At 41.5% G+C, this 121,896-nt stretch overlaps 1 protein-coding gene across 1 annotated transcript; it reads right to left on the reverse strand.

Moving 5' to 3' along the window:
* Window positions 1-37,037: 37,037 nt before the first annotated feature.
* On the reverse strand, window positions 37,038-97,695 carry tafa5a (TAFA chemokine like family member 5a). Its single transcript, XM_067235257.1, has 4 exons — window positions 97,584-97,695; window positions 58,370-58,519; window positions 43,056-43,183; window positions 37,038-37,092 (listed from the first exon to the last, which is right to left on the reverse strand). The coding sequence occupies exons 1-4, from the start codon at window positions 97,693-97,695 to the stop codon at window positions 37,084-37,086; spliced, it is 399 nt and encodes a 132-aa protein (XP_067091358.1). The 3' UTR covers window positions 37,038-37,083.
* Between the last annotated feature and the right edge of the window lie 24,201 nt (window positions 97,696-121,896).

Consider the following 121,896-nt stretch of genomic DNA (forward strand, 5'->3'; position numbering starts at 1 on the left):
AGAGAGGAGACGTGTGGCCGACAGGACGATAATTGAGGCGCAAAGACAAGAATGACTAATGCAAAGGCTGGTGAATCAGGGGAATTGTCGATATATACGCTTCCCTTCCTCTCCCCTTCCAATCCCCCCCCCCCCCCCCCTTACGGAGAGCACAATTATTCTCTTTAGCTTTTAGATTGCTGCGTTTGTAACAAGCTGGAGAGAGCATTTCTATCAATACAACCAACCCACATCTGCTATTACTGCAAGCACCTCTAAGCCTATTACTATACTGTATATTAATCTGTACTAGCCTGTCTACTAAATATACCAATGTGAAGTTGACTGTTTTTAGACACCTAAATGTCTGTTTGCATGTAGAATTGGTTGTGATATGTATCCATACATTACCATCATTAGCAATCTAATGCTAATGCTAATATTATATGTACGTGACCAGCCATGAAGATGTGAACATCACTAAGCAGAGTGATTACATCCTTAAGTCATGTTAAATGTGAGGACTGATATTTGTGAGGTGCGATCTCCAAATTCAGAGAAATATTAGACAAAATTAACACAAAAACCAATCACTCACTATTCTTAGATGATGCATGGTCAAATAGGCTAGGCAGTTTTTACAACCATTTCATAAAAATCCAACAACAGCAATGCCGATTCATAGAAACTTCATTTACAGCTGATTTTCAAAACTGTAAGAACAGTGTACTTTGCTAAAGGAACCAGGCACCGTTGCTATGTATGAATGAAGCTCGTCCCTACAGTGTGACACACATATTTCAGTCCTCTCTGTTCCTCCCGCTGGTCCCGGTGGTTACGGTTTCACACCTGGAGCTCAGAACTGTAAACTGTCACTAGTCCAGATGGTTCCTCTACCTAGAAGCAGCAGTAATGTCTGGTCCATATGCCACTATTCACTCACATCTTTGCCCTTCACCCACAGTATCTTCCTTCTGGATCCCATGCCACAGAAGGGGGGCATCCGGGCACCCTTTGCACCACTTCAAGAGCCTTATTTTGGGCCAATATCCCTGATGTGGAGGTGGGGTTACAGAAAATATGAATGAAATCTTTTGCCATGGCGCAACACAAGGGACATGCGGGACTAGCTGGTACAGATAATTAGTGGAGTGATTAATGATATTAGTTTATGAATGTTTTATCTATATAATTGTGCAAAGGAAGAAGACCTTGTTTTTGTTTTTTTCTTAGCCCCCTTCCTCTCCCTCAAAAAACTTGTGCTTTTTGCCATGCCATCACTGGAAATAAATTATTTGTTCTTAATGACTTTAAGCCTGATTAAATAATGTTTTTTTTTTTTTTTTTTTCAATGAGATACTGAGCAAACATAATTTATCATTAACAACAGTAACATTATACTAATCACGTCATCAAAGCTTACATTTCTACAGATATCTATAAGGGGGGCTAAACACACAATTGAAATAAAGAAAACCCTAGTTTTCTTGATTAATTGTATCGACTGAATTAATGACAGCAATTGAAAAATCCCTCCAATAAATTCACCCTCCTTTGAATAATCCACTGTATGACTATGATTAGATAGAGGTTTCCTCACTCAGAGATCGACGTGAAGAGATACATGTGATTGAATCACAGCAGGATCAGAAAGGTCGATACTGTATTGCATGGCGGGAAGCCCTGATTGGATAACCCCATGGGGCAAACTTCCTGCTGAGATGGGTGTCACTCACTCACAAAATGGCCGCTGCCTAAAGTACCTGCTGATATGGTGGCATGTCAACACCTTGTGTCCTTCAGCAGACAATAGTCAGTTGATTAGAAAAAAGAAACAAAATGGAGGTTGCAATTAGCACTAATTATAAATATTGGTAAGCATAACACCTAAGTTTCAGTTTCATACTTTCAATCCTCACTGTGTGAATAATTATCATACTTACAACACACATTTTAGGTTGCACCTAAAATTATACAAGAGTTATCATTAAGCCCTTAGAGAACAGTACAGAAAATAGACTTGGCAAATGGGTAAAACTGAAAGGTTATTAAAACTAACTACAGTATGGAAAATATGGAGCATATGGTCAAAGACCATTGTTTCTGTCTTGAAACTATGGCTCTGCAAATCAACACCTTATCTCAAATGCTCTGAGTGTTCGCATAGTTATCGACACATTTTCCAGTCCACCACAGTTCTTTTTGAGTTGCCAGGGACTGGCTTTCCTGACAAATTGGGCAACTATGTGGTGGTTGCTGCTAAAAGCATACTGGTAGTCTGTTTTCAATCGTGTGTTTCAAATTATTTTATAAATGGCAGTGTCTAAAAATACAGCAATAGACCACCCCATTCTTAGTTATACCTCACACTCTTGTCAATCATATCAACTATCGTACTGAATAGTCTCACTGCCTAGTGGTCAACTAGTCATTAAGGTGACACCTATTTGAAAATGTGATAGACTCTAACATATACTAGCTTTAGTCTTTGTACTTCATGGACCGTAAACAAAAAATAACAATTATTAAACAGTGAACTGGCACCCATAGTTTCATTGCGTACAAAACATGCTGTACATGTACATTCAAAAGGAGCTGTCCTTGCTTCTTCCCAGTAGCTTTCAAAAGTGTATTGATATCCTAACTACTGTACATCTTATCCACCTTGGCTTCCGGCAAAATAACCTACAGTCGATCCAGAGACAAAGAAAATGGCCGCCAATTACCAAGTTCACTTAAACCAATCAAGATGTCCCTTTTTTCCCAGCCTGGCCTAACCTCAACCTGCGCCATCAGGCACCGTGGCTGTGTTCATCTGGGTCCTGCTGTGGGGCCCCGCGTGTACGACCCACTGTGTTTGTACAGTGCACAGAGAGGTAATTAGGATCACGCCCTGTGTGGGTAACGCGTGTTGATTACTGCGAGCTGACCAGTGAGATGTGAAGGGCAGCGGAATGAGAGGCGAGCAGCTGCTGCTGGCGAGTGGGCGCCATGGGGGGTGTGGGGGGGTTGGGGGTGGGGGGTGGGGGGGAGCAGAGGAGTGACAGAGAGAGGGAGAAAGCGAGAGATCAAAGGTGAGATGTGTAGAGGAGGCATTGATAAAGAGGTGAGGGTGATGTAAAACTGTGGAAGAAGCGCGCATACTGTAGGAAAATATAATTACAGGTAGACAAGGCTGCTGATTGAACACAGCTCTCCACGTTAATTGCCAATTTGCTGCATTTTCATGGTATTTATATTTAAAGAGGTATCTGAATAAGTATACACAGAATGCACAGAATAACAAGTGGGGATAGCCGACATATTACCCTGGAATACCCCACTGAGTATGTGAATTAGCATTTGGCTATATAAGTATAAACAGAATGAGTTAAGATCAAAGGTCCATCTACTGTAACATGCTGTATAACTTACAGTTGAAAATGTGAATGTTTGCATGTTAAAACCAGAAGGCCCATAAAGGTTATGCCAATATATGTTTTTTTTTGTTTCACATCAGCAAATCTGGCCCAACTGTTTATCATACATAGGGGTTAAACTGTGTATGTGCCATGGTAACACTGCTTAAGAATGAATATCCTGGTCTCCATGCCTCAAGCTAGGATGAAAACTGTTCTCCACAAATCAAACACTTAGCATGTCCCTGGTTACCTGTGTTCAGGTTGTCCTGCCTAAACCATGGCAACACGCTCCGGGCAATACCATTTATTTTAGAAGAGGGGTGAACAGATGCTATGCTGGTGTGTGAGAATCTACATTGAAAATATCAAGGTTGAGACAACAACGTCCTCGGACATGTAGATCTCGTGGGATCAGGGGTAACTGTTTCCCTTTAGCAACAGAACCCTAAGTTAGCTTAAAGCTAAGTGGCGCTCCATGAAATAACAAAAATAATCCAAGCTATCGCACAATGAATTCTGAAAATGAATTTAATCTAATAAACATGCATAACGACAATCAAGAATGTAGACGTATATCCACTCAGAAGCCAAATGGCTAATCTTACCATTAATCGTAAGGCTGGACCCACTGTCTGTGTTCTTGACTTACTTCCTCACAATACACGCAGCCCACTGTGTAATCATCCGTCTTATCTTGACCTAGGTATGCAGTGTATATGCAAAGAGAGTGACGTACACTGACAACCCACTCCTGTTTTTGATCCTGATGACAGGACCATGACAGTATTTAAGAAATAGTTGACTGTTCCTCGAACAAATCTTTGAAGCGCTGCAAATATACCAACGGATTATCACTCACCCATCTCCCTTCTGCTAGAGGACTGGATGATTAAGTCCAGTTTTATGAAGCCACGGAGAGGGGAGGATGATGGTGGCGGTGCGAGTTAATGAACAGAGCTGGAGGAAGAGGCCAGTGTCGTCGTAGGCCGAGCACCTCTCTGAGCTCGGCAGCTTTGGCACGGCTGGGACAGACTGGATCATAGCGTCCGCTGGTGCTGCCTAGCAACAACACCACTGTGGGTAGAGTCTATGTGAGTCAGTTTGAGAAGAAGAACGAGTGTGTGAGGGAGAGTGTGTGTGTGTGTGTTTTTTTGAGGGAGCGAGTGTGAGTGTGTGTGTATGTATGTGTGTGTGCGCGCTACCCTGTCGGATAGGTGTCCACCCTGTCCTCCCTCTCCATCTGCACCATATGGACAGGGACTTCGCCCCCAACCCCAGTTTAAGAGCGTGGCCAGAGGGTCAGCGTGTCTCAGAGAGCGTGTGGCAAATAACCAGGGTGGGAACGCCAGGTACCCTTGCCCAGGTGATTCACAGGATCCAGATGAAACCGCAGTAGGCCTGCTGACACGGGTAAAATGAGAGCAGGCCCTGAGGCAGCACAGTAAACACAACTGACTCGCTCCAGTAGCAACACTGGGCTCTCCCAGGCCCTGTGCTCTTATTACAGTTTGAGGGTGTAAAGGAAACTAGTCTTTTCATCTAAGCAATGTCAAACCGAGTGACAAATTAATTTAAAATGTTTACTTTGTTCAGGGGAACATACATTTCACTGAAATCTTACTACCTTAACTGCGTTCAAATACGTCAATAATTATTAGAAAAAATACTTACTTGAATGTAACATTGTTTCTGTCCCCTGTGCCCGCAGCAGAAATACACTGGTACTCAGAGTTTTCATTTCTAAGACACTTCAATTCTTCTGTTAATGGTTCTGAGGGGCTTTTCATCACATCATAAATATGGTTTCATGTTAAAAGCTTGAGTCTCATTCTACACCACAGTGGGAGTCCTTTCCCTCGATCTTCTGATGTCAGAGGAAAGTGCACTTCTAATATTCCTAAAGACTTTCTTAAAGACTTTAGCCATGGCAACGAGCTTGTTAATATTCCCACCAGGACTTCCTTTATAGATGTGATAAATGATAGCAAATGCTGTGGCTGACATCACAGATTTGCCAACATTCATCAAAGGCCCAACCACACCCTGAAAGGGAGCTATTAGAAATTGCTTCCGGGCAACAAAACACACATAATAAATGTACTTCTCCTCAAAATAATAATTCATAAAACCTGCAAGTTCAAGTGACTGGTTTAAACCACCCCCTTTGAGTTTCTTAATGAATGTTCAACGGAAAATGATTAATATCAGATAACCCACATTTGTTATCGCATTGAATAATTCCACTCAAATTTACAGAGAATAGTTGTCTTATTTTTGATAGCTTTACATAACTAATGAGCAGACTTCATTATTTTCCCCTGAAAAGAGTATGTAAATAAGTTTCAGTATTTAAATCATGAAGTAAGTGAAGATGCAAGTTATTGTCTTATCACTCTGCCCTTGAGAAATGATTGATGAATTCTTTACACAGACCCCTGCTAGGTTTACTTCAACACTTACCAGTAGCAGTGGAAAGGATTGTTGGCTAGCTGGGTTTACACTTGGGCCCTTAACATTACCTACAATCTGCCTCCTTGTGCAGTATAGCTTATTTCACGACACACTGCGTCTACTAACTAAATGTTTAGCAACATGTAAAATAGGCTACAGGCCATTCATAATTTTAATCATACAAAATATTTTTTTTGTCAAATTCAGGATCTACAATGTGAATGCTCATTGCTAACCAGCCTTTTTGGGTGTTTTACCAATGCAGTTTTCCGACCTTCTATGGAATTCACCATAAACCTAATACCCTAAACGTTAAATCACACAATCTTACTATTGAATTTGCTAGTTCAAAACTTTACTGAATGTAAGTGCACTATGCATGAGAGTAATCTCAAGTGTCTCTGAAGACCATGTTGGAGAATCATGTTCAATGGCTAAATGAGTCCTCTATCATCACCGACCAAGCATTTACAGTACCAGTCAAAAGTTTGGACACATGGGAAAATGTGTCCAAACTTTTGACTGGTACTGTAAATGGATCCATTCTTAAAAAAAACAACTGTAGCACAAGGTGTGGTTAATAATACCCCATTTTCAAGTGACAAAACGTCCTATTCACCACCAGGACACGCAGAATCATCTAACATTCAGGTGAAAAAAAAATCTGCAAGGTGATCATTGAATATGCGATCATTTCAATTCATTATGTGTTCTACTATGTACATGACTGTATTCTGTGATCACAGTTTGTATACATATAATATTAATAATAATGTTTAATCTAAGTCTGTGTTGCACAAATTCAATTATATAACCCAGGGAACAGATATCATAGCCCCATGGATAGTTTAATAGTATAGTAAACAGTGAATAATCCCTGATGACAATTTACAGCCATTTTCTTTTTTTTAAATAATATGCTTCCCTTTATGTGAAGGTTAGATTCATTATAATGTTATCAAACAACACCCATTGAAAAATCATTACATTGACCTTGCATTGTATTTTACCCCATCCCCACCCCCTCCACCACCCATTTATTCTCAGCGGTGAAGCAGGAGTCTCTGGAGTTTATTTCATCTGTGGGTGGAGAGGGAACATGGCCTTTGCTTTATTTCATGTTCTCATTATTTCCCAAAATAGAAAATTCTATCTCCCTCTACTTCTCTTGCTCGGTCTCTCTCGACTGTAAGTCCTGCTACTGGTAAGTGGTTTGGTGCTGTTCTGTGGTAACAATGAGAGTGTCTTGTACAGATACTCATAGCTGTTGCGGAGCAGAAATTTGTGACAGTAGATTAAAGCCTTTGTACAATGGAGTATATGCCTGTGTATATCATAACACAGATACTTTATCCACTGCAGTGAGTGTTAGCACTCACACTGAGAACTATGCTCACAGTACACTTAAATCCTCTGAGCTGGGTGCTTGGCTAAATAGAAAACTGCATGGAAAATAATGTGGTAGATGAGATTACTAACCCAGTAAGTCAAGAAATTGTTTAATTGCTAGATATAACTGTATGCCTTTTTAGCATAACACACTATGTTTGTTTTTCTGAATGTTTTTTCTTAATTTAGATTTTTATAGTGTACATGGAAACTTATATAACCTAGTAACAATGTTGTAGCACATATGGGCTTTTACTTCTGAGTGCAACAGTGCTGTAATGTTATGCAGACACATTTAAGGACCGTGTGAGGCAGAGAATAATTAAAATGCCACCAACCCATGCACTTAACAATTTATGCAGCATTGCATCTCTTTTCTGTTGTTGAAGAGCCATGAGCAGATCCATGAACACTGGTCTGACTGTGGGAGAGGAATTAGATTAGTCTACTTTGTTACCTGACCCCTCTTTGCTGGAGCAGCCTGCTATCAGAAAAAGAGTAGAACAATGTTAACTTTAGGGGAACCCTCAGTAGAAATACAGTAGAACCCTTTTCATTTAGTCATTTAGCAGACGCTGTTATCCAGAGCGACTTACAGTAAATACAGGGACATTCTCCCCGAGGCAAGTAGGGTGAAGTGCCTTGCCCAAGGGCACAACGTCATCTGGCACGGCCGGGAATCAAACTGGAAACCTTCTGATTACTAGCCCGCTTCCCTAACCGCTCAGCCATCTGACTCCCTTCATGTGTAAGAGAACAATTCTGGGTAACAAACTGCACATTTTGCAGGCTTCTATTGTGTATGAAAATTGACATTTAACCTCAGTTGCGCAGGATCCATCAAACTGTCAATTCGCTGATGAAGTGTCCGCAGGCATGGAGAATTACTTGCCTCAAACATTGTTATCGTCTATAGACTTTGAATATAAAAGTAGGTCTAGATAGCTTAGCAGCCACACAGGAGAGAAGAAATATTACAACGTTATTAGTAGATAATGTTATGATTGTCAGTAAGCCAAAAAGTGGAGGGCAGCTGCAATCCTGCATTAGGGAACTGACAGGAAGTGGAAAAACAATGGAAGCACATATCCATATGTTGGACTGCTTGTGCTCGTAAATGCATGAAATGGCATTCTGACAACGGTTGTGTGACAGGTTTTGTAAACAAATGGCACTCTGCTAGTAAAACACTCTGAAGAGTACCTGGGTCCATGCCAGCTTGCCACACGCATGCTTGTGGCATTGGTCAGGAGTTGAACATGCCTGGAGCAAAAACACATAGTTAACCAAATCGGTGAGGCAGAGACATTGCCAAAAAAATAAATCTGGTCTGTTTTCAAATCTAAATTGATGGATGATTAGCGTGAATGATACAAAACAAAACAACATATACAGTATCTTGGACCCACAGCTGAAGAAAAAAAATCTGAAAAGAAGAGAGAAATGAAAAAAAGAAATATAGAATCTGCAAAATTAGTCACACATCTACACTTACCGGTGTATGAACCAAGTGGAACATGTTTCATCAATCTCCCTACAAGGAGGACAAACTCCTACATCTCTCTTTATTCAGATCTCTCAATTCCTAGGGGCTCTCAGAACACTGCAGGCCAGCTCTGAGCATGAAACCCCCACACACCTCAACATAGAAACCTCTCTCCAGAACAAGACGGACAATCAAATAAAACGTCCTCCGTTTTGTTTTAACAAATTTGCTAGAAAGTACCAGGTAGACCGCATCCTGAGTTTGAATTGTGTAACTCACACAGTTCCCACTTAATTTAGTTGTCATTTTCTACGTCAAGGAGAGCAGGAAACTGATGCCCCCCCTCCCTCCCCCCAACATGATAACATGGAGCTCTAAACACATTGTTCTGGGTTTATTCTGCCTCCTCAAGCGATGGTGAACCCAGTCTACTGTGGCTTGACAGAAGTGACTCTGTGGTTTAATGTGCCACCATCCAAACTGATTAGAGTTCCCATCACATTGTAACCACTCAAAGCTCCTTTTTCCAGCAAACAGAATGTCATCCAAATACACTGTGACTGCTCTGGATAGAACAACATCCAACGTTTGTCAGTCAAAAGTCGTTTGATTGTCTACTCACAGATGATAACAAATAACTTTGTGCAATTGGATCCCCCCCAAAAAAGAAAAACACCCAAATGAGAACCAGCACAAATTCCCCCGGCTTGATGTCAACAAAAATGCAAAAAGCATTACTGGAATATTAACCAACCAGAAAGGATTGTCTCAGTACTGTGCTGTCATACAGTACTTTACTGTTTGTATCTCAATACGGTTTCTGTCACAAATTGTCTGTATCCACCCTTTAAAGTGTTTAAAATTCAATCACTCACAAAATAAATTTTGTGTGATCAACCAGGACTTTCGCAAACACTATTACAGTGTTGGGAACGTCAAAAGTAACCATTAATCTTCATTGTAAGCATTGCGTACAAACTACTTTAAAAAAAAAAGACGAAACCAGCGGAACCCCCCCCCCTCCGGTTTTACTTACCTTTTCTTTTAACAGCATAACTTCTGAGCTCATCCCAGCTTGTACTAGTCCCATTGTCAAGATATGATTTGTGGGTCTCACAGGAGAAGAAGGGAAAAGCTGCTATAGGTTAAAATCTGCAAACAATGAGTCTTCTCCTGTGTGTGATGGATGGAGCACATGCTCGCCCATTTGTCTGTGCTTTAGGCTCTCCCTGTATCAATTGTTAAAGAAAGTTTGCTTAACATGCACTACTGAATGTTGCCAGGTCAAGGGAAAAGATCGAGAAAGAATTTAAGAAAGAAGAAGAGGAGGAAGGGTGGAGGATGGAAGAGGTGGAGGGAAAGACAGGTGGAGGATGAAAGTACAGAAGATGACTTAAGTCTAAGCCTTATTAAAAAACTATTATTTTAAGATATATGTTCTCTCCATAGCATTTCACTACAGAACCTATGTCTCCATAATTAACATATTTATAAAAGATAAAATGCTCCAAAATACGTTTTGGATGATTTGGCTCCGTAAAAATATAGTTACGACTTTAAGTTATAAATTACTTAATGTTTCAACTTTGGCTTTAAACATGTCTCTCGAGAATCTGCATTTCTCATCCAACAAAAGGTTTTCTGACTTTGACATTGCAACTCTTCACTGAATTATAGCCTATTTTGTGACTGTGGAACATGAAAGTCATCTCCAAACCATGTTATGCCCCGCTGACTATTCAGCTGTCACTTTCAGTACCAAGCATCAAATTTTTGTTCCATTTTGGTCCCAGGCTTTGAGTAGTATTGGCATGCAAGCAGTCAATCAGGGGATATTTAGCTCTGGTGTTTAAGATAGTTTGGTAAGGCCACCCTTTTAAGTTTTAATGTAGCCTATGTCTAAAGTCAGGTGGCTGAGCGGTAAGGGAATCGGGCTAGTAATCTGAAGGTTGCCAGTTCGATTCCCGGCCGTGTCAAATGACGTTGTGTCCTTGGGCAAGACACTTCACCCTACTTGCCTTGGGGGGAATGTCCCTGTACTTACTGTAAGTCACTCTGGATAAGAGCGTCTGTTAAATGACTAAATGTAAATGTCTTTCCGCAATATACTGTATGTAGCTAACCTGCTAAGGCTAGCTTGAGTTCGCATAGCAAGCACTTAAGTGAGCAAAACCATACCAGTACAGGACCTCTTTTGTCAAATTAATAATACAATTGGCACTTTGGCTGCAGCAAAGGCTACTCTTTCCTTTGTCATGACATCAACCACTCATGATACTATTCTCAAATATCGCAAACAGCACCTAGCCTCTTCAGTTTTGGATAGTCCCACACTGTTTATCCCCCAAAAAAGAAAGGTTTTGAATATAATTGGGGGGAAAAGAATTGGATGCTGTATACTGGATATTTGAATAAAGAGTAGATATTTTTGACAGTCCTTCTAATACACAGTAGGCATGTCCTTATTGCTGGTCCTACTATCCGTTTCAAGTGTAGCCACACACAGTATCATATATTTACTAATTAGCCCTCAGGAGAAATAATTAGGTGACAAAATAAAAGTAAGCGAGCTTTGGCTTAACAAAAAACGTTGTCTCATCCTTTTGTAATCCAGATCATGGACATTTTACCTTGCCAAGAGAGCTATTGTCCATTCAACTTTGGTAAACAAAACTAAATTAAAGTAATAACTAAAATATAATTTAGAACATTAAATATCTGAATTGCAAATGTATACACAGCCCATTTGTCTCTGACACTAATAAAGCTGCAAATCCTTTTCAGGCCCCCTGCTTCAGTACTTAGTGTTGTGTATCATCTGGTTCACATGAACTTGTTTTTGTAATTTATTTGCAAATACAAAAGATTCCAAATCTTGATTCATAGCTAAGTGATAAATTCTACTAATGACAAGCAAATGGGACAATAAGTAGAAGGGAAGGCAGTCGAGTGAAGCCAAGTGCAAAATTGATATTTCAGAAAATCTGATGCATTTTGTGGCCAGGTCTGTTAAGTGTCGTGGCTCAGTATCACTGGAACGGAAGAATGGTTTCGTTTTTTTACATGTCTTCATCTGAGAATATTTGCCACAGACGGTAGACAAAGACAGAGGGAAAGAATCTCTTTATGAACAGGCTTTAAGTTATTATGTAGACATGGTTGACACTCCTCCTTGTTTAAGGGTATATCTTCATTAATTATTGTAGCTTTGCTAAACATGATTTGTGAATATGAAAAGCCTGTTTTTTATTTTTATTTTTATTTTATTTATAATTTGGTGTAAACTGAGGTGTGACCTGCCTAATGTTGTAATTGTTCTACTATATACTGAAATGTGTGACTTAATACAGTCGTACAATACGTACACTGATGTTTTATTCTAAATCCTTCCTCATTATCCATTAGAACTGTATTGACACAATCAAACTGCAGTATACAAACAGGGATACAGACCCACAAAGGTATCACAAAACATAAGTACTGTATTTATTTTGTCCCGATATTTGGCCCGAAGACTATTTATCAACATTTGAATATATAACACTTAACAAGGACTGATATGCTGCCGTGGTCCATAGGTGATTTTCTCAAAATTTAACATCACAGATGTAATATATTACTGCTTATTTATTTTAGATATTGAAAGTTTTCCTCCAGTTCCTGCTTGTGTTCACCAATAAAATAACAAGGTCATGACATTCACTATCACAGCGACTTTTGTGCTGTTTCTTTACTTTTTTTAAATCCCCATCAATCTATGTAATGAAAAAATACATTTTTGAAAAAATGTATATGACTTTTAAATAGGCCATTTTTATTATAAAAATATTTCCATTAAGCTAAAACATGCAAATTATGATTTCATTGATGTAGCATGGATACAAAATTATAATAATTAAGGTTTAATTTATGAATTCCCATTATATAGCACAATATGATGAGCGTTATCAGATGTGCACCATCAGGTGGTCATTGCAGTGTACTACATCCTAGCCTACTGTAAAATGAACATTTACATAACACAACTGAAATAAATCCTTTAAACAAATATTAAACCTCACAATTCAGTTCAAACTCCAGCCTTTAACTTCATATATAGATTAAAATAATCGGTAAGAATTTCTGATAAATCGGACATGATGTTTTATTTCTATTAGGTAAATCCTTCAGTTGAAATGGCTAACTTTGGCTAAACCAACCAGCCTTTTTCTTGGAAGCAAAAGTATAATTACTTCAAAAGCATCATGTTATGTGAATACTTGACTTATTAATCTTAAACGTCAGAAATATGGTGGGGGTTGAAATGGTGTACTTAAATTGACTTGGAACAACCCAACACAACAAAAAACACGTAGACCGTTTAACGTATGAATTTAACCTATTAAAAGCCATTTCATTCTATTGAGAAGGCTCAAGATAATTGATCTTGCTAACATGTGTAACAATACATGTCACAGACAGGCTCTGAGCAGTCACTTTAAATGCTAACAGACCTATCCTGGCCAATTCAAAATCACATTATTAATTAATTATGAGACAGAACCTTTAACATATTTCTGTAACATGTGATAACGTATGTTTAAGTACCTTACAATGTTCTTGGCAAATCATGTGACCCTTTTTCTGGAAATCCTCTCAAGGACTCGTGTCTCCCGAGGGACCTTCCACTCTTCTCTCAAGCGAAGGCAGCCATGATGGATGTAGAGGGTGAGGAATGAGGATGTCCCAAGGGCCGGGACGTCTTTGTGTGGGGTTAAGCAGCACTCAATACCGAGCCCCCTTCACGTCCTCTTCAACTAAATTGCTCCCTGCATTGTCAAAGCTCAGAGCCAAGTCGCCTGTGTTTCCTGTATCACAAGTTTAATATCAGGGTGTTTTCAAATGGCTTCAAATGGCGGCCAACGCAATTTTGTTTAGATGCTTGAAATTGTGTTCCTAGCATGTTGCAGGATTGACCTTTGGTTTTGAATGAAGAGCACAAACTGTAGATTGGGCAGTTCTTTCATTGACATTGAAGAGACTCATTCAAACAATGCCCTTTATGATGGATTACAAACTAAAGTCAGAGAACACATTTCCAATTAAATGTTGCGGGTGTCAAAAGCAGTCTGTTCATATGCCTGTTACAAACTGTATGTAAGTTTGTACGTGATGTCACTGACACCACAAATGCCTCGTCATGGTAGACTTCCTCTATCAGGGAGGACAGTCGAGAACAGTAATCACAAGCCAGATGTATCTGTCTCTCATGTTTTAGCAGAACTAAAGTGATCGTTCTGTGTGTGAGAGTACTGAGTGTATATCTCTAATTTTATACCTAATCAAAGACAATACCTCAATATTGATCATGAATAGGCTAATTAATTGGGCTTTATATATATATATATATATTTTTTTCATTATTTAATTCTCAAGCTGTTATGCGGTCTTAGACTTTGCAATTGATTAGTTTCCTCTTGCATAAAACAGAAACGTCAATATTTAATTCAAAACATTAATGTTCTGTCAGGTTTCTATGCTTCTATTTATATACAGTGACTGAGTAAACTTCTTGTAAGAGGCCAATTTAGCATTCTCATATCAGTAGAAATTTCACCTAAAGATAAGAAAGGTGCAGTGCTGTGCCCTTAGGGAGTCTGGGTTCATAAACATGCAGTATCTATGAAATTCAAAGACTTTGTTTTATTTTGGTCAAATGATTATACAAGAACACCAATTTGTATTGGTATTTATATAGCTTTTCCTTTTTTTAAAGGCAAGACCACCAAGTGGCTTTCCCCAACACTTTGTGTCCCTTTTAGTTATTTATTCAAATTATTTCCATATGCAATATGACATGGCATGACATGAATTCACATTACCATATGGTCTGCTGAAAGCAACATATTTTCGCTTTTAATACAGGATGGCGCCCGCGAGCTCCCGGCAGAGAGGGCCTGTGCTTCTCTCGATCATGCACCCTCAGTGAACTTCTCTAAAGAGGGAGAGAATTGAATCATTTATACATTTATTCCATGTCCATCTGGCCCCCCTTACCAGACTCACTCTGTAAACCGGGCCAGGGCTTTTCACTTAGTGCCAGGGAATGAAAGAGGAGACAGAAAGCGGGATGGAGGGTTCGAGGAGAGATAATGACAAGGAAAACACACAGCTAATTTGCGGAGGGCACAAAAGTCATATACTTGAGGTCTGTGTTTTCTCTCCCATCGTGGCTTATAGGGCATGGACACTATTCTGTTCTGTCAGTCCTCCTCCAGCTACAGTACTACAAAGGCAAAACCACTTCTTGAGATTAGATTTATTGTATTCATGGAGAAAGGTGCGAATGACATGACCTCGGTATATAAGATATGTTTTTCAATTCAAGGGAGAAAACGCTAGAATGCAAGATTCTGCCACATGATGCATCAACCTCAATACGATGTATTGTAGAGCACATCCACGCACACAGAAAGAGCACTGGATCTCTTGAAGTCTTTCTACTGTACCATGTGCATTGGTAGCATGGACTTGCCACAGTTCAAGCTCTTGTATTCTGACTGCCAGTGCATGTGAGGACTACCACAAGCAAAGACCTGAGCAAAGTAGTAGCTTGCTTTTTCTGAATCTAGGACAAGCAGCCAAGATGACAGCACAGAACTCTAAGTTCAATACTTCCTGACTTTCTGCTGGATCCTTTCTCTCTCTCTCTCTCTCTCTCTCTCTCTCTCTCTCTCTCTCTCTCTCTCTCTCTCTCTCTCTCTCTCTCTCTCTCTCTCTCTCTCTCTCTCTCTCTCTCTCTCTCTGTCACACACACTATTTTCTCTCACTCTTTTTCTCCTCTCTCCGTACGATCTTTCAAAATAAGCAACCTGGAGGAGTGGTTTCTTCTGTATGATCAAAGGATTCAAAAGGCAATTCCAAAGCTTCTTTCTCACTTCACTTTTTCATGCCAATCACTCCGAAATCCCTTGGACAAAAGCTAGATACTCATACTGTATGATTGAAATATCACTCTTAGGTGGCGATAGTGTCAGTGCATCTACTTCTTCACGCCCTGCCACTCTCGTGTGTCATTTCTTGTCATTCTATCAAACTTTATTAACTTTATTTTTTGAAGGTGTATCCCTTTGGGCATTTCAGCTCTCACAGGTCAGTTACATTTACATTTAATAAATCAAAATAATAGATTAATAAATAACTTTAAAATGAAGACGGTGAAGGAGAAGTTAATGTATGGTGAATTGGCTTTCCTTATGAGGAACCTATAGTGTCAGAAATCGAAGAGAGAAATTTACAGTAATTTGCTGTCAATTTGTATTTAAAAAAATATATATATTTATTTGAAGTCGAAACTCGCATAATGCAAAGTAGGAGGGCATGAAGTATTGTAAGTGGGAGTAAAATTTTGAGGTGATAGAAATGTACTGCCATTTATATTTTATTTAAAAGCTAAATATTGTAAAGACACAACCAAACTAGTGGCGATTGCAGAAAATATTTAGTGGGAAAGCCATAAGGGGCCAGTGGAAAATCTTGGGGTGGCACAATAAAAAGGCTATTCAGCATAGAGCACTTTCAGACTACACAGGTTAATACAAAGGTAGGATACTGTGTTATAGTGTATAATAAATGACAAACTGTCTAATTCCACAATTGATCTCACGTCATGATATTGTGGACATGGGGAGTCAGATGGCTGAGCGGTGAGGGAGTCGGGCTAGTAATCTGAAGGTTGCCAGTTTGATTCCGGCTGTGCCAAATGACGATGTGTCCTTGGGCAAGGCACACCCTACTTGCTTCGGGGGGAATGTCCCTGTACTTACTGTAAGTCGCTCTGGATAAGAGCGTCTGTTAAATGACTAAATGTAAATATTTTAATCAGCTTATCCAATTTTACTGCATCATCAACAGTAAATCAAGAGTGAGGGTTGCTTAAACATAAATATTAATGAGCTTATTACAAAGGTTTTATTTATGTCCAGTATATCATGTTTTACATTATTTTCAAGTATCTTGCTAGAGTAGTCATAGACTCAAACATAAATAGTATTTCCAATGTCTAGATGGTGACTGTTTTTCTACGTAAATGTACGTTCTATAAAATAAAATAAAACCTTAAGTTCTGATACAATTACAAAACCCCACACATCAGATTTCAGATTCAATTTCTTTATTAATTTTAGTATTTCGATGATTTGCCAGTCATTTTAGCCTTGACAGTGTCTCTAGACCAAACTCTCGCCTTGGTTGCCGCACAGAGATCTCCACAGCGTGAATTGAAATGGATCAATTCTGATTCTACGTGGGCACTTCATCAATGCACATTCCTTAGGGCTTTGCTCTCAGAGGGGTCCTTATCCCTACTGTTCCTGACCAAACAGACTTGCTTAGATGCATGGTGTGGGATCTACTAGCCTCTTTGTTCCTGGGAATACACACCGTGTCCTGCATTGGCACTTTGGCTTCAGTTGTTGTGTGTCACCATCTATGGAGATCAACAGAGCCAGCCAGCGTGTTCTGATTTGAACACACAAAAGGGTGGATGCACACACACAAACACTGGACACTGTCGTTTGAGACAGAATGATGTTTGTATTGTGCACAATCACACACACAAACACACACACACACACACATGCATACACTCTACCTGCATATAAAGACACTTCCTTCTCAGAGTTAGAACTTAGTAGTTAGCAATGAATAAAATAGGCAATGACAGCCATTTAATGATATTTGTATACATTAAACAAGCCCTTGGCATAACACCCCAATGTGAACTCACTCACACAGGCACAAACAGTAAATCATCAGCAAGAGTATTGCAAAAATAAAATGTATCTTATCTTAGACCAGCATTGCTTAAAAATACCACTCTTAAAATATTTTGTTCACCATTCCTGCTATTTGGACTCGGAAAAGTGATTATCTTTGAAGGTAACAGGCTATTCCAAAGCTGGGTTAGAGTGATTCCATGTTGATAGCTTAAAGGGCTTCCTCTCAGCTGTCTGCTCAGCTACAGATCATGATAGAGGTTGGTAATAGCCCCATGCTTATCGCTCCAGGAGGAGGCATGTCTTTGACAACAGATCTTGAACATCTACATTGTGCATCTAATGTGCTGGCAGTTGCATTCACCTGTCAGGGAATCCCTGTTACTGATAGCAACAACATATTAAACACAAAATGGCCGCTCTGGAGAGATGCTGTTTACAGTACGCTACCTCATGGATTAGAAGATGGAAGAAGAACCTTGATTTTTAGTGGAGCTCTAGCTAAGATTCTAGTTGGCTGCTGGTGTATGAAAAATTCATGCAGTTTGGATCTCTATATCCCAACATTCTCAGCTCATATACAATTAAATCGGAAATGAACATAAACACACATGAACACAACAAACGGTCTATCATATTTACTCAGACAAGCACACACACACACGCACAGTTATCAAACATAAGCAGCTCGCCAATGTAAAAGACCACACACAGCCTTGCCAGTATAGTAACAGAAATGTAGGCTACTTTCCATCCGCCTGAATCGGATGTAATTACATGAATATAGCTATATGACAGGTTGAGGTGCTCATGCTCATGGTGTGAGTGCAGTGTGAATAATTGAATATATAGCCCTCAAATGCAATATGCACCTGTGTACTGTCACACATATAAATATAGGATGACCACATGTTTTCTCATGAACATAGAATGGTTTACCAGTCCACTTAACCCACTTTATATAATTTTCACATGCTTCTGCACCGTCCATGTTTTGTATAAACATAACATACTGTTGCATTACAGCATCACCATGTACACATGCAACCAGAATATGAACCTACTGAAAGGACAATGTAAATGTCCATGACTTAAACAGCAGAACTGACACCTGTGTGTTGCCCACCTTTTATGCACAGGTACACCTTTGACACATTTTCCAAGCATGCAGAAATTTCTGGTACTCATTTGTTTTTCACCATTGTATGCTGTAGAATATAGAAAATTAATAGTGCTGATATGTTTGAATGGTGTGACCTCTGGGTTTAATAAAGTGCTGCTCTACTCTATTCTACTAGAATATACTCTATTCTACCTTGGGGAGTTGGTATGATTGTTCAGATATCTCCTCTGAGTGACACACGTAAGCAGTCTTTGGACACCTCTGGGCCAACTGAGTTTTAAGACCGGCCCGTAAACAGGTCCAGCAGACCACTTGTACGGATCCAGTGGGAGGCCGGTGTGTGTCACCAATACCTGTCACTTTACCCATTAAAATGGAGTCCCTTGGTGCTCACGCCAGCATATAAAGAGAGGAGGCACTGCCACACAAGTGGGTCTATCGAAAAGGAGAAAACTTGTTTTGTTTCCACTCTGTCCCAATGACCCTGGACTGCTGGCATGGTGTCATGTTGATTTCTGCCTCTCCAATCAATTTTCACAATCACAACCAGCAGCTGTGGGGAGGCAGAGAGACCAACTTGTTAATTGATTGGCAGGTATTTGCATTTATACAGTACAGGAAAAATGTCACGTCTCGCTCTCCCTGTGACCTAAAGGGTCTGTCGGAGAGGAGGGCTGATGAGGGTAATTCATCATGCGGCGGTCTTTAACGGCGGGCTGCCTGTCCGGACAAGCTATTGTTAGCATCGCTAGTCACCTGTCATAATGCGGGCTAGCGCGCCAGGCTAACGCTAGCGAGCCGTGAGGTGAGCTACGTATGCGAGGCTATGTTCCAAGGGGAGCGAGAGGACAGGAAATGACACAACAATGCCACTAGAGCATAACGATCATGATAAATGGTTTGTAACAGCAGGAAATGCTTCCAACTGAGGAGACATCACTCCCACGACACGTTGAGGTGTAATGAGCCAGAGTTGTGTGATGATAGCTAGGTTTAAAGTATCACCTTGCACTTAAACATTTTTAAATAGACTTTAATATGAGAAAAAGAAACTCGGATTCTTCTCTCTGAAATCTGGCTATCTCCATGCTGTGTACCCACATAGCCTAAACATGCAGACATGCGGAGAGCCAAAGCTAAGCATTTTATTTGCATGGTGCTGGGAGTTTTTTTGGACTCTTTTGCTTCCCTTTGAGCTTGATCGATTGGGCTAATGCCATTGTAGCATACTTAAGCCTGACCTTTCTTCTCAGTGTAAAATACTACACTGAGAAAGGATAGTATCAATATATGTTCCACAGAGGGAAACTAACAACTAGGCTACATGGCACACAGCCTACAGTAACACACATACAAAATAAATTCCACTGTAGACCAAGGTTGTTGTTATTTTGCTGTCTGATATTGATATGAAGAATCTACGATTCTGTGCTTTTAACTAGTGTATCATGAACGCAAGGTCTCTGTGTGGACTAGTTATCTAATAGCCTGCAATCTTTAAGGTATGTCGGCCTTTCAGAAAATCGCCTCCAGTAAAAGGTCAGCTGCCTCACACTCCACACCTGTTCTCCCGGATGTGTTTGCACACTCTCCTGTCCAATGAATTTGCCTCTTATCTGCCTGCAATCCACTCTTCAAAACCTCAATTGAAAATGGCACAATTAGCCACACTAAGCCATGAGCGTACACAGTATTAGAAATAGACATGGCGACAAGATTAATGCTGATGCTTGAATTACTGACTGTGCAAGGGGGGAGAAAACACTCAGGGTGCAGTGTGAGTTCGATGGAAGCCGACAGGAAGCTAGAATGTCAATGAGCTTGCAAGAGAAGGATGTGAACGCCGCATGTATCGTGAGATCATAATGAACAGGTCTGCTTACAGTCTGGAACGAGCAGATTTCAATTTGAACAGGCAAGGAGAGAACCACTGCATGTGGGCTGTACTGAAGAGGGACAGTGGTAATAACTGTGCCTCCCTTTCGTGATAAAATCTCGCAAACCTGGATAATATAGTGTTACACAAAAGTTAAAGCTAACCATTATTAAAACATCTGACATTCCTTTTCCTAGCCCTGGTGGTCATGGTGATGAAGAAAGTGTTTTGTCCGTCTCTTCATAAACGGAGTGACTAAGTTCAGTTGAGTTCTGGATTTTAATAAGTATTTATCAATCTGCAGATTGGGAGAGAAAACCAGTCTTCTGACCATAAATGACAACACAACACCAAGCTTAGGTCTCAACCAGGTCTCTGTTGGCTCTGAAGGCCGGAGGACCATCTTTTATAGGGCACAGGAATGTAAACATAGATAGTGACAGTCAGGCAGTAATGACGTTACAACAGTCTCAGAGAAAGATATTCACAGCTCCCAACACATGACCACTCAAACTAGAGAGATCATATTTGGCACTCTCCTTGTAGTCATGACAAAGGACGTTTACCCAGTACTTTCTCCTGATCCCGAACATCTATTAACCCTGACAGATAGACACAATCTACTCTTATTAACAGCAAGCTTACATGAGAACATACTAACTAGTATCCAATGACTAGTTATATTGATTAGTGAATAATGTAAGCATACAGGAAATCCCTTTCCTGTATGCTTAATTTCTTCCACAATGGACGTTGCCTAGATTTTGTCTGCGCTGACCCAATAGAAAATATCAATTTGTGAAATCTTCTTTCCAGTGAATATATTTCCGTGCTTTCACTATGTAATATTCTCTCAAACATTCACTCTAGCTACGCGGCTTCGCTCCGCTCTGCCCTGTTCTGGTCTAATCTTGTTTCTTCACTCCCCATTTTACCTTCCCTCTTTCCAGTCTCTATCTTTCTGACCTTCCTTTTCTCCATCCACCCAGCGTTCTCTCTTTCCCTCTCCACCCTCCACTTGAACAATCCCTCTCCTGGCCTCGTCAGCGCTCAGCTACCCTAGCCTCAAGCCTGACTTCCACAGCTTGAAAAGGTGACATTCAGGTGTCTCTGGTGAGTCGCCGGCGACATAAATCAATCCGTTTTGGTAACAGCGGTCTAGAATAACCACTGGTCAACAAAGCGCCCTCTTCCTCTCGGCCTAGCTAATCCAGTTACTACACCGCCCCGGCTCCATCCCCTCCTAACCTGCGGGGCTCCGCAGCGACGCGGGACAGGGCTAATGTAGCTCAGCGGAAGGTCAAGATAAACCCCGTCTGGAGAGCTGGCACGTGTGTACATTATGAGGCATTCAGGGTTGGAACCATGGCTTTTATTGTGTGTATCTGTCAGACGGTGATAGAGAGAGGGAGCTCCAGAGGTCGTCGGCTGAGGTGACGTGTTGTCACTTTATGATGCATGAGAGAGGAATGTTCGGAGCCTACTGTGGTTGTGTCATTAACATGCACGGCCGGCTTTCAGATTTTGCCAGTAACCTAATTTCAACCATAAGTAACGGTATTATAATTGAAAATGGAAAAAGTAGTATCTGTACCCCCATGGTAACTTTAACTTTAACGACTTTAACGGTCATGAAAAGCTGAAGAATTCTGGAAAGCTAACTAACCATAAACACCGTGAAATAGAACCCAAAAGCACTTTCAGTCTACGGCTGTCAGAAGTATAATGCAGTTCATACATGGTGACTTCAGGGTTAACTTGAATGGATGGGGAGATTTGGTTGCGGTGATGGACATTTCAGCATGTCGCCAGGCCTGTGGCCCATGAAAGAGTCCCTATAGTGGCACCCTGATGTTTGAATCCACTGAGGCTTTACATCTGTCATAATCATGGCATGTTAATAGCCATGGAAAATAGACCCCAGGGCTGTGTGTGTGTTCGGAGGAGTGTCATGTGTTATGGAGTGTGTATACTTGTGAAAGGGGTGTTTGTGCTTTTGAATGTGTGTGTGTGTGTGCATCATACTCATCTTTTGCAATCCTGGGACCTCTTTCTCACATGACTAAACAAGGTCAACATTCTATTACCATCAGATCAAGTGACACAGAGTACGAACCCGACTGGGAATAAAAACGAACATCTCAAGCTGTTCCTTTACCTAGTGTTGTTTTTCAGACCAGTTCAACACATATACAACCAGGGAGAGGGGCTGATATTTACCTGGCATTCCCTGTGGCGTGCCTCTCCCATCTTTTAGTGACCTTTTCACATTCAGCTTTGCTTTGAGTGAATGAAAGGACATCTAGGCTAGCGTTTGCTTTCGCCTGGCTTCTCCAGAAGAGACCCTCCTGTTATCTTTGCCCAGATCACCTTAGGGGGGATTCTACTCTTATTCACTTACATTGTATAAAAACTGGCATGAGCCTCGCACAGAGGAGAAAAAAATGCCCTGAATTCTCATTTGTCAATACTGTTGAAACGTTGCTAGGACCGCAATTCTATGAGTCACATCAAAACCCATTTTGACATTGAGGGAATTAAGAGAATGTTTTCCAGTAGTCAATAAGACAAGTATCAATATTTAATCCATGCTAATTTACTTTATCCAAAACTCAATAAAGCAACACGATGACTAAGCCTGCTCTCTTGGTGTGTAAAGACTCTTTATCTATCTTATTTGAAATGCATCGATTGCAAACTGCTGGTCAAAGATGACAGATATGTTGTGTCCACACCATGGGCACGTTTGTGGCAAGAAGATGTATTAAATGTCAATTGTCATGTAAAGACGTGGATCGAAGCCCGTTCTATTCCTGGACGTCTCGGCCCTTCGCAAGGTCAAGGATGATTCGATTGGTGGAGCCGCAGTGTCTAGCAACCCATCCCCCCCCATCCCCAACCGCACTTCCCTACTGCCCCCCAGCCCCATCCCCTGCCCGACCACAAGCCCACTTTCACTGTCCTCTGGGCTGTCAGCGCCCATCTGATAATCATGATCCAGACCATTTGTTGCCTGTCAGGAAAATCAAAGGAGGATCACTCTTGATCTCTGGGTAACAAATGAAGTATATCATTTCAGGCAGCCCTGCAAGTCAACCATTGCGTCAACCACTGGTGACCACTAATCTTGAAAACAAAGATTAAAATATGAAATTATTATTATTATTGTGTTTATCTGGCAGAGTAAGACGGTGAATGAGATTACCGCATGCCATGGGTTAAAATAATTCCCCTCTGAAGTGACAGAGCAGCAACACCTTAAGACTTCCTCTCAGGGAGGTCTGATGGCCTGCCATGGTGCTAGTTGTTTAGCACGGCTAGTGCTAGCTGTGGTGTGAATTGAGTTAACAGGAACAGTTTGTCACATAGCCTTGGTTCTCCCCATGGGAGGGGAACCCTGTAAAAGAATCATGGTATTCGTTTCAAACCTTCACTATTATTGCTGTGCAATCCTCAGAGGACACCAGACTTTTGTTGTTGTAATTGACCAAATGACCATGCCAGTGTCTTTTGTTGATCCGTATCTGTCCATTCCAGTGCATGCTTCCTGGGAGCGGTCTCTAGACAGCCAGTGAAGATGGTAGGTCAGTATCTGTAATTGAATGATTGCAATTCCATGCAGTTCATGAATGAGAGCTGAGGACACAGGATCCATTTAGCCAATAAGAGGAAAAAGATCATCTGTGTTAAACAAAATAAGCCTTTCTAAGTATTAAAACAATAATAATTATTACCATGTCAATTGGTGAGATCTATCTTGGTTCACATCAGTGATACCTTGGCCACACACTACAATTCACTAAATTATATATTTCTTATATATATATATATATATATATATATATATATATATATATATATATATATACTCCTTTTTAAAGTCAGAAATTCTGTAATACCTTACACATAACTGATAAAGCAGGTTACAGTTTCTTTATGTAAATATTTTAGAGGATGTTGAATAATACATCAACACATGCTGTTTGTTTGTCCTTTGTCTTGTTTCTTTTCATATTCTATCCCAGTGTTTCATTACGTCACATGACAATATGCATTTGCTTCATGTAGATTGTAAATAAATGATATTGTTTTTGGTTCGTTTGGATAATGTCATTATCGCCGCTGTTGCTTTATTTAGATGTGACATGAGATGTTACATTCTTCATTGTAAAAACGTAAAATCTTTCTTATGAGTATCATTATCCAAGCTAATGTTCTTTTGTGGCCCACTTCAATTATGCAGATCAAAGTTATGGCCCTTGTGCTTTTTTTCCAATCAATTTTCATTTACTTGCATTTTATAATGCTATAGCAGGTCTTCTCTGGTTAACGATGTAGTTACATGGATCATAATAGCTGATCATCATAGCTGGGATATAATACTTGTGTGTCTGCACTCTGTCAAAGCTCATGCGGTGTGGCCTTCAAATGTTACTCTGTATCTTAACTTTGATTTAATTATTTTTACTGAAACACAATTTTACATTTAGCAGACACTTTTATCCAAAGCCAAATGTCCTAATATAATGTTAGGACTCACACACTCAGCCGAAAAAATGATAGAAGACCGCTTCTTTCAACCATAACACAACCATAACACACTACATTCTACAATATTTAAAAGATAATTTTTTTAGATTTACTTACTCAAAAACACAAGTATAACCAAAAATACCCTTCAACAATAATATAATGCATACAGATGTATTCATATGTAAGCTATGAATCATATTATTTGTACAATGTCGTATTTAGTTCATGGCCTTTGGGAAATCAATGAACCTGTTTCTATTTTTCCTTGTTATTGAATTCACCAATTCAAGTAATTGAACAGAGACTGTGATGAGACTCACCTGGATTCCTGCTTGCAAGTCTGTCAATGATTAAAAGCATGACTGGTAAACCAGCAGATGCTGTATGGTCCCTCGGGACACTAAATTGGGGATGCACCAACTTATTCAATAAGTTGCACAAGATGACAGGCTGACCATATGCCCAGATTATGTTGAAATCACAAAGTAGTTGTTTGACAAGCTACTTACATAACACCCTAGTCTTGATGCCCCAGGTGCAGCGTGTGGGTGAACAGGGTTGCATACATAATACATTTACATATTGTATCATATCATTTAATCACAATTAATGCAGAAGTGTGGCTTTAAGTGCAGGCATGTTTCCAGTGTTCTACAGTATATATATATATTTCACATAAAAACAAATGCTAACATAGCATGATGCTAAAATAGCGGATATAACTACCTAAAATTCTATCCAACATTTGGCAGAGATGGCCAACAGACATCACCAAAGATCTATGCACATGTCCGCCTTTTGAGGTGAAAATAATATACATAATAAATCAAGCATATTTGAAAACTTTGTTCACCACTTTCCTTCAGATTTAGCTAATGTGGGAGTATAAACATTGATGCACGCATTTCCTAGACATGGTGGGAGACAGGTGGTGGAGGTAAGTTCCTTGGGTCGAGTGTGTCGTTTCGTGGGTGTTGCTAGTCAGAAGACAAGCATGCTTCCCATAGAGCTCCATGTAAGCTTCTTTCTAAACGTGGTTAACCTTGCCTCACCTGAAGCAGGAAGCCAGCTGGGAGCAATCGAGTCTGCAGTGCGGAGACTACACACAAACCAAACCAGAGGGCGTTTTGTTAGCTACAGAATAAATGTGCTGCAACTTAAGAGTTTTCAGGACCATCTGCTCTTGGTCCAGTAGTGGGACTGTGGATTTATGTTAGTGTGTCCTTGGCCTTTTATAAAGTGCTACAGTACATTCCTCTCTCCTACGGTATTCCTTTGCATTTCTTCAGACAGAAGGAGATAGATTTTTTTGAAAAGGGAGACAGGAAGCACCAAGGGACAACTGAGAAACACTGGAAACAAATCTCCAAGACCCAGGAGATGAAACACAATGTGCGTTCCGACAGCAAAACCATTCTATCAAACTGCACTACTCTGAGCCCATGTGGTGATGCATTCTTGAAATGTGAATGTAACAGGGAAGGCCAGTGAATGGTAGTCCGGTCTATGGTGAGGACAGAGGGAACAGTTCCCTACTGTGCTTCCCAAAAGGACAGGGATGTTTGGGGACGAACGAGTTGCAAAGGCTTCCAGAGCATGGTTAATGTGAATGCTGCAGTAAGTTAATGTCTCTGAGTGGAAGTTCCATGTGCTGACCTTAAAGTGCCAACGAGGGGGAAGAGGAGAACAGAATGAGAGGCTCCTGCTGTCCCTGAAGGACAGCGACTTTCTGTGAAGTTGGGGGTCGTGTAGTGGACAGGGCCCCTGAGAGGATGTGGACAGGTGCTGGGATGGCGGAGGTCTCAGTGGGCGGTTTCCTTAGGAGGGGGTTGGAGGGCTGTACCATTCCACAGAGGGCGGGGGGCACAGCCTGAAGATGATTTATGGCTGGGTCAAAACATCTACTCGAAGGGCAAGTTAGGATTCAACTCACAGTCCCAATATAATTCCCCTGGCATTAGCAGACAGACAGACAGACAGACAGACAGACAGGACAGTGGCTCTCTGGTTGTCTCCCTTGTGACAGTATAGGAGCAAAGTATGGGTATGTCTGGAGAGTACTCCCCTCTTTGTTCATGAAGGAATTAGGTTTATCCAAAGTGTGTATCAATATGACACTTCACCAGTTCCATTAACTTATGTAATCGCCAGACAGGAAACATTTGTGTTTTATAAATTAAAGAGTCTCAAAATATCATAAAGATTGTATAACATGGTTTTCAGTGCTGATCCAATTCTCTTAGTTGTTAAGAAGAAAGACTAATTTCGACCTCCTGTGGTGTTATCCATTGCAGAAAAGAAAATGTAACTCTACATGACACAATTAAATCGTTTGAAACAAATTCCTCCTTTCAAATTTGACATTTAGAGAGAACTGACTGCCAAAAGCCTATAATTTGCTGTGAATTGCTTAACTGAAAGGTTGTCTTATGCATGGGGGACCCCCTTAAGTACTTCAATGCTGTTCGAATATAGTATGTGGACTATTTTAAATTGAGAAGTTTTGTTCTGCTAAATTATGGAAATGCAAAGCATTTTTTATGCAATATACTGGTAGTGAATTTGACTAGGATATTGATAAAACAAGAAGAAAGACATTTTCTAAGCAAAATTGCTTGCCTAACAATAATAAAAACAGAAACAATTTTAGAATCTTAATGAAAATGCCTGTGTTGTACCTCCTGCAAGCATCTTTTACCTTTATGTTCTAGCTATAATAATACAAGCCATTATGTTTTTGTTAACTGTGGCATATGAACAGGTTTGACGTTGTCTTATCAGGCCATTAAAAAGAGGGCTATGGAAGAATGAATGGTTTTAATTCTCCAGTTAAATGCAGTGACCAATATAACTATCCCCTCAGGAGGGGTGTGAGCATCAGAGACTGGTACATAGCTCCCCCCATGCAGTATTATCCAGCTAATGAAGAGACAGGAGTAGATTAAAACATTTCAAACACCATTTAGCTCTCAATGTGGCACAGAGAACGCTTATTGCTGTGCACAATAGTGCAGGACCTTTCACGGGCAAAGTGGGGATTAAACTTTGTATTCAATTGTCTACCAAACGCAAGCATGCTATATTGAAGGATGCTATGACAAGCCAGAAAAAAAATGGTAACTCGATTTTGGAACATGCACATTGAGATATTGTTATCAAATAGGGGCGAGGGGAAAAAGCATTAAACAGGCGTATGATAGATATAACGTCATGTCATAGTTGCCCTCCTTTAATTTTGACCAACAAACTGTAGGCAGAGGCTTGCGCATTGGAAATCATCAGTTAGTTTTGATTGTGGAAATGTATTGGTTCTGTGACTAAAGTAAGCAAGCAGAGTGACATCTCTTCAATCTCTCCCTTGACCTTTAGTTTCACTGCATGCACTTTTCTTCATTGCAGGTGCAAACGTAATGGTTGTCATGTGTGCAGAGTTTTTTTTCTCTTTTTTTTATCATGCTAATACATAATTGCCCACGTGCAATTACCAACAAAGGTGTGTATCTTTTCCAAATGCCCTGCAATTATAAATTTGCACCATAAAAAGATTTGTTCATCTCTCCTTTCAACTATTAAAGTGAATTTATCACTCGTAGGTGCAGCTGAGACCCAAGCAATTTAGTGTGACACTTCACAGGTGGGACAATAACAACCAATCATTGTTGTCCATTTGAGCGTCTTCTAATTGTATTCATTTGAATTGCAGATCACCTACCTTACACCTTTTTATAAGATTTTCTGCACAGTGGACGACTGAACTAATGAACTTGATGGCGACTCATTAATTGCCACCATAAATAAACCATAAAGTTGATCATCTTGCACACCCATAAAAAAAAATATTCACAACCCTAGGCAACCATAAGCACCTCATATAGACCATTGGGTGGAATTTCAAGCTTATATACAGTAAGTGGTATTGTGGGCAGGGGTTACACACAGTCAATTAGAGTACATTTAGATGCAGAACAATTCAGAAAATTATAATAAAAAGTCGTTTTTCTTTTTAAGTCATGTTTTTTCTAAGAAAGCCCAAATCAGATTTTTAAAAGTAGCCTTGGTTAGGTAGTGAGCAAACCACACTTTCTCCTTGCCTGATTATTTTCTACTCTTTTCCTGCTTATGCATAAAAAGCAGCTAATTTATTCATGGATCAGCATTTATAACTCGTAATCCTTCAGTGATACTGTGACTGGTGCTCATAATTGTATGGAAACTGCAAAAGGGAGGATTTCGGGCAATTGCTGCTAACGTCTAGTGTTCTGGGCACAGGGGAGGACGAAAGAGAAAACTACTTTGCACCAGAAAATGAGCTGGCAGTTTGGTAAGTAGCGGTCAGAATTACTGTGATAGGACGGGGCCAGGCTTTCTCTTTCATGCATATTTCTATCTATTGTCACCTCTCTGTGTCCTTAATAAGAGTTGACAGGATGGAAATGGGGTTTTAAAGGAACTGGCAAAGGTGGTGATTTTTCTAATTTAGGCTTCAGATGAGCAGGCCGTGCCTCCAGCTGCCTGGCTTCATCAAGATGCAGAAGGGCTAAACCAAACACATCAGGGCCTGATTAGGAACTGGTGGGAGGTCTTCAACAACCCTTTTTTCTGTCCATAGTCCTCATTATGGTTTTGGCTTTGTGTGTGCCGCATTGACAGGAACCAGAGAGGTGTGAAGAGATTGTCAATTTCATCACAGTTAGCCATGGCAAAACTTCAAATATTCACACACACTCAATAGTCATTGTACCTAGGCAGGATCTGTATTCGCTCTGGATAAGAGCGTCTGCTAAATGACGAAATGTATTCCATGCCTGGTGCACCGGTGGTCCGTGTTGGTATTTTGAGATAACAGTGAGACACCATGAATTAACTTTTGTTCAGGGTCAGTAGTACATGGTACATTTTATAATGCTGGAGATGTGACTTTGACCATTATCACGATTAGAAAGTCTGACTGTTTGCCAGCTTTCTTTTCATTTTACAATATTATTCCTTACGTTATCTTATTTCCTTCACATTAGCAATGCTGTATGTAGGCCTATGAGAGCTATCCAGGTTTCAATACTGTACCTCTCCTTTCCTTCCAAATCTGAGGTCATGTGAGGAACAGAGGAAGACGAAAAATGGAACATCAGGGCTGTTTGAACTGAACCACTGTGTGCCCTAATTTGTTCAAAGATAAAACTAAGACTTTTGGAAAGGAATCTCGACAATTCATGGTCTTTGTCTTCTCGGGTCCCCCCCCCCTCTAACAGCCACATAAATGTAAAACCACCATGAAGCCATCCTTAGGAGCAGAATCCTCACCCATGCTTCTGTATGCATGGACTTATAGAGCTTCTTTTCTGGGGCAGATGCCATTGGAATTTTAAAAGCGTTCTGGTGGAGATTAACAGAGGGGGAAAAGAGGGCAATTGTCAGATCAACACTTTGCTAACATTTTAATGGCATCAAGTCAATGAAGTTGGTTGGTTTTAATGGACTACTCGGCCTTCGCCAGTTTGCATTCCCAACCTGGGTGACGAGGTGGTGTTCATTTGTTCGCCAGCGCCCAGACAATCAGCAAGATCTTTGTTACAACATTCCTTCAAGACATAGACCTGGAGCGAGGCAGCACTGGCAATGCATTTTAATGAAGAGAAGCAGGCAAAAACGGATTATTTTACTTCCCATACCTTTCCACACTGTGTGACATTAATGTCCTTTCTGTCTGAGCTCATCTCAGATTGTGTCATTGGACAGCCTAGCCATTGAAATGTGCCACTTTTGAAGTAGGCACAATTTACCTTTCAAAAACTATATAATATATTATTCTATAATAAAGGTAAATATCATTGCTTTATTATAACCAAGTGATGCATGACCCCATGCATCAATTGCTATGTTATTTGGGTTTAAAATTCTAGTAATTACAGAACCTTCATGGATATGACAGTTCACGAGAGGGAAGCTGTAGCAGTCATGAAGAATAACACGTACACACACCCAGTGTACGTCCCAGGGCACAACAGAGGTGGAGTGGCACTGCGGTGGCAGTGTAACAGGAGGCACTAATGTATGCAGGCTGTTAGTGATGTTAAATGGACCCTGACGCTTGGCTGACACAGGCACATCTCCTCCGAGTCCGTCAAGGATGAGGCGAAGAGGATGAGCAGAGGACGAGAGATCGTCTGGCTCTGGAGTTTCCTGCGAGAAACCGGTACACTGTGGCTATCAGACATACCCAGTGGTATGGTTGGAAGAGAAACTGACAAGGGGAGAGATCGAGCTTGCGGGGCTGGTCATGTGGTCGTTGTGATAGCGGTGGTCCAAAACATAGAAGATAAATCTCTCAAGCCGTTTCAGGTTCGTTGTGTCGAAGGGAGACATGCATATTGATGAACCTGAATCACACCATGACTTGATGTGCTCACACCCATTGGCTCACTAGATTTGAAGCCCTACTTTATAAGCAGTGCTTTATTTGCATATTGATTATACAGTATATGTATTGATATACTGTCGTTATCCATGGTATAAATGAATGATGAGAGTCCGTGTGCACCGTATTTCATGAATATTAATCCATTTATACCTGACCTACTTGATATCCCCTCAGAACATCAGTGATGATGAACTAAATCCTGGCAAATCTCCACCTGAAAACTACATAGCTTGAGGAAACCGCACATAATTCTTTAGAACCCAAAATAAATTATGTCAAAGCATGACATCTAACACATTTGCCTCCTGGATACCAGATAATTATTGGAATTCAATCAAGGGGAATTAGATATGTCAGGCACCTTGTTAGCGAGCCTGTTATGTAAACCAATTCTTAGATGAGACACTCCTTTCTCTGTTTCCTGGACCCGAGGAAATTCACGAGCAAACACAAGCTCAGCAATCGATTGTTGGTAGCCGGTATTTATGCAAGAGTGAGTACATTAGCTGAACAGGGATTTGACAAAGAAAACGAATGTCCACTCTATCCAACGACTGGAAACCATTCTCACATCTTTGAAGTTTGAAGATGTAATGCTTTTGACCTCCACCAGGCAAAGGGAAGCCATTTGAAATTCATCTAACACAAGGAGAAAATCAGTTGTAAATAATTTGCATTTATCAAATTTACCTGGATCAGATTAAGAGTAAAATGCTGAAGAAGGGAAACCACTGTGCAATGGAGATAAGCTTTATCTGAACAAACTCAATTGTGTATTTAATGGTTTACTAAGCTTTTTTGTCAGGAGACACATTGTGTGTAGTAAAATAACAAAGGTAAAATGGCAGATTGGAGGGTGTAAGGAGAAAAAATCAGTATTTTTTGTTTGTTTCACAGTGCTCTGCCTTCCAACAAATACAGACACACACACACACACACGTAAACACACACACACCTGGCTGTTGTGTGGCAGTGTATCAAACATGTGCCATATACAGTATATACCCTTTAGCAGCGGGGTTTATTATTAGAAACGTAGATTTTCTTTTTAATAAACTGCCACTCTGGACACTTTTTCTGTCTTCATCTCAATCGGTCATTTCTCATTAAAGCAAACATAGTTCGTTTTGTTCATATGTATGCTTAATTTCCCTCTCAGCTAAAATGGGTTAATAGTGATGTAGTGTGAAAACTAGGACAGATTAAAGTTAATAAATAAAATAGGATCATTCAAGAGAACTGCAGCCTCCGAGACCATAGTCCTACATTCTGACTGCTCTGTATTTGTAGTTCTTTCAAATCAATCTCTTAAAGTAATGTATTCACAATATCAAATGGAAAATATTCTTTGAGCCTTTTTTCCTCTCCCTTTGGTGTGGCATAATCATCATATTATGGACTTTAAAGAGAACTGAAAAAAAGGATAATTTATTCCTGACCTATAGAATGCTATATTTGGGTGATCAAACTGAAGCATTTCTTTCAGGGCTTAAGATATCCTATAGCACTCATCCTGTGAAAGCAGTTACATCCACAACACATTTACAGTTCATACCTCTGTAATCAATATACTGTAGGAGAAGCATAATCCTAGAAAACCATGGCTACTGATTTATAGATAAGCGCATGAGGTTTCAAAGATTTAATCTAACAACACGTTTCAAGATTCCAAGAGAAAATCATGAAACTACAGACAGTGGTCATGTTCTTAGTATCTCTTACATGTGCTGTTTATACACATATTACAGATATCCAAATATCTGCACATTCTGAAAACAGATAACTTCAAAAAAGGAATATTCTGATGCTATGACATAATAGCTCCACTATGTTTGCACCTGTTAAGCAACTTGCACATTTCTTTTGGTAGATTATAGGGATACTCATTGTTTGAAATACAATGTAATTTCCAGGTATCACATTTGCATATTATCATAAACACTATTGGGGTCCCAGTGCAGATTCAGTTTATTTATTTTTTCCTATCAAGTTTCCCCTAACATTACATACCACTTTCACACCAACCTAATCACAATAGTGAAACATGGCTGAATCACTGGTCTGGGCAACTCAAGTTCTTTTCAGTGATACGTGTAGGTGACATGGGTCAGAAGCTGGACTTAACCCATGTTAACAGCCATCACACAATGCCGAAATGTCCTTTCTGAGACTTTTGTTGATGAAAGCGAGTGCCATTTACTTCTCAATGGTTACCACAGATGCCACAAAATGCAAAAGTGAAAATAAAGATATGGCAGAATCACAAAGCCAACAGATTTTCTCAATTCACACATTTAGTGGAGTCAAAAACCAGCAGCTGTAATTATGTGATCAACTGTTTGTTTTTTTCTTCTTCTTTTTTTTCTGTGACAACACAACAACTATTCATGTCGCATCGTTATGCATGTATGGGTCTGGACACTCAATTCAAATTTTCGGCATAAGACCCTGGCTACTGGTGTGAAAGAGGTATAGTTTAGGTCAATAGAGGGATCTTGTTATGTTTTCATCACTTTAATTAGTCTCTAGTACTTTACTCTTCATTTCATGTTAAATAATACATAATTTCATGTTGTAAAAATAACCGATTAGCTTCAAAAGGCAGAGCCACTTGACTTTGTTCAAATGAACAAGACAGACAAGCAGCTTAAGGATATAGCTCACTGTGTACCCACAGTTTATGATTGGCAAAGTGACCACATCTTCAGTGTTAAATAAGGTTCTCTACAAAGATACAACATATAAAACTGTTAAATATATAACTTTAGGCTTTTGAAAATACATTTAATGTTTGTTTCCTCCGAACAGATATGACATATATGAAATCCTAACAGGTTTTCTTTCCCCTCACTCCCTCCTCTTCTCTCTTGGTGAGAAATGATTTGCTTGTTTCACTATAACCAGCCATGCTGACTGCAAATTGTCCAAATATAGCGATTGAAAATGTAACTCGGATTAAATGCATGTTCAAAATTTAGCAGTGAGTAAACAAGTACAGTTTAGTTGTCCCAACAGAAACGTCGTCAACGAGTTACACATTATCCTTGGACTCGAAAAGGATTCGAAAAGTTTGTCTTTGTTAAGACAGTTTTTTTTTTTTTTTTTTTTGTATACAATTTATATTGAATGCAACAAGTCCTACTGTTCATCCCTAAGTGTACATTAGCGTCTGTATTGGAGGCCCATGGGGATGCAAGACTTGGGTCCACTTGCAAAAGTCCCCTATCCCCTCTTCACCATCTCCATTAACTCCTCTAGAATATAGCCAGCGTCACCATTTCTATCTTTGGTCTGCAAGAACACTATAGAGCGTTTGTCAAGCATAAACTCCAAAAGCATTTATCATTCCATGTCTTTCGCATCATCCCAGGTGGTCCCAGGTCTAGGTTAGTTCCAAGAATCTCCCTCATGACCCCATTCGGTATTTCCAAATTCAGCAAAAAAAACGACAACAACAAAACGGAAAAAAAGTTACGTTCAGTGGAACCTAGAATTGCAGAGTCCCATGTGTTCTTTCCACGAATATCTCACATTCCAGGTGTTAGAAGTTCAGGCTCCTTATCAACAAAAGGTTCAAAGTGGCACAAAAAAGGGTTGCGTCCACCCCCCCTCGCTTCCGTCATCAGTTTTGAAGAACAGACAAATGGCTGATGATTGGATGACGGATGGTCCACACAGCGAAGGACGATGGGGCTATGGGAAGAGGCTCACACACCAACCACTCCGCAGGGAGCGTCTGCCCCTACCATCGTCAGGAGACCTGGAGAGAGGAGAGGGAGGAGGAAGAGGAGGATGAAGGAGAGGGAAGAGGGGGGAGAGGAGTAGGGGAGGGGGAGGGTAGGAGAAGAAGAAAGGACAGGGAGGGAGAGGAGGAGACGGAGGAGGGAGAGAGGGAGTGAGGGGATCAATAGGAAATACAACACAGACATTAGGGGGTTTGAGAATGGAATTGGAGGCAAATCCATAACAGCCCCTGTAGGTTCCATTCTACTGCAGATGTGAGAGCCTCAGCTTTTTATGGGGGAGGCAGTCCTAAGGTTGGCATGGCGAGCCCCTAACTTTAGGCTACTGTGTTTTATCTGTGATGCTCTTACACTGTGTCAGGTGACTGAACGGTTGGAGCAGAATACAAAGTCTTTTATCTGTTATATATATAGCTGTTCCTTGCACGTGACCTGGCAATGTAAGATTTTGAAGTTTTGACACAAACTTTTTCCTACCAACTTAAATATAGTAACTAAGAACACAACCTTGTAGGTGGGAACTTGGTACCTTCATTCTTGGCAAATTTTACAGTTTTTTCCCTAATTGGATCACACCAGTTGTATGTTCCTTACTCTACGAAGGTGTGACGCTCATTTCCCTTAACGAACCTTCTCTAATGACTGCAAGCTGTTGCTCAGGTTGAAGTGTCATATTAGACATGCGAATATGTAAATGAATTGAGAAATGCAATGCCGGGAGGCAGACTGCAGTGTCTGAAATGAGCCTTAATTCAATTGGATACCGTCTCTGCTGTGGTCGTATGAAGTCCTACGATGACCTGATATTACTGAGGTTAAAGCGTGTGACCATCGCCTCCGTATCTTTTTAATGGAATGTGATCTCTTTCTGAATGCTTCTTGGCTGTAATTTGTCACGGCCCTTAATGAACCCAGCATAACTGTGGGGTCAGTGCTGCCCTCTGGCGAGTCGAACATGTCGACGGAAAAGCGAAATTACTGTCGAAATGAGTCTTCTCTAAATCCCCTTATGGAGTTCAGTGTAAGAAATAAATGGAAGCAACTCTTGTCAGAATGCTGGATCACACTGAGACACCGGTATTGTCTCGAGGGGAAGGGAATGGATTCCCGAAAAATATCTAAAATAATAATTTCTAGGTATTCATGTACACTACTGTCTTTTTCACTGTAGCTAGACTGAAAGTCAGCTTAACTCGTATTGCAATCGCCCTGACTTTGCATTTGCTCTTAAGGGACAGCACTCGGGTTGTAGGAAAACAAATCAGCGTGAAAACAGAGAACATGGGCAGACAATAATATTTTTGGCCCTTAAAGGGGCTTTTGTAATTTCTTCCAGGTGAAGACTTTGGAACAAGAGCACCTTTGGGGCGGTTTTACCTTGAATTATTCATATCTGTCTGGTGCAAGTGTATTAGGAATAGAGTATAGGAGAAGGAACAGTCAGAGAGGGAAAATTCACCCTGGATGGTAATAGAGTTGGTCCACTTGCCTCAGAAAACATAAAACATTTAAGCTTCAGGTTTTCCTTACATTTTTACTTTCCGTAATGCTTGACTATGAATCCAGTGTAATTATATGTTTCAACTTTCCAGCTATCAGGCATACATTTCCATTGAAAAATACCCTCACTGTGTCAAGTCCCAGGCTGATCATTTTGAATTCAGCTTCCATTTCTGAACACTTTCATTTCATCAGATGGTGTTACATCATTATGGATGAGAAAACAAGGATGTAATTTGCCATCACAAAGGAGTAATCATGCATATGACATTGCGGTTGGAAACAGAATTCATTTGTACCTTGCTGTGTGGCACTAGCCTGCCAGGGTCTGCAGTTTGTTGTTTTTCACATGTCTGTCCTTGAAAAGTGGTTGACTTTTGCTGTCTGTCTGGCTGGGAGTGACTTCTGTCTTGTTTGTGTATGTGCCGTCATAGGGCCTGAAATCACAGGGAAGGTATTTTGCATTTGGTTCTGACACACGTGTAGAGGGAAGAATTGCATCTTGGCTCTTACTCAATCAAACAAGGTATCCAATTCACTTTGGAGAGGAAAAACAACTCTCTTTTCTTTTGGCATTCTGGAAACAAACATTTGAATTCAATTAATCAGACTTTTTGTCTGAGTGAAATAAAATAGAAATGTGCATTAATTTGGAAGTTGTTGTCTGTAGCTGAAGAAGAATATATATTGTAGGCACTGAAAACACCTTGGCAACTTTAGATTTTTGATTGAAAGTTTCAAGTACATTTTAGGATATTTTCACGTGTCTACAGTAAAACACATGTATTTGCACAGATATCTTCGCATAGTAACATCACTGGGGTGAAGAATGGTGAAGCAGAAGTGTGGGGTGAAGCTGAAAGTATACAGAATAGTTAGCAAAAACACACAAAGCATAGCCACATGGAATGACAAAATAATACAAAAGACCTTCATCAAACAGACCAAGGAGACGAAACGCTTCAGCCCTGCGTCATGATTCAAATATTACCAGCTGAACCCCGTCAGATGACACACAGTGATAAACACAGCCAATTCCAAAGGGTACGGTTTTAGAGAATACATGGTATATAAAAGAGGTGTTAAGCAAAGCAGAGTGTTGATCAGACCCATGTATGTCAGTGGATCTGAGCCTCGTGACTGTGAACCAGTCCTGGTCCCAGGGGATGGAGCTGAGCAGTCCTCGGAGTGGGGTCTGACACATGAAGTAAGCAAATTTCTACCTGAGATATTGTGGAGAAGAAACCACAACCTTCCAGTCTGTGGAAGTGAGGGGTAGCGGATTGCAAATCCTCCACACAAACTAGATACAGCTGAATAATGAGCCATCGACAGATGCTAATCAATGAGTGGGATATGCTTGTCTGAAAACAACCAGTTTTGAACTACTTAAGCTTCAAATATACATATTGACAAAATTATTATTATTGTCAAAATAATCGTTTTTACTCAAGTTACAACACGGGGGGGGGGGGGGGGGGGCTATTGTACACTGATTTTTGCTGGCATTAGACAAGCAGCTGTCTTCACCATTGCAATGGTGTTAAACTGCATTTTGATTGGTTCAGTTTGAGCCTCGTGACCCAATGGGATCAATTAGAGATGGTGCAGCAGCCCAGTCTTCCTGTCACACAGCATGTACATCTGTGCTGTCCACTCGTGCATTCTCAACCGGAAGTGACACTTGACTAGACACATACAAACACACACACAGGCATTCTGAGTGGACATAAACTGAGTGGACAGATACTTTCACTGGACCCAAACACACACAGCCATTCTCATAAGCCAACACAAGGACGGGGTGCAACATGCAAATTCATTATTTTGTAAAAGCATTCTATAGAAAAAATGTACGCTATACACTAAACAAGCCTACATTTGTTTATGATACAATTGATCATGTACTCCCCCAAAATGCATCAAGCAAACACACACACACTTATTTCCATCTCCGTTGTACCCTGTTTGAGAAGGTCAGCTAAAGAGCAGGAGATGGTTAGGCTCCTGACAGTGCATCTGAATGAACCGATCACCTCTTTGGCTCTTTCTGCTGTGGACCTACCCAGAGTCCATGCTTGCTGCCAAATCAGACTGATTACAACCGGCCCCTTTCCTCCCTATACACCACTGATGTTAGTCATTCACAGTCTGCCACATCACTTGTGGGCCTGAGGGTTTTTATATACTGTTACTATCTGAAGGGCAGAATAGCCTGTCAGCTATATGGTTGTCAGCGATAGGCTTTTTACTGACAACAACCAACTTGTAATTAGCGGTATAGTCAGACTCCATGTGGAAATGTCATACTGTACTGCAAGAAACTCTGGAATTTCAATTTGGTGTTTTTTCTGGTGTTTTTTCTTGAAGACTGCAGTCGTGGTTTGTTGCATGTAATCTGGCGAAGTGCCTCATATCACATCCCATCAGATGCTATGTAGAAGGTAGACACATTCACTGACAATGGAGCTTCATGCATTTGAGATTAATTTGATGACTTTCAGCTTATGGAACCGTAAAACAACCTTAAAACAATAACTTCTATATAAAATACTGTGTAAATATCATGTGCAAATATAATGCGTAAATATAATGAAGTACTTTCAAGGTTCATGTCCCATTTTCAAAACCTTCCAGGCCTTATTTGACCTTTCTAGATGTCACAGACTTTCCAAGATTTTGAAGGCCCCTTGGAACCCTGGCATAGTCTTAGCTATGATGTTTACGCATGTAAACAGTTTGCCAATTGAATAGGAATTACAAGGCAAATAGTATGTTTATTAAATTAAGACTGCATTTGAAGTACCATGTTTATAGTGTGAAATGGCATACATAGCAGAGAGAGAGCGAGAGAGAGGGAGAGAGTGAGATAGAGAGAGACAGGGACAGAGAGAGAAAGAGAGGTAATAGCCATTGAGTTTTATCACGAAATTATCATCCTTCACTGCATTCCTGCTCTCAGTCAAAACGTGGTCAAAATCTAGAATGAATGTGACTGGTAAGATTAGCCTACAATGGTTGATTCTTGGGGTATAAATATAACGTTTGTTGTTATCTGTCATTTTTTAATAAATGCTTGTGCTTGAATTAATTGGAAAACATGAGGAGATGTTTTGCCCGTGTGAGAACATAATTACTTTCTGATAAATAATAAAGGAATTTGTTTTGTGAGCAGAACTAGATGAGCTATATTTTCAGTGAATACCACAGATAGTAAATTGGCAAATATATAAAAGTCTGGAGATGGTTTCCTCTTCATTTTACAATCTAGAAAAAAACAATATATTCTTATTCTTTCCATCTTCAAATTTATGGAGTGCTGTGTTATGGGATATGGTTCCCCTCTACTCCTCATCGGTGTGTACAACAGCAAAGCCTGGGGCAAAGAAATATCTTAAAAACTTCAGACAAGTCAGCATTGGGCAGAGTGCTGCATGATAACCATTGCAGCACTACATGCAGCAAAGTCCACTGTCATTGTTAGTCTATCAAACTGAAATCAGAAATGTCAGCAGGCATCCCAAGATGATTGTTATTGGTCTACCTCTCTGTCTCCTTCCATCTCTCTCTTCCATGCTTTGTTATTCCTCCCCTGCCCCTCACCAATCACTCTTCAACTATTCTTTTAAAATGGTAACAGCATGCAGAGTGCCACTCCCATTGTTTAATTTGCCAGGAGAAAAAAAAAAAGAATGCTTGAAGCAATTTCATATTTTTTCACTGGCTGCCCAGGGCAAAACCCTATATGTGAGCAGCGAGGGGTAAGAATTTAGTTTGAAGGAGCCCTGTCTGGACATGATACACAGCAAATGAATGACAGGGTATATGATTGCAGCGCTGCAAGGCAAATTCAATAGGATGGAGGAGAGCCTGGAGAGAGGGAGGAGTGGGTGTACAGAGACGCAACAAATCTGTGTTTGCAAGGAAAGGAGGCTCATGTTCATTAAATCTCAGGTCAAGAAAAACATGGAAATACAGGAAATATTCATGGAATTTGTGGTTTGTGCATGGGAGCTTGTAAAGCTCACTATAGTGAATGTTTGGAAATGTGAAAACACATTACTCACTGAGCTTCAGTGAAGCTTAGAGTATCAAGAATATTTTGATTGACATAGTATCTGCTTAAATGCACTTTATGCATTGTCAGAGTGCCTTTAAAATATACTGCAGTTGTTACATGGATTTTTATGGCTCTAATAAAAGTAGAGTAAAACTTTTATGACAGATGTAGTACTACTTCTCATATTTGGCTTTCATAGGTTGTACACTACTTACAAAGCAAGATCTCTATTAGTTTGCTTTATTGTAATATTTTTTTTTAAAGCATTTTATTTCTGTAACTTCTACAATTTTCACTTATGAGAAATCAATGATCCTCTTCATTCTGTGCCAGAAGCATGTACAGTACCATAATAGAAATGTCATTGCTATACTACTGTGCCTGTCTCTTCTACAAATTAGTTCAACTGTACATTAAGACACTCGTTTTAATGAGCTACAGAATTGTGGTTAAGTAATAATATGAATAAATACGGTCAGAACGGCCATGATGTTTAGTTTAGTTTCATTTATTCATATCAAAGATGAACCTATAATTGAAAGTACACTAGACTTGTTTTTTCAAACAAGATAATAAAGTTATTAAATGTGAGCTCATCACACCTCTGTGGGGTGGCAACACCTTTGAATAATAATGTTTCCCACGACGTTACAGTGTCTTGCACAATCCTTACACAACAATGTGTTCTTTGTACTTAAGGGCAAAGGGACCTGAATTATGCAGTCAAATGTATTCCAATATCAACCTATGAGGTTTTGAGTTTCTGTGTAGTCAGCCAGAGCAGGGCTTATGTTTTGGGCTCCGTACACAGTTTTGGTGTCACTAAACATTTATCCCTCCTAAAGCCTTCTCTAAAGAAAAATATGCATGTTGTTACATTTTCAAAAACCACTTTGACCTGCTGTTTATTGTTTTATGGTTACATAGTATTTACATTAGAATTGTCTTGTACTTACTGGCCGCTGTGTCATTAGTGTACATGAGCACATCAATGAATATCCTGCAGAGGAGTTTTGTCACACTGCAGAGTCTACCTTTCAAGATTTAGCTTCAGTAGTGCTTCAGTGCCAGATGTCTACAACTTAAAACAGTGCACCACAAAATGGAGGATGTGCAGCAAAGGGGTTTCACAAGCTGCCAGGTAGGCTCTTTGACTAAGAATGTATAAGGTTAGCAGCTCCCTGGCCTGCTGTCCGTCTTCAAAACAAGTCCCTATTTGAAGCGACTGCTGCAGGGAGGGGGCGCTTCAGCTGAGGGGTATTTCTATATGCATAAGAAAATAGCTGGACGTTCAAAGTGATTCCTAGGTTGGCAGGTTTCATTATTCAGAGGCTTGACTGACAGCCCACCAAGCTTCCTGTCTCGGCCCCTGCGAACCGTAGCACTGAGGACTGCGGTATGCTTGACTATACCCGTCAGCCTCGTCTACACTCCAGAAAAGGAAACTGTTGAATTGTTGGCTGCGTGGAAATAATATAGGAATTGAGAATAGGTACATTCGTGCAGAGTCTTGGTGTTGATTTCTCAAAGGACCTGGATGCTTAGTAATGCCGAACGCAGATAGACTTGGAGCTATTTTCTACTCTTGTTAACCAAGACGTTATTGAATCATGAAAGATCGACAATGCTTGCACTTCTATTGGTCACTGGAGCTGTGTTCATTTTGGGATGTTTGTAACTGAAGGTAGTTTTAGGTAGGAAGGTAGATTTGTTGACAAATGTCTTTGTATTTAATCAGTGCCTTTTGAGGATCCACTTCAAAGAAAAACTCTGATCAAAAAGTTATCAAAAACTATCCTTGAGGGTAACCTAAATATGTCCTATGTGGACAACTCTGTATGGTATAAAAACAACTTTTTTGTTAGCAAGCAACGACTGTCAGTGATCTTGATGCAAATTACCACTATGAGATGGTCTATTGAAAAGACAAGCTTTAATCAGTGTTTAAGATGATATTCATCGAACGCACTGCTCGACAGTGACTGGCTTTAAGTGTTTATGGTTGACAATTATTTCATCAAGACACATAAGCTCTGATTTCCCTACTGCCTCAAGAGACCTCAACAAAGGAATGCTGCGATGTACCCGGGAAGTCTATAATTATACAATTATGCAAAGCAGGGACTACAACGACCACATCGTGTGGGCACGTGAACCGTTTTACTCAGTTGAAACGCCAGACATGCAGGCAAAAGAATAAGGGGAAGGGGGGGGGATTTTTAAATGGAGCGTTAAACTAAAAGAAGAAACTGGATTAAGATGACTGATGCTTCACAGCTTTTTCACAGTTTCATGACAGATGACTGACTGCCTGGCCTGACACGGTCTGCTCTGGCTTACCGTGGTGGTCTTGACTCGCCCCCCGGGCTGTGTGCAGGTCCAACCAGACTGGTTCACCAACAGGTCACAGCCCTCGTCTTCCAAACAAGGCATCATCTCACACCACTGTCTACTCCTCACGATGCGAGCTAGAGAGAGAGAGAGAGAGAAAGAGGATAGGAGAAGGGAAGGGAAAGGTTAGGTTGTATTATTTCAACGTTCCTTCCAAAGGAACCTACAGTACAGTACAACTTTGTAGTAAGAACAAAAATCTTGAAAAGATGAAACAAAATTGTAATATATAAAAGTACAAAATATTGGATAGGGTTATAGGCTACTACCCCTTGAAGTAACACTGGATGTATTGTGCTTTACATCAATCTTAGCTGCGGGTATACTGGGAGAAGCTTCAAACTACTCTTAAGACTGTGATTTCCCAAAAATCCAGTGTACGACTGTTAGCAGTATAAAATGTGGTATCAATACTGGGAAGATGTTCCTGATGTTCCTGGGTAACCAAGCTTATTGTTGCCATGCAACCATTCAGAAGGTTAGCTTCTTGCAAAGTCCTCGACTTATTTTCATACCAAGGTTATGCACCTGGACAACAGCACATAGTCCTGAAAGGAGAACTGCACAAAACAGAAGGTGTGGACTGAGAGACCCTTAGTGTCATAAACAAAACGTTGCTCCATAGGCAAAAACTGCCTATGGAGCAACGTCTAAAATGATATTCAGTACTGTCAAGTAAACAACTTTAAAGTCTTCATGCATCCTAAAACCAACATGAAGTCAATCTAGAGTCATAAATCATTCAAACAAACGCTACTGTAAATAAATACGTTGTAAAAGACGTCAGAGCTTCACTATGAATTAGCCTACATAAGAAGGAGTGCCGAAACTGATGCCAAATTATGACAACTTTGTGTACTACTGAATATTCACACCAATGACCAGCCCAAAAACATCACATCGGTGACGAGATATCGCGAGATAGTTTTGACAGGATTAGCAGCTGAAAAAGGGCATAGATCGTGGACAGCCATGTTGTGCATGAGAGGCTGTGATCATTGAGGTTGACAAGCAGCAGTCAACACTTTAGCGCTTAGGAATCGTTCGAAGCCTGCTGTATATTCCGCCATATGAGCTCAGAGCTTTTTATAATGCTGAGCCCACTGGAGGGAATCAACCCATGGTTACGCACAGACGACTGTGTGTGTGTGTGTGTGTGTGTGTGTGAGAGAGAGAGAGAGAGAGAGAGAGAGAGAGAGAGACAGAGAGACAGAGAGACAGAGAGACAGAGATAGGCAAGACTCCTGACCTTATCAAATCTTACCCTTTGATGAAATGAAGTGAAAGGTATGTTTGTGTGTGCGCTTGTATGATTTGGGAGTGCCCCGGTGTGTTCAGAGTGAAAGGCTGCATGTGCATGTGTGCTTGCTTGTGAGTGTGTCGCCCACCCAACACTGGAGACTGCAGTCTCCCACCACAATACCACTTGGTAAAAAGTGTTTATTCTGTCCTTATCAACAGGCCCCTTAAGCCCATACTTATTAACTAGCAAGCCAAGGGGTTGCAAACAATACATGGCAAGGGCAACAGTTAACAAAAGCAACAAAAAATGTCACAAAGACTCTCAGAGACTAATAACGCAATCTGTGTTATGAGACTGAACGTTTTGGTGCAGCAAAGAGCTCTCTCCCCTTGAAGTAGACCTGTTTATACACTTAATCATACACACACGTCTATTTATAAAGAAATAGGGCATTCACACACTTGAATTTGCATATGGTGGCACCCCAATTGGCCCTTAGAGAGACAGAAGGAGAGGGAATGAGAGAGAAGTAGAGAGTGTTGTGTATGTGAGTCTGGGGGGTGGGTGGAATATGGGGGAGGTGAGAAAGATGGAGGGTGAGAGCAAAAAGAGAGAAAAGAGGAGAGAATATGAAAAGAGAGAAATAAAGGGACAGACAGAAAGAGGAGGGAGGGGGAGAGAAAGAGAGAGAGAAAAAAGAGAGGGAGAGTTGGGGAGGAGTTGGAGTTGCACATTTAGGTCCAGAGGGAAATTCTAATTGAGGAGGAAAATAGCTAATAACAAACACAGAAATATCTATGCAAGGTAAGCACGTACGTTCACAGCATCGAGGGATGGAGAAATAGGAAGAAGCTCACCGCTGCACATTCTGAAAGCCAAGGGCAATGTTATTGTGTCCATTGAGAATGTGATGTCAAGGAAGAACACTCAATTACCTTCACATCAATTGTACAAACTCAATTAAGTTGCTACAGTTTCACGCTGCAACAAAGAGATAAAAAAAAACCTTTAACAGAGGGACCACAATGGAAAAACATCATTGCATTGTTGGTCCAACAGCAAACACAGAAACATAATGGTTTGAATAATGTTATAGAAAACTCAGGAAACAATCTGAGTGAAACAGAAAGGAGAAACAGGACGAGGATTTTGAAACGTGTACATTTGTTTCTTGCCCTCCCTTACCTACAGTAGGAAGAAATACCAAATACAGTATTTTCATCATTTCTAGAAGTTGTCTCTTACAGGAAAACCATTACCAGTGGAACAGACTTTACTAGAAACTGTATTGTTTCCACTCTGACAATAATCAATATCCCATTTGAAACGTGTGGATAACAAATGCCTTGTGTGTGTTCACATACTTGTCCAACAAATCTGGTTCTGTCACAAGGAGTGACAAGCAACCATTTATAACGTTAAAAAAAATTAACTGTAACTTGTATGCAAAGGAATGTATGCATAAATGACATTATGTGAGAGGTAGACCTGCTTTTGATAAAGAGCAAGACCCGTTGAAGATAAAGAACATGAAACTCTTTATGGGACAGTGTAATAAGGCAATATGTTCTCCCTTGGCATTTGGGAAACTGGCAATTTGATTGTGATAGCCTGTTAGCCTCAATTATCAATCCAATTCTCTATTGAACAGTGCAGTGTACCAGGACACCATTCTCCTCCTCAGAAATAGTCCTTAATTAAATCCTCTCCCTTTACTATCAGATAGGAAGTAAGGGGGACAGATGGGGGTATGGGGGGTTTCCATCATTGTTAAATACATACCCAGTACCTCTCTCTCTCTCTCTCTCTCTCTCTCTCTCTCTCTCTCTCTCTCTCTCTCTCTCTCTCTCTCTCTCTCTCTCTCTCTCTCTCTCTCTCTCTGTCTCTCTCTCTCTCTCTCTCTCTCTCACACACACACACACACACACACACACAACCTTGAGATAACGTTGTAATCCTCATGCCACGCTATTGTTTTCTATTTCATTATAATGCCATTGGCTGTGACGGCTGCAGATGAAAACAGATGGAGCAGGGCAGTTGGGGATCCACTAAAATCAATGTTATGAAATAATAATGATAAAACAGAACAGGGCTGGAGCAGGAGTGACCTGCATCGAGCATACCTCCAGATGCGAGTGCGTGCGTGTGTTTGTGACAGCTCTAAGTTTGTGTGGGTGTGCACTGTGTGTGTGTTTGTGTTTACTCTGTGTGTGTGTGTGTGTGTGTGTGTGCGTAGGTATGTTTGTGTGTATGCGTGTGCGCGCGCGCCATGCGAAGAGTTCATCTTGCGGAGATAAGACAGAAATAACATCATTACATCCGCTGGTGGGGCAGTATGTCTGCGAAATAGCATATCACGTTGGTGTCAACAGCTGGCCAGCCCGGGTGATAAATTTCTCTTAACGCACTGTGAAGCCATGGGGTCTGGCAATAGACGGTCTTCACACTGCTAATCTATGAAAGGACAGGCCTGGGAATACACAAGACACACACACAGAAACACACACATTCTCACACGCAAAGCATCGTGCACACACAAACCCACCCGGCACACACCATAATCCAGTTCAGGCCCTACTACGACAGTGTAGTATATCCAGTAAGCTGCAAATGTACATTATAAATTATAAATGTACATTAAAAACATAGATTACATAGTTTGACAGATAAATGACATGCAGGAACCCCTGGGTGTTTTTTTCTCAGAATACATGTGCTACAGATAATAGGCAATAGGACTGGCAATAATAACTTTCATCTATTCTAGACCAACACTGAAAACAAATATTGCTGTGTTTATAGCACACTAACATACTATAGGTTACTTTCATCTCAGTGTGTAGAATCTTTGGTGTAGGAGGAACTGCAGCACTGGATGACACAGGCAACATATTCACTGCCTCAGGCTTCTCAGTCTAAACCATTAGCATTCAGCGCTAAGCTCTTCGCAGTAATGACAACTCAAAGAGCCTTTTAAGCTAATTCACTGCTTCTGCATTTCACACCACGGCTTGGGTTGCTCAGGAAGCCTCTCGTCACCCCGGGTCATTGAGGTCATATTTAAAACAGCCCTGGCCTGACTCCCACTTAAGTGACATGGATCAAAACTTAGACCGCCAGTGGAAACTGATGAGCTTGTGCTCTCTTTCTTTAAATACTTCCGAGTATTTTCCCTGTGTGGCGTGGACGTTATGGCTCACATGTGGCAACATTGATGAAAAGGATGTTGTTTAAGTGCCAATTGGATAAGGTCAAAGTGCCCCGTCAAATTGTTTGCCATTACTTGACTGTTCAATATTGCATATCATTAAAAGAAAATGGTCGCGTAGCATGTATTGTTGACGTGTAAAGAATCTCTCTGATGGTCTGTCTCTTGCACGGATATCATGTCAACAGTCCTTTCGGATGCTTTCAAATGATGGGTCGAAATGCGAAAGCTTGTTGACGCAATAAACAAATTGCTGAGGGACGGAGCCTGGAAAGTGCCACTGTAGACGTGGATCCGTGCTTTTCTGCCTCCGTGCCCCGTCACTCGCCCAATTAACAATGTTCTCTTCAATGCTCTCTTCATCTACCCACTGGTGCGAGCCATTTAGCTTTCCCCCTTAGCTTTTTGTGGAAAACGAAAAGACCCATTCAGCATGATGCGACACATGATCAGGGTGGAGAAAGCCCTTCTACCTAATTAGTTGTAAGCGGACATGTTTTTAATTTGATTATTCCACTCGTCTGGTGGGTCTAATCGCGATGAATGGCCACCAAGTGAGGTGTTGCTGTCTCCCTTCAATGCTGAATGTTTGACTACGGGGGCTCACTGTTGTCGTTCCTACCCATGATGCATGTCATCTCTCTCCCCAGCCTCCCAGTACAAAAATACAGTTGGCAATCATGCTACAGCCTTAGGAGTACTACTAAACTCCAAGAAGTCAATGTTTTAGACCACGACTCAACAGCGACTTTACGCAACTCAAATGACTCAACAGTATAGTTAGAATCAAGCTACTTCACAACCGTGTGAGACATCAAACTTAATGACCAGGCTAATGGTGTATCCACTCACTTTGACAAGTATTTGAAATTCCTACGCTGTCTTTTAAGCCGTCTGCTGTACTCTTTGGAGTCTTAGCGAGAACAAATAAATGAGAATGGGCTTTAGGGAAACAAAAACAGAATAACTTCAAGCCCTCCTATTAACTGTCATGGCTACAAAGTCGACGGCTTGGCGACTCCCACCTCTAATGAGGCGGCCGCTATCTCGGCGGCTTCGAAAGGCTGTCACTCGTCTGCGACGCAGACTGCGCGAGAGGAAAGCAGCTGTTCCTGGTGACACGTTTTCTCCAAATCGATACATCAAAGGCCTGTACTCCGCCTGAACCTGGACCTGCCAGCCAATAGCCCGCAAACAAGCAGGAGAGAGACGCATCAAGAATCGGGGGAGAGAACCGGCACAGGGAGTCTCTAGAACCCAGAGTACCTGAAGCTTTCAGCAGGGGAGTGCAATAAAGCCAGCCTTTGTATCTATTTCCCTTCATAATGAGCCAATTGGAAATATATATATATATATATATGCATTTCAGTGGAACATACACAAAAGACTCCTTTGTGCCGTCGCCGCATGGCCTCCACATTTTTCCAGAGGTTGCATGAGGAGCGTATTATAAAAGACAAAGGTATAATGAAACATGTCAAAGAACAAAATGGCTGGTGGGATAGGGAAGCAGGGACCACAGCCACCAACTGTCTTCCTCCCGCGATGTAATCACAGGTCCAATGCATAGGGCCTGTTTTGTCTTGTTACTTCCTGGCGGATGGTGTATTGAATCCGACAGTGGACGGGACATTTTTCTTTGTGGTCTCTTGTGGAGAGGCATCTCCCCTTAATCTAATTCCCCGGGAACGTCTGATGCTACGTCTCTATCCTCCATCATCCCAGGACACCTTCCCTAAGTGCGGACGCCACACGCTTCCCCTGATAACACTTTCATTAATTCAGCCGCGTGTCTTTTTGCCGGTGCTTCGAATTGGGTGTTATCAGAAGCCACCCAGCGACATTTGAAAGCGCCAGCTTTCACGGCATATCGCTGCTTATAGACACGCATTATTGATTCGAGATGCACTCCTCTCAATGGGATTCCTGGTGTGCCGTCTGGCTGAGGTGTTTCTCTAAACAGCAATGTGAACACATCTAGGAGGCCCTTCTCTTGTTAGTTGGGCACAGGAAGTTTTGTAAGCCCCAACCAATCATTCATTGGTTAGATCTTTTCATGGGATACAACTGCAATCAGAAGCACCTGGCAACCTCTATCAACCATTCATACAATCACAGGTGAAAAACAAAGGCCTAACTAATTAGGATTACACAATATTTCTAAATAAATAAATGAAACATAATTAAACATAAACTAATAAATCCAATGAACGGGTGTTTCAGAATAGCTGTAGATGGAAACCCAAGGAAATCATTCAAGATGGAAACCCAATAAAAACATTCAAGTAATATGTAAGACTGAGGACACTCTTCCCCGACTGGAGGACGGTTTGATATGATGGCAGGAATCAACGCTATAATACAATAATATCTGACTCCACAAAAAGTGCATACACCATTAACTGTAACCTCGAGGGATAAACAGTCTCCAATAAAATATCTCAAATGTAGGGGAGAACCGTTTTAATTCTCAATGCAAGCATGTTCACTAAACAGCTGTTCAGCCAATACTAAGGCTGTGGAGCTAACCCACAATCTAAGAATACCTAACTGACCCCCAGAGGCTACGGTGCCATGCCCGGAACATGTAAATCCCTACTGGAATGGTGACTCAGAGGCCCACACTATACATTCCTTCCTGAGCAGGCAGTTTTTATTTTTACACAAACCGCACAGAACCTTTCTTTATGATGCAAAAAATATGGATTATGGGTTACATTATGGACCTTTTTGGACTGGTTACATTGTATTGTATAAAGAAACAGCAACGCTTACCATGCAATCAATATTACAGCAGGTTGGCATCAGCTTAAAATGAACTGTATTACAAAACACTGCCAGTCTTCATCATTGCGTATTCAGCAGGTCCCTATAAAATGAGCCTGCTTGACTGAGTGGCCTCATCCCAGCTGGGTTCTACCCTTCGGTTCTACCCCTGGTTCAACCCCCGGTTCTAACACTTTCACTGACAGAGAGAGGTAAAGGCAGTCTCCTGAGCCTTGATGGTCTTGACCCAGTTAAGACGGGCTACTGACTGATGACCGCAGCCAAGACCTGCTGACAGGATTTATTGAGACGATAAATGAGAGTGGGCCTTGCGTTGCTGTGGAGAAATTATTTATATATTTTGATAAATACTTTGGCTAAGCGCCGCACAACCTTGCACCGGTGTTTGCAGGGCATGTTTCAGTCTCTGAATATACTTTGTGGGATTGTTATTGCCCACTGGGAGTGTCTCCGAGAGTCAAAATGAGCACATTTTGCATTATTGTTCAGCCCCCTGGGATGGCCTTTGACTTTGACAAGTTTTCCATTCATTTGCAGTAAAAAAAAAAAATACAATACAAACATTTAAATAAGTATAACAATGACAGTTGAAATGCATGAGAATCAGCAAATGTGGCTAACCATCAGTTTCACTGTGGAGTTCACAGCTCGGGGAATACTAACATATGTGGGTGCTTACTGCCCGGGTGTTGTACTTGACATTTTAAACAAATCAGTTCCAATCAATACCAAAGGTTACAGCAGTAACACTGCTGGCTTTGAAGAAGCTAAATGGAGTCAAGTCTGCTTGACGCTGAACTCTGTCCCTCCCCTAAACACTGTGCTGTCTCAATCTGGGGGCCTTGCTCAATCGATTCTAAACAACGTTAGCTGCTAGCAACAGTCTCAGAATACTCAAAGGACATCTTGAGATCCGCTTTGCCTGAGATTGAATATAAACTTGTGTTATTGGGAAGCTGTATATTAACTGCGGATCTGAACAGTTGAAAAAAACGTTGGACTCAAAGCTACCGAACATCTCAAGGAGATGGCCCTGGTGCTTCTGGAGACAGATGTGGTACACACGTATAATCTGTGGTACATGGCTGGGTCACATGAAAAAATGACTGACCAGAGATTATACAGCCTTCTCAGTCATTTTCAAACGTTACTGACCACAGAGACTTTTAAGAGTCATCATAGTCTTTGGAGACTAGAAGGTAGTACACCAGCTGCAGAAACCTGAGTGAAACCTGAGTTTCCTCACTAGCTTCTCAAACACACTCTCAGTTCCCTACCATATATCCAGCAGGATTGAATGGTTCTCAAAAAAGCCTTTTGTTATGTTTCATATCTCTTAGAAGTTAACTACACTTTCCATGTGTGTCATGGACTTTTTTGGGGGGAGATGGGGGGCTAGGCTCTTTGGCTCAGGGTCCATCTTGCCGGATGCAACATCGAGGGATCATAAGTTTCAGGTGTAAAAAGTAGCATTACTATTTGCACCCCTCCCCCCTTCAGGGGGCTGTTGTGAAACTCTCACAGACTTCAGATAACAAATGTAATCATTTCCTAATTCATATACCATTTCAGCCCATGGTAAACATCAAATCAATAGTCCATTTGTCATTGGAGGGAGCAGGTTTGGGGAATACTCCCTTCTTCTACCAAACAAAATGAGCCAATCAATTTCCACTGTAGTGGAGACAACTGAGGGAAGGGGGTCCAACTCACCTGAAGGTTGATTGCTCTGAATGCCAAAACAACCATCCTTCTCAGTGCTCTCTTTTATTACACTGAGGTGGGGAAAGTCTCGCCACTAGGCCCCATTGGCATTTGGGTAACAATGGATGGCACAAACTGTCACAGCCTGAAGCTGACTTTGTCTGGCAGGTGTATTATTCTTCTGGTTCCCTGTTCCCAAGACAAATTTAAAGCAATTTGAAAGCTTCGCCGGCTGCAAGCGTGCACAAACAAATATCTCTATTTCAGACGGGCAACTTTTATTTTTTATATCTTGTGACTTCACCGGTCTCCGAGGTTTAAACTAGGTGGAGTTTCCCTGAGTTCAGGACAACCGGGTTCCTCTGAAGGAGGATCATTGAAAGTTGTTCACATCACTCTGCCAACAAATCTAGATAAGTAGTTGAGCAGCTCAACTTTCAACCATCATTAACTGACCCATTGTTGTTCTGCCGAAGAATTACGAAGACTTCACATTAATCAACATGAACAATCCTTGTTACAATAGATAAAAAACTATTAATGTGAGAAAATTTGAAATTTGGGATGATTGATTGAATATTTGTTGTTTCCTCCGTCGGGGCGATTACTCATGCTAAGAAGAGCCGCTCATCAGTGTAATGATAATGGTGTGGGGAGGAAGCATTTTGGCGGCTGTTCCCAGCTCTTAGCTCATGAGTTTCTTGTTGATGAAGCGACTCTCTTTGAGAACCCTCACTGGGAATCCATGGCACAGGGGGGAACAATCCTCTGTGCCTCCCCACTACATATTAACTCACACATCACTCATCCGAGTGCTGCACCAAGTTGTCATCAATAATCATTTGCCTTTTTGCCATTCTTCACTTGTTCCTTTTAGCCGTATGGGCTTGTTGTTGCCACAGTAATGAAACACATTTTCTCTCTCTCTCTCTCTCTCTCTCTCTCTCTCTCTCTCTCTCTCTCTCCCTTGGTCCCTCTCTTCCCTCATACCTATACACACACACACACAACCAAATATATCCCATGAACAGCCTCTTATGAAAATTGCCCGGAGTGACAAAGTGGAAGGATGTGCACTTCTTTTTGCCATTGCTTCTTCACACGGCTCAGACGCACAATGGGTATCGTGTGGGATAATGATGAATGTCCTCCTGCACTAAGTGGACCAAGGCTACACATCATGTTTTACTGCTGTTATCTGCAGTATTTTCAAGGACAACGGCCTGTCTGTCCCTCTTCACCTAATTCCTCACTGTATTTTGGATAGTAATGAGGTGATGCAGTAAGGGCACCATTGCTGTGAGCTTGACAGAATCCTGTACATGACAGTCATGTACAGGATTCCATTTCCACACTCTTCCAAATTCTTTCTTAAAATTTTCAGAATATAAGAGAAAGAGTGTGTGTGTGTGTATGTGTGTGGTGGGGGAGTCTTTTGTACAATCTAATAATTATGGTGTGAAAGGAGCAAGGCCTACAGTCTCTTGTTAAACAAAAGGATAAGCTTATCAAATCCTTCTTCTTGTCTGGCCATATCCCTGGCTCTCATCTGGGTGTTCCAACGAGTCATTACAACTCACTCGTCTCCCTCGTACGTTTCAAAGCACTTCTGAAGATTATCGCCAAAGATTGCTAAATGACCTGAAAAAACATGTCACTATGACAAATGACAGCAATACTCCTGTGTGTGTGTGTGTGTTTCTGTGTGCATGCATGTGGGAGTGATGCAGTGCATTCCGATGCACTGGCATACTCACACTTGTAATGCCTTTATCAGTTACTGATTGCTACTGCTATCATCTCAATCTATTTTCCAACAGTGATAGCTCTTATATGCGCTACTGTGATTGCTTGCAGTACTAGAACCATATCATACTCTGTATCTGTGATTCCTTCATTATTACATTTCGAACAGCAATTTTCAAAGATGCTGTAGAAACTGGGAGATTGGCTTGCCTCGCCATACTGTTGTCTTGCAGGCACTCACCTTCTAGACCCAGTGTGATTTTAAATGTACCTTTGAATTGATTGCACTATCAAAAACAAATGCATTAAATGACTGCATTTCTTAACAGCGCAACATGTTTGTCTGCAAGCCAAATATGCCAAATATATATATCAGCTTTGTGCATTTGTGCATTTATGCATATTTGAGCAAATATGCATTGCAGTCGAGGGAATTCATTTGATGGGAATATTTTCTATTAAAAAAAGTACAGAAGAAATGCTTGCTAACAGATGTTGACGGCATGAGCTATTCATCTGTAATCACTGGTGAAGAGATTAAAAGATGAATAAAACTGACTGGTACAGTGCTAAAACCATGTTTATTCTAGAATGGGGGCATGCCAAACAAGAAAAATATTTTAGTGACAACTCTTTAACGCAGTAGAACCCCTCTCCGGGGGTATACATCATTAACTACACAGGTCTATTTGTTACAGAACATGTGAATCATCTTGCATCTCAACGATACAAAGAGAATCTGAACACCTGCAAATGCTTCATCACTGTGTTTTCTGATTAATTGACGCAGTGCACAAATCCACAGGACACATCCTGCATTTGAAGAACATGGTTCCTTAAAAGAGGAAACCATTTCGTAATCACATCATTCATCAATGTGGTGGATTCCACCGGAAAAGAGGCGCAAGTGTGAAAGTGTCTCCCCTGAGGCATCCAGAAGAATGAAGAGATGGAGATGGGAAATTACGACTGAGTACATTCTTGAAACCATTTCAAAAGCAAGTGGTAAAGCTAGAATCCCATAGATGCTGCTGCGTTTCTACTGTACCATAATGGGTGTGAACCCATGGGCATGATCTATAGATGTACCTTATAAGCTGAATTGAAAAGGACAATTTGACAATACAAGGATATATAAGAGGATCAAAGCATATCCCTGAGTTGGGGAACCTGTGTCATTGGATTTTGTTTGTTTGTTTGACCACCTCAAAAAGAAAATTCCTTCAACAGTTACTACTGTACCCCAGTACCTGCTAATTCAAAGCATACTAAGATATTATGACAGATGGTGGTATCCCAAAATGAATACATATATTTCTATATGTATTCCCCCGCTCCAATTCCTATCAAGTGAATAACTTTTGGTGTTTTGAAATTTAGCACTTGTGATAGCTAAAGCTGGGTTCGAGGAAGAACAGACCGTTTTCTCGTCTAGCAAGGCAGCTCGATGGAGAAAACCACCTCCTGGATTTGGAACTCATCTACTGCAGGCCCTGCAATGACCAGTGATGCTTCTTCAGAAAGAATTGTTCAGCTGCAGGGTCTCCATTCAGCTCCCCAGCAGTCTACTACCTCTTCTAGGGAGGTTCCATTTCTGCTTGTCAGGTGGATGATTGATTCTTTCTCCAAAATAACTCTGCCCAGTATCACCAGTTACTCGAGGCTCCAGGTATTCATCTTCTCCAGTCTTTCCTAATCTTGTTACTCCTTATCCGAACCTCCTCATCTAGATTATAAGTTTTAGAAAAGTTTAGATAGTCTGGCCGATCTACAGTATGAATGAAAAGTTGACTGATGATTGAGCAAAGACTATCCGTTTGTCATAATACCAACTAATGCGGATGAATATTGTCATGGGCAAGGCATATGGTTCATAGCATTTGGTTGATAACTTTATATTTCCACCCAAGAAAATGGGTTTAATTTATTACTCTTTGTATATGTAGGAGCCAGGTTTGGTTTTTGTGTTTTTGTTGTTCTGTACGTACATTTTAAGGAAGTTATTTCACACATTTGTATATGTTATTCATTAGGTTTTCGTTCACAATCTTAATTTACTTTTGTCATTTTGGGGATACTGACATTGTATTATTTTCAAGTTACAATTTACAATGTTGACCTTGTGTCAGTAAAGTTCATTCATTCTTAGAACAGGAAAATATAAAAAACAATTCTGCAGATGATCAAGGGATACAGGGAGACAAGGTTAGATCAGAATTTAAAACTTGACTGTTGCCATGGCAGACATATCCTGACTTAATTGCTATGTCAACTTCAAGGAGAGAGTTTAATACCGCAGCCCTGGCTTCTGGAAGAGTCTACATCCGAACCCAGGTATGTACATGTACCCAAGAGACGTAGCCCCAAATCCCAGGCAACAGCTATTTCTAAACCCCATCGCATCCGCTTTGATTCCCTCTCTCCCTTTTTATCTGGCATCACTAGAACATACAACATGGCAGTTGGCTGCACACTCCATTAAATAAACGACACCAAGGACAGTATTTGTCAATGATATTGTATAACAGCAGGCAGTGAACAAAAACAGTGTTTATGGTTTACTGTTAAGGGCTTCAGATGATTCCAGTCTGAATATCCTTAGACTTTGCTTTCAGACAGGTTAATGGTCCTCTATACCTCCATAAGGGACATTCTACAACTGGCTGGAAAATTCTATTCAAGTATACTGAAAAATGATATTGTCCTGTCAGTGATATTGGTCTCTTGGGGAATAAAAACAGCCATGAGGATAGATATAAAACCGTAGAAATTACAGCTTAGCATAAACCACTCTGCCCTCTGAGAGACATCTGCAATCACTTGGAATGAGTCATCAGCAATGTCACAGCATGGTAATCTCGTGTCCTCCAGTAAGAGTTTTATGAAAAAACTGTGTTCTGTCTCATAATACAGTGATCTAGCAGGTGGTGAACTTACAGGTCTCACAAAAAAAAAAGAAAACATGTTTTTTTCTTCTTCATTTCTAAATATTCTCTAATTGAAGTAGTCACATCAGGGAAAGACATACATTCCAGGTGCCTAAACTAGACACGAGTTGCCTGTAATCAAGCAACATCTGACACAACAATGTTTGCTAACTGAATTTCCTCATTGATTACGTGTAAGTCTCTTCCACAATGTAGGAGCTGTGAGATTTATTTTCCCGTCCATCCGTTGTCTCTTTGAGGAAAATGCGAGATGGCAAAAGACAGCTGCTCCTTGTGTGATTAATACGGGCCTTGAGGGTCTTGCAAAGAGATCAAAGTCACAGGTGCAGTCTTTACACAGAAACATTTCCACAAAGGCACAAACGCAATCCCCACTTTGATTGTGTCTTTGTGGACATTATCTAAACTCCGACAAGACAAAGACGATGACACACAAAGTTTGACTGATTTCTGGTTGTGGTTGCAGTTTGGCTAATGCAAGGAGATTTATTTGTGATAGATATATGGATTTAGGATCTATGGATTATCCTGCTACACTTGTGACCTCCTAGGAAGATAAGACATCGGCGTAGAGGACAAGGGAAGCTGAGTTAGGTAAAGAATGCAGCAATAACACCAGGAACACCTTAAGATGAATCCTTAGAAGAGTTCGAGAAGAAGAGTATTCCAAAATGATTGAAATTGAACCTGTCATTCCACCCAGATACACTACAACACTGCTCAGAGGCTGGCTGTGTTTTATTTATGGACTGAATGACAAAAGAAGGAGAGTATACTAGCGAAGATATGACCTGACATAAATACCAAGCCTTCAAGATGCGACACACGCTAGGTGAGTAAAGGTCACCAATATGTAGGAACAGCATCATTCTGCAAGTTACGATACCTACAAGCCATCCTGTCATGTTATTGCGTCTCAGGGTAGCAAATGTAACGAAAGTAGTGTCTGACTGAAAGTTGGGAACCTCTGAGCTCTGACAGACAGGTCATGGCAATCAACAACATCCAACACAATGCCGAAGCAAAGTTCTGACGGTCTAAAATAGCGTCTTTTGTGCCAGGAATGGGAAAACATCAGAGAGGAGCAAAGATGGAGCACTTCCTCCTCCCAGACAAAACCGAACCATACTGAGGTTGGAAACTTTTGATTCACTTCTGCTTTTATCACTGGAGCCTTTGTGATGGTTGCACGCTGAAGAAGCCGAGATTAAAAGTGTCCAAACACACTACCTCAACACATGACAATCACACAAACCCAATACACATGCCCCCCCCCCCCCCCCCCCCAACGGGAGAATGACACAATTCTCTGTTGACTGTTGCAGGCTCTCAGAGGTCTCTGCAGGTCCCCAGAGAGCAGGTGATGAAACACAACATAACATTCGGTTCCCACGCGAGATCCCTTTAATCAACATAACGGAGCTAACCGGGAGTAATCGGGATGAGATCAGAACAGGCTCAGGAGGATGCAGAGACGGGTGTCCCCGAAGAGAAAGAGGGAAGAGCTTAGGAGTCTCTCTCCGCCATCCTTTCCTCAAGCTCTCTATCTGCCTCTCTCTCTCAGTTAGTACACCTTTGCAGCCACCAAAATCAGAGAGGGGAGGTGGGCTATCTTGGCACTTACCGTCCACGCAGGCTGGTCTGGCTCTCGTGGTTCCGGCAATCTGGCCTTTCTTGCAGGCACACCTCGCCGTCTGTCGCGCGATGGTCCTCCGTGGCTGACTGCTGTCGCGGTCCAGAGTGACGATCTCGCACGTTCCTGCAGCCAGCTGACCTACAGGCGGAAAGAGGAAGGAGCAGTGATGTCAGACCGAGATAACGAGGCGGAGATGGCAAAGGAAGCTGATGTGCCACTTGGCTGAGTTGGAACTAGAGAGGGGAAATGGCGCTCGTTTAGACATTGCGCAGATGATGATCAACGGATCTAGGTCAGATTATTTCACGTTTTTTGTTTTAAATAAACCCTGGTGAAACCTACAGTGCATAACTGTAACGGTGTGTACAACAGTGCAACTTGTCTTATTTTTCTTTGGCACTGCTTGGGATTGAACACTGTTGCATCTGGGGCCTGGACAGTCTGTAGATGTATCTAAATCCTCAAAACCTTTTGACCCATCACCTGATTGTAGATTAACCTGTGTGAGTGAAGTAGCCCTGGGCCTTCTCCACAGGGAGGAAGTATTCTATCATGGCCAGGGTTTTTAATCTGTGACACACACACACTCTCTCTCTCCATCTCTCTTTCTCCCTTGCTCTCTCACATTCTCTTTCCATTCCTCTCTATTACAATTTTTCTCTCTTTTTATCCCTCTCTTTGACTCTCATTCCATCCCTTTTCTTTTATTTATCTATTTTCCTCTTCCTCTCTCTCTCTCTCTCTCTCTCTCTCTCTCTCTCTCTCTCTCTCTCTCTCTCTCTTTATATATATCTGTCTCACACACACACACACACACACAGAGTGATTTAATCTGGCCCCAAGTCACAGTGCAGAGGTTCTGGGAGAGTTAATTAAGTTTACTACGGGGATACATCTGAAGTAATGGTGCTCTGTCAGGACAGTGATTATAAAGTAGTGTTCATGTCCCTAGTCACAGGGTGCCCGCCCAGTGTGACCAGGGATCACGAGACACAACAAGTCTTCTCCCTGGTGCCACTCTTGTACTTCCATTTTTAAGATGCTAGGAATTCACAAAGGGACTGCAAAGAAATATATGTGGATCTGCTTTCTCTGTGAGTGCTGGTGCATTTATGGTGCATGGTTTCTGGTGCTATGTTTGGAAAACAGGTCTCACGAAATGTGTGTGTTTGTTTGTGTGTGTGTGTGTGTGTGTGTGTGTGAGAGCCTTAGACTCCTCATTAAAATAATACCTACTGACTTATCCCCTATAAATCCGAAGGGAGACTCAAGTCTTTGATGCGGCCTTAGGGGTTTTAATTAATCTGCATACAACATGTTAAAGGCCCTGCTACTGTGCAGCAGAGGAGCTCTGGTGACGAACACAGCACATTTGCCATTTTCCCAGTTTCTGCTTCAAATATGGAAACACTACTTGTTTTGATCCTGATATTGTCGTATAAGCTATTTGTTCAGTCCCCCAGAAAGACCCTATGAAAGACCTACACACAAACTCTCTCTCTCTCTCTTACTCTCTATCTCTCTCTCTCTCTCTCTCTCTCTCTCTCTCACTCTCCCTAACACACACACACAATAAGCTCATAAAATTTCCAGAAAACCACTTACATTCCAATGCAAATCTTTTGAGATATCGACTGTGTTCACATACTGTAGATATATGATGGGCAATCTCTCGCAGCAGGAACAGAATGTGGAACAGGTTTCTCCATCCTACACATACTTTTCATCCGACTCCTTCTAAACACCATCTCTCTCCTGGCCTTGCTTTGGAGGTTACACGCACTTGCATGCACAGACACATATCTCATATTCTTGAAATTAATAACAAGGACTTTAATTGGTTTGGCTTCCAGCCACTCTTGCGTTTCTGAGTTCAGGATTCTAATGTTTGCAGCTCAGTCGAAACTTGTTACAATGTAAGGATGTGTTTGGTACAACTCCCTTACAACAAGGCTGTTGGCTAATTACTTTGTGTTAAACAGAAGCAGCTGATAAGTAGCCTGAAATTTAACACTTGACTATTCTAAAGCCATTATCCCATACAAAACTGTCACTGTGATGTCATTACATTTGAAAATATAATAACTTAAGGTAATGACATTTGAAGGAATCTCTGTCACATTTCACTGCTATTATAATAGACTGACAATAGACCAATGTGCCACTATGTTTGTTAGCGCTACGTTGGCTACATGCCTCAGGGCACTCCACGGGAAAGACAGGAGGTTACACAATCCATTTCAACCCTGCTACGCAATGTTAGACATGCAGCACGATATGCGATCCACACGTAGCCTACGTTATTCGCTACCTGAAAGGAACAGTAGACCATATCTCCATCATTCATGCCTAAGGCATGACCGTTTGCACGTTAGCAACTTCCGTTCTTTGACGTTGGTCCACACAGAAGAGCAAGAAACCCTGGTGACCAGGGCTCTGAAGTATCACACATTCCAGTCATTTCTCACGCAACACCTTGTATTTGTCACACATTTCAACTATTTCCCACACTGATAAGTAAGGGATAACTATATCCTACATATATATCCCGCCAAATACAATTAATGGACAAGGCTTAGTTGTCTTGAGTTATACAGCGTTAATGCCAATCAGATGACCGATCATATGTAAACGTTTGCATCCCTCATATCTTTCTGCTGCTCTACGGGTATACCCGTACTATATGTAATATATGGGGGTAGCAGATAGGTAATATATGGGGTTAGCAGAAAAGCCCAGAGTCTAACCATAAATGTATATTATGCCACCGTAAAATTGAGATGTCACATTAATGATGAGTAGATTGAGACGTATGTGGAGACGGCTTTAGTTGGGGCGAAATAAACGTTCCATCAAAGCTTGAGATAGAGACGGATTAGAGGTCGCTACTGTGCTAAAGTAATCAATATGATTATTGACATCTCTGTTGAGTGTTTCTTCTCCGTTTATGTGCTTTCCCTGCTCTGCTTAAATTTCACACTCATTTGGATTGATTCCCAGACCTAAACCGAAAAGTACAGTAGCCTACAGAAATGCTGTAACCTGTCTGTGGAAATGTTATGGTGCGTGGGCTCCTATTTTTGCCTGCCGAAATAGAGCCCTCGGCAACGAAATAACAATGTGTTTCAAAGCAGCCTCTCTATCTATTAGTTTCGCAGGAGGCTTGCATCTGAGAGGATTCCCTCTGCTTAGAAAGCAGTTGGATTTTTGCAGAAATGCACATTTTGACCAATGAGCATGACCTATTGGGGTACGTGATAACTGGACCCAATTTCGAGGTTCTAACTCAAGAGTTAAGTTAGTTACAAATTGGTAAGAAAGACAAGTTTTTAGCTTTCATTTCTGAAAGCTGAAAAATGTTAACTATTAATGAACAGCTGACGAAATCATTATTAGTAGTTGCCTATAGTTTATGTTCAGCCTGCATTGATTAGAACATACTTTAATTAAGTTCACAATTAACAGATATACGATAATAGCACCCTAAGCACATGCAAAGAGAAAAGGTTCCAACGCTGTATTCTGCAGAGTGAATAACCATGTCTGCCTCATCTCTTTACAAGAACCTTAAAGGTTTTGTGGTGTGCAATTTCTAATTCCAGGGCTTAAGAAATGACGCTTCTGATGAGCCTCGTCTGGCTTTTGTGAAGTCTCTTCAATTGTTGTTCAGTTCTTATCATACAGCTACTTCACTTCACATGCATGTTGGTAAGAACTAAGAAGTCTCCTAAGTTTTTTGTTTGTTTGTATTATTCGGGCATATTTTGTCTAATTTTCACAGGTTCAATGATAAGCCCGGGCTATTGGGAGTTAGTCTGTTTCCTGCACCTATACCCACAGTGCTGCATAATGTCATAAACAAAGTAATACAGCAATAAATCCTAAATCCCAACAGATAAAACTTCCTGTTGGTGTTCATTGGTGCTCATCCAGAATACCAATCTTAGTTTGCCTCTTCCCGAATCTGAGCTGTTTATGATGCGTTATACTTCAGCCAATATTTTACAACGGTGAAGAAATATTACATCTCAGCCAGAACTACCAAAGAAAGTCTAGAACATTCTCCAGACGACCCCTTGTTGCAACCGTTCTCATCATAAAACTGAAAGTACTTTCAATCCAATCTATTTCAGGCAGCTGACTTGCTCAAGCGCTTCAGTGATTATTGGAAGATTTTCAAGAGGTGATTTGATTCTCTCGCTCTCGTCTCACTCACTTCTTATCATGTAAGCCTCAAAAGTTTTTTGTTCTTGTTTTTTGTCCTGCAGTCTTAATGGCCTTGCCAATGTGTTCGGTCAATGCATCTTTGAACACCTGCATCTACTGTCTTATTAAGACTTTTTTTATGAATGCCGGCAATGGAACACGCATTCACTTTATTTCTTCAGGTTCTAGTTACATTAAACTGTTTCTAATTTTAACCAATGTTGTTTTGTTTTTTTTCAAACTACATGAACTTATCTTGTTATCATATTCGGGTTTTCCAAAAGAAATATGATATCAAAAGATATTCACAATGTTTTACGACGGCACAGTAGCATTCCATTTTATGGAATTCTCCTTTCTCCTTCCCTTCAGAGAGAAGCAACTGGTAACAGTCTCTTTACAGTTTTTACTGTATATACAGTATCTCAGTATCCATAACTACAGTACGCGATCCTGAAAACAGCAGGACATGCCTGATCATAATTTCTAATACTGCAGCAGCTCATTTCATGTATTTAATTTTGGTTTCTTATGACAGTTATCCTAACTTATTTGGGCTACTGCACATATTGAATGGGGAAAATTATGCATTTATGTGTCAGCTCAAAAGCAGAATACTTAACGATCCCAAATAGCTGTGTACTTGTTTATGTAGCTCTTGAGAAACCTGAGATGGCGTCTCTGTTGTTTCTGATATCAGATTAAAGCCTGACCCCGCCATTTTGTTGGTGAGGCTAAAGCTGCAAAAGGAAAAACGCTGTCAGATTCAGGCAAAAGTTTTTATGACATGGTATAAAAGTCATAGAATCTGCGAAAGTCAATATTAAGACAATGATAAGTTGAGTTGGTCAACAGTCAAGCATCAGATCCAACTAAAATGAAAGGCTAGAAGGCCTTACATTGCAGTGACCATAAAATGGGGCTTAATTTACCAGTACAACCCCCTCCCCCTTGAACCCAGGGTAACCCTTCTCCTTAAACAAAGCAAGAACCTACTCGTTCTGAGTGCGTATAGGCCATAATTGTAGAGGCCTGCTAGATATCGGAGAGGGAAGAAAGCATAGTCCCATTCATGGAACTTCATCAGCATGCGAGAGGGTATCTTCGGTCACTGCAGTAACTGAATGCAGACTTCCCAACTCCCTGAGCTTTAATCTCTCTCCTCTCGCCCCTCATTCATTCATCTCTCCATTCAGCCCAGCGTGTCTTGGCTCAGCTGTATGGTAAAAACACATCCTCTCTCTCTCCACCCCCTCCCTCCTCTCTTTCTCGCTCTGTCTCTCTGTCCTCATATTTATGTCATCCTTAACTCAGTTAATGTCTTCATCATTGACTTCTATGTTTTCCCCTCCTCACAACATCTTTTTATATATTTTTATTTTCACCTAGTCTCTAAACCCTGACTTCCATCTTCCTTTAGCCTTCTGTCACTATTCGGTCTCCTCCTACCTTACTCCAACCCCCTCATTATCATCAGGTTCTGCGCTTCAAGCCACATGAAGGTTTCTATTCTAGGTGCACTGGTACCGGTTATCAAAATAACTCTGGGTTGGAATAAATATCACCACAGTACCAAAGTAGTGAGAGGATTTCTGAGTGCTTGTCAAATTAGATTATTACAGACCCTTACAAAAATAAAAATAAACTATAAATATATATATATATATATATATATATATATATATATATATAAGCTTTATAAGAAACCTGGCTGCATTTTTGAAAGCAAAAGATATCCATGTTTACCGTACTATAAAGTTTTTGGAATAGCTTACTAGTAGATTTACCTCCCCTCTTGACATAGAAAGATGTAAACTTGATATTCTGCTGTACATGTACAGTATTGGCTTTCAGGAAACTCTTGTGAAAAGTGAAAATATTATGATAAGCAAAGCAATAATATGTTGTGTACTCTATTTCTAGCTAATATAGTAGCTTTAGGTAAGATACAACACAGTTCTCTACTTGAAAACTTAAAAAAGAAACTGTCAGTTGCTGACTCTTAGCGATTGGCCTTTTTTTTTTTTCTTCAGTGGAATGAATTACATCTGAAGGACCTTATTGTTTTGAGAGAGAAAATAATCCTCAGCAACATAGCTTATCAAACAGACACTAATCCACATGGACGTCTTTTTGTGATAACACAGAGACTGTGCTAAGTACCCCAAAGTCGTGATGGACAATGGCGATGACATTGAATACACAAACAATGTGTCGTCAGTGAAGTTCGCCAAGACACAAATGACAATGAACTCGCCAGTGACATGTGGTAATGTCCTAGACTTCAGTTAGCATGTCATGTTTCTGGACTTCAAACTGACAACTGTGTCATCCAAAGAGGCTTTTGCCCCTGACAATGACAAGAATTTCAAAAGCTCAGCGGAGAAGTGTCAGCATGAAAAGGCCTCTTAACTGTCGGAGGATAGTCTTGCCTTCCAGAAGAGCTGCAAAATCTCCACCATGTACAGTAAAATGGAGTCTGGGCGAGCATATTCCACTGTGACGTATAAGTGGCAGTTTTTGTTTTGTCTACGGTCAATTGTCATGTGAAAATCTGGAACCCATATAAAGCTTTGTGAGCTAAAGTTAGCTTAGGTTTCAGGCAAAGAACTGGAAGAAGACAGGATTATATAAAATTTGAGGAAGATAAAGAATGGCCTACACAATCTGACATACAGTAAAACCGCATTCATAAAAAAACAAGTGGGGAACTACCGTGATATACAGAACACTTAATAAATGTCAATGTAGTTCTCTAAAGCGTATAAAACTGCTGTCCTCGCTGGCGGTGGTGATTGCAAGGGGACGGCTTCAGGGAGGAAGTTGCCGTGGTGACCCCTGAGAGAGCAGTGTAGACCTGTGGTGAGAGTCTGTTGGTTATCTGTCCTCGTGCCAGATGATTTTGGCAGACGTCCTCTTCCCCTAACCTCAGCCAAAAGCCTGCACTGATAGTGATACACCTCCCACAGGAGCATGCTGCACAAATGTGCACGGTACAGGGAAACAACATTTCCCTGTTTTGCCCATTTCAGTCAGTGGGACTGTAGGATTATATGGGCAGGCATGCATACTGACAGGGACACACTCCTACACACGCAAACACACACAGTGCATTCTGTTCGATGTTTGAAAGTAAACAGCGTTTTTTATAGATTAATAACGTTCACCCTCTAATATGTCTTGAGCCTAGGTGGAATCCTGAACATTGCAGCATAATACAAACACTACATTGAAAAGCTCAGCTATTAATTCATAATGTCTGCTTGTAGGAGCTGACCACAAGGACATAATGTACAGCAAAAGCACCATGTGCAGTACACTGAACACTATATAATACAAATGGAAGATGGAAGATTCAGGACCAATGTGAACATTCATTGCTTAACAACAGATTGTGACAAAATCAAGAGCACTGATTCATGATGTTCGGTGGATGTGCATTTTCTTTCTCAGTAAGGAAATATTGAAATCTACAGGGCTTTGGTGGGCAGATCACAGACTTGACTGTAAAAAGGCCATCTGGATGGTAGTCTCAAATTATATTACTTGTTACTACTACCAAAGTACAGCCAAGTCAACACATCATGTGTGTGTCTGTTCCAGATACACATTGGATGCCGGTTTGCACATTTCATATCAGATCAATTATGTTGTCTGGAGAACAGTTAAACATGGCCCATCAACAGAGGGGTCCAGTAATCTAAACACACCTGTGCACAGGACACTGTATTTCTGGGACGGCACCCTAAAAGTGTAGCTTCCCTCAATCCAAAACTTACTGTGTCAAATATTCAAAAAGCAAAAACATCACGTTAAAACCCCTTCCTACAAAAAACATTTTAATTTAATTTCAAAAGACGTATCCAAAGCAGCCCAAACTATTTTATTTCCCTGGGAGAGAAAGGGACACTGATATAAATTCCTCTCAGACAAAGTCATTCCATCAGAATCTACAGTAAGCCTGTCCGTCTTGCCTCAACCTTAACCAAGCTCGTAATTGCGTTTGACAACCCATATTAAGATATGACCGTAGACCACTCCAATCAGTGCTGGTCCCTCTCTGTATTATGATATCCTGCAGCCCCAGGGCTACAAGGAAGCTAATATATCTCATTGCTCGTGCTCTCGCTGCTTACACGGCCAATGAAAGCTAGTCTGATAAGGGTTATCATCTGCAATCCCCACTCCCCAGCCCCCTCCACGCCTTCCTGTCATCCTCCTCTTACAGCGTGGCCTGCTCTTGCTGAGATAGCAGCAAGAGCAGATACTTCAGCGGTAAAAAGGCGTCTTTCTATGAATAAATACAAGCCTGTGTGACAAGGACAGAAAAATGTCCAACTGTTCCTCGTAAGATTCCCCCCCCCATCCCTACAGTTTGAGTGTGCCTGGTTAAAGGTTAAAATGACAAAAAATGCAATGAATCAAAATACACAGTGACTATTTATCAAGAAGGGGTTGAAGTCAACCAACCCAAAGCTTGCCTGTCAACAACTTATCAAATACCAGCAGCGTTTACTCTGTACTCTGTACGTGCTCAGTAAACCATAGAAGACATGCGTGAATCGGCAGGTCTTCAGCGCGCTAGCTAAAGCAGTGTATCTGAGACGGGGTCAGATACGAGCGGGAGTCAGAGGACGCAAGATCGAACCCCGGAGAAGAAAAGTTCGGAAGGGATATTGACGAGCAAAGCAATGACACCTGTGACATTCACACTGCAGATTCACATTGACCAGGCAGTTAGAACAGAGGCCACAGACAATCTGTGCCTTAGTATAACCTTGTTTCCTGAAACCATAACCTTGTTTCTTCTGTGTGGCAACTTGCCATTGTAAACAACAGAAGACAGATCCACACTATCGAAATCAATTCTTTTCCGGGTTTTTGTTAGTTTTTTCACTTCAACACTAAAGCCTGGATCACTCTCCAGTCTAACCACAAAACTCAAGAAGGACTGACTGTACCTTCTACAGCTCTTGTACTTAAGGCACTTTCCCCCTCCTGAGTCCACCGCCATTGACAAAGCAGGTGAAATAACAACATGGCATTACACGAAAATCCATTCTTCAACAGCAACTGAATAGAAATCTCCCATACGGTAATCACCTTTAGGGGAACCCAGCGATACACACCAATTTCCCTTTAACCTCTTGGTGTGTCTAAACTTCACAAAGGGAGCTTTTCTGTTTTTAAAGTCTGTCGTATCGGATACTGGGACTGAAAAAGAAAAGACCTGTTATGGCACTAGTCAAAGCCTAAGAGAAAGGTAGTTATTTGCGGTAGTTGGCGTTCTATCAGCATTTAGATTATGTGGAGGGAACCAAAGAAGAAGATCTCTAATGGGTATCCCATGGTAACTGGGAAGAATGAAAGTGGGTTCTCTATGGACTGATCCATTGCTGCTTCTTGCTCATTACCTCCAGTTCATTTGTCCTTCTTCATCCCTTCGTCTGGTTTGCACCACAGTAATAAAATGAGTTGTTGTTTTCTAGTCTCAATAGACAAAACATGAAAATTGTCACAGATCGATAGGAGGATGTAAGCAGTCAAAAAATGCCTAGACAAAAAATAACCAACAAACACCAAATTTGAGACCACCTGCGGAGCAATGCGAGAACTCAAAATACAAAATGAATTCTTAATTTTTTTACAAAACATTTTTATCTGGAACTTGTTTGTAAGATTTATTTTGTGTGTAGGTTTTGTATAACTAAATTCTAGTTGCTCACTCAAGAGTACCAACACACTGTCTACAGGTATAACTGCAAGTATTTTAACTCGTATCATTCATTATGGTTCTAGTTTCAAACTTCCTTTGTACATTTTAAAGCTGCTTGTAAAGATGTTCAGGCTGGAAAACTCAACTGATCAAGACACTGAGCAGCTTCATTATGTGCACCTGCTTGCTTAATTTAAACTGATGTTTACACAGTAGCCATTTTTAAATACTTGGGCAAAACTGGAGAAAAAAAGTAGAAACTTAGAACCCAACAATAGAGACTCAAGCTCCCACTCCCCCGCGCACCAACAAACTCTTCTCTAATACAGGGCCCTGGTCTCAGGTGCACACTCATCAACGTGTTACATAGAACCACAGCACTTCTTTAAACCATCCAGTCACCATGGCAACATAACTGAAAGGTGCTGCCCGTGGTTGTAGACTGTAGGTATGTAAAATGTTGTTTGAATAGAATGCCAAGCAGATGAATCCTTTGTCATGGTCTGTTGGTTTACTTTAGAGTCATCAACAAGATATTCTGATGAATGTCATTCTGAGAAGTGAACAGACAGAGAGAGGGAAAGAGAAAGAGAGCGAGAGAAAATATATACCTTAAGTGGTGTGTGACAAGTATAATTAGAAGACATAAATATTTGTTGCTTGAACACAGAATGCGTTAGTCAGAAGGTACAACCTCGTTGGAAAAAGTGTTGTGGAGAGCGAGTGTACATTCATGTACTTCATTTTCAAATTCCTCATGTTTGAAAACCCAGACGCAAATCCTGAGTACTGAGTTCTAGATAATGTAATCTCTCAGTTTCATGTTCTGCAAAGGACCTTCCTGCTCTCCACACCCTGACCATCCAAAGCTCATTTCCTTTGACTACACCTGTCTTGTGGTGGGTATAGCTTTGTGGTTAGAGCATTTCACTGTTGGTTGCAGGTTCAAATACCCCCTGGATAGTACTATCCGACCACAGTTTTCCATTTCTACCCCCGTGTAGGGGACCTGATCATGGCGCTGACGAGCCAACATTCCAATATATCAACACCACTCAAGATTAATGCTCACGTTAAGCCATCCCTCTGCCACAAACTTTAATTTCTAATGTCACGGTTGTCTACCCATGACTAGCATATTATTATTGTTATGCATTTGGTTCACTCAACATCTACTTCAACAACATTTATGAAGAAACCTGTCTGTTCTGGAGAAGCATAGGCAGTGACATGGTGATTCAAGGTAAGAGATGATTCAAAATGGATGGCCACTGACAATACTGCAGTGAAATTTAATAAGAGGAAAAATTACAAATCCTAATGTTGTCCTTCCTCTGAGAGCTTGTGCTGTCTTGTATTGTTGTGTGAAAACATTTAGATTCTAAATCAACTAATAACACATTTATAGAAAAATAGATGTATCCGTTATATAGGAATCACTGGAAATCGTACAGTAATTGTCACAGTAATTGCTTTGTGAAATACAAGTTTCTATGTTTGCCTCTTTGAAGCAGGTATGTGTTTGAGGAGTCTATGATGTCCTGGCAAATAACAGTAAAACTAACAGAAACACATATATTTGTAGGAACACAATAAGAACACATAAACCAAATAGAAAGCCTATTTATCAATGTGCAAATAGACAACCTACAGATGGCCAAGCCCTCTCATTATCAAATATGATTCAATTATGCCAAGAGATTAGGAAATGCGTTCTGTGGCTGTATTGCTTTTGGGTTGTTCCATGTCCTGAATCGCAATATTTTTCCAATTGCATTTCAGAAGGGTTTCAATTGCAACTGGCATGCAATTTATTCATGGTTGGAGGAATAAGAGAAAGTGACATTTGATGATATGGGGTATTCATTAACTGAATTTTTTTTTTTTATTCCCTGTAAATTGAAAATAAGAATAACAATCGCGCAAGAATCGAGTAGCATTGGCATGGCTCAAATGAAGGTCCCCTCGTTTCACTTTCAAGTCGAGACAAGGAAATAATGATTAGATTTAAATAGATTTTGACACTGTGTATTACCCATCATCACTGTTCCGCTTACGATAGTTAAAATCTCTATTATCACAGAATGTCATATAAAACTAGGACTCTCTCTCTCAATGTGTTAAAGAATCTGTGAAAGTGTAAAAGCCACAATGGTTTTGAAAGTAAGAATTTATCCACCAAACATTGATGTTCTTAAAGCGGGAGCCAAACATTCAGATGCTATTTAGTTCAACTTGTATCTTATACCCAAACTTGTGTATCTCAATAGACAGTCTTAAATAAACTAATGTGGGGAACACAAAGTTTACATACCAACAAATGTCATCACGTGGTGTTCTGAAATACCCTGCAGCTTAACATTATGTCTGGTGGTTGTTTTTCTGTCTCACACAGTCCAGTAGGCAGATCAGATATAACTTTGATTACAATTGGCCAGCACATAATTACAGTACTCTGCTGTTACGGGGCAAATCAGTTGAACCTGTGTCTATGCCAATAAAATATAACTGCACGGCAGGAGACAAATATTATATCATTAGCATTTTATTTTGTTATAAGTTTCAAAGTAAAGGCTGGATGTCATCTGTATTTGTATTATGACCATTTTCTTTTGAGTTACTGATAATTTTGAGCAATTCAAAGGGCGAACAATGTATACCCTCTTGATATCAAAAGACACATTTGTCACATCTGCTAAATTGCTTGATATATCGTATATGAGCAAGCAGAGGAAAGAAAAGAAACATACATTTAGTTTTTTTCCTCCTCTCAATGTAGGATTACAAAGCAGCCATGTTCCATTAATTATTCATTTTTAAGGGTCGAGTCAGGTTGTAAAGACAGGTCCTAGTTTCAATCTCAGTTTCAATAATCACAAACGCCTTTTAGTCTGGGATTAGTTATTGTCTAGGATCAGTACAGCATCATTTTACGTACAGAGTACACAGTCTCCTGTAACACACATAGCTTACCTAAATACCCCTTAAGATACCATTTTAATACTTAATGCTCCATTAAGCCAAGCATATATTCATGGAAATTATAGACATACTGCATCTGAATAAAAATCCATGACGAGGGGATAGAAAATCAACAGCATGAAAACACAAACAGAAATTAACTGAGCAACAACAAAAAAGGCTGCAGCTGCATAATTGGATTGGAATAAATTCATCCACAAAGGAATGCCAAGATAGCAACTTGTGTTTCAGCAACCCAGAGAGCGGTGCCGCTTAAATTGTCCATTTTTAGCAATATCATTTTCCTACGCCATCGTGAAGGGTCATTTCAGATCTCCACAAAAGCTCTGATACAGTACAGTCCTTGACTCCTGGCTTTTGGTTGCCAGAGTTGTTAGAGTGGGACAAAAGTTTTTTTTTGATTGCTTTAAAGACAGGCCGGTTGCAATGCAACAAGATGAAGTGCCTTGTCAAAGCTTGAGTAAAGTGTTATCATTATGTCACTTCAGCATTGAGAGCTCATACAGTTTAAAACCGGCATGCTCCCTGCAGTATGGAGATTACATGTTCTGTCACATTTGAATGTTACACTCCGTACCTCCAATATCGGCTTCTCCATGACCTCATTCAAATGCCCCTATGTGAAGTTCAATACTGTGGTTCTATTCAAGAGATATCAAATACACAAAATGACTTTTGGCACCCAGTAAAATTGCATATGCATACAGAATACAGTTTTTGATATGTTATGTTGACCATCACACCTTTGAAACACTGTAAAGGACCTATTTCCCACTCTGCCAAACATATGAAACACAACTCACCAAGGTTTGCATGCACACACGCAATTTCGTACCCCAATTTTGTTGTCTGATGAGGCCAGCATGGAACATAGACAAAGCCCATATCAGTCTTGATTTACAAGGTAAACCGAAAACCCCCGCAACCACATACACTGTAGAACAGTTATGCATGGGTGACTTTTGCAACCCTCCCCAATGTCACAGAGGGCTGCATAACCAGGTCAATGTATCTGTACAGTAAAGCCCACACGTGTGTGGTAGTATTGGGATATAAACAGAACATTTCCTCTTGTTGGGGTTAAGTGACCCCCAATTATACATGTTGTACAGTGTTGTATGCTAATTATGCTTAGCTATTTGAAGGTGCATAACTCGCCTGTGGATATGCCTGGTTGGTATACACCAAAGAGAGCCCAGTCAAAATATAATTTTGTCCTTATTTTATGGGATTTGTGTGATACACAAAGGCCTCAAAGGTCCAGAATAACCCTGTTTTAGATTCCATTTTTGATTCAAGGTGGCATTTAATTCTGCTCTTCATTTGACTTTTCGAATCGAGGAAGGGGACAGAGATGTCAACATAGTAAGATCGAAGCAGTGAGCATTCCAGCTCCACAAGGCTCTCATTCAAACAATTCAAGTTAAGTAACTGAGTGCAGGTGATAAATTGCAGTCTTTGTGTGGGTGTGTGTGTGTGTGTGTGTGTGTGTGTGTGTGTGTGTGTGTGTGTGTGTGTGTGTGTGTGTGTGTGTGTGTGTGTGTGTGTGTGTGTGTGTGTTTACTAGACATATCATCAGAGCACAAGTGAAATATAAAATGACCCACATAGTGACATGCAGCTTTGGTCAAATGGGGAACCTGACACATGTGCCTGATGAAACACAGCCCCCAACACACAGATCCAATGCATCCACCTCCATCAACAACACTGCTAAAGCTTCTAAAATAAAGAAAATGCCCCTAATCTTGAGACACAAGTTACACACTATAACTTAATCTCTGCCAAATGTAAGGCAGGCATGGTGGAGCAATTATCCCTCAACAATGGGTCATTCTGGGTTGCGTTTGGTTCCAAGATGCTTTCAGAACTTGGAGTGTAGGGGATTAGACTATGACAGAAGTCTTAAATACCCACAAAAAGCCCTACAAGCCAGAAAAAATAGACACGAGACTTCCTCACCCGTTCTTCCATTTTGTTGTAGGTGTCTCTCACAATGCTCTGGACTCAAGACCCATAGGCAAGCTTAAACTGTTCCATGTTTGGCCCACCAGACAGTAATGGATTACAGATATAAAATAGATTTGGACCCCATTACTGCAAGTTAAATTTCTTTTTTTCTGGACGACCAGGTGTCTTGCGCTGATGCAATTTGTTTGCAATGCAGAGGATATGAAATGCATCAGTACCTTTGGTACGTACTGTTCTCCTTTGATTTGCTGTCCATAGAATTCCATCTTCCATTGTGTAACTGGTGTTTTAATCAAGCTTGAAGTTGTCTCCATATTGTGAAGTACATCAATATGGGCTCCAAACCAAAAGCATTAGAAATCCCAACTGTGAGTACAGAATCAATAGCATTAAAACCCAGCATATACCTCGATTCATGGATCAACCCATCAGTACAACAGAACCTTTGGATAGACTCAAGGCAAGTATTGACCTCCTATTGCCCTTCAGTAACACTCTGGTGCCATCTATTGAAGAATGTGAAACTAAATAATGTAACATTTGACTGCTTTGTCTATTCTCGTTTTCCTGACACAATTACACCCCCAACCCCCGAAAAATATCTTACACTCTCTGCCTCTCTCGCTAAAATACACATACATGAGCACACGCACGCACGCATGCACCCACGCACACACACACACACACATACACACACACACACACACACACACACACACACACACACACACACACACACACACTGCTCAAAGAACCAGAACTACCATAGTCTTCTGTATAGTGATAAAAGATCATACCTGTTGAGATACACATATTTTAGAATATGTTGGGCTATCATTGTGTCAGATTACGGCATAGGCTACTGTGTGAGGACAGAGGAGGTATAAACACCGAAAAGATTGTTTTCATTCAAGGTTGTCTAGTCTGAATATCGAAATATGAAATAGCCTACTGTTCAACGTTTTATCGATGCAAACGATAAGGAGAGGAGCATGTAAAGTTATGACTCCCCAAGACATACACTGATTAAAGAATTACCTTCTTTTAGGACGTGGGAGTGAATGAGCAGGATGACAAAAAAGCAGATTGCCGCTCCCGTTAAAGCCCACGCCAGTCGGAGGAGGTGCATCGTCGCGAGGAAAGTCCAAAAACACCCGCTGGAGCGCGTGGTCCTTAGCAGCAGTCCAATGACAAATCCATGTTTTTCCGATGGAGCAGAGTTACAGTAAATAAAAGATCAGCACGATAGAAATTCCTTTCGTTTAGGCTACTTTTCGGGCGTCAATGTAAAATATAACACCAAATAAGCACAAGCCATTAGAAATGTATTTCATACGATCATTTCAATGGCAGAAGACAATTTAAAACAATATATTCTGTAGAAAGTTCAAGAATGTCGCCTCACTTGGACAGTGGAATTCTTTCATGGGCACTTCAAATTCACCTGCTTGTCACCAGAAATAGGGTACCTCAGATAAATCTTGGAGCGCAGCAGTGACTCGGCGAGCCACAGTGTTCAAGATGCCTATAAAAGACGGTTGCGCCACAGGACCACTTTACTGCAATTCCGTGAAAATACATTTGTTTCGATATTTTCCGAACGAAGTACCTCAACCATGCACTGGCGGGCTTCCGATAGTTCCATCCTCGCTGCGCTCTCAAGTTAGAACTGTCTGCCCCTAGTATCCATTAGACTCTTTCGCAGTCACAATACGTCCGCATACATTCCCTCAATTGGCGGTTGAAAACCTGCATCAAATGTGAACTCACTGTCCCGAAGAGCAGCCTGCAAGTTAGATCAAATTCATCAACGTTTTCGCAACTTCGGAAATGACTGATGACGAGCTTGGGGAGAAAACGGAGCTGTCATAGGGCTGTACTTTGCCTACCAATACCTCCTGGGTTTGCCCCTGTTCTTATAAAAAGCCGCAGCCTCACGAGCGACTTTCACTCAGCTTGCTGCGTGACGTCACATCATTTAAAACGCTCATCCACGGGCTATTCCACAGGCTGTCCATGGCTCGAGGGTACATTCAGCACTTTATAGTTACAGTCTAAGAATACCTCTTGCACAATCCAAACCATGGAAATGTTAACCTTAAATGTCCCCAATATTTCATTTATTGCATCATCCTATTGGTTATTGGTCATACACAACCGTTTTTGCCAGCCTTCCAAAGTGCATGGATCCCTTCAAGTTTCAGACTGATAGAAGAGATCGAGCTATAGCCCACTGTTATTCTCGAAACGATATCAAAACCATTTGCCTAATTGAGCGAACGACACATATTTTGTGCCTTTGTGAATACACACTGCAACTTTCAACGTTCAATCAGGAAGTTTCAAAGGACCTACCCTGATCAGAATTCTGTATTCATACTGTACAGCCACACTATTACATAATGTAAAGCCTACCTAGCATAAAGAGCTGTAAGGCAATGAAGAGCTGAGCCTATCTAATTGCATTTCAATGCATCTTATAAGGAAACATGACATATTCTAGAGTACTGTATGGGGCGCATAGCCCATGCCATAATTACTTAATTGTTTATTTACTCTGTACATTTTTCAGTGTTTCTATAGAAACAGGACCATGTATTGCACAGACCAATAGGCTTTTAGAATGGTCGTTAATTACTTCAGAAAATGATGTATGTTGATCCTGTTATGACTCAGATGTGTATTTGCTGTAGCTTTGTGTGCACACCATCCCTTCAAACATTGAACACATCAATCTACAGGAGTTGTCCTCTTAGCAAAACCAGGAATGTGTGTCATAGTCAGGGTCAAGACCACAGTATTTGCTTCGCTTATGCCAAGCCCTATAAGAAATACGCTACACTTTTGTTTCCAGGAGTTCCCTGTCATTTTGCAAGTGTCACCATAAACAGGGACAGATCATTCATTTGCATTCATGGGAGCTCACCTGTCATGTTTATCCACTGTCCTCCATTTATACACACACACACACACACACACTGAAATGTGATTACATTTGCATGCACACAGATACACACAGACACATATGGGTCTACACATTAGAGCCTTCTCTCTCTCTCTCTCTCTCTCTCTCTCTCTCTCTCTCTCTCTCTCTCTCTCTCTCTCTCTCTCTCTCTCTCTCTCTCTCTCTCTCACTCTATCTCTCTTTCTCACACATACACACAGGCATGCACACACTTGTCTGTAATGGATCTGATAGTGTGGTAATCACACTCCACACATGCCTCTGCAGCTTGATATGTGGTCCCAGTGGGTTTGATTGACATCTTGGGACCTTGATTTGTGTCCTCTGTCTGTCTATCTCTGACAGGGCAAACCAAGTTAACTTGCAGGCTGACCTTTGTTTATCTCTAAGACGGCAGGTAGTGTCTGGAAGTCCCGAGGCGAGCTAACACACAGCCCAGAAGTTACCTAACACATATAGCAAACTTATGGCATTCCAGTAGAACATTAGGTTTGGACACCTATGGTTCGTTGGAAAAAACAGACCAACGTTAAAATATTAGTTGAACGTACTTGATTTAAACTGGAGTTGCATTGGTTAGGAGGTAGAAAAAATACAGTTGTTTCTACTTCATCCGGCCACTTCAACAAACAAAATAAATCCTACAGAATTTCATCTTAAAACCATGCTGCCATATGTGACTAATATACATGTCTTTCAAAACTCTTGCAGTGTGAAAAGACGCATAAACTACTTTGCCCGACATGGTCACACACCCTTGTCAAGATATAATTACAGAAACCTCTCAAGCTATGACTACCAGAGCATGTAATGCATTTGTTCTATCATCAGAAAAACATAAAACAACAAGTTCTGACCCAAAAATAGTTACACACGGAGGAAGAGCAGGCATCTTCAGGTAGCGTTGTCATCGCAACATCCCACGTCTTCCCATGGCAAATTACAAGAGGAGATTGCACAGTGCCAACTCCCCCCTTCCCTTGTCTGATCGCCTCGCCATGCTGCTGTCAAGGTCGTCAACGTCACGGTGCCATCCCGGTGCAGCAGCACCGAGCGCCAGTCTTAACATATTCAGCCTCGTCCTCCCCGCCATATCTTATCGTCATACACGCTTCATGTATTCATTGCCTTAGGACGCCAAGGGCACTAATGGGTGGTCTGTGACGTGGAGGAACACTCAAATGTCACAGAGATGTCATCGACACCAACTCTGGCTGGGTGTGTGGGTTGATGTATTTGATGAAGAGCTTTGCGGCGTGCCAAGCATACCACGTAGGGCATAGCTAGCGGTCTGGCCAGTGGACGTATGATTATTAAAAAGCGCTGCTGAGCCAAGGGAGGTCACCGCCGTGCTTTGGAACCACGTTGGAATCGCCTTGAAAGACAGAGGGAGTCATGCTTATGTATGGAGGCATTTTTTGTTATTTTCTACCTCACACAAAGGCATAAATAGGACGCTACTGTTGCAGGCGTTCAACCTATAATTTATTTATGAGAGAAAAAAAAGTCCCAAAAAGAGAACAAACAGTGATGTGTAAATTGTGCTTTTGACAGGTGCTGAAGACTCATATGTAATGCACAGGTGCATTCACATACACACTCACGCTCAAGCAGACACACACACATACACACTAACACAAACACAGACAGTCTGAGAGGCATCTGTGACAGCCTTGTAAATCACCAAATTCAGAAATAGTAGGCTATGTTCGAATTAGGTCTGGCAATTCTACCCGCATGCGAGCAGCACCCACACCAACGTCACAAAATGATCAATCTGCATTGAAACCAAACTGTACATCACAAGTTCGCCTTCATTCATCTTCTCTGCCATTAACAGACGCGCACACTCAGACTATCACTCACAGCAGCACCTCACTTGCTGTCACAGTCGGCCTGTGACACCACATACGTTTTCTCCATCAGCTCGCATTACAGACCCAGAGAAAGAGGAGGACCAGAAAGGCTCTGACACGCCTGCAGGGAGTAGACAGGGGTAGGTATGGCAAGGAGGGGAATCATTGAAACGGGAATCGGCCATGTTTCTCTCCAGTACAGCAGGTGTGCTCTCTCAGCCTGCTCCGAGACCTCCTGGTGGTAACCACATGCCAATTAAACGCCATTAGTCAGAGGGAATCTCATACCGCCACTAAATTAATTGCGGAGAGCCTGGGGATACAAAGGAGGAGAAAGAAAAACGGGAAAGAAAAGAAAGACGCACTCTAATCTTCGGTGTTGTATTAGCTGCCTTAGGCTGCTGCAAAAATTCCCCATTGGTGGGTTAGTGGAATGATTTCAGCGAAAGGGTGCCATGTGGCTCATTTCAGCAAATCCAGTTTTACGCCAGACGGTCCTTTACTAATTTATTGTGTGCAAATATGCTCACATATTTACATACATTTCATGGTGATTGAAGTGTATGGGGGATTTTTCTTTACTCATATTGAGTTCGAGACGCAGGACGAATCCCTCTGCGGTATGCCAGTCATGTGGTAGCCATGGAAATTTCCTGGCATATTGGAATGTGCGGGCTCCTTCAAATGTCACAAGTTTTCATCTCGTAATATATTTTCTGCCTTGCACATTCATATGTACCCTGACTCATTTTTCAACTACCAAATGCATTTCAATATGCTTGCATGCAAACTACTTTGAGCACTTTTCTAAAGCAGGTGTCAGGGAGTCAGGTGGCTGAGCGGTTAGGGAGTCGGGCTAGTAATCTGAAGGTTACCGGTTCGATTCCCGGCTCTGCCAAATGACGTTGTGTCCTTGGGCAAGGCACCTCACCCTACTTGCCTCGGGGGGAATGTCCCTGTACTTACTGTAAGTCGCTCTGGATAAGAGCGTCTGCTAAATGACTAAATGTAAATGTAAAGCAGAGCTATGTAGACTATTGGACCTATTATTGTAGAGCTCTGCTTTACTATATATTGACACTTATTGTAGTGGTCTGCATGGGAAAGGGAGACAAACCTGTCAGACAAAGATTGAAACCTTGATCAGCAGGAGCAGAAATGTCATATTATATAATTTTATTATCACCCACTTCAACTATTTAATACCCGACAGCAGTCGGACACGGCATACACAGTGATCACAACCATATCTGACGAAATGGCATTGAAACATTCAGTATTGGACAGTTTCATTTCCTCTATGACTTTGAGACGACAGATGACGATTAAGAAAGCGAGGTTTGATATCTCTCCACCCCCTCCCCCTTTGCTCACATGAAATAAGAAGCCATTGACAGACAGCGGGGCAGAAAGGTAATCGATGATGGGGGGGAAAAAAACACAGCAATAATCACTCCCGCAAGGGCTGGAGACTCCAGGGCTGATGGAAAAGATCCCAATCAAAGGTTGGCTGGAGGGACTTTGATGGAGTTTCCATGACAGATCCGGAAGTGTTGAGGGATTTCGAGTCAGGGGGGCTCCCTTAACTCCCTGTCCACAAAAAGCCAGCAGATCAATCTCCTCCCTGGACTAATTTGGGGGAAGTAGCAGTAGGTAGGAGGATAAAATGACTGCCAGTCAAGTCTGTGGAGCAGATGAAGAGGGCCTGAGGATTTTCAGATGGGACAAATGTACAGACCCAGAGTTTTATGCAGTTTATAATAAACATAAATCAACATGGAACTGTACAACATATTGGCTGCTCAGCAATGTTGTCCTTTTTCTCCTCATGGCCATTTGATCAAAAACCAGACATCATGGTCAAGTCTATAATCATGCAGGAAAGACAGTGGAGACATATCCTGCATGCGGCGGCAGCAAAACAAAGATAAAGGGACTCTTGCGATGTGTGCTCTTCCATTACACACACCTCATTTCAGTGTAACACAACTGAACATGGTGAACTCATAGTGAACCAACCCCTGGTGTGTGTTAACTGTGTTGCCGTTCTCTCTTCCCAGCTCTTTCCCGCGATCCGTCTCGCAGCGGACGATACGGCCCTGTCTTTATCACGGCCTGGCCAAACACACCTTGGGTGGCTCTATCCAATCACTATCAACACAGGGCCAGGTGAATCGGGAACAGAGGATCAGACGAGTCACAGGAAGCTGATTGGGTCATCTTTTGGGGTCTCCGTGGAGATAGAGGTCCGCCCGCTGGCTAAAAACTGTGAGGGACGAAGAGGCAGTCATGCAGCCATGGCAACAAAGTGACCACACGCTGTCCTCCTAGCAGGGGGAAGGGATGGCCGTTCTGTTAGCATTGAGGATGCTTCGCTGCCCTGTGTTCCTTTTTTCAAGTCTTAGAAGGTCCCTGGGGTTGCTTGACAATTGATCTGACCCCAAAATTTTACAGTTTTTACAGTCAAAATGTAATGTTTAGCTTGTTTTTGCACTTCATTCTGTAGGAGTAAAGCATTGATTTTCCTGAATGTATTGGATTTTGCTACCAAATTTAATGTTTTGTATGTGATCCATTAAGAAATACACACTAAGGTGCTTTTGAGTTGTTTTCAAGGCACAGAATGCCAACGTAAAAAAACAACATAAAATCAATTGCTAGTTATGATTTTTTTTGCCAATCATAATTTTACAATGCATTTGACACAGCACATCAGTCAAATGAGAGCATTCGTACAGCGAATCATATCTCTTGCAGTGCAATAGGGGAAATAAGCCACGTTTTTGAGCCTTTGTACTGTATTGGCTCAACAAGACAAGCCCATTATGAGGATGAAAACGCACTAAACTGACACCTATCCAAATACTGAAAGGATGTTATTAGTGTCAACAGCCAAGGCCTGGTCAGTTCAATCCAGCTGACAACGTGGGTGTGAAAGTGCTTTTCTTATTATCCAGGGTTTTCCCAGATTAAACTCATCCAAGTACAACCGTTAAGATACTGCTTGTTGTTGGGGTAACACCAGTAGATCAGTGGTTGCCATAGATGCAACTGCCTGGGCTGAAAATGAAACTCGGACAAAAGGGGGCAATGAAAATGTCAACAACAGTGGATTTTAATATATTGACGAAGGCACTGACCCTTTTGACCAGACGCCGACATGGGAAAGCCGTTCATTGTTTGTTTACAGTTTATTTGGATCCTCGTCACATGCTGCCATGGCGACCACTAGTGTTCTTGAGGTCCACCGAACCAAACACACGTCAGTTTACATGAAACCGTCTCATGTAGATACAAAAAAACAAACTTAAAACACAATGGGAAACGCGTGTAAATGACAAGAATTTGTTAAAGGGACAATGGTTCAAACCACACACATTTGTACTGTGGTTGTGTGCTAGACTAAACTACATGTACCAACTACTATTGGTACATGTATTTGTAATCCACACCCCAATATCATGTCTTCCATTCTCCATAGCCCAGAGAAGGGGTAAAGTGGAAAATTACTTTGACATTTACCTGCAGCGTAATCATCACAAATTAGTCCATCTACTGGAGACATTTTACCTTTTGAGTGTTCTTTAAAAGATTATGCAATCAGTCATAGTATATATCTACACATATGTGTATAGAATATATATACTGTAGATGAATGGACGGACGGACGTATAGACAGAAAGATAGACAGATAGATAATAGTTTTGTTTCTTCATATTCCAGATCATTATGAATGATGTAGCGCAAAATGTATGGATCTATTGCTACCAAAAGTTCCTTTGACAGATGGTGCTTTTGTAAAAGCCTGCAGCTAAGGACAGTGTGAGCTGAAATGTGTGTCTCCTGATGTCCTTCTCCTTTTAATTGAACACATGAATGACAGGACCTAAAATATGGTATTTCTGGCATGCTTTCAATTATACCTGCTGTGCCCAGAAATAATTTGTTCTCAACTCTTACTTTAGTTGCCCATATTTTCAAATATATACATTTGATTCTCTGAAAGGGTCTCTGGTCCAGCTCAATAACCACACATTAATAGGACTATATTAGCTAAATAGCTATATAACGTCAAGAAAATGTGTAAGAGCGCCCTGCATGACTTTTAACCAGTTCCCATGCAGTACACTGGCAGAGAGCCAATCTACACACACTGTGATAAATTGCCACTGTCATCATAGGACCAGTGACAACTGTCGACAACACAGTCAATCATTAGGATCCTGAACGATGCCCTCACAGTGGAACACAATATAACATGTTGACAAAGAGTTGGGAAGACAGATGTGTTGGGACAAACTTTACACAAGCTACTCTGTAGGCCTGTGATGAGGTTTATTACCTGTGTAATCACCTTGGAACCTTGGGTGAGGAATAAATATGGAACTCAAAATGCTATTCACGTGACTTGCGACATCTACAAGTAAAGGCTTGTGTATTGTATATATTCATACAAGGTTGATAATGACGTTATTATATATTACAGTCTAGAGTTAAGCCAATTTAATAAAGTTGGTTTCCATATATCAAGACTAAAGAACATGATTCAAGCATGGTAAATATGATAACTTAATAGACTCCACCATAAAACTATCCAGAAACAGATTGCAATGTGACAATTGTGCAATGTGCATTTAACGACTAATAAGCAAATCTGACGGCATATAAAAGTGAACAATAGGTTTTTTAGTGCAGGAAAATAGGGCTGAAGAATAGCTGACCAACAAATTAAAAAGCTATATCTTTTGAGAAATAGCAGATATAAAGTGATTGCTTGGGCCAGAAAGGGAAGAACATTTTAGCATTCCAATGAGAGTGGCCACAACTCTGGCTCCACACATAAGCTACTGTCTGGAAAGCGGATAGTAGGAGAAAAAAAAAATCTTAATGTACCCATAAAAGATAGGACACTTTATGAATTTTATTGCCCGAAGGTCAAATGGGAATACATTTATTCCAAATTCAGTGCAGAATTTATATCTGTTTCCGGTCATTGCTATGCAAAGCACACAAGGACATTCAGAAGGCACCACATAAAGCACCTGTCTCTGTACAGCTCAGAAGCGGGAGAGAAACAATCTTGGCCAAACCAAATTCTTCTGAGAAGACCAGGAGTCGTGGTAGGACAGAGCAGGGTGGATGTTTACATCAAATGAAAGATCATAACAAGCCCTTCTCCGTCCCCGTCCCCTCTATCCCCCTGGACCCAATGTGCATTTCCTGTCTACTGAAATGAAACCTGGCAACCTTACTTTAGACAGCAGGTGATTTTGTGACTTGGTAATAAAGCAGGATGTCTTCACCTCTCGACAGAGCAACTAGACGCATCTGTCTTGTGGAGGGGCGCCGCAGGCTGCGATGTTGTGCCTGAGAATGACACAACGACAGGCGCATGAGTGCGACTGTGCGTGTGTGTGTGTGCGTGTGACTGTCTGTCATTGTGTGTGATTCATGTCAAAGGGTGTGAGTAGTTTCGAATGCCGGAAAGCGGATTAGGTAGTGACACCAGGATTTCGCTGTTCACCCGTGCCGATTTGTCCCACGGTTGACGTCCCTCGCCACAGAATCAATTCTCCCCTAGGTGCTTTTACTTTGGGTTGTATGCTGTGGCAACAGGTGCTGTGAGCCCCCACATTCACGAGTACACTTCAGGAAGTTTGTTCCAAAGTCTTTGCGGCAGGAAATGAAGTCATTCATTACTGTCGCCTTTTTGTGAACTTTAGCAGCCATTTCTAGCAGCTAAGTCACTACAAGGAGTTCTACCGTGCTGCCTTAATTCCTCAGCCTTCTTCCCTCACATTGCTGCCTACACAAATTCAAAGACAGATCCACGGTCCACGTCCTTTCTCAATTATTTATTTAATTCCTTTTCTTCCTTCCTCTTGTTCCTTTTTACCTCCCCCCTCATCTCTCTCGTTCTCTCTCTCTCTCTTTCTCTCTCTCTCTGTGTTGGTGTGCCTGGCTGATTGATGCCCATAATGGACACTGGCGCATGCAAACACACATAATCCCTGAGGTCAGGAGAGCTCAATGGACGAGAAAAGAGCCAGATGGACTTGCACTTGATCTTAAATACAGGCTTCATGCTGCGTGTACCTAGGTATTCGATTTACCTTTTCCTCTTCAACAGGCTGGAGCCATAGGCTACAACCACAACATAAAGCAATCTGGCCTTGCAAATTGGACGGAAAAGAAGATAAGCATTCCCAAATATAAATAAATGAATGGGTAAAAGGTCAGGTTCTCTGCATGCGGTAATTTGTTTGGAGAGCATTGGGAAAAAGGCATACAAACACAGACCAAAATACACACACGCACAGGCACACACACACAGCCATTTCGCTTATGTAACGGTTTTGAAAGCATTCTTTAAATTAGTTCAACCTCGAGCAGATCTGCAAACAAGCCAAAGGAGCAATTTCTTTACATTATTCAGGGGCCGCAAGACTCCACTTCGGCATGCCTGGCACATTTAACTTTAACTTGATTTAGTTTAGGAAAAGAAAAGCTCTGAACAGAAGGCCACAATGGCTGGCTGCACCAGGATGATGCATCACAGAAGGACTGGGAGAAACAAGTCTGTAACTGTGATAGCCCCATCCAGTACAAAAAAAAGCCTCACAGATATCCCAATTTCTTGATATACAGCCTTTTGGATGGAAGAGGCATTTGCTGCATGTCACGATTCTCATACTATCACACTGATACATTCACTGCAATATCTTCTCCACGTCTCACTGGGATACAATTTACAAGGGTTACAGTGTTGAGAAGTGCTCAAATTGTCAGAGCCTACAGGCTCAAAACGATACCATGGGTCAAACTGGAAGGAAATACAGGCTTCAGATTGAATTATCTTTCAGTTGGGGAGCTTCCTCCATGAAATATTTTGCGGTGGAAACAACGTGACACAACAGTCCCAATTTATGGCGACGGCATACACACACACCCTAGACACACGCACACACCACATTTTCTACTGTTGACATGTAGAATGGAGTTTATACATACAATAAAAACCTCATTATGAGGATTGTAATCACAGGCATCAAGCACAATTATTGGGAAAGCCAAAAATGAAAGGTAGCAAACCAAAGTTATTTGCATGACGCTAGCACAGTTTAGATGAGTCAGTTTAGAGCTCTGCATAGAATGTCTACAGTTTAAGGTACTTAAACTCTCGCAGATGCTAAATTTAAACCCTGGGCTGGATTTTTTATATATCTATTATTTAGGCAAAGCCTCTGAAATTGGTGAGAAAAAAGATGTAGCTCAGCGCCCTGCAACCAAACCGGGGCAGGAATAAGTGGACCGCGCTACTTGTGAGGAAGGCACTGATGTATAAAGCAAGGCCTTGCATTTAATTAAGCCAGCCTTCCCCCTCTCTTCTGCAAGTGTGCATAATCATTCCATAGACTGCGATATCATCTCCCTAATGTGTTCCTTTACCATAGACTAAAACCTGAGCAATAAATCTAGGGGTTCTACTTTAATAGATGCAGGCTGAATAATGTGCCTATTAGATTAGCTGTGGAAACTGGGAAAGGATGAGAAGATTAAGACTATAGGTATTTTCTTTTCTCAGATCATATGCAGTGAAGAGAACCGACTACTGAAAAGCGGAAAGACTTCTTCTCTGTTTTACATTAAAGAAGCAGTCTGAACAGCCAGCCATGTGTTTATAATACACACATTTTTATGGGTCACTGTGAATGGAGATAGAGCTTAAGCGCTAATTACATTTCTTTCTTTTGTGCCGCAGTCAGGCTCATATAGAACTTGTTTGTCTTACAGTATTTGAGACCTGTCTTTTAGTCATTTTTGAGGAACCTTCCACTTGAACTTGGATCAATTTCCATTATTTCCCGCCTTTGAGTGAAAATCCAGCCCTCACCATCCCTTGCAAAACTTTCCCATCATGCAATTCTCAATCAAGTACTTACTTACTTTGCTTACTATCAGGATTTACTGTTTATTATACTTTGACTTTTACAATTATAAATCATTAACAGCTCCTGTAAAGGGTCAATATACTAACAAACAAGCTTCCTATCAGCATATTATCCTTGCTTTTAAAATTAGCATTATAGGTTAATGGCAGTAGCTCAATGGGAAAAAAACAACGGTCTTCATTACTAGCATCAAGCAAACGTCTTCTAAATCCAAAAGTGTGTTCTCTTCTTGTATGTTTGGTGGGAGCTGTCAATCAAAGCTGAGAAGTACCCATTTACAGGTTTGATAACTTGTGCTGCAGTCAGAATGCAGTCATTTAATGGTTCCACTCTAATCCAAATTAATTTCAAGGGAAATTTTGCTTTTTTTCTAACGAAGATGAAAATACAAATTACCACACCAACTTTGATTTTAGTTAATGTCAAGGTAAAAAAAAAGAGAGATATATATCTCTTTAGGTTGGAATGGGAAAACGTTTAATGGAATGGACCTAGCATTTTCAAATTTAGCATTGATTTCCTTTTAAAGTAACATCTTACACCGTCATACAAGGCAGGAACATGGATAGCATTTTGCCTGTGCTTACTGCGTAGAACAATATTGTTTCATGAAAATACAGAATATAAAAACAACTGAAAACAATCACATATATGACTGCTGTCAAATGCCCCGTCAGGCAAGATAAGAGGTTGTTTATGAGTTACAAAAATGTGATTGTATCTACATAAGTCCCCAGTTACAGATTTGCTTTCGTCTGGCCTTTTTAAACTGCTAAGCTGATAATACTGCTGAAAACACACCTTTCACTGTAAAACCATGGCGTGCTAAATCTTTAAACACATCAGTGGAAATTACCAGTGGATGAGGTAATTAGACCTCTGTTGTGGGTATTAGGTAAAACAAAAGATCTGAACTGCTGCCCACTTTGGAATGTTAACTTCAGAACAACAGATGTCAAAACATTTGCTTGGAGAGTTAAGTCGGGATAAATATTAATGCTGGTGACATCAAAACGAATTACAGTATGTGGTGTAAATGATCCTTGTTGCTCTGCTATATGAATAATGGAAGGGAAAATCAAGATCAAAAACACAAACCTCTTTGTCAAAAATAATCCCCCTTAAAATGTTTAACAAATATAAAATTGGCTTGACATTGCTTTACGTTATTGCATATCAAGTATTGGATTCACTGGATTTGATCAAATTTGAAAATCATTTCGGAGACCGACAGCCTGGACTTGTCTGACAGCCCCTAGGCGTTAACGTTTAAACTGTGAAAGGTTAGAAGCCTCTTAGAGGTCAAAAAGTTGAAATGGCAAAGCTGGAATCAACCACAGTTTGACGTGTAAAGGAGTACTAGACACACATGAACGTCAGAATATGGACATAATACGGTGATAATACGGTTTGTCTTGGTAAGCTAGTACCCCCCAACCCCACCCTCAACACACTCACACACACACAAAGTAACACATACGCACTCATCCCACACAGACAAATACACGCGTGTGCACACACACATGCCCAATGTTGAAATAGTTTGTGACAGAAGATCAATATGCATGATGTGGCCTTCACCCACTCCGCTCCAACAGGACCAAAACAAACAAAAGTCGGGTATTGTGTGAAGTCGAGAAAGTCAATCAAGGTCTAAGTCTCAGTCAATGGAACTCACAGTATGAGAACAGGCCCCACAAGGCTCAGAACATCACACTGAATATACATGTACTGGCCGTGGAGATTGCCTGGAGCACCTGCCATAATCAGTAATTACTCTAATAAAGGCCCAGGAGCCTAAGGGTGTGTGTGTGTGTGTGTGTGTGTGTGTTTGTTACAGTGAGAGAGAGAGAGAGAGAGAGAGAGAGAGAGAGAGAGAGAGAGAGAGAGAGAGAGAGAGAGAGAGAGAGAGAGAGAGAGAACGGAGAGAACGGAGAGGGATGTATGTGTGCGTGTGTGTGTGAGTGATAGACAGAGAAAGAAAAAGAGAAAGGGAGGAGCGTGTGAGAGAGAAAGAGATAGAGGACGACAGGAAAAGAGTGAAGAGTGTGCACTGTAAGTGTGAGCATGTGTGTGCATGTGCATACACTCGCAAAGCAGAGGATAATGCAGTCTGTGGCACAGTTCCCCAAGACAAGACTGCAGCGCACATCTTTCTGGGCCCCAAATTAACACCAAGGAGAAAGCAATTTACACCTGTCCATAAACAAAAGCAAAAACTGTGAATCACTTTAGAAGGAACCTGTTAAGAAGGAACTGTGAGCCTGTTTAGAGGAACTAATTGACTTTATAAGACCAAAATATTTTGACACTGATATAAACGTGACATTTTTAATCATTCTGGAAGTCGCTGATGTAAACATAACATGATTGTTCAAGTACACAGCACGTGGGAAACTTGCAAATGTGAATGTGTGTGTGTGCGTGTTTGTGCAAGTTTAACACGCATAAACATTATAATATTATACATCCCCAAGGTCCAGTTTCACCCCATTTAAGTTTATGACAACAATATGCAACTGTGCACAGCCCTGACTGCACAGTCACTGGTGGCATATTCCGATTTTCAGGACAATAATTCCATATATAGTTTTGTAGATGTCCAATTATGCCTGTGTGTATTTTGTACAGTATGCTGTAACCACTGGAAATAACAGTATTCATGGTAACTAATTGCTATGGAATCTCAAAGTAATTGATTTTGTTCTGGGTAACACTTTACAAGGTTTTCTCTTGCCGTCATGTTCACAACAGCCTTTGAAGGTACACCCCCTACCGGGCCACAATCTTTACTTATTTATCGCATCAAATGTGTTTGTTCCCTTTGCTGTTAGATCACTGGACGGAACAATTTCCCCTGACTGGCTGGGTTTTGTCTTCCTCTGTGCACTACTCCCAGCATCATTCCTCCCTTCCTCTGTTGTTTTCCCTCCACAATAGAGAGAGAAAAGGGAGAGAAAAGGAAAACATTCCTATTGATGTGGCCCTCCAGGAATATACCCAATGTCATTTGCACAGTGGCTTTGCACAAAGGAAGCGTCTGGTCTAATATTGCGGGAGTCGATTCGTAAATGTGGCCTATATGTGGAGGTGAATATCTCTTTGGGTATGTTGCAGTCTTTTCATTATTTTCTCTATTCACTAGAAATGTGTGTTTGTGTTTGAAAAGGATACAATATAGAGAGAGTGAATGAGTAACTAACTGACTGACATTGAAAACAGTCTGGTGAAAATAGCACAAGAATAATGTTGTTTTAAAGTCACACAGGAGCTTAAATGCTTGCTTTCTAAAAATGACACAACAGAATCCCACAACGAAACAAGCAGTGGGGTCTTTTTAATAGCCTCAGAACCAAAGTCCTCGGAGATGCACTTTCAAAAGCATTTTAACAAGCTTTTAACGGACCACTTGGTGTTCTGGAAATGTTAGCGCAGAACAAGTCAAGTTTACTCTCACAGGAACAAGAGCTTGGAAAATTTGCAAAGAACGCACAAGTAATTTGGTCTGTTATGCTGCACTGAGCATTGTACTGTCTGAGCCTTTGGGATCCTGGGCTTCAGTACGGTCAACACTCACTAGCATGTTTACTTCCACATACTGGTTTCACGAAATATTTTCTACACAACCCAACAGCAGCTCAATCCAGCACTTGCCAAGGTACTCTAAGACCACTCCAAAGAGCTGTAACTCCATCTTCAGTACCAGTTTCAGTAGAGCTGTAAAAGCACAATATCAGGCATTTTTAATATTCCTTTCCCTGTCGATATGTAGCTGCGGAATTTGGTACAAGAGAGGAGTACAGGAGGATTTCTGACCGTATTGGAATGGACACGTCGTGACCATGGTTTTAGATCTTAATTCCGAATTTCATCTGTCTGTTGTATCGTCACAAATCCATCCATCCTTCCATCTATTCCATGAAGCACAGTTAATGATGTACTCTGCAGTATTGTTATGTTACAAAGTGGGACAGGCTTAACCTACAATAGGCTGCCTCAGAACACATCCAATCAATCAGCAGAAACGGAACATTCCAGAAATCTGTCAGAATGTTTTCAACAAAATCACACAAGTTGTGTATTACCATTTCATCATGCTAAACCGCCACTCTAGCCTATGAGAATGAACTACGACCAGAGTTCTCTCTTTCCATTTGTAACCCTCCCATGAATTAATTTGCCTAATGAGAATTGAGTTGCTTCCAGGCAGGCTTTTTTCCCTACAGCAAAGAAATATGGAACTTAGAGGTAATTAAATTAGTGTAATGGCTGGCTGGTGAACATGGGTTAGATTCCGCAGGCTGAGTCACCCAGAGGCATACATGCCCAGGACCCACCATTTATTCTGACTAACACAACAACTTGTCATTGATGTTGTTATACACACACCTGTAGAGCAAGAAATTCACACCGTCCATATACTTCAGAGCAAGCAACACACACAAACAGGACACACACACACAGATATACACCGCAAAAATCTCACCCACATCCATGCCCTTGCACACACCAACAACGCCCAAGCAAAACCACAGTTAAAAAGGTTTTCTTTTTTCCGCAGAAACCCCACAGCCCTCCCCCACCCCTGAAACTGTCCAACAAGGTCTTGTGCTTTGGCCAATAACAGTGTAAGGTAATGCAGCGCTGTTGTGACGACCACTCCGAAACACGAGGTGAAGTCACCTGGTGGAGAACCGCTCCTCCTTCCTGTGGACAAAACCTGACCCTGATCGAACAAAAACCCCAATGAATAGGGAGGGCTTCAGATGATTACTGTACTACCATGGCTCATCCTCGGTTCCACCTCTTTTCTCCCCCGTTCAGGGTTGTTTTTGGACTGCTTCCACCTCCCGGCCTCCTCCTCTTCTTCTGTACTGCCGGTCTACAGAAAGTTGTTTGATGTCATGCTCCCTGGCCTAATTGTTACATAATGCTGCCAGTGTTTATCTCGGTGATTACAGTGGACAGGGAGTGCACACCAAAGGAGCCTACGGTATCTAGAGAGCAGCCTCCAAAGATCAAAGCTGGGTTGCTAACTGTGTTAGCCAGATGAGTTAAAGCCAGGGGAAAGAACATATGTCTTAGCATGTATCACAAAGTGCTCATGGTCACATCTTGTGGGAAACCATCAGTGTTTCCCCTACCATTATATTAGCCCCCCCCCTGGAAGGTCAAGGTTTTTTTATATATTTTATATACAGCGCCCAATCACAAAATAAGTCATTTCAGGTTACCTTTCCTATAAAACAGGTGTATAGCTTGCTCTTTTATTAAACAAACTAAAAGGCCTTATGTTATTCATCTTATTTACACAACGGCATGTCATGTCTGTCTCTACATGGTCACCGTTGCCCCCCCCTCCCCCTCCCCCCCCTTGATGGTCAGGGGAAACACTGACCATCAAAGTCTATAGCATGGAGATGGACGAACGCTGACCAGTGAGCAAAATGAACCTAAGACTGGAAAAAAGTAGAAAAGGACCAAGTTTCCTGCTGTCTTCCCTGAAGACCAAGACAGCCTCCTCAAAATCTTAGGTTAGATGTCTGTAATCTGAGCTGTGTCTTGGTGTGGGAGCTGCTTATGGGACTTGACATCACACTATTTTCACAGTTGCCATGACCTTACAGTTGTACAGTTGAGGAAGAATAAAGATGTTGCATTATTGCACGTAAAGTATTGGATTTCTGAAGTCGACAAGTACACACAAATACACTCACCCACACTTTTAAGTCCTGCAATCAACACAGTTCTCACATACTGCCGTTACCGTTGGGGAAACACTTGGGGATGCAAACATCCCAATTGCTCTTAACCTCAAAGTATGTTGCCACTTGTGTATTCTCAGCATGGCAAACAGAATGTCAGCACTTTGAGAGGAAGTGTGTGTGTGTGTGTGTGTGTGTATGTGTGTGGGGGGGGCGATGTTGGTGGGGTAGATAAGTGTTCCGACTTACAAAGGGGACCAACAACATCCTCAAAAAAATATAATGACTTGACTTGAGGTAATTGTAAAACTGAGTGATAAAACGAAACGGGAATGAATCAATTTCTTATCTTAGTTGAGTCGTTATTGCTCTTTTGTTTACCTCTACCGCACAGATGGATGGTCTGCCAGCCAGGATAATCAAACACGTCCCCCCGCAGTGCTCCTCAACTTCATTGTGATAACATTTGTAAAAAGATGGGAAGCAAGTGAACAAAAGGAACATAAAGCAGAGAGGGAGTGTGAGGCGGTGGTGCTAATTGAGTGATACATCTGTATGATTTGATTCACTACCCGCCTGTGTTAGTGGCTGAGAGTAGCCTGCCTACTTGTTACTGGCTGGTAGCGAGAGTCATAAATAATAGTGTTGAGTGCATGCTCAATTACAAGTGTTCAATAGTGGTGTCACTTTAGACCGACATCGCCAGTTGCCGGAAAGTGGACAGCAAAATAAGGCTGCGTACTGCAATTGTGATTTCTCAGATATAAACTGTGTGGGAACTGAACACATGAATCGTGTGCAACTGGGATTAGGTAAAATACCCTATAAAACTGCTAACAAACTATATATTTCTCTCTCTGTCTCTCTCTACAAGATGTCTCCCTCTACTGCATCTGCTCTTGCTCTCTCTCTCTTCTTCTTCTCTCCTTTTCCCCGATCTTGTTCTGGCTTGCCCTGAAATGCACACAAGGACATCGATTCCCCCAAATGCATTTCCAGTGATTGTGCCCCCCCCCTCACGATCGTTATATTAACTCCCATCTGCCTTGTGAAATCACACCCTTTCTTTCAGTGACATTTCCCACATCTTTCCTCCTCCTCCTTCCTCCTTCCCCTTCTCCTCTCCCTCCTCCTCACATAAAAGTCCAAGTGAGAACAGTTTGTTCCGTACGAGACATCTCTGGCTGTAAAGTTCTCCAGGAGGATGAAACATTAATTTATAACACGACTGCACCTTGGCCAAAAATAACATTATGTCCCTCTTTCTCGTCTGTGAGGAAATCTTGACAAGGTCCAGAGGTCAGCGATTTACATCTGTGCCCTTTGAAGTGGACGTCACATTCCACGGCTGACTGAGTTCAAATAATAAGAACTGGAGGAGAATATGTGCACAGTTTACAGGTGTCAATGCACCCTTCCTGAAAATCCCAGGCTTGATTTTCATGGTTGATTCCCCCCCCCCCCCCCCCCATTTTCCATAGGGTGCCAAATAGACAGTCTGACACCCATCTGATTTGGGGGTCTGATTTCCTTTTCCTCTAGGGGTGTGACCAGGTGTCGTTGTGCTATTTTCTTTCATCAGAAAAGTCCGATTATTCTGATCATGAGGAAAAAAGAGAAGCTCTGACACAATCGAGTGAAATCACATTAAAATTCATAGAAGTAAATCAAAGGAAACTGGGAATTGGTCAATTCCTAACATATGCATGAGATGCAAAGGTAGACATCAGCTCTCAGGGTTGGAGCAAGGCGGTTCATAACTGGACAAAGATAACAATAGTAGGAAGGAAGGCAAGCCAATTTATTACGATTCGATTGGTCAAATAACTTAACATGAGCAGCATGTCAAGTATTCATCTGGGATTTCTGTTGGAAAATCTTGAAAACGAGCCTCACTTCGAAACTTGTATGAATAATGGTTTCATTATCCATCAGCTGGTTAGCGTCCTTGTCTGTCAACCTATGACAAATGTCAAAGCGAGAGCGCTGATTCTAAGCAACACTCATAAGCAGTTATCCCTGGGGCTTAGTATGTGAAGAAAGGCTCCATTTCTGCTTTATGCTGTCATCACACTAACCGGGAATGCAATCAAACCACAATCTTACAATAAAGGCCTGAGCCTCAAGGTATATTTTAAACTGAAATTAGAACATCCGTTTTGCTCTTTTAATATGAGTTGGTTACGGAAAATCAGTCGATGAAGTGAATCTGGCGGAGAGTATTGTTACTAAGCTAGGATCCCAGATTGTCACCTAATGCAAAACTGATAAGGACAAAAGGGAGAAGAAAGGATGCAAAAAGACAGGAAATGACACCCCGGAGCACAAGGTTGACATAATTTCATTCGCTCGGGGCTCCAGTCAGGGCAATGCCGCCCAGAGAATGACGCTATTGTCTGATCCGTTTTTCATTGGTTTTCAAATCGAACATCAGCACGACCTCTAGCGCCACCGGCGTGATTGATGAGAAAACGTTAAGATAAGGTTACCTGGCATGACAGCCATCAACCAGGGGAGGGAGCCAGCACACAGAAACAAGGGCAACAATGTGTTTAAAATCTCATATTCTTAATATGTGCCTATCGTCACATCACAGTTGAAGACCCTAATGAAGACAGCTACGACCTTAGGCTGACACAGTTCATGCAAATGACTTTGTAATCTCATCTACTTTCTAATCACACACTCTCCCACTCCGCTCCATTGGACGAGCTCTGCCTCTGAGTGAGGGAGGGTGTGTGTCTCTGTACAGTTGAATGTGCTCATGAGAGATATCTGCACAATGACAAACAAACACACACAAATCCTAATTGACACACACACACACACACAACAGGAAGAGTCAAGCAAGGAAGCAGAGTGGGAGAGTGTGATTAAACCAGGCATGATAGTGAGACACATTGCAAGCTGATGTCAGAAGGCAGTCTCTGCATGACTCAGGGAAATCAATGCAGTCCTCCTTCCTAACAAGCTGTCAGTCCCTCCACTGGCACTCTGGGTAATCTCAGTCAACAGCCAGGGAAACATGAAAAACCATAGGATACACATATTATTGTGTGTCTGTGTTCAGCGTATTTGCCTTTCTGTGTCTGTGTGTGTGTGCGTGTGCATGTGTATCTTAGAGAAAGAGAGAGAGAGAGATAGACAGGAACTCGAAAGATAGGGAGAGAGATTCATATGGAGAAGGAGAGAGAGCCTGTGTGTGCGTGTGCACGCATGTCAGTGTTAGTGTGTGTGTGCGTGCGTGCGTGTGTGTGTTTGTGTATGCAGTATTGCTCAGTAGTTACAGGTCTCACATACACTGATGAATTACCTCTGCCATTTTGAGAGCAGTGGCTGAAATTGTCCTAGTGGGGTGTTTTGGCTTTCAAGCTGCTGTGAAAATGGTATGTACTGTGCCCATCATTCCTGTCCATTACTGCTCCTTTACCCACACAAACAACGCCAGGACGACCCAGACTCAAAGTAACTTAAAGTGCCAACCTAACAGCTCTGCTCGCGCTCTCCTGTCTTTGCCGAACCACACAGATACACCGGGATAAGAGGACGACCATTTTGAGTGTTTTATGAACATGGTTCAGCAGGCTTTCCTTACAACACACCGTACAACATAGCAATCAACAGGACTATGGTGCTGTTTTCATGTCAGGTTGTATCATATAGCATAGCGTACATGCTACTAGTTAGACATTTGCAACCTCTGGGTGATATTGAGTAAAACCAATGTCTAATGAAGGGTATATGTCGGTAAGGGCTGGATTTCTATATTGGTCAGGAAAAATCTTTGGAAATCGATATTCTATCTAAATAATACTCAATAATATGGCGTAGACTGGGATAAATCTCAAAGCATAAGAGGTAAAAAAAAGAAAGAAAACGCATCCCTCTCTTTCTCTCCCTCTGTCTCTCTTTCTCTCTCTGTATCACTGTCCACCTCTCTCTGTGCTGCGTCTCACACAAAACAATCCTTTTTCGAGACTGAATTAAAGAGTGCTTTCATTTTGAGCTTGTCTGTTATGCCAGATGAAAGAGATTCACATGATTGTGACTGTCTCAATGGTTCCTTTGTGCAAGACAATACTTAATATTAAGGATGCATTAACTACCATGGAACTACATTGCTATGATAATATAAAAACATAGATGCAAATAAATTGCTTGTCCTTTGAGTAATATTAAGTCCTAGCAGGATAATATATTATTATATTATAGGGTTAGGGTTGTTATTTTTACAAAAGTGTAAAAAGGCTTTGTATGAGGTATGGACATAAGGGGTATGTGGATGTTGGCAGTTAAATGTTGTGTTTTCAAAACAAAATACAAGTTAACATTTACTTGCCTTTACTAGCAAGGTAGTTAATGTGACCTTAATGCTAAGTGTTTCCTGAGACAAATCTAAGCTGATGTGTTTGTAATTGATTCTGCATCAAGCCCCAATGGATAAGAGATATCAAAGGCGAGACAGGGAGTCAGATGGCTGAGCGGTGAGGGAATCGGGCTAGTAAGGTTAGAAGGTTGCCAGTTCGATTCCCGGTCATGCCAAATGACGTTGTGTCCTTGGGCAAGGCACTTCACCCTACTTGCCTCGGGGGAATGTCCCTGTACTTACTGTAAGTCGCTCTGGATAAGAGCATCTGCTAAATGACTAAATGTCAATGTAAATGTAAAGGCATACGTCACAACATGATATATTTCAAAACACACGATTGTCTGTGTGTGTGTGTGTGTGTGTGTGTGTGTGTGTGTGTGTGTGTGTGTGTGCGAGAAAGGGGGAGAGACAGTGAGCGAGAGTGAGTGTGAGTGAATGAGTGCATAGAGAGAGTTAGATAAAAGATAGATGCTCCTTTTCTAAACAAAGAATACCTATACTTTCTAGTGCAGTGTTTTGTATTTTCTTGACATGGTATACATGGTAAATGAACATAATGTAAAACCTACCAATCACATACTTAAGTTTAGTATGGGGTCTATTTTCACAACCCTGTACTTTAAAATTGAAGTTATATAATTACATTAAAGTACAAACACAACAGTGGTTGAACTCCCTAGGATCCGTTTTCTGGTCTTCTGGTGTGAAAGAGTCATTTGTGGCTCTAAACAGAGATGAAAAGGTCCTATGCATGTTCACGTGGAAAACTACAGAACTGGGATGCAATGCGTGAAACCTTTACTTCCATAAGGTTGGTCTATTGTTTCAAATGCAACATCAACCTTTATGCGAGACTTTATTATTTACTACGTTGGATTTGAGGCAGCGGGTTATCTGATAGTTATTGTGTGTTGTACCGTAACACCACACGTATACGCGTACTGTAGACTCTTCAGGTGGGAATTGTGAAATGCGCTTTTCTGACAAGGATAGTCAGATTTGGAGGGCGTGGGGAGATATTGTCCTGTGGGACAAAAAAAATTGGCTTGCAAACAGGGAGCCAGTGATGAGGAAGAAACATATTCTGGGAGAGGCGGTGTAGAAAGCTGATTAACCCAAACAGTAACAACAGCCATGCAGGTACATATTTAGTGGAAATCGGATCTTTTGACAGGTCTTGAAAGCATCCTGAATATTGCTCATTTTGTAACTAGGACAGGAAGTATTTAGGTAAACCCTTAATATCAATAATTAAATAGGCTACCGTTCTCTCAATGTCTCTGAATACGTGCGTGTACGATGACGTGCGTGTTAATAGCCTACGTGTCAAGTCGCGCAGGTACTTTGAACAACCTCTCTTAACATAAAGGTAACAAATACAAATCAGCCATGTTAATTAATACTGGTAATTGTTATCCTTAAATTAGCAATTCCGTCGGACGTGTAGGCTAGTTGTAGCTATTAAAGATAGTTTACCTACCACAGTAAATGATCAGCAGGCTAGTCAGTAGCACAGCAGCCCAGAAAGTTGAAGACATTCTTGGCCAGGCGGTGACATTCCTCCGGCGACCCAGCTTGCGAGACGATGCCATTGAGTTCCAGTTCCCCAGAGCAAAAATAAATTGATAAATTCAGTATCCGTGTCGCCCTCGGTGAGAGCACTTCTGGCCACAAGTAATCCCCCAAAAATACATCTTCAGACCGCGCTAGAGTGAGATTGCCCGCGGTGCCCGACCATAGTGCAAGGGAGGAAAAACGGAATTCTATCCAAACTGCTCAACGATGGACGTCCGCGTGCAGTTACAATTTCAAATGTTCTTTAGCAGTAAATCCGACTGCATAACACATAAATGACTCCAATACGTAATTTACTAGTTTTAGTAACATACGACATACGTCATCTTTGTATCCAAAATGTTAAGAGAAGCTTTGGACAGGGGACCGTCCCTTCAACCAGCGTGCCAAACACCTGCGGCGTGTAAACTCCGTCTCAGAGAATAGCAAAGAGAAGTACAGAAAGTGCAGGAGACTTCTTGAAAATCCAGCAACGAGTGAATGACTGCTATGATTTAAGGGAGGCGAGAATTACCCGCACGGATGACGGTGCTGAGCACGGAAATGGTTAACTGCAAAAACGTGAAAAAACTCCTAAAGATAAGACGCTCGAAACTGAGCTTTTCTGATAATACGCAAAGGTCTGACTTTGACAGCAAGCGCTCTGTGGGGTGTTTTAGGTTAAGGCTGCAAAGGGGAAATAGAATTATCCTGACATCATATTTTTTGACAGGTAAACTACCACTCGATTGGCCAAGTGCGACAGTGAAACAACCTCATCCACTGTATAGGCCTGTTAGGGATTGTTTGGTGAAGCCTGTAGTCAGAATAGCACTCAAAAGTGAAATCTAAAGAAATTATTGTTATTCATCAGATTACTACCGTGTGGGACTCACTAAGATTGTCAAGAAATTATGTTTAACACAGAAAGTCGTTGCCACACTTCAGTCTAACGGAGACAGCAGCCCAAGGTTCAGCACCAAAAGGATGCGGACAGCGCATGTGACGTCAATATTTTAAGCGCGTTCATGTCTGCAGGACTCATACGACCAGTTGCTGACAGTGTAGGAAGCCAATTAAGAACACACAAAAGGGGTATTCAATTTTATACACATCTTTTTGTACTGTAGTTGAAAGACATTGCTATTTGGAACAGTAAACTATTAGTGCAATGGCCTTCCTACCAATTGCAAAGCTATTTGCAGCTTTTACTTCCAAAATCCTTAATGTCCCCCCAAAAGTTGTAAATCAATATTTACTCTGTACGAGTAAACATGAGTGTGTTTCCAAATATTAAGTGTGTTTCCACTTCTGTTTACTTTCAGCAGCTTTTGACACTCCCTGGAACAGCTAGAGCTCTGAGCTCTGACACCATGTATACAGTATCTTCAGTTACCTACCACCCATGGCAGCCAGACCAAAGATGGCATTGTGGGATGTGTGGAAGTGGTATTGTTTGTTTCCAAGTCATTCTAATTCATGCTCATGCTCATTCATAATCTCCCAAATTTAGATACTGTTTATCCCATGATACACCGGATTGACTAGGAAACCATCTTTACCACATCATTGAATTATTCCATTGCCCTAGAAAAGTATGAAATAGTATCCAGTCCAAGTACCACGGCCATATTGGTAATAATATTCCACATTCTCATGTATCAATAACAGGTTCATACATGCATCCTGCAGGCTGGTAAAACAACCGAGGCTGTACAAACAGATAGCAATAATTTTCTGGCATGTGGTGAGGCTGGCTCTTTATAGCAATCTCTGGCCAATCGAGCATGCAGAGTCTTCCAGCATTTCCAGTGTCACATCTTCCAGGGGCAGCAGCCTGCAGAGAAGAAAGAGAAAACCCTACACACAAAGGTTTTAATCTGCCAGCAGGCTGATCAACTTTAACTTCACATCCACAAGTCGTCCCACCGCTCTAGTCAATAATAGTAAATTGGGGTATCAGGGCAGTACACATATTCAATAATAGTAAATTGATGTGTTATTGTCGTTATTATTGTTATACGGATTGGGTTAAAGAGCTCATCTAACAGAAAAATCATGGCGGAAGAAAATTGAATGAAAGTATGAAAGAAATTCCCTGTGGAATATTATTCCAGTTGTAGGATTGATGTTGCGAGAAAGAAGATTACCTAGGGGGGGCTCACTTGTGACTGCTTAGCATGAGGCAAAATGCATAAGTACAAGGAAATCTCACATGGGGTTAGTTCTTTGAACTACACACGAGTACCATTTTCCCTGAAAGAAACAGAACATGGGCAATGTAACTTCTAACTTCACCAAATTGTCAAACACATACGTAGTTACGTAGGCAGAAGGCTTTGGTGGGATTTCAACTTCCATTGTCAAAGCTCTAATAATGGGGAATACTCTGACTGCAGCTTAGTGCTCCTGGCAAGCACTCAGGGACTGTACTACGTCAATGGCAGCACTACCATGCTGACCCGTTGTTCACACAATTACACAAGCCGAGAAGGAGGACGTTCCATAATAGAACAGAGTGTCATAGCAAATGGGGGGGAACAGGATGAAGGTCTGTACAATTGGACAAAAGGAAAAGAGGCGCCGTCTACGAATAGATCCTCTTTGATGTGTGGTGTCAACTGTCTTGAATCAAGGAGTCAGGGATATTTTTGCCACTTCTGCCTTAGTTTCCTCAAGTACCGGCCTTTCTAAAACGCTTCTCATTGGAAAGCTGTAATCCGTTTCAAACAGTTGGTAAAATGAGTCTGCAGAAGATTTTTGTGAATCAGGTTGTATTTATTGCATTCATGGGCTTCGGATTGAGCACATTGAATGCTTTTAGATTAATATACCTGGACAATTTGCATAGAATTGGCACATTTTTCTAGGACATTATTTTCTGATAGTGTGCCATTTTAATGATGTCCTTCATTTCCAAATCACTCCATTCATTTTTGTATCACTTGTCAGTAACACTTCCCATGAGTGTTAAATGAATTAACAGTAGCATATGCATTTTATAACATTACCATTTATTAGATGTTTTGTCACTACTTATGTTTTACTGTTAGTTTTTGTGCAGGATGAACATCGTTGTTCTCCTAGATAACATTGGTCACTTGAAACATGTTGGAAACATAATCAATTTTATTCCTGTAGTTATTGATCTTGCCACCCAAAAATACTATCGATGTACAAATATTCTAGATTTAGGGATTATCATAATATACTGTAGCCACCATAACTGTTATTCAATGTTAACTTATTAGCTATCGTCAGTTAGTACATCTTTTGTGTACAGTGGAACACTAATAGTTTTGTGTGTTAAATCCTCTTTTGTCAAGAAGTGGCACGACACTAATATGATGAGGTAGCTATGCCCCACTGTGTGAGGTCCTTTATTTCCACACCTCTCTGTAGACTTCATTCAGGGGGTAGACTCTCACAAATACAACTTGACACAATATAAGTCATCCTTTTCTGTGTTGATGAAACACAGTGCCCCAGGACAAGTTAGCATATTAAGGTACAGCAACGGAACAGGCAACCTCATTAGCATGGAGCTACAACGGCACATTAGGAGGAGGACTATCTCGTTCATTTAAGCTCAGCAATCCTCATATGATTGCCCTGGGTCTGCGTGAAAACAAAGGAAAACAAATGCAAATCGAAACCTTGCTTCCAATATAACAGCTCTCTGATAAGCATGGGCGTCTGTATGCTGGGACATGCTTTAGCCTATAGGGATAGCCTGTTACCTGGAGATATCTCACCTTCACATCATCATAAAGGTAAGTGCAGCACATTTAATTGTAAAAAAGATAAAGGCCACCTCAAGCAGAAGGTCGTGCATAACTGACAACAGCATCCAGCACATTCTTGGGAAGAAACGCCAAAACAGTTTGCAGTCACTCACTATACACACGGTCAACTAAACACCTTCTTGAATTTTCTTCAGGATCAATGAAGGAAATGTAATTGAGTTGAATCTAGTCAAGGAAAGTCAACAATTTCTTTTTGGATCGTTTTTGAGCATCTGTAGACCTTCTTTAAGGGGACCTTTGCAGTAAAGGACAATTGTACCCTTCACACACTGTTTACTACTGTACATGCAGGAAACACTGAAATGTTTATCTTTCACAAAATGGAGATGTATACATTACATTTACATTTAGCAGACGTTCTTATCCAGAGCGACTTACAGTGAGTACAGGGACATTCCCCCCGAGGCAAGTAGGGTTAAGTGCCTTGCCCAAGGACACAACGTAATTTGACACAGCCGGGAATCAAACTGGCAACCTTCAGATTACTAGCCCAATTCCCTAACCGCTCAGCCACCTGACTCGACTACATGACACATTCTTGAACCACATAAAATACCTTTTGGACATATCCTCGTCTACTATGTCTGGACTGTACCTTGTCACACATAACAGGGAAAAACAAACAATTTTTACTACACATCTGAAGGGAACCAGGACTCAGGGTGCATGTACCGATTGGTTTCCAGAGGTTAAGGCAGGCCTTGTGATGCCGGGAGACCAAAGGAGCAACGGTGGTGGAGAATAGAAAGACTGGCAAAGCCACCGTTTTTGCTGCGCCACAGAGCTCATGTGTATTATCAGTGATGGACGAGAAAGCACGATATCAATTCTTAATCTCTCCCTGCTGGTTTTGGTTACACGCCCTCAGCGGCGGGCCGCGGCAAATGGATTTCGCCTCCCGGCTCAAGCTGAGCTGAGCGCTCTCGCATGCGAAGCATTTTCCACCCCCATTTAAATGAAAAATGTGACTCGGCGTGGGCCTCGTCGGAATGGGGCCCCTCTTACTGACTCCAGTGTCTTAGACAAACAAACAATCAGTTGCTCAGTTGTAATTAGGGAACAGGATTTTTTTCTTTCTTACTTCACTCTCCATTCTTTGAGGATGAGATATTGAAAGTGATGTACTGGATCCCTGGCACGAGTAATCTCTCTACTTCTCTCTGTAGCAGTAGGCTTTATATATTCGCTGCAACCAAGACCGGACTTGCCAAGCTCATGTGTATCGTACAGAGACACTGAAAATCCATTCCTAGAATGTTTGAAATGGCTCCCACTGGTTTTGACCTACATACTGTTGGAAATTTTGTAAAGCAACCGGAGTAAGCAACATAAAGATATTTCTCTATTGATACACTTTGGGGATGAAACTGAATATTATTTCCCCCACAAATTCAAAACATTTGTATTTCCAGTCCTTCAAGCCCAAAACAAGAAACAGATAAACTTTGGATTGGCTGAATATAGTTTTAGAAACGTAAGTTTCAGATCATGTGTGATTTGATTTTGAGAACAGGAAAAACTGTTCTTAAATCTTATATTTGTGCAGAATTATTCTCATGAAAAAACACACTGACACTATGGCATCTCAACCCAAACACAAGGTGAGTCATTAGAAGTTGAGGACTTTTTTGTTGCATGATTGTATTGACTGCTATGACATCCCTCTGCTAATAAACGTATTAGAAAATACATTTGAATGCTGTTTTGAAACACATAAAATGTTTGCATGTGCCTTGCGTTTCTGTCATCTCAAACCAGGTTAAGAACTGATGGTCAAGGCAGAGAGCTAGATGATGGTGGTGGTAGATCGCTGTGAGACTGGAACAGAGACTCAACAAGGCACCATGGGAAAGGTTAGCTGCTTGGTTTATGATAATGAAATGGTTAGTGACCGGTGTACAAAGGGACACGTTATGCTAAGTGACAAGGACTCTCACATCTGCTTGAGTCATGTCTACCTGGTAGAACTTGCACCAAGCTTCATATAGTACAGCTCTGTTCTTTGAGATGAAAAAAAGAATCCCATCACAGACACTACAGTGTCTCACCTTGAAAAGTGAGCACCTTTTCTACTGTCTATTCGACAGGCAATCAAGTCGACTATCAAAGTGGCTTTAGGCTTTGCCAGTTTCATCTAGCGGTATGATTAATTCAATACAAGTGGCCTTGAAGGAGATCAAAGGGCAGGCCCCATTGCAGCCAGGCTCTCCCGGAGAATTGGGTTTGAAAATAAAATTGGTCTTGATTAGCCAGTTTGATTTCCGTGGGAGTCTGACGGTATAGCCTGTCAGTGGGTCATTAGAGGAAGACGGTGCCTCTGGACAGCGCTGAGGAGGAGGTGGGTGTCTAATGAGGAGAGAGAGGCTGATCCCTGGACGTTATCCAGATCTGAGGCTGTGATCGCCTCAAACGCAGAGCGGCAAAAAACTTGGACGGTGTTGTCTTTGTTTGGTTTACTAGCCAACAAGTCATTGTTAGTGAAAGTGTTCCAGATGGGAGATAGGCAAGGCTAGTCAGTGCAGTACACCGTTTTTTTTTGTGGTGGATTTGAATACTGAGAAGACGATGTTGCTTCTGTTTTTAAAGAAGCCCAAGTGTTTGAAGTTGTGTTGTGTATCTGTACTAAAATGATCTACCGGTTAAAGTTTGTAAACCGTATGTCACCTGTGTGCTGAAAATAAAGTAGTTATGCACTATTAATGTACATTCTTTGTTTTTTTCCTGTATATTTTGCAGTGTTTATCGCAAACATGCAAATGTGCTTGAGTGGGTGTACAAGATGATATGCCTGAATTAACACCCAGCTGTCTATTAAAAGTGAGTTATTGCAAATGTAAGTCCTTGTTATATTGTAATTTACATAATAATGCACATCTTTTTTGTATTAGACTTGCAAACTCAGTCAATGACGAAAATGGAATGTAATTAAGTATGGCAGAAAAAAAACGGACATAAAAGAGACTTCATACCAATCTCAAGATAGAATAAAGTTAAAGGGAAATTGCTTTCCACTGTTGCAATGTCATGACTACAGTAAACTACAGAATACAAAAAGCCTAACAAAATATAAAAACTGACCTGAGGTGTAGAATAATTCCAGGTCCTTCCTGTTTAGGTCAGAAGTTTTGCCCTCGCAGTAAACTCAAGCAACTTCTGTCTGCTCATGTTTGCCGACAAACTCCCGATGCACAGATGGAGGTTACTCCCTTAGCAAGATGCAAAGCATGCTGGGGAAAATGAACAGATTTCACAAGTGCCCTTGGTAGACTTCCAGCTGTTTAAATGGCTTCCAAAGTGATCAAAACAGTAAACATTCAAACTATCCCCTTTGAGGACCTTTCTGATAAATAACCAATTAATTAAAAAAGATTTCCCTTGCTTGCCCAACGAATTCATTTAATTTTACATAATGTGCTGGTTTTAATTATTCAAATAAGCATGTGTATTTTCATGAAAACTCAAAACATAGGCCGTGCATTAAGGAAGGGTTCTATCCAGGACAGGTCCTATCCATCCCCATAGATAATACTACCTTCGATAAAAGCCCAAATGCATTGCAAAATGTAATAACCATACATGGAACACACCATGGAATGATACGGCAAAGACTATGGAATCAACAGAGAACCATGGCCCTCTCAGACCTCCAAAACAGTAATAAAGAGTATTTCCAATGATTGATGAAATACTTTTACCAAACACATCAGACTGAATAGCATGTGAAAATCCCGCCTTCAGTCAGCCAGCAACACAAGAGCCCGAGGCAGTAACATCCCTGGAGCATACCAATCCAATAAAACATGCATGTGATATCAGCAGGATTTAATTTACAATTAGAGTCTGTACATATAGGAGTCCTTATGGGGGAGAGTGGGACTCAAATGAAATGATGTTGTATAATTTATAGAATGCGAACAGCTAGGTAATTGAACTACCTTGGGACAACAACGTTTTGTGTATTTTCCTACAGCCATTAATAAAGAACTTATCAGGATGGGCATACAGGAACATGACTAGACCGTCTATTCATAGAGCACGCACTGTGGACACAATTTATTATAGAGCTGGACTTAAAACACACAAGAACCATAATCGTTCAAGTTAACATTCCCAGAAAACCCTTTAACACACCAGAGGATGATACCTCAATACTTTGGAAATATGGACCAGATAGGGGTCAATTTTATAAAAAATACTAAATCCCCAGGATTCATTGGTTGTATTTCTGTGGCTATTGAAATGTAGAAATGAAAATAATGTTCTACACTGGGACCAAGAAGGATGCCGATTACAGATACAAGATTATAAAATAAATGATGTGTTATTATATTACATTTGAAATTTTAGTTTATCTTCCCTTCCTACAAGTCCAACTTGGTCTTTCTTGGTCTTTGAGGTTGTGTTGTAGCTACTGGAGGAGGATATCTGTGTGCAACTCAGTGGGATCATCTTCCCTTATCTCCCCGTGATCCTACAGTTAATCCAGTCCCCTTCACATCCCAGATGAGCGAACGGCCTCAAAAACATGTTGAAGGAAGAGGTCGGATTACTTTAGCCAAACATCTCAATCGTTGCTTTGTCCCTGAGGTAAAGCTGTGTGTGTGTGAGGAAAAAGGAGGTGTGGAAAAGGAAAGGGTAAGATGTCAATGTCCCGTTCATTCACACCTGCTACCTGAGCAGTTACTGACCTGATTGAGGCCCTAAGCAAAATTCTGCTAAAGGGCCTACTTACCTGACCCGACCTGTCATGTAAACTATTGCCACGCAGTCACACAACCATACTACGGCTTGGCTCAATACTTGATGTTTATTATTTACAGAGAGACGAATATGCACATTTTGCCAGGCATGCCCAGCCGATCAACATTTGAATTCAATACAGTACATGAATCAATAGTCAATGTCAATACATTGCTTTCCATCAAGCTCAACTGTTGGGTCCATTAGGATGACAGAGGTATTACCCCCTGGGTGTAAACCAGCATAACCTGTTATGCCCTCTGCAGACAGGTTCGTAAAAGCACGCAACAGTATGAACCTGGCGTCACGCTGTTGAACTGATTGTCAAACACTTATCATTTACCTCCATACTGAAACCTGATAAAGATCCACTTCTCAGTGATAAATGGAAATCCCTCACTTTAATAACAATTGTGTCAGAGGCCCAGTAGAGTAGAGCGGAGTAAATCTTCAACATGTAAAGGGTCATTTCACAGTTTCACAGGCCTGAGTCAAGCTGATATTGATGGATGTTGGCGTCAAGCAACAGACAACGAGTGTGTACTTTATCTGGACATGTTTTCTTGATTTTGTGACCTGGGGGAACTGTTGTCTTCTATTAACAGAGGCTAATTGAAACAGCGCTTTTGTACTGGGTGTGCCTGTTTGCAAACAGAAAGCTCACACGGACTCTGAATGTGGGGTGATTTTGCACCTTGTCTGATCTTCCCTTGGTACACCCTCATCAAGGGCGGTAAAGCAAAGCAGAAATCGGATCAAACCACAACCCCATGACATCTATGAAATGGTAGGGTTGGATAACTGACCTCCAAGGTACAAGGTTTTCCTGGTGTTTTTTACCCTGAAAACTTCTGTCTTTCAATGTCCGTCAGGTTGGACTGCAGCAGGTTCGTTGTTGTTTGCTGAAGGGTTAGAAAAGGTCCATAACACTGCTGGTTATGTTAGGCAAGTGTGTAATGGGAGGAACAGTACAAAGCACCCTGGGTTAAAAGCACTCACTATTCTCCAGAGGGTGCATGGAGGACAATTGACTTGCTTTGTGCGAGAAGCTGAAGTGAAACCTGGCTGCTTCCCAGCCAGGAGCATTTTCTCCATTGAGCGCTCCGAGGATTGTTGAATCCAAGTGCAACCGACAGAAACTTATCTGGCACAGTGGACACTGTTGTGTTTTTAAACAGTGCTGCCAAAAAACACAAGAGAAAGTAAGCAATTATATGGCTGCTTTGGGTGGGGGCTGGTGAACTAATGTGCATCGTAAAATAATGTACACACTGTGGCAACCCAGGGGCGCAGCAACTCCGGGGTCAGGTGATCGGGGGAAGATACGTCCGGGATCCGCCCCCACCAGAGACAACGAGCTACACAGCTGCAGCTCATGAGCAGGAACGAGGATGGCCCCACTATAAAAGGCGGGCCACCCCTGCCGAAAGGAAAAAATGCCTAGAAGTGAGTAGTAGCTGGACCCCAACACACATTGGTTAACCGTGACCCTAACGCTTCTGTGTGTCGTTGCAGTGAGGAGTGGGGGATCCAGACAGCCCAGGAGGCCAGTCCCGACTGTGCCCTCGGCTGAGGAAGAACCTAATTTCTTTTTGTATTTGTGTTGGTCGGTTCCGAAAATAAACGCCTGCTTTGGGCAGATCACAACCCGTGCTGTGCTGTGCTGTGTGGTCCTAGCTGCGCCCCTTTGGTTGCCACAATACATATTTTCTTTCTTTCTTTCTTGCACACACACACACACACAAACACACACATACTGAACAGCATGTGTTATGTTACACATGCAGTGCACAAAAATACACACAAACAATCCCGGCTTCACACACCCACATGCTCGAGCATACAGACACATTTTCTCTCTTTCTTTACCAAAGGGGTGTTAGGAAACAGGGTATTTGTTGCCCAGAGAGAAGCTGGGTTTGATGTTTTTATTTATGACATATTACGTCTAACCTCCGAGAGATCAATAGATCAAAGCTGCAAGACCGATGGCAGAGTGAGCATCAGAGCTTTGGCCGATGGTTTGTTTGAGTTGTGTGTGTGTATGCGAGTGTGTGTGTGTGCGAGCGTGCATGCGTACTACAGTGTCTGTGTGTTTATAATTTATGGCTTTAGAGATTCAGAGGTTGAGATTGTTGTCCAGTTCTCGCTATCGACTGGAACACCCCCACAGGCCTTCCAGCCTATCGACCACGGCACCCTCACCCCCGTCCGCCCATAGCCAGACTTCCCTCCACCCCGGGCCCTCGCCCCTGAATCCCGCCCCCAGGCCTCAGACCTAGGCCCCCTGGGAAATCACAGCTGCTCTAAAACTGTCAGGGAAGTTGAAAAGCTCCTCCTTAAAGACACACATTTTCATTTTCTCATTCTTCTTGTTTTCCCGCTCTCCCGTGGATCATGATGACGGGGCTCCACAGTGAGTGAGGGAATGAAGAAGTGTGTGCATCTGTGTGTGTGTCTGTGTGCATGTGCGTGTTCATGCAAGTTTGTACATAGTGAGAGGAGTTTGATAATTGGTGTGTTCGAACCACACAAAGAATATGTGTGTGTGTTAGTGTGTGTGCATCTATGTATGGGTGTGTGTGTCTGAGTGTGTATGGGTGTTTGTGTGTGTGTCTGCATGTGTGTGTATGTGATCCCATGTGTGCGTGGTGGGTAATGCCTCCCAAGGCAACGGAGGGCAATGCTGTACCCACTTTGAACATTCATACACTGAGGCTTGCCTGACCCCAAATACTGCAGGGGTACAGAGCAACCATTGTGCATAACAAGGAACATCCAGCTCTCTATATCGTCTAGTCGAGTAATCCTTTCTGTCTAGATAGATTTCAAAATAACTGTTCAAGGTATTCTTTTAGAGAGTGCACTGCTGAAGTAACAAAAGGTTGGCCAAGGTTTCACGGCAACAATAACCCATTCTTAATTCTTGCTTCATCACAAACTGAATGGTGCTATTGTTCTTCTGAGTTACTCATTTTCACAAAGCAAAAAGATTAGATTCTACTGTGTGTGTGTGTGTGTGTCTGCGTGTGTCTGTCTGTGTGTGTGTGTGTGTGTGTCTGTGTGTGTGTGTAAGTGTAGAGGCGAGATCCAAAAAGGAAGCTCTTTTCGTATTTTTCTCTAACTGCAGTTGATCAACAAAAAAAAAACATCTGTTAGAGAAGCACTCATTTACCTAATCTGTTTTACCACATACGTTATGTGTTGTCTGGCTCCATACCTTATCACTGTCAATCAATAGTCTAACAATGTTTACCTTCACGTTACTTAGTTTGAACACCTACTACTCCAGCTACATGGTATGCCTGCCATGATTCTATACTTGGGCTCTTATAGATGGAATCAAATGTTTAGTTACTGCTGCTCAGACAGCCTATAAAACAGCTGACTAATAAAACAGCAACTACCTGTAACCAACAGACACACCAGAATCACCTACCTGTAACCAACACACACCAGGATCACCTACCTGTAACCAACACACACCAGGATCACCTACCTGTAAGTCAGCTGACAAACCAGAATCACCTGCTCGTAAACTGGCTGACACACCAGAATCACCTACCTGTAACCAACACACACCAGAATCACCTACCTGTAACCAACACACACCAGGATCACCTACCTGTAACCAACACACACCAGGATCACCTACCTGTAACCAACAAACACCAGGATCACCTACCTGTAAGTCAGCTGACAAACCAGAATCACCTGCTCGTAAACTGTCTGACACATCAGAATCCAAAAAAGGTATTGCGCAACTCATTATCGTGCAATCAACATTCTCCATTCATTAATCATGTTGTTGTCCCGTGTCAAATTAAATTAAACGTTGTTGCGATTGATTAGATTTTCTGCCGTTTCATTTATACCAGTCTTAAGGGTTAGGGTTAACCCTAACCCTTAGTTAGTATCCAACCATCCTAGAGGGTAGCTAAGAGGCTTCCCAAATCTCAAGAAAGCAATACATTGACAGAATTACTTCTCTTCAGTAATGGCCCTCTGATTAACCCACAATCCCTGATTCTTGTAAACTTGTGTGTGACTGTGTGCTACAAACACACAGTCACGCAGAACATCTACAGTAGGATTAGAGGCTCCACGATGTATCTGTCACAGGAGTACCCCCTCCCATGGTGTCTGCATGTGTGTATGTGAGAGTGTGTGACTGTGTGTTTGTGTGTGTCGAAATATCTGTCAGAGATATACCCTCCCATGGTGGGTGCATGTACGTGTGCACATGAGCTTGTGTGGGAGTGAGCGTGTCCGCATTTGAGCGTGTGTGTGCGTATGTGAGTGAGTGTTGGTGTGTGTCTAAATATCTTGCGCAGAGATACAGCCTGCCCCTAACTGTGGCTCTGTTGGAGTGGGTTGTTTAAGGTGTGTGTACATTATGCATATGTTTGTGTGTGGATCTGTGTGTTTCTCAAAACAGATGAATAAGTGTCAGTAGGTAACCAAAGACAGACTCAGACATAAGTGTGTGTGGGGGACATTAATCAATAGAAGTCCAACCAGCAGGGTTAAGAACCAGAGGGTACACAGAAACAGGATCTGTGCTACGTTGGAATCGATTGGACCACAGGGGGAAGTCAAGGTCTCCCGTCACTCCAGCTGTGAAAAGGAATTCCATCTCCAGGGGTTGTACTGAATGGAGCCACCAGGGTGCCACTTACATACTTACAGTTGGACCAAGACAGGAAAATAAAGGATGCCTGGAGAAAAGCTGTTATTTGCGTTCTCATCTTTTCTCTCCTCCAATTTTTTTTGGGACAGTTTCGATTGTGAAGTAGAGGTGATGCGTCAGACTGGGAGATTAGCATTGGGCTCCAGAGCGCAGAGAAACTGAACCCCAAACTCATCTTGAATTCTTCTTTGTCTGAAGGCTAGCCAACTTCTGCTTTCCATCCTGAGCTTGGGGGTCTTTTGGTGGATGTACCTTATTACTGCCGGTCTGCATTATCTGTGATGACATACTACACTGTCCTTTTCCACTTAAATTTAAAGTTGATACTGTACTCAACATTAGCATAAACACTATGATCTTTCCATGTCACAATCGTCTTTTTTGCTGTTCAATCTAAACGGCAATGTATTGTATATTCTGAAGGATATACTGTGGAAATTGTTGATTTCTGCTTGGGGATGCGTACACATTTTTCTTTTAAGAGGATAAAACAACAATGTAACAATTGATTATCATCTCCAGGGTGTGTTCTTTTAGGGTTTGTGCTCTGGCAAGCATGAAAATTGAATTAATTCATTTAATCATGTTTAATGCAATGGCACTGTTATGTGGTGGGCTGCTGTCCATTACTAAATCAGCCATAGCTGAGAGCAAAGACAACAGGTGAGCGATAACTAGCTTAATCTGTACTAAACTAATTAGCTTCATCTTTGGCATACAGGAGGATTTTGCCTAATGCCATACCAAGGATAAACAAAATATTGAATGCCGTAAACAGAACACAACTAATGTGTGCCGTTGAACGTGAAGTCTGCAAGCAATTAAAGTAACATTTAATTGCTTATCTCAAACCCACTGTCATATGACTACATGCCGTTCATTCAAAAGACGGAGATCTCTGTGTGTGACTCCACACACTCTGACGAATGACATTTGACCCATAGCCGGGTCTATAATCAAGCTTAATTTACATACATAACATGTTCTGTAAAGCGGAGAGAACCGAGCGTGTGGGCTAAGAGGGTGCAGGAGAAAAGTCATTACAGTGAATAATGACCCGCTAAAGGCACTGATGGTAAGCTTATTAGACTAGCTTCTCTGTCTCACCTTGTATTGCATTTGTGACACTTCCCTAGGAGCAAGACAGAGCGAGGGATAGAGAGGACGAGAGACGGGTGGGTAGAGCGGGAGAGAGGGATAGAGAGAGATCCAATTAAAGTCAGCAATGGAGAGCTCTCAGTCAGACACCGCAGAGCTTACTTCAGGCGTGGCCAGTAACACCAAATATTCGTGCCCTAGTGAGTAAGGTCAAGGGTTACAATGAGAGCTTTATGTCAGTTTCAGAGCCTGAGAGACGCAATTCCATATTCCCTACCAGGGAGAAGAGTGAAGCAATGGCATGGAGTGTATCCCTAATCCTGTTAAAATCTTGTGTTGGAAGATGACCTTTTTGTATTCCTGGCATGTATCGTCTCATGGTCTCTGTGAGTTCAAAGTCTCTGACATCTTGTAGGTCATCCTAAGGTCTGACAGATTAGTCCCAGTCGGGATTTCATAACTCTGCCTAACATGCCGTTAAAGTGTCGAAACGCACATCCTAACGGTTCACGGAGGCCAGTAACCTCAATGCACGGACACCAGCTGAGATTTCAATTGTGTGAAAACGACGACTGTGATGCGTTTTATCACTGATGTAAAATGTGTTGTGTCGTTGTGTTGTGAGTGTTTAAATGTTAATGTTAAATGCTTTGGACCAGGAGCACAGTAAATCCTTGGCACTGCAAAATTCCATTCGTGTTTTCAAGTGACCTCGTGAAAACTCCCTGAAAATCAAGCCCTGGGAATAAAGTCATGCTTCTGTCTTGAACAATGGTTACACATAATGACTGAAACAGACAATTACATTAATAGCAAGTCATCTACAGGATTAATTGTGAACCCTGTCATTAGCAATTTGTTATGTTTTCAAAAACGGTTAATTATAAACCAAAATCATTACGCCTTACAGGAAAATATCTCAGTGCTGTCATGTATTTCATTATACTACTGACCCAAGAGTGTTTTTTCTTACCTTTCTCTCAATGAGATAATTGCTGTTTCTGCAAAAAGGCACTTCAACAGCAGTGAACTGTGCAGTTATCTTTGTGCGATCATCAATAGCACATTTCCATGGTCGTTATGAATATGGTGATATTCGCTTAAAAAAATCGGCAATGTTTTATTCATGATTGGATCACTTTCTGTGAGCCTCTGAAGATGTGGTTCAGTATGAAGGGCACAAAACAGCGTGATGTAAAAGAAACCAATTTCTGCTTTCTTCAAACACTCCTTCTCTACGCTAAGTATAATTCTACTTCTAGCCCTTTTACGGAGAAAAATGAGAACAAATGCTAAGAAAATCTGGCAGCTGCATAAACATTTCGAAAGCCATACATTACCATACATTTGTACGAAGGAGGGTCGATGTATAATCTGTGTATCAGAAATTTCACTTCAAGAAGTATACTATACTCCAGTAATCAGGACCTTTCTGTCATACTGTGATTGTCAGCTATTTTAGATGGTTGCCTTGGAAGAATTCCTTGGTGTACAGATGCAGGTGTAAACCATATGCCAATTTCAATTTCATAAATGCTATACATTGAGTAGTGATGCGTGGGTGGGGACAGCAAAAGCGAGTCTTTTTAAATTGACAATGTCCATTAGTTCACACTAGACTACACTACTGCCCTTAGGAGAGGAATGGGATCTTTCCTCCCTTTCCAGGTTTTGATCACTCACGTAGCTGATTAGCCTTCATGAACACTGCTTTGGCCAACAATGCTACAGAAAAGCTAGTGATTTAATGGAGCCAGTGGGCAGGATTTGTCCTGATGAGTCGGTCCAGTCCATCACTATTCCAGATGGTCAGCTTGTAAATGTCGAACTCCAGTCCTACTCAAACTAAAAGTGAGTTGCCAGTTCAAGTGAAACGGGAACCAAAAAACGAGCATGACTGAGCATTACTGAACAAAAAGCCTTTTTCCAAACACCAATTTTGGTGATTGGAGTGTGGTTTTCTTCTTCTTTTCTTTGAATGGCTTTTAACGTTACAAACTGAGTATCAGTCTGGGTTTCTGTGGGGGTTTCTAAAACATTTCAGGTTTCCTAGTTGCTCCGAGGGCTGTCTTCGACTTAATACCTCTTCAGGTAATTAAAAACCAGGAACCCATTTATTTTCTCACCTCGTTAACAAAGCAGCTGGTGTTTCGTCTCGTATGAGAGTGAGTGGGAACTCAGGGAGGAATCGCAGTCAGACAATAGTCGTCCAATAGGATCAGCCACAAGAGTGTCCGATGAATACAGAGTCAAAACTCATTAAAATTTAGATTTCCTGGCTCTCAAGATTCGGTTGGGGGAAATTACCTACCTTTGTTCCTGACCTCAGTAGAAAGAATGGATTATATATTGTTTGTAACTCATGATGAGAAAAAAAACCTTGCCCTCAACAAATTCAATTAGATTTGTCTGGGTAATTTTGTTTCCCTCTCTGACAACTTCTCGAGAGACCTCAACTATTTCAGCTGAGATTTCATAAGGGTTTCATTTGCTATTTCAAGTAGATGTGTGTCGAATGAGAAGTGGCCCATCATCTTCAAGAGGCCCCAAAACAATGCGAGATAGATGAAGTGGCACAATAGATACTGATTAGCGAACTGTGTTTAAGAAAGACACTTCTTACTCACATGCCATTTCTTAGTGTCTCATGCCCAGGGTACGGGCTGCGTATCAACAACACTGTTCTTGGACCGTTTTGGTCTGAATCATTTCAATGATTGAAGCAGCCATGCAATCACATGGGTAATATACATCTGGAAGCCAATCAAAGCTCTCATGATTTAAGTGGAAGCCAATTCAAACAGTTTGATCTTTGAGCTGTACTTTTTTTTCCTTAGGCAAATGATTTTCTGAAAGCAGCTATTGAGGGACAGAATCGTCAAGTGTAATTTTTTTGCGCCTTTACAAATATTGTTCTAACTGAATAAACTAGTACGCACAATTTACTGAATTGCAGTTTGGTAATTTTTTTTATAGAAATAGAAATAGAGATGTTGAGAAAGAGAGAGCGAAGCAAAGATTGAGAGACTGAAATAGAGACTGAAGGAAAACAAATATGCAATGAAGAAAGACAGAGAGAGAGAGAAGGAGAGAGAGAGAGAGAGAGAGAGAAAGAGAGAGAGTGAGAGAGAGAGAGACTGAAACTGCGTATCCTAGCCAGTAAAAACGATCCAGAGAGGGCTCTGTGTTGCCATGGAGGACCCAGACGAGCGGCAGAACAGCAGGATGGCAGGGGCTCCGCGGAGGCCGAGGTGTGAAACCGTGAGAACAGGGCAAGCTAATGAACAGGAAGTGAGGTAGGAACAGCCCAACATAGAGCAGGCCATCTCTGGCGGTCTTATTTATCAAGTTTAGACAGCAGGGGCTGTTGTCATGTTTGGTTCATTTAGATTTTGAGCATGTGAAAAACATTTTAGGTTGGCTTAGTTTGTGTGTGTAAAATGATTTCGTTTGGCAAAGCATAGCGGGGTGTTTTATTAGACAGTAGATAAACAAAGGACCAGCACACAGTGTTATGGTAATCATATGAATCCTAGTTGGAGACCACTCTGTGCCAGTGTGTGAATGCGTCACAAATTATACCCACTGCACTCACTCGCCCAAAAACTTACCACTTACATTCCAATGGTTGGCTTTTGATTGAGGTACCGACACAATATTGCAGTCGGATTTTCAATTGAATAAACATGGCCGCCGGCTCACTTCCATTGCCAACGATCGTCTCCAGCCACAAGGGAGTCTAGGATGGGTTGTTTTTTTTGTCACACTGGGTCACGCGTGCCGTCAGACGCTTTAGGTGAGGTCTCTGTCTCTTGGTGTTCTCCCAGTGAAGCTTCACCCCACCAGCCTGCACGCTTGGCAGGCATGCACAGGCTCCCTTTGATAGCCGGCTATGTTTGCTGCGAGGATCAGAGAGTCTTAAACATGGGAGGGAGACAAGGGTGGGAAAAGAGTGTGTGTGTGTGTGGGGGGGGGGGGGGTAGAGGGGGGACGAGGGGACGGATGGAGGGAAAGGGAGAAGGGAGTCGGACACAAGCGGTCCGACTGTATTCCCTAGGGGCCTTGTCAATGACAGGATTAGACCTCCCTCTCCTCTCTCTCTCTCTCTCTCTCTCTCTCTCTCTCTCTCTCTCTCTCTACCTCTCTCTCTCTCTCTCTCTCTCTCTCTCGTCGCTTTCTCTGGCTGCCAAGCACTGCAGGGAAGAGTCGCTGGGTTAGAGAAAGAGAGAGACAGCTCAGCCAGCTCCATCACTGCCCCCTCCCCCTTCTGTCTCCTCCTCCCCCCTTCCCTCCCTCCCTCCCTCCTTCCCTCCCTCCTCCTGTCTTCTTTTTGCTCCGCTCTCGAGAGAATAGTGTCCTTGGGCCTATACTGCACCATTGTCAAGAAAGGACCACACACACTATCTGATCCTGTCATAAGTAATTGGTTGTCAGGCTGTTTCTCCTCCCAAATGGCTGTTCCCTGTTTTGTTTATTCGCTCTCCCTTTTCAATCTCCAACCATCCAGAGGAGACAGAGGACTGTGAGTCTATACGTCTGGAAGCTCTTTGAAACACATGGTCCATTGAAGGCCAAACGAGGTTGAGATAACCTTTGGCCCATCAATGCCGACCCTTCACATCCAAGTGAACAATCTCCAACAATGGTGGAGAAGAGTGAGGAAGAGGCGTCCACATCTCAGTCAAGCTTCTCCATTAGGTGTTCCTTTTCACTGAGATGTCGACATAATCAATACTATCTGGGGTGTGTGGACAGTGTAGCGATGCATTCAGCAGCCTGGATATTCCCACAACAAAGGAACCACGGCTCTCTTGGAATGGTGAAATGATGGCTCACTGTAGTTTTAATATCTTTGCAAATGAGCGCCATGCCTCAAAAACAGATGGAACATTATCTCAAAGGAACTGCTTTCAAAGACAACCGGTCAAAACAGGCCTCTGAAACATTTCTCATTTACTTGCATTTTGTTACAGTTATGCTAATCGCCCTGTTTCCAATTCAATGAGGAATATACATTTATGACGCGCTGCACTGTGCACAGACGGTAATAATTAAACATGGTACTGAACAGGTGCAGTTCTAGATATTTGAGATGTTAGCAAAGGTGTGGGGTTTAGATTTAAATAAAGATTATTGTTGTTCTGCAATTTGTTGCCAGCTTTATTCAGATGCAAGGATATATTTGTTTCCAGCAGTGAAGATGGCAGATGTTTTTCAAAGCTTTACATTTTACGCCTAAGTATTCGAGGCTGTTGCGTTATTGAGAAGAATTATTTTAAAGATCTCTTGCTTTTTTTGTTGTTTTACAGTTTTTACAGACCATTGGGAATTACAAAAATGATTCAGCCAACCAAACTAAAATGAATCAATCAAACCAACACAAATGAAAAAACTATTTGTTGGAATTCAAAAGACAAGTGTACTTTATGAGCTGCTTTGAGACTGCTTTCTTCTATCGAATGGCTGTTTTATCTCCAGCTTAAGATATCACTAGGCACGTCCGTGATATTGCTAGCTCTTATGTAATAGCAGTGTAAGCACATATTTAGACGTTCCCGTTAACCTTCTCTTGCATGGACAGCCCTTCACTCTTCAATGAGCCATTCATTCATTATCCATACAGGTATTTATTTGACACATATTCATTTTCATAAGAAGGAATCATTTTATTCTCACTTATCTACTGACAGACAGTAGATAAATGACAGTTTGATGAACGCAGAAAGTAGCAACTGTTCATTTTCAAACCCAAAAGACACATTTGTCTACTTATGTCATGTTGCGTTTATTTCGTGGGGAGCGAGTCCAAGGAAATGACAAACACATCTGGATTTTTGATGGGATGTTTGTTTAATATCTTACCAGTAACCTGAGGCATTGTTGCCATCATTATCTGTCCCGAAACACTCAGCACCTGGACAAGGCAACTCCTGTATGTGTGGTTTACCACAGCATCTGTTAAAATATGTGAGCAGGGGTGGTATTAGCATCTTTACCAGTTGAACTGTGATGGCTGCATAAGGCTGTATCATTTGGACCACAGGTATAAAATTAAGCGTAGCGTATTGTCTGACCAAGTATTTTTGCTAGACAAGGCCTCAAAGCACACAAATGCCATGACTTCCTGTATAAATTACATTCATTAGCAATTATTGCATTTACTGAGTTGAGTCGGTCATACACCAACTCAACCATTCATTCATTCATTTCTCTTGACGCACATGGAATGGGGCCTTTACCTGCACTGTCCTCTTTTCACGCAGAAACGTACACACACACACACACATACACACACACCTGTCACACAATCCGCAGAAACCATGTTCCAAAATAGGAGCTCTCACAGTGAATCCTGTTGAAGTTATAAGCTGGCTTGCAATCTAAAGCGGATGGCGCTGAAATAATCCCGCGTGACATTTTAGCCTAGGCCAGATCATGAGGAGAACCATCTGTATGTCCAGTCACTACCGCACATGACCGCAGGTGCAGGAGAGCACAGTGGGTTGAATACACGGTGCACAGTACACAGTAAATCACTTTAATGCACTCTCAGTGAACCTACTCTGAACAACAAAAGCCTGGGACAAACAGACCATTTTGTCAAAATAGTGGTGAGTATACAGTGCCTTCTAAATTATACCTAACAGCACATCATCATGATAGGCAAGTGCATTAAGGCTTTTACAGCATGTCTTATAATATACTAAATAAATATGATTCACTTGTTACAGTGCATTAGAAAGCACATAGGTGTACAACCAGGTCTGGACTGGGACTGACGGCCCCGGACTTTGAAACGCAGACCGGCCCAAGACCGTGTATTATTATTATTATATATATTTTTTTTTTTTCATTATGCCGCGACTCTCCCGACGGCCAGTCCGACCCTGTGTACAACTCTAAAAAGACCTGCCACTTACTTCCACTTACACCTACACTTCCTGTTCTTTTTAGACATTGGTGTAGGGATCGGTGCAGCTGCTGTAGGAGCACCATGGATTTCGGACATAAGCAACAATGCACACTACTGCTGTAGACCTGGGGGGTATTCCAGAAAACAGGTTATGCGACATGCCCGAATAAGTTAACTCCCCAGCTGACACCCAGCATTGTAGCAACATTGCCCGTAAGTTTCTGCAACATTGTGTGTTGCACCATTTTGTTCTTGTTCTAGGATGAACGGTGTCCGTAGGGGTAAATGGATGAAAAAAGAAAGAGAAAGAGAGAGAGAGAGAGAGAGAGAGAGAGAGAGAGAGAGAGAGGGAGGAAGGGAAGTCAGGTGGCTTGCTGTGTGTTTTCATCATAAATGATGAGCAAAGAAAATAAATCGACTCATCCTTGCATTCAATATTCATTCTGAGACCTGTTCAACCTACCAAAACCATACTTGAAAACACCCAAGTTTTCTTTGGATTCTATGCTATTGATTTTTGCTTCACAATGCCCATGCTAACTGTGGCGGGGTTTAGGGACAGACATCCTCTCAACCTACTGAGAATGAAGCCTTTGCTCTGCTGCCAGAGCTAGTCAGCGCCAGCCAGCACCAGCTGCCATGTGATGGGGGTATGAAGGCCCGGGGCGGACTGTTGGCAGGAACAGGGGACGAGTTGGGTTGGCCCGGAGGTCAAGGGGGGATTTGTGGAGGAGATATCTGTAGAGGGACGGCGTTATCTGCAGCCTTTGGCCCAGACCATCTTTACCAAAAGAGACTACAACATAAATAAAATATTTGCTGTTTTCATCAGTGTTTGTGATGATTAGATTACATTTAGCGTCTGCTAAATGAATGAAATGTAAAACCTGAAAATTATAAGTATTTCGTGAGGTTTTCTTATCAGAGGCTTGCATATTGCACTGCACAAGCAATCGTGTTCTCTGGCGATGTTAATATTAATGGCAAGTCAAAGTTACAATATACCATCATTTCCCAGTGTACCAAAGCATTCGACCAACACATTGAACACATGCCGTGAAATTCAAGCACAGCCTGTTCCTATAACTCATGTGAATTACACTAACTGTGACTTTTATTATTTAGGTTGGTTTCTTCGGGTGAAACATCGTGATAAATGTGTTTATTTTGGTGACACAATAATTAGTGTCTTGCGGTCCCATCTGGGGTATAGACTCCCATGGGGGAGAGGCACAGAAGGTACCCAGAACTGTCAAGAGGAAGAGAGAGAGAGAAAGAGAGAGAGAGAGAGAGAGAGAGAGAGAGAGAGAGAGAGAGAGAGAGAGAGAGAGAAAGAGAGAGAGAGAGGGGGGGGGAGCAGATACAGTGGACTACTGTGAATACCGGGGCCAGAGGAACGCTCAAGTTCACCTCAGATCCTCCAAAGGCAAAGAGAGGGTTCATTAAAAGTAGCGGAGGTGCATGTTATATTTATAGGGCCGAGTGAGAGGGAGATGTGTGTATGTGTTTGCATTTGTGTGTGCCCTGTATGTGTGTGTGTGTTGGGGGGGAGGGATACAAAGGCAAAGACCAAGAGAGCTTGAAAGAGAGAGAGAGAGAAGGAGGAAGAGAGAGAGAGAGAATTGAGTCAATAACTGATTTGAAGAACCAGATTTCAGGTTCAATTTAGGATTTCACAGAATACTTCAAAGTATTATTGATATATCTGAGACGTTTATTTGAAATAGATTCATGCTCCACATTCATTGTGAACCCTTCATTTCAGGTTATGGTAAATACAATTACATTATATGTAAAAGTAGGCTTACACCTGAAACTAAAAACTGAAAAAGCAATATTTAAAAGTTTCACTTATTGATAGGAAGCCCTATGTTTTAATTGCTCTTTCATCAGTTAATACTTGTAATGTTGACATTTTAAGTTTCTCTGAGGTTCCATGGAGACACTAGTAGTATCTGTGGTATCATCAAATGAAAGTTTTCACTGCCATGAATAAATGTATTCAAAGCATTGGTTGGAGTTGTGAAAAGATTAACCAAATTGTATCCAGACATACCAGTAGTAGCAACATTGACAACATAAAACAGTGACTGAAATTAGCACAAAGAGACACATTATCAACTTTGTCCAACCTAATCCTGATCAAGCACCTTATCCGATCTTCAAGAACACCTAGTATGTACTTTGTGAATCCAGCCCTTTTGCACCTTAGAGATTGAAACAGAAGGAGCAGGGAGGGAGGGATGGAGGGAGGGAAGGAAGGATGGAGGTAGAAATAGCGATAGGCCTCTAAGACCCCGGAGAGAGAAAGAAGCAGAGGGAGAGGAGGAGAGGGAGAGGGAGAGGAGGACCGGGGCTGTATCTGCCTTGTTGCCCGGGAGATTCATTACCTAACTCATCAATCATCTTCGGCTGATGAAATTGTTCCTGCCCAAAGCAGCCTCCTCGGGCTCCGATGTGCAAGGCTTGGCATGAATCCCACGACCAGGGCCCTGTAATAGAAGGAGAGGTGGATTATATGGTGCAAATTAATTGTCACCTCAGCTCGCCTGCTTTTTCAGGCCATCTTCGAGGAGCAGCAGACCATGGGAAAAGAATTGCGCCCCAGACGTCTTGGGTTTTGTCTCTCAATCTCCCCTTGCGGTGCATCGGCTCAGTGGATCTAGATGGGGGTACTACAAAAGGAGAGAAGGATGTCTGAGAGGACTTGTGGAGGGCAGGTGGGCGATTGGGGTGCATTCATGGTTTCATACGAGGCTCTGCCATACTTAGATACTAAAAAAGTCTAAGTTTCATTTATTTATTGGGGTGCAATAAATGGGTAATGTTTAGGGTCACTTCCAGTATAAGATTTGATCTTATTTGATATTTGATACAGGACAATAGAAGTGTCAAGGATTCATCATATTCTGCATGTTTTGCCACTTAAGTGAGTCAGATGGAGTTGGTTCATGCAGGAGACTCCGAGACCTTAGCGCGTCACTAGCATCTC

Source organism: Osmerus mordax, chromosome 4, assembly GCF_038355195.1.
Source record: "Osmerus mordax isolate fOsmMor3 chromosome 4, fOsmMor3.pri, whole genome shotgun sequence".
In the NCBI taxonomy this organism is placed as follows: Eukaryota; Metazoa; Chordata; class Actinopteri; order Osmeriformes; family Osmeridae; genus Osmerus; species Osmerus mordax.

Coding starts and splice junctions, on each gene's coding strand:
- tafa5a (XM_067235257.1), bottom strand. CDS start 97,695: ATGGCATCGTCTCGCAAGCTGGGTCGCCGGAGGAATGTCACCGCCTGG. Junction 58,520..97,583: donor CCTGCTGATCATTTACTGTG/GTAGGTAAACTA, acceptor TTCCGCCTGTAG/GTCAGCTGGCTGCAGGAACG. Junction 43,184..58,369: donor CAGACCAGCCTGCGTGGACG/GTAAGTGCCAAG, acceptor CTCTCTCTCTAG/CTCGCATCGTGAGGAGTAGA.